The sequence below is a fragment of the Panthera leo genome, chromosome D3, assembly GCF_018350215.1.
Source record: "Panthera leo isolate Ple1 chromosome D3, P.leo_Ple1_pat1.1, whole genome shotgun sequence".
NCBI lineage: Eukaryota > Metazoa > Chordata > Mammalia > Carnivora > Felidae > Panthera > Panthera leo.
Window position 1 is genome coordinate 76,140,846 of NC_056690.1, and position 126,940 is coordinate 76,267,785.

Genomic DNA, 126,940 nt, shown 5'->3' on the forward strand with positions numbered 1-126,940 from the left:
AGTATGGAAAGAGCCCAAAATGTCCATCGACGGATGAATGGGTAAAGAAGATGTGGTATATATATATACAATAGAGTATTACTCAGCAATCAAAAAGAATGAAATCTTGCCATTTGCAATTATGTGGATGGAACTAGAGGGTATTATGCTAAGCGAAATTATTCAAAGAAAGACAAAGATCATATGACTTCACTCCTATGAGGACTTTAAGATACAAAACAGATGAACATAAGGGAAGGGAAGCAAAAATAATATAAAAACAGTAAGGGGGACATAACATAAGAAACTGTTAAATATAGAGAACAAACAGAGGGTTGCTGGAGGGGTTGTGGGAGGGAGATGGGCTAAATGGGTAAAGGGAATTAAGGAATATACTCCCGAAATCATTGTTGCACTATATGCCAACCAACTTGGATGTAAATTAAAAAAATAAATTTAAAAAAATGAGAAAAAAAAGAAAATGGGCAAAAGACATGAATAGACATTTCACTGAAGCATATGTCCAAATGGCAAATAAGTACACGAAAAGATGTTCTACATTAATATCCACTAAAGAAATACAAATTAAAACTACAATGAGACATTATTACATAAATATGGATAACACTTAAGCTGGTGAAGATGTAGAGAAACTAAATCACTCACACATTACTGGTGAGAAGATAAAATTATACAGTCACTCTGGAAAAAATTTTGTAGGTTCTTAAAAAGTGAAACATACAACTACCAGATAACCCACCAACTGCATAATTGGACATTTATCCCAGAACTGTGAAGACATATCTTTACACAAAAACCTGTACATGAAAGTTCATGGCAGTTTTATTCATGAAATAGCCAAAAACTGGAAACAATCTTCAACAGCTGCATAGTTAAATGAACTGTGATACAACCATGCCATGGAATAATATTCAACAATAAAAAGGAACAGATTATTGATATACAATCTACATATACCTTCAAGGAATTAAGCTGAGTGAAAAGCGATTCTCAAAAAGTTGTATACCATATGATTCTACTTACAAGACATTCTTAAGACGACAAAACTACAGAAATAAAGAATAAATTGGTGGTTTCCAAAGGTCAAGAAGAGTACCAGGACTTAAAAAAAAAATGGAGGTCAGCATAATGGCAGAATAGGACATCCCCAGCACTCATCGTCTCACAGAAACACTTACTTGGCAACCATCCATAGACAAAAAGGTACCTTTGTGAGAGCTTTGTAATCCAGATAGGAGGTTGACATCCAGTGGAGCACAAAACTGAGGAATGTCACTTTGAGAAGACAGGACTATTCACTGGTTGCAGACCAACCAACACCCAGCTGCAGACCTGGAAGCAGCCCTATTCTTCCATGGACTCAACTCCAACCCTTCTTGTGTGAGGTCCTGTCACCAGCTTTTCCATCCCACACCCCCAGTAATAGGTCCACCAACCACAGACCCAGATACAGACTCAGAAACATCCCCATGGCTCGCTTGCAGTGCTTCTAGGCTATGATTATGGAGGGAGTCCCATGCATCCATTCTTCTGTCAGGAGAAGGTCTTTACCTGCAAAAACCAGTCTGCAAAGATGGGAAGAGGTTACTCCTTCTTTAAATGCACAGACATCAACCTAAGGCTACAAGGATCATGAAGAATCAGGTAAACATGAAACCATCAAAAGAAACTAATAAACCAGTAACTGACCCTAAAGAAATAGAGGTCCATGAACTGCTTAACAAATCCAAAATAATAATCCTTAAAAAGCTCAGTGGGTTACAAGGAGATAGAGATAGACAACTAAACAAATCAGGAAAACAATATATGAACAAAATAAGAAATTGAAAAAAGAGACAGAAACCATAAAAAAGAACCAAACAGAAGTCCTGGAGCTGAAGTACACAGTGACTGAACTGAAAAATTCAACAGAGAACTTCAACAACAGATTCAACCAAGCAGAAGAAAGATTAGTGAACTCACAGACTGGTTATTTGAAATTATCTCATAAGAGGAACTGAAGAAGAAGAAGAAGAAGAAGAAGAAGAAGAAGAAGAAGAAGAAGAAGAAGGAGGAGGAGGAGGAGGAGGGGGAGGGGGAGGAGGAGGGGGAGGAGGGGAGGAGGAAAAGAAGAATGAAGAAGGCCTATGGTACTTATAGTAAACCACTGAATGAATATATGCATTATGGGATTCCCAAAAGAGATAGAGAAAGAGGCAGAACAATTATTTAAAGAAGTAATGACTAAAAACCTCCCAAATCTACAGAAGGAAAAGGACATCCAGATAAATAAAGCCCAAAAGTTCCCAAATAGGTTGAAGCCAAAGACAAAAACACTGTAAACTGTTAATCAACATACTGTAAACTGTCAAAAGTCAAAAAAAAAAAAAAGAAAGAAAGAAAATTTTGATAGCCACAAGAAAAAAGCAACTTGTCACATACAAGGGAAACTCTCCCCATCCCATAAGGCAGATTGTTCAGCAGAAACCTTGCAAACCAGGAGAGAATGGGATGATATATTCAAGGTACAGAAAGAAAAAAAAAACTGCCAACCAAGAATATTGTACCCAGGAAAACTGTCCTTTAAGAATGTAGGAGATAAAAACTAAGGGGGTTCATCTCCACTAGATGTGGCTTACAAGAAGCGCTAAAGAGAGTTCTTCAAGTTGAATAAAAATATGTTAAACAACAACATGAAAGCATATGAAAGTAAAAATTTCAATGCTAAAGGTAAATATAAATAGAAAAAGAGAATATTCCAATACTGTAATGGTGGCATGCAAATCATTTTTAATCCTAGTTACATGAATTAAAAGGTAGATATAGTAAGAATAATTACAACAAGAGAAATTTGTCAATTCAACACAATATAGAAAGAAGCAAAATCTAATAACAATGACATAAAGTGTGAATGTGTCAGAGGGTAAAGTGTAGGGTGTTTGTATGTGACTGAAGTTGTTACCAGCTTAAAACAGATTGCTTTAATATAAAATGGTAACCACCAAAAAAAATATTTCCATGTGCATATGGAACATTCTCTAGGATAGAGCACATGACAGATCACAAAATAAGTCTTAACAAACTTAAAAATATGGAAGAAATTTGAAGTATCTTTTCCAATCACAATGCACTGAAACCAGATGTCAACAATAGAAAGAAAATAGGAAAATTCACAAACACATGAAAATTAAACAACATACTCTAACTATTGGAGCTAGGTAGAAATAAAAAAGGAAATTGTAAAATATGTCAAGACAAATGAAACACAACATACCGAAACTTAGAAGATGCAGCAAAAGCAGTACTAAAAGGGAAGTTCATAGCAATAAACACCTATACTGAAAAAGAAGCAAGATTTCGAATAAAAAACCTACATTTACAACTCGAGGAACTAGAAAAAGAAGAACAAACTAAGCCCAAAATTAGCAGAAAGAAGGAAATAATAAATATTAGAGCAGAAATAAATGAAACAGAGAATAGAAAAATGTTTTTTTAATTGATGAAACTATGATTTGGCATTTTGAAAATAAAAACAAAATCAACAAAATCTTAGCTAGACTAAAAAAGAGAGAGAGAGAAGACTCAAAATCAGAAATGAAAGAGGAGACATTATAACTGATCCCACAGAAATAAAAAGTTCATAAGTGGCTATTATGAACAAGTATACACCAACAAACTGGACAATCTAGAGGAAATACAGAAATTCCTAGACATACAACCTACCAAAACTGAATCAAGAAAAAATAGAAAATCTGAACATACCAAAAACAAATGAAGAGATTAAAAAAAGCAATCAAAAACCTCCCAACAGAGAAAAGCCCAGGACTAGATGGTTTAATGGGTGAATTCTACCAAACATTTAAAGAATTTGGGGCCCCTGGGTGGCTCAGTTGGTTAAGTGTCTGACTTCGGCTCAGGTCATGATCTCATGGTTCACAAGTCTGAGCCCCGCATCGGGCTCTGTGCTGACAGCTCAGGGTCTGGAGCCTGTGTCTCCCTCTCTCTCTGACCCTCCCCCTGTTCATGCTCTGTCTCTCTCTGTCTCAAAAATAAATAAACGTTAAAAAAATGTTTAAAAAGAAAGAAAGAATTAATACCAATCCTTCTTAAAGTCTTCCAAAATTAGAAGAAACACTTCCAAATTCATTCTATGAGGAAAGCTTCAAACTGATACCACAGCCAGAAAAAGCACGAGAAAAGAAAACTATAGGCCAGTATTCCTGGTAAACATTGATGCAAAAATTCTCAACAAAATACAGGCAAACTGAATATAACAGCATATTAGAAGAATCACACACCATGACCAAGTAGAATTTATCCCTGGGATTCAAGGATGGTTCAACACATGCAAATCAATCAATGTAATACACCACACTAAAAAAATGAAGGCTAAAAACCACACAATCATTGCAATAGATGCAAAGAAAGTATTTGACAATATTTAATACCCTTTCACGATAAAAACTCTCCACAAATTAGGTATAGAAGAAGCTTACCTCAATACAATAAAATCCACTTATAAAAAGCTCATACTCAGCAATGAAAAGTTGAAAGCTTTCTCTCTGAGATCCAGAACAAGGCAAGGATGCCCACTCTCATTTCTCCTGTTCAACATATTACCAGACATCCTGCCAGAGCGATTAGGCAAGAAAAAGAAATAAAGCCATATAAATTAGAAAGAAAGAAGTAAAACTATCTCTGCTTGCAGATGATATGATTTTGTACATAGAAAACAAAAACTGTTAGAGTAAGCAAATTCAGTAAAGTAACAAAATACAAAATCAACATACAAAAATTAGTTATGTTTCTGTTCACTGACAACCTATCTAAAAAGGAAATTAAGAAAAAATTCCATTTGCAATAGCATCAAAAAAGTAAAATACTTAGGAATAAGCTTAACAGAAGAGTTGAAAGACTGTACAATGAAAATTATAAAACAATGACAGAAGAAATTTTAAAAGTCACAAATAAATAGAAGGACATTGTTCATGCAATGAAAGAACTGATATTTTTTAAACATCCATACTTACCAAAGTGATCTATAGATTCAACACAGTTCTCATCAAAATCCCAATGGCATTTTTTACTGAAATAGAAAACGGGCACCTGGGTGACTCAGTAGGTTAAGCATCCGACTTCAACTCAGGTCATGATCGCATGGTTCATGGGTTCAAGCCCCACATTGGGCTCTGTGCTGATAGCTCAGAGCCTGAAGCCTGCTTCGGATTTTGTGTCTCCCTCCCTCTCTCTCTGCCCCTCCTGCTTGCTCTCTCTCTCTCTCTCTCTCTCTCTCTCGTTCTCTCTCTCTCAAAAATAATAATAATGATAATAATAATCCTAAAATTCATTTAGAACCACAAAAGACCCTGAATGACCAAAGCAATTTTGAGCAAGAACAACAAAGCTGGCAGCGTTACACTCCCTGGTTTCAAAACATTATAAAGCTACATCTCTAGACGATCTTTCTCAACCAGTCTCACGACTGGACAAACCATTTTTATATATACAACTCTTAAATTTATAACTTTAGCCTCAATTTTTTTTTACCTGAACTCCTGATTCATCCAATTAACCTACCAAATATCTCCTCTTGAACACCTAATAGACATCTCTACTTACAATATTCGAACACATGATCTCCCCGCCTCAGCTTGTTCCTCTCCCTGTCTTTCCCTAGGAGCTTCTAAGAAAAAGAAAGAAAGCTTTCTTAGAACTCCCTAGTAAATGGCATGACAGTTTTAAATCATGGCTTCAAGTTCTTTGACACCTCATTGTCCCCATCTCTTTTAACCTGGATGAGCCTGTGCATAATTCTAGCCACAGAATACGGTGGAAGTGACACTATGTGAGTTCTGAGGCTCAGTCATAAAAGCTCATGCAGCTCCCTTCTGGTTCTGAAATGTTCACTCTCAGGAAGCTCCCCCTTTCAAAACGCACAGCCATTATACTGTAAAAAGCCCAAACCAATAAAATGTTTAAAAGATAACAAAATGGTAGTTGGTTTAGTCCACTATTTTAGGGCTGGTTTATAGTTAATAAAGAGCTGAGACTGATGGCAGGCTTATTCTTTCAATAACTCAGACCAAAACTTATGAAGTCACCCTTGACTCCTCTCTCTCACATTCCATATCCAGTCCCTCAACGAATCCTGTCAAGTCTCTTTTCAAAGTACGTCCAAAATAGGACCAATGTCCATCACCGCATCTACAAAATGGATCTCTTCTGGTCAAAGCTCTTGCTTGGAAACAACAGAAACTGACTCGGGCTAAATTTGCCGACAAATTTAGTGAAAGGAAATCAGATGGCTCACAGAATAGAACAAAGAGGATGCCAACTCTAGAAAACGGTCTGAAATCAGTGAAGTTTAAATATAAGGAATCATAGCCAAAGAACCAGCCTGATTGATAAGCTGCTACTGCCACACCAGCTTCACCTTCACTTATTCTAGGCTGTCCCCATTTTTTTTGCTCTTTGGTGTCTTCCCTCCAGAGAAGTGTATTTACTTGGCTGAGCTTAGTTGATTTTCCTGAGTCCCAACTGCCACAGGCTGACAAAAGGGAGAGTTGGCATGGTGGCTTTCATAGTAAGAAGTGGAGACCCATCTTCCATAAAAACTCATTTCACAATGCATTTTCCAAACACCGGAAGTGGCTACAAATTCTGAGCAGCCTAAGGGTTGGGTGAGGAGAAGATACATTTTGTATCACAAACAACAGATTCTCATTGTGTGTGGAAAAGTAAGTAGACTCTGATCGAAAGCCTTGCATTCAAGTCCTGCTCTAGCACTTATTAGACGTGTGACCCTAAGCAAGTCATTTAACTTCCCTGAGACTCCCATTTTTTCATCTTTAACATGAGTGCAACAATATCTGCCCTGCTTATCTAGCAGATTTGTTTTGAGGATCGAATGAGTGTGTGAGCATATTAAGGCTGCGATCTTGATCCCTTTCATCTTTGTAACAGTGTTGACTAGCGAGGGTTAGATGGGAGTAGGTGTTCCATTAATGTCTACAGAATGAGTAATAGTTATAGAAAAGATTTGTAAAATGAAAGCCATTAACTGATCCTACTATATCGTCCAGCTAGACCAGAAAAGTGTGATATTGTCACCCAGTGCCAGACTAAAGTAATATCAAATATGCTTTGGGAGGAGACCCCTGACATTGAAAATTTCTGCCACCAACCTCTTCATAAAATAAATATGGAAATGGCAGATCAACTTAATTGTTTCACTATATAGTATAAATTTGGCTCATAGAGCAAAATCCTCCTGTGACAAGTTTTAGAGATCAGATAATGGTTCTTGAGAATCATGCTCGCATGGGGAAGTAATATAGCTTAAGTAGATTTCTGGCCAATGGATTCAAGTTACCCTGAGGAAACAAGATCTAATTGTAGGATAGCTAATAATAACAATCCCTTACCCAAATTCTTTGGAGATAGATTTAGAATTGAAAATTTCTCAGATATTTGAAAGACGTTAGTGGCAAAAATCGTATATTACACAACCACTAGCAGGGTCTGAGTCAGTACCCTGTAATCAAACACAAAATATTTCTGCAGAGATATGAATGAATGCTCATTCTGAGTATAACAAACACTGAAACAATCTCATATCCATTTAGTTAAGGTGATTTCAACATAAGGGTCAAAGCACTTTTGGGGGGCGTTTGGGTGACCCAGTTGGTTAAACGACCGACTTCCGGCTTAGCTCATGATCTCACAGTTCGTGAATTCAAGCCCCACATCTGGCTCTCTGCTGCCAGCCCAGAGCCTGCTTCAGAACTTCTGTCTCTTTCTCTCTCTCTCTCTCTCTGTCCCTCCCTCCTCTCTCTCTTTCTCTCTCTCTCTCAAAAATAAATAAACATTTAAAAAAAAAACATTAAAAATAAGAATGTTAAAAAGACACTTTTGGTTTTCAAAGCTTTTCTTTGGATTTTAAAAATGCAGATAAGAAACAAAGTTGTATTTTTCATGAAAGGGTAAATGGACTTATAGTGCCTTACGATAGAAAATGCTCTACCATGTACAAGCTTGAATAGTAGTAACACTCTCTCTCTTTAAATCTATATAAAATCACTTTCAAAAAAAATTTTTAACATTCAACTCAGCAAATTCTTGAATTCAACCAGAGAGATCATCTATTTCAATCTGCCACCTAATTCAGCTGATGCTTACTAATAAGCATTCGAGCCAGACAGTCACTCAGCCTTTGCAAAATTCTCCTATGGGTGAAGAATTCACTCCTTCATGTGGCAACTTCCTGCATTCTTGGAAAACCGTAATTATTAGGATCAAAGTCAGATCTTCTGTCACGTTTACCCTTTAGTCCTAACACTGCCGTAGGGAGCAGGAAAAATTTCTCTACCCTGTCTGCCATGTGACAGCTAGGCAAATATTTGAAGTGGCAATCACATACCACATCATTTGCCTCTTCTCTAGGCTAAACATTTGCCCTAACTCTTCCACATAAAGTATAGTTTCCTCTTCCCTCACATCCTGAGAGCCCATACTAATCTCTAACTTATCAATGTGTAAAATAAAGCAAGGCAGCTAGAGCTAGATAAATCTCCAGCCCAGAATGCAGGGGACCTGTTATCTTCCTTGTAAGCTATATATCATGTTTTTAGTAACACATCCTACGATTTTGTGTGTGTGTGTGTGTGTGTGTGTGCGCACGCAGCATAATACTTTTGGATTGTTTTGCATTTATAGTAAATTAATCTCCCCATCTTTTCACACTGCACTGCTGTCACAATCCAAGAACCTCCCTTGATTTATATGTGTCAGTCTCAGTAAAGGGCTTTTGCACTGGTCTTTGTTAAATTACATCATGTTAGTTTTCATTCCAACATTTACATTTCACTTTGAATCTCGATTGCACCTTTCAGTATATTAGCTACGGCTGACAGCTTTGTGTCACCTACAAATTTGACACCTTCAGTAAAGACTTTAATAAAAATATTGAACAAGATAGGATCAAGAGCCCTGTGGCATGCCACTGGAGACTTCCCTCCTGGATGGCATCCTCAAGTGCTTAACATCTAAAACAGGCAATAAACTTCATACACAAATAATAATACCAAGGTTTACCTGACAGGTACGGAATGAGCAGTAAGAAAAACAAATGCTATACAGAGAAGAAAATAGCACATCTCAGAACCATCACACCAGGCTCTACATTTTAGTAATTAATTTCACAGGTTTCACTACCATAGGGCATTGAAAAAGATGTCTCTCATTCCTGAAATGTGTATATGTGCTAGGGTTGCAACATAAAATCCATTTCCTGCTAAGGATCTCGCCCAGAAAGTTTACAAACACAATATTAAAGGCTGAGCAGGATTTGAAATGTCATAGGGAAAGGGGTAATTAGCAGAGGAAAACAATCTTACCCCGTTATGGATCAATAAACTCCTATAGATATAACTCCTCATGCTGCCAACTTGGCTCCACCTACCCCACCCCAAACACCCACTACTGTCAGCAACCCGAAAATGCAAAAATCAATATTTTAAGTACATATGTTTTTAAATGACTGGTTTGCCAAGGGATTATTCATTTTTAAAATGGGTCATACAAGGGTGTCTGCCTGGCTCAGTCAGTGAGTCGACAGAGCATGACACTCTTGATCTCTGGGTTGTGAGATCAAGCCCCACATTGGGTGTAGAGGTTACTCTAAAAAACTTAAAATAAAATAAGATAGGTCATACACAGGGCTCATGTACAAAGCAACTGACCCTGGTTTAATATGGGTTCATTTGCTTGACACCCAGTTTTTTGTTTTTTTTTTCAGAATACCAAGAATACAAAATATCCAGGGTTGCCACTGTTTGCTTATATTGTGTAACAAACCTAATGTTAAACATGACCCTTGAAACTGTTCCCACATCTTTCCAGTCAGGACGCTTTGATGATATAGTAAATATCACCATGGTTCCACCTTGAAGAAATAGGGTTTAAACAAGGATTTTGCTCCATCAAGTAATTTTGTCCACGTAAAGCTTAAAATTCTCTTCAAAAGCAATACCTGTCAACAATCTGTAGTAAATATATATTTAATAAAACATATCTCTGAAGCAATTCTAGACTCCCCAATTACTTTAAATCATGACAGTTTCTGTTCTCTCACTTTGTCTTCTATTCCTTCTGCCTTTCTTGGTCTGAAAATTAGTTACGGATACGAAAAACCCAGAATGTAATCTGAAACCGAAAGCAACGAGCCCATTCACTGAACTAAATCACTTGTAATTAGAAATAAAAGAAAATTCATTTATGAAAATGAAAATCCTAAAAGCTTTTTGGAATATGAAGTTAATCATTACAAATGTATCCCATCAGAAATAGCTTTTTAAGGCGGTAAGCTCCATAACTAATTTTAGAATAGCTAAAGGAAAGCCCTCAGAAAATTAAGGCAATCACCATAAAGACCCCATTTTGATAAAAGGGGATCTATATTAAATCAGACTGGAAGCATGGAGAGGACCTCAGAGAGCATCTACAGAACGTAGACCACAATCACACAGGAGACAAGAATAGGACTGGGACCGAAATACAGGGCCCTTTCTCCAGTTCCAGAGCTTGTTTCTACCACACTCTTGACCTTGAGACTGAGGGTGATGGACCTGACACAGCACCTCCTACATCAGTAATTTCTGACTTGTGCCTCCTGACCAACATCCAACCATACCCAAAAGACAACAACAACAAAAAAAATAGGGGCACCTTGATGACTCAGTTGGTTGAGCAACCGACTCTTAATGTCAGCTTAGGTCATGAGCCCAGAGTCATAGGATCCAGCCCCTAGTCAAACCCCGTGTCAAGTTCCACACTGAGCGCAGAGACTGCTTAAGATTCTCACTCTCTCAAAGTTACTTTGGCTTCCATTCAAGATTCTCTCTCTCTTTCTGTCCCTCTGCCCCTCTCTCTCCCACTCAGCGCTATTAAAAAAAAAAAAAAAAAGAAGAAGAAAATTAGGAAAGTTAGCCCATTACTTTGAGATGGTATCTGAATAACTGTTTTTTCCCCTCTTTTATACAAAGAATATAAAAATTCATGCAAGTATAAAACATTTTAAAGTATATTTTAAATGTATTTTAAAGATTATATTATTTAATAGTAAGTATTATAAATATGAATATTTTAAAATATGAAATAAAATATTCCACTAAAATACAGGATTCATGAGGGTAGGGTCCATATCTAACTTGTTTATTGTTCTATCCCCAGTTACCTATACGGTAAAATATTTCTGGGTGCTTTTTGTTTGTTTTCTGGGGGTTTTTTACTGCCCTTGATCCAAATATCATTCTTATTTTAAAGTAACTCCCTACAGTATGCATTGTAAGTAGAATGCAATGACCCTCTTCTCACCTTCTCATAGTTAGGGAGACATCCAGCTGGTTCTTGTAGAGGCAACGTAAAAACACAGGGATAGCAGAGAAGTTACTCTTGGCTGCAGCAACAGAGACAGCAGCACCAGCAGAGGCTGTCTGTTGCACGGAGTGACCTTGACCCTGCTCTAGCTCCTATTCTCCCCTGGTCCTTACTTGTTTTCCAAGCTTGTACCTCTTGCATTTCTGTTGCTTCTGTGAGCTACCTGGTTTCTTCCATGAAAATTCTTTTCTAAATACTCAGCTGGTTTAAGGCAGCTTCTCTTGTTTACACCAACAGCTCTAACATGCACATAGTAGGCATTCAATAAATATTTTTTAAATGAACAAATCAATTAATAAATCAATTAACCATCATCATAATTTTCTGTATAACACTTAGAATTTTCAAGAACTCGCCTATATTCTGATTATTGCATCTGGTTGCTACCCCACTTATGCTCCAATATTTAAATTGCGATATTTAACAAAAGTAAATTCTTCTTGAAGCAAGAGTCAAGTACAAAAAAATTATTATTTTAACTAAACTAGGACTAGACGTCATTTACCAAAGTCGGCCATGATACCTCATGGTGTCGATTACCACTATGAGTAATGCCATTTAAGTAATAAGTAATTTGATGAAGTAAAAGTCTTTGAAAAGAGAATTTTAAAATAAGAGCTAGGGAGAAAAACTAAGTACGAGCACGAAAAAATAAAAACTGTGAAATAATTTTATTCAAAATAAGTTAGATTTGCAAACAGCATCAAAAAACAGGTGTAAAAAAAAGGCAACTGAAACTTCAGATATGAGCTGACATTCACGGGGCACACAGTGGGTGGAAAAGTTCAGGGACTTTGAAGGAGCGGTGCCTGCAAAGACAAAAACTAGGTCCCCTTATAACACAAAAAAAATCTTTGCTTTAATCAGATAAGGCTATTTAACCTTACTTGGTTTGTGAATTCTTTAAAATGTTTCCATTCACCCCTCCTCTACTCCCCTGAAAGCTGAAATCAACCATAACTCACTCCTTCCACACAAAACCCCCTGATTTAAAAGGGGAGGGGAAGGACTAATACTAAAAACTGAAAATTAAATATCCTAGTTTTGTAGCACATGTATGTAGAATACTAGTCAAAGGATTTTCAGAAATCTTTCAAGCCCAGAATCAACTAAATGGAAAATTCTGAGGACTTTTCACATTTAGACTCAGGAACCATGTTTGAAACATGTGTATCAAAACATGACGTTTCAGAATTGCCCTAAGAAATTCCACTCCCTTGTTACAGATTTACATTGATAAGGCAAAGAATTTAACACAGTGCGTTGTGTTTGGTTTATGTGGACACAAAGCCCGGAGACCAGGTTTCTCCAGTCTGATACCATTACAAAATCCATTAAACCATCTCAGTAAGCAAGAGAGGAAAGGCCATTTTGTGTTCAGTGACCTATACTCAGCCCCATGGATTTTGAAGCAGGCAATGTAGTTTTGACTCTATATCTGATCTCCAGGGAGCCTGAGCACAACTCCTTTCCGGATAAAGTCTGAAGAACACCTTTCGCCAAGAAAAGTAGGTAGTAAGCACTTAAAAGTAGTTTTAAGAAGAGACCAAGAGGAAAATGAAACATCGGGAATGAGGACTGTGAAACTCTCATTATTTCAGCTCCACGTGGCCTATGCATTTCCTGTATAATCTGTGATTCCTACAAAATGTGGTCATTTCAAACTGTGATGTAAAGACGACCCAAGAGGAGAACCCAAAATCTACACACCGAAAGACTACCCCCTGGCTTCCAGTGCTTTTCTGATATAGATTCGGGGGAGGGGGGGAGCTTTTCCTACACTACTTGGATGTATCAAGTCCCTCTACATTTTCGTGTCAATAGAACCATAATGGCTCCTTCAGCATGTACGGTCCACACAACCGCGTCCGCTCCTTGCTCTGAGAACGCACAGATATTCCTCCTCAGGACGACATTCCTGGCCCCGATCCTGAGCGAAGGAGAAGCAAGGCGCACGCACTGCCCTCGGGGCTCCTGGGTCCCGCCTCGAGGACACCCAGACTTGTTGCTCCGGCGGCGGGAACTCACCATTACGGACCGCGTGCGGCGCGCCCTGCCCACGAGGAGGACGGCCTGTGCTCGGAGCCGGCGTCCCGCGCCCGTCGTCCCGCGGCGGCCCTGCGAGCCGGTGCGCCTCGCGGGGCCGGGCCTGGAGCGGGCGGCGGTCCTACAAAACCCGCGCCCCGAGAGCGGGGACCGGAAGCGCCCGCGGTCCGCCCTTCCGCCTCCAGAACGCGGGCGCCAGGCCTGGGGCGCCTGCTGGGGGTGGCCCGGTTGACCCCGGGGGAGCATCTCGCCACCTCCCGCCCTGCGTCTTCGCCTCCCAAAGGTCTCCTCCCAAAGGGGCGAGCGCAGCCCCCACCCCGAGCCCGCGCCTCCCCCCTCCCCCCGCCGGGCCTAGCTCGAGGAGAGGAGCCCGAGTCCCGGTGGCCCGACCCTGCCGCGTGCGCGACCCGGGCCGGGGCCGGGGGGTCAGGCCAGGGCACCCGCTCGAGGGCCCCCGTGGGCCGGGCCCACTCCCCTCCCTTCTCCGCACCCCCGCGGCCTCCCCGCTCCCGCTGGCTCCAGGAATCAATAGTGACCGCTGATTTTTTACGACAATTGCAGCTGTCTAATTCATCAGCGAATAATTAAATCAGAAGCAGCCAGGCCTGCTTTGAGCAGAGCCGGGTTTGGCGTCGGGGACTAGGGGTCTCCCCTACCAGATCCCAACAAACTGGGGGCCCAGTCGGGAGCCGGGAGGGCAACCAGGGGACAGGCCTCGCCCCGTGCCGCGGCTGGGAGAGCGGCTCCGTGCGAGGAAGGAATATCCCAGCGTGGGGAGTAAGCGGGGGGTGGCCGGGGGACAAGCGGGGCGCTCCGCCGCGGAGCTCCGTTTGGGGGCTCATCCCAGAGCGTCCTGGCCCGCAGTGCCTCGCGTGGGGCTGCGCTTTCCACTCTCCTCACGCTGACTTTGCGAAGGGAGAGGAAATCACCCTCGGGAGGCGATTTGCCTTTGAGGAAGATGGAGAGGAGCAGAGAGAAGCGCCTAGAAACGGCATTGATTTAGACATCAATCCTGGCCGGCTCCCTCCGCCTCCCGAGCCGCGGGGCCGCGCAGCCCCCTCCCCGAGAAGTGGCTCGCCTCCGGCCGGAGGCCGCCGGGCTCCGCGGGGGCTGGCGAGGGCGGGCGGAGCCAGCACGAGGGCACGGCCAGCCTGGGGAGCCGCTCGCAGCCTCCCGCGCCGCCACCCCGCGCCCGCAGCCTCGACGCCCGCCTCGGCGCCGCCGGAGCGGCCGGCGCGAGCACCGCTTCGCCGCGGCCAACAGGTCTCCCGAGTCTCTCCCGAGTCAGGGGCGTCGCCGCATCTCTCTCGCAGCCGGGGCAGCCGGACGCCCTTGGAGCCCGAGCTCTCCAGAAGCGGCCAAACCACCTGTGCCTGGCCAGGCCCGGCCCCCGGCGCGGGTCCGAATGGCCCGCGGGGACCGTGTCCCGCTCCTCGAGCCCCCACGGCCCCCACAGTAACTAAACAGCCTCGTCTGAACCCTGTGGTCGGCCAGAGTTGCTTTTTCTTACACGTTTGGAAGCGAAACAATTCAAAATTCCTAAAAAGTAGCATCGAAGCGATTTTCCAAAATAAAACGCTCCTGAAATAATCTGACTGTGCTCTATTACTTCTGATCGTGTTACCTTGAAAGATCAGCTCAGACTCACTCGGTCATTTAATTACTTTCCGAGCTAATATGCACGGAAACTAAAAAATATATACCATGTGATTTCTTTTAAAAGAGATAGCCTGACTCGCATGAATATTTAAAACCCCTCGATTGGTTTTGTTAGTTTTCAAATAGATTATCTTTAGAGATCGGAAATAATATTTCTCAAGTTTAAAAGCTGGCTAACTCTTGATTTTTCAGTACTCTGTGCCCTTTTTCTGATTACATGGTAGCCGAGACAATTGAAATTACACAAAAATTTTTAAACTCTCCTATTTTCCTAGAGAGAGGAAGTGCTAGGTATTTGTATTAATGCCTAAACAATATTGAATCCTCAATCAAAAGTGGTTCTGTCCAGAGCAAATAAATGATCGTCTTAAGAAGGTAATAAATAAAAAGCGATGCCCGTGTTTAGTGTCTCAGGGCAACTTGAAAACAGCTCCACTTCCAGAGAGTTAAATTTGTCCTTTTTACCATCAACTGCAACTTTTGCCTTCCCTTTGAAAGGACAACAAAAAGATTTCACGCACAACTTGGCCTGAACAAAAGGACCTCACGCCAGTTTCTCTTTTGTGGGGTGACAACTGGAGGAGAGAAAAACTTTATTTTAAGCATACACGAATTGTACTGTTGGAAACCCACTGTTAAAAGAAAACGCGACTGCGGATTCACACAGCTCAAAACCGACGCTACAGGGCTTTGGGGGAGAGAAATCATAGGACAGGTATGGAAGGAAGGCCGGTGAGCATAAAACTCATCTTCGTTCTCAGGCTAACAAGTTGCTTTATACAAGCGCAACGTTCTTGTAGAGGAAGCTGTGTTCCTGTGAGAGCCGTGCTCCAGGCTCCTCGCTTCCCCAGTATTCCCCCAGAAAAAAAAAGAAGAAGAAGAAGCCTTCTGATCTCTGCAGTTTCCAATCCTCAAATTCCCCTTCACTTTTTGGAATTTCATTTTCCCCAACCGTTAATTTTTATCTCCCACCAGCTTCTGCACTGGGAGCAGCCGCGAAAACAGAACCGAAGGGTGGCCCCAGAGAAGGTTGTATGGTGGGCCCCGAGTTCGGGGGAAGAAAAATATCCTGGGCAATCCCAGCACTCAACTACGGCGACAGTCACCTTCTGTCCGTCTCAGAGGCCCAGGCTCTTACTTCCGCCCAAACTCCTCCCGCGAGGGGTCGGGAAACCGGGAGAGGGCAAGAAGGGAAGACGGAAATGTGTGTGTGCGTGTGTGTGTGTGTGTGTGTGTGTCCTTGAGAGCACAAAACTCCAACAATCTCCTATCTGTGGGAATGGAGGGGGAACGATCAAGGTCTGCAGACCTAGTCCCAGTCTTTCTTTAAAACTAGGCAGGTGGACGCTCTAGCAACTTAGACCTGCGGAGTTCGCGATTCTGGCTGTCGCTGCTCTTCCAGACCCGCACCCCGGGAGCAGGTGCTAACTTTCTTCCGGCTAGGGGGGTCTCCTCTTCCTTCCCCCCGCCCCCAAGCCCGCCCACTCCCCGCGCCCGACTACTGAGGCTGTGGTGGCTTTTGCCCCAGCCCAGCCACCGCGCTGGATTGGCCCCGCAGCCACGCTCCCCACCCTCGAATCCAGGCACTGCTCTGGGGGCCCCGAGAGAACGCTCCCCCAGCTGCCAGAACTCTTGTGGCTTCATTTTTCTTTTCCTAAGAGGCCAGCCGAGTGTGGGAAGAACACTAACACACTCCAAGTGCTCCTCCACCCCGGCGCAGTGTCGACCAAAAAGTTAAGGGCTGTCCCTGGCAGCTTACAAGTAAACTGGCTTTTCCATTTTTAACCAGATCGACGCAGGGGAGACGAGAGTTCAAGAAAAAAGACCCGTTTTGCCTCACCACCTAAAACACTAGGGGGGAAAAAACAAACAAACAAACACCTTTCCTAGATTTAACTGGAATCTGCAGAGTTTCAGAGAATTTCTGAGCTGAGAGGCAGAAGGGAGTTAGTGGTGCTGGGCTTCGGTTTTAGTTTTTTTCTCCCTGTGCTCAACCAGCCTGCGCTTTCGGGCAGAATAAAATTGAAGCTAATGGAGATATCAAACAGAGCCACAATTCCGAAGGCTCCTTTTTCCGCCACAAGCACCCACCGTCCATCTGCAAGTGTAATCACAGAGACTTGCGGTGTCTTCATCACTATAGGCTCCGGAAGAAAAGGGGGGGGGGGGCGGGGAGGAGAAATTTCTCCGTCGTTAAAAGGAACCCTCTATTATCACATTATTATTTGTGTATAGCAACATAAGAATTTCCCCCCTCCTCTTAAAATTCTCCCACAATATTGAGACAGCATTTGTTGTACGATTCATACAAACGCTTGAGGCCTTTCTGGAAAACCATTACCATTCAATGGCTAGAAAATTGCTCTCCTTCCTTTAAAAAAAAAAAAAAAAAAAGGCTCAGCAGCAGCTACCACGGACAACAAAAACTTTCTCCTGCATAATCCTCGCCCACGGAATGACAAAGAAATGATATTGACTTACCCCTGAACGGATGAAGTGTTTGATAAGGGGGGGACTTTTCTGAAGATTTCTTTTCGGGAGCTGCACAGACAGCTGCAATTCATGGGCGACACTGATTGCCAGAAACGCTATGGATTGGCATGGGGTCTGCAGCTCACAGATCCTGATCAATACCCCTACACTCACACGCCAGATGGTTTGGGGAAGGACAAAAATAAAATAGTCCAAATCAACCCACCATTATGTCTTTTTGTATTGCTCTGATAAACCTAGTTGCAGCACAAATGTGTTCTGCCCAACACAAAACCTTCCTCAGCATTTTGAACATTTGGGTAGAAATAAACAGCCCCCCCCTCTTCTTGGGATTTGGGCTGTGGTTACTGTTTTTAGTAAAAACAAAGCCGTTGGGCCCCTTATCCAGATTGGGTTTACTTGTAGTCTGTTTATTTTAATGTGGGTTTTTTTGGTGAATAATTTATAGGGTCTCTTTTAATTGAATGTTCACCTTTCTCTCCCTCTCAGAGCCTAAAAAAAAATTTTTTAATGTGAAAACACACATGAAAAGCTCTGACAGTAAAAATTTCCAGTCTATTCCCATAATTGTTAACTAAAGTTTTTTTCTTTTATAACGCACTAGCTTACATTTGTTGTCAAAGCTGCATTTTATTTACAGACTTCTTCTTACTCACTGAAGTGTCTGATTTTGAAGAAAATTGGACCTGCGGATGTGGTATGTTAAGAAACGGATATCCTAATCCTGATATAATGGCTGGTACAACCGTCCACGTTTTAATAGTCACGAACTAGCACTCCTGTTACCATATTTCTGCAGTCTATTTGTGAATCAAATGCTGAGGAGAGGAGGGAAAAGGAGCGTAACTTCAAATTAAAAAAAAATTCTGAGTTACACAACTTCTGAAGGTTAGAGTACGGGTGCTAAACAAGGGACAGTCAGAAAGCAACTCTTCCTTTTATTTGAGAAAGAAACATCAAAGATATTTTGAAACACACTTGAAAATCTTATTAAAACTGATATTCTTAAAATTATCTTCGGGTAGAAAATAAATTTTTTTCCTTTTTAGAAAGAATGGGAAAGGGCATGCAAGACTAATTTAGTAAAAATTAAGATGCTGACTAAACATGCACATTAATTTTCCTTTTAAATGGGTTTTAGGTTGAAATACAAAACCTCAAACCATCATTAAGAAAAACAACGTGAAAAATCTGCTTTAATCTAGCCCAATGAAATTATACACAAAGAAGCCAATACGATTTCATGATTTCCCTGAGATCGCCAATATTGATCGAGGGAAGGGGGAGGGATGGTGGGAGAGAGGGAGGAGGGAGAGAGGCAGGGAACAAGGCAGCGAGAATATGCAACTCACCTTTCAACTCTCCAGCACGTGACCCAGGCACACCAAAATGCAATTCCCAGGAGCAGATTTATCTTGGTAGCCTGGTAAATGAGTTTATCATTTTGAAAAATTATTTTAATGGAAATCTACATATTCAAGTTTCTGTATGGAGGCAGTGCCTACTCAGGGTCCCAGCTCGGGGTCATTGGCCACTCCTTGAGCTTGGAGCCGGGGCAGGGAAGGCTATGTTCAGCTTTGGGTCCCATCAGACAGACTCTTGCCCCAGCCTTGCTTCTCTCTTGCCCTATTTCAGTCTCTGAGCACTCCTAGACCAACAAGAGGTTGCACTCTTGGGAACTTTTGTTCAACTCGGTAAGTTTTCAAACATTAACTGTTGCAAATAATCCCAAATGTCCAGCTGCCATTTGGGGAGTGAAAAGAGAGACAGTAAGAGAAGGTTGAGGGGGAGAGGAAAGACAGAGAAACAAAAAAAAGCAGTTATTTTTACCTGTCTAAATTCGTGACATTCAAGATGTGAGCAGCTAGAAAAGTATGTCTAGCAAAGTAGAGGACCGTCCACTTTCTTACCCAGGCTTTGATATCACAGAGCAGAAGCTACTTGAAAGAATGATGGGCAAGGTATTGGACAGACCTCAATAAAGTTGATCTATGAATAACGTCACTGTACATTCATGTGACAGGATGGTGTGGGAGGGGGTGGATTTTTTTGTTTTTTTTTTTTTTTTGCTCTGTAGCTAGAAGGGAAAGGAGGGCAGCCGCAAAAGGTCACCAAGACTAAGAACTATTTTCCAAATGAATCAAACCTTTCTCTAGTACCAGGAAGACACATGCAGTATCTCAGGCTGTGTCCTTGTTTTCTTATCAAGTTTTCTCTAACAGCTGGAAGTGGTTGGAGGGGGCTGTCTTAAGGAGACCCCCTGCTCTTCTTTTGACAGCTGATCAAAAGAAAATAGGTCACGCTTCTCAAACTTATGTCCACCCTGTCCTTAATTACTGTCTCTTTAAACAAAGGCAACATCTGCGCAACCTCAGCTAGCTTGAATCTTCGGAGGCAAACAGAGCGCAACCTGCCTTAAAAGAATCTGTTACTTTTAAGGGTTTCAATGCTGGGTAGCTCCCTGTCTTCAGCCACCCCTCCACCCCCACCCAGGCCTCAGAAATCTCCACCTCCTTTCTCCGCAGCTCCACTTCCAGTCCCCGACCCAGGATTACCAAACAACGGAAATTCTGGATAGACGAAGGTGCACTTTTGAAAGCTGCGGCTTTCGAGCGTTTTAAAACTCGCCAGGATTCTTGTCTTTTCAGAAACAAGTTTTGGATACACAGATATCGGGCGAGAGTCCGTGTCATCTACCCACAGCCGTAACCTGAGGTGTTCCTTTCTAGGGATTCGAGAGAAACGTGTGTGTGTGTGTGTGTGTGTGTGTGTGTGTGTGTGTGTCCGCCCGCGCGCGCGCCCGCGCGTTAGGAAAAAAATCTGCGGGTGTCGTCCCGCAAGGTTTACGTACTCCCTGCTCCCAGGAGTTTGCTCACTATAGGCATCGGCAACAATCTTGCCACACCGCCCCCCCCCCCCCCACTTCTTTCCAAGTCGCTAATGGGGGGAGCATTTGGTCACCTTGAAACCTCAGCTCCTAGAGTTCTAGTTTTGTTTTGCAATCTAACAGGGCCCTTCTGAAGCCTCATAACTGGGAGATTTATGGGCTCGCCGGGTAATTAAATGATGTTATTGTGTTAACTTTGCTTGGATTACGGTGGCCCGCGCCGCCTGTGGGCTTGCGAAGCTGACCGCAGCTCCTAGGCGGCGAGGGCGCTGGGGTTCCTTTAGCCCAGCAGATTATGCACGCCCCGGTCTCGGGAATCTACCCAGCATTAGAATACTTAAGCGCCTGCATTTTGAAAGCCTAAACTACTGCCCCCCAGCTAGAGACGCTTGAGGAAGTGGCTTGCTGGGAGACTTGGGTTTGTTTTTAAGCCAGTACGTTCTGGCTTTCTAGCCTCCAGAAAAGCTTTGGGGTGAGGCAAGGAGAACTAAAGCAATGCCCTTTTCTCCAGATCGCAGCTGCTCAAGAGGGACACAGCGAAGCATCTTTAGCATAATTTCTCTCCCTCGCTCGCACTCTCGCCTCTCTCTCCCCACTACCCCCTCTTCCCCTCCCTCCCTCTCCTTGACGTTCGATTCTAGTGGCAAAGGAGGAAAAAAAGGCACAGAGCCGTCAGCCAAACCTGAAAAGCACAGCCCCGCCCCCTCCTCAGCCATTGGCAGCCGCAGTCGGGAGGCCCGCCCCCCAGGGCAGCCGCGTACTTGGAGTGGCTGTTCGCCGCGCCCATCGGGCGCGGCCCCGCCCCGGGTCCGAGAGGCTAGGTTGGCTGCCCCGGCGAGCGGCAGAGCCCTTCTGGACAGCTCCCGCTCACCCAAACAGAAGACGTCGGCGCCGGAGCGGGCTCGGACATGGCGAGGCAGCGCGCCGGCCCGAGCGGTGGGGCCCGGTGATCCCTCCCTCCCTCCCCGCCCCCTCCCCCTTCCCGCACGCACGCCCCGTCCGCCCCCACCCCGCCCCCACCCCGGGCGCGCCCGCCTGCCCGCCCGCAGCCCGGGGCGCACACCCGCACGCACGCTCCCCCTCCACACACTCACGCACTCCCGCGCCCTCCCTCCGCTCCCGCGACCGAGCTCCGCCACGCGCGCCTTGCCAGCCCGCCGGCCGCCCCCGCCGCCCCCGCCGCCCCCGGGCCCCGATGGACTGAATGAAGGCTGCCTACACCGCCTATCGATGCCTCACCAAAGACCTAGAAGGCTGCGCCATGAACCCGGAGCTGACAATGGAAAGTCTGGGCACTTTGCACGGGCCGGCCGGCGGCGGCAGCGGCGGGGGCGGTGGCGGGGGCGGCGGGGGCGGCGGCGGGGGCCCGAGCCATGAGCAGGAGCTGCTGGCCAGCCCCAGCCCCCACCACGCGGGCCGCGGCGCTGCTGGCTCGCTGCGGGGCCCGCCGCCGCCGCCAACGGCGCACCAGGAGCTGGGCACGGCGGCAGCGGCAGCGGCGGCGGCATCGCGCTCGGCCATGGTCACTAGCATGGCCTCGATCCTGGACGGCGGCGACTACCGGCCCGAGCTCTCCATCCCGCTCCATCACGCCATGAGCATGTCTTGCGACTCGTCCCCGCCCGGCATGGGCATGAGCAACACCTACACCACGCTGACGCCGCTCCAGCCGCTGCCGCCCATCTCCACCGTGTCGGACAAGTTCCACCACCCGCACCCGCACCACCACCCGCACCACCACCACCACCACCACCACCAGCGCCTGTCGGGCAACGTCAGCGGCAGCTTCACCCTCATGCGCGACGAGCGCGGGCTCCCGGCCATGAACAACCTCTACAGCCCCTACAAGGAGATGCCCGGCATGAGCCAGAGCCTGTCCCCGCTGGCCGCCACGCCGCTGGGCAACGGGCTGGGCGGCCTCCACAACGCGCAGCAGAGCCTGCCCAACTACGGGCCGCCGGGCCACGACAAAATGCTCAGCCCCAACTTCGACGCGCACCACACTGCCATGCTGACCCGCGGTGAGCAGCACCTGTCCCGCGGCCTGGGCACCCCGCCTGCGGCCATGATGTCGCACCTCAACGGCCTGCACCACCCCGGCCATGCTCAGTCCCACGGGCCGGTGCTGGCGCCCAGCCGCGAGCGGCCACCCTCGTCCTCGTCTGGCTCGCAGGTTGCCACATCGGGTCAGCTGGAGGAGATCAACACCAAAGAGGTGGCCCAGCGCATCACCGCCGAGCTGAAGCGCTACAGCATCCCACAAGCGATCTTCGCGCAGAGGGTGCTGTGCCGGTCTCAGGGGACTCTCTCCGACCTGCTCCGGAACCCAAAACCGTGGAGTAAACTCAAATCTGGCAGGGAGACCTTTCGCAGGATGTGGAAGTGGCTGCAGGAGCCCGAGTTCCAGCGTATGTCCGCCTTACGCCTGGCAGGTAAGCACAGAGGGTCTCCTGGAGCCAGGCTGCTGTGGAGAGGGCTCCGGGGTTCTTGTGGCCCCAAGTCAGCGCGCCTAGTCTCGGTTCTTTCCCCCTCTTCACTACGCACTTCCTATTTTCTCTCGAATTTCTTTCTTCTACTGTCATTTCCTCTTTCTCCTCCCTTCTTCCATTTCTGTTCTTTTTCTTGTGCATTTTCTTACTTCTCTCCCCCCCTCCTGTCTTCCAGCTTTCATTGACCGACCCCCCCCCCCCCACCACCACGTGTCATTCACCCTCCCCTGAATGTGCCAATTTTACCCTCCATTTCTGACCTTCTCTAGTTGTGGGACAAGGGACGGGGGGTATGCAGTGTTCACTAGGAGCCTTCTCTTTACAAGACTCACAGAGACTGAGGATTGGCCTTTTTCAAAGCCCTGTGCACTTGAACTCTTGAGACAATACATTTCAGTTTTCCAGGCTGCCTGGTCCACCTATTTGGAGGCAGTTGAGGGGTTTTGCTCTTCAGAATGGAAAAAAAGTCTGCGTTCTCCTCCTACCCGTCATAGCAGGAAAACTTCTTTAGTTATTAGCAGGAGTCACAATCTTGACCGCTGGGGAACGGGTGGCTAGGTTACAACAGCGCTTCCCAAGCGCAGCTCGGGCCTTGGGGTTGGCGTGGGGAGTTTGTGACCGAAGGAGCCGGCTTCGGCCAGTTCCCACGTCTCTGCCTACAGAAAGGGGAGGGTGGAAGGACGAAGGGTGGGACTAACACATTCGCCTCTACCAGGATTTGGGAGAAAAAACAAGAATGCAGAGCTCCCTGACGAACTCGCGGGCCAATCTTGCCCGGCTCCCAGCTTTTGCTGGGATTTGCCAAGGTTTGGCTTGGCTTGGAGAGAAGCTAGGCGCTCCTGAAGAGAGGTGCTGAAAAATTAAGATGCAGGTTAGTTAATGCATCTTGGCCACCGGCTACAGGCTCCGCCTTTGCATTAAGCGGACGCTGATTGTGCGCTGTAGCGCGGCTGCGGGGAGGGCTGGCGGCCCGCGGGAGGGGACGGGTCGACGCGCTGGTTACATTGTTCTGGTGCGGGCTTGGTTCTTTGTGCCTCCTCTAGCGGCCGAGCCGCGAGGTACAGCCCTCTATTGTTCTAGGAGCAAGGATACCTCCTGTGTAGGCGGCGGGAGCGAGAGAGAAGGACGCAGCAGTGGCTGCGACTGGCACAGAGTTGCGCGCTTTTGTGCGCACAGACCCAGCGCGGTGCGCGTGGCAGTTGCGCTGCCCCCCTCCCCCCAGGACCTAGCCGCCGTCCCAGAGAGGCAGAGGTTCACCGCGCCCCACTGGGGAGGACACAGGGTACCCTACTGCAAGTCCGGATGGGCAGTTTCTCTTGCACTGGGCCCATCTCTCCAGATCGGTGGGCTACCAAAGGGGACAAATCGTAGTGGCAGTGATTTACATGGGTGCGGGAGGTGGCTTGTGCGTTGCGTGCGGCCAGCACGGTTCGGAGCCAGCTACATACAACGCGCTTCCGGAGCCGCAAGCTCAGGCTTCCTCTCCCGCTCCCTGGGGCTTTCCCCGCACCACTGAGCCTGACTTATGGGGTGCACTCTACCGACGCCGGATGGGGCCGGGGCGTGTTCACCCAGGCTTGGGAGGGGGCGTTTCCACTCTGACCGCCTCCGCCTTTGCCGGCTGCTGGAGGATTCTGATCTTCAAGCAGTAATCGCCCCACAGTACTGATTTGAAAAGGTAAAAAAACAACAAGAAGAAGCAAACAAAAAAACTAGCTATCCCCCCAAAAGCTTCCCTAAATCGATGGACTCCTAATACTTTTGTGTGGGTTTACTGATCTTTCTCTTTTAGCTTACTCTTCATTCTCTCCTACAATTTTCTCCTATTTGCTCTTGGTTCCTGGGAAAGATTGAGCAATGAATAGAGAGCAGCGGTGAGAAATATACTGGAGGCTTACTGACACTTCTGAACAGTGTGGTGCCCCTTTGTCTTAGGCCCGAAAACACCCCCCTAGCCCCTCTCAGGTAATGTCTAGCATAGGCTGGCTTCCTGGGCACAGGCGACCAGAAGGAACGTGGCAGCTGGAGTGGAGGATACAGTTAAAGGCAGGATGACATCTATTCTATTCCAGACCATCTCAGAGCGCTGCCGCCCCCTCACGCCTGTCCAGCAAAGGACAGAGCTTTTAGAAAGAAGAAAGAGAAAGAAAGAAAGAAAGAAAGAAAGAAAGAAAGAAAGAAAGAAAGAAAGAAAGAAAAGAAAGAAAGAAAAAGGAAAGAAAAGGAGAAAGAAAGAAACCATGTGCCTTATGCCCATGTATGTCTGAAAGTGATGGGGCAAGTAATGCTTTATCTGTTAGCCCTCCTCAGCTTTTCCAGTGGCTCAAGCATTGCTGGGGTGAGAGAGAGTGTGGCGTGCCTGGGGGTCTCCAGTCCCACCACCTACCCTAGGAAAATCACGGTGCGGGCATACTCCTCGGAGGCTGGACTCCGGAAGCGTGGAGGCTTTCCTGAGAAGGAGCCCTGAAGCCACCTGCACAGGAGACTGAAAGCCTCCTTCGGCGAGTGGGAAATCCTGCTGAGGACCCCGCTTTGCTCAAGCATTCAAATGTGTGTCTGTTTTATTACCCCGAGTTGAAAAGGGACAAGAGCTTTAGCCTTTTTATCTGGCCATTTGATCAGCAACTACAAGTGTGTTGAGTGGTTATTATTACATAGGAGGCTTTTCAGTTTGGGGTCAGTAGATCAGTCTCTTCAGACACCGACGCAGAAGCTAGGACTGGTAAGTAGGTATTATGTGCTCAGGAGCGCTAGGGGACAGGAGCAAATGGAGAAGAAAAGCAGAGGCCTTCTCGCCAGGAATATCGATCGGAATCCCCGCAGGGATGCCGCTGAGGGCCCACACGGTTCAGCTCTGGGGTTAAACAAGCCCAGTGGCTCCACAGGGCTGCTGAGGCTCACTGCCAAGCCAGAGCCTGGGAGAGCTGGCTCCTGCCTCCCCACCCCCACCCCAGCTCACCAGAACTAGGCCCCATTTCTCTCCCATAATCTCCTTTTAGTTTCCCTTTCATTTTCTCATTTTTGACCCCTTTGGGTCTTGCCAGAGGCCCAAGCATACAGGGATTTGAGGGACCTCAAAATTAAGGTGTCTGATTCGGACCAGCTCCTGCAGAGCTCGCCTTTAGGTGAAGCAAACCCAGCACAACAGAAGCAGGTCCTCCCTCCACACGTACCTGCCTCCCACAGGTCTATCTCCTCCTTGCCAACTTACTTGGGTGTATCCACACCCGAGGGTGGCATTTCAAAGGTAAGGGAGAAGACATCAGGGAAACTCAAATTGCCCCAGCACTGCGTTTCAGAGAAACAGACTCCAAGTAAACGGTTTCGTTGGGAAAGGGTGGCCAAGGCAGCAAGTGGTTGTAATCGCACCCACTTGGGCCTCGTTGGCAGTGGTTCCAGAGGCAGGCTCCTGAAAGGCAGTTTGCGTTACCCCAGCAAGATGCAGCAAGGACAAAATCCCGCGGATTTGAACCCAAAGATTCCCTGGCTTTGAGCCCAAGAAGCCTCTGAACCAAACACAAACATGAAAAAGGAGGGACTGAAAAAACCCAGGCAAAAACTGGACGGGCGCCTCTCAGAGGAAAATCGAGGCTTTCCTGGCAGGCGAGTGGTCTCCTCCAACGCCCTGAAGACAGAGCAGAGCCTCTGAGCACTAAGGTTTGCACCTTGCAAGGCGGCCTGCTAGGAACCTGCCACAGTTCCCGGTGGCTGACAGACGTAAGGCCTTCTTCAGACAGCAACTCCCAGCGGCCACTGTAGAAGCAACTGTGTTCTAACGGCCGATGCCTTTCACCAACCTGCTATCGCATCGTCTGGGCCACCTGACGCCTGCAGCGGCAGAGCATGGCCGGGACAGTCCCCAGCGGCTTTTGCCAGGAGCACCACGGGCATGCGTGTCTCCTTTGGCGCGGGGAAGTCTTGGGCAATGCTGGCCGACCGGCATGTTCTAAGCGGAGAGGCGGGGACCTCATTTTAAGAGCCTCACACCCCAGTTCCCTCCGGCTAGTGCGACTCCCGGCCCAGGTCAGCCCATTTCTCCCCGCAGTTCGGATCCGAGCTCTAGAGACCGAGCGCAATCCCCGTCCGTCCATACGGAACACAAGATGTTTTCGCCTGCTGGCTCGTCGGATTAATAATTGAAAAGCAACTGTTCTTGTGTGGTCAAGTCCCGGGTGCCTGAAGAACACCTTTCTAACACGCGTTAGGGGGAGCGGGAGCGGGAGGAAAAGGCAGGACTCGAGGGAGGGTAGTGAAGCCGAGCGAGAGAAGTAGCCCAGGCCGCCAGGCGCCCTCGACGCGAGCGGCTGTGCATTTATTTTTATTCCAGGCTTTCCACCGTGTGGTTATGTCACTTTCTCAAACAAATGTGTATATGGAGGGAGATCGATGCTGATAATGTTTAGAAGATTAAAAGAGCATTAATGCTGGCAACAATAACGTAAACGTGTGGACCCAGATCTCATTGATCTGGAACCTGATCCGGCGCGTTTCCAGTAAGCCCGACGGCGCGCTCTTCCCAGCAGAGCGCTCGCCAGCGCCCCCGCTCCCCAGCGCCCCGTCTCCCCGGCGCTCCCGCCGCGCCGCTTTCCGGGCTCCCGGCGGACCCACGGGTCGGGCTGCGGCTTCTCCACCGCGCGGCCCCAGCTAGCCCTTTCCCAAGGCTTTCTCCAGTCGCAGAGCTGCTAGCCATCCCCGTGGTCCCCGCGCGCGCGCACACCGCGTTCTGAGCTCTCTACGGAGGGCTCTGTAGGTGGCTGAGTCCGCGAAGGAACTGCACCGGACGCGCCGCCGAAGCCCTCCCAGCTCTCTCGTTCTCGGGGGACCGTAGCGGCCCCCGGCGGATCAAACACTGTCCGGCGCAACTTCTTTCTTCCATCTAAACCCACCCAGGAAATTCGACCTCCCTCTCGATATGCGGAGACGATCAAGCCCAACTTGGAAACGTCTCTAAAGCTCCCTGTTAAATGCGCAGCTTCCCGATCCTCGGATCCCTTCGCACCCTTCCTTGTTTTCATTAGAAGGGAACATTCGCACTAAAGTGTTCTTACTCGCAGACGTTCTACACTGATGCATTAGTTGGGCATTCAAATGCGGCCCCGGTGACAAAGGCTTGGGCTTCATCCCTCAGAACGGTCTGCCTTGGGCTAATTAGGTCAACCGGGGAAGAACCTTAGCTCCTATACCGGCTGGGGCAGGAAGGTAAGAAAATCAGACTGGGGAGCCCTACCCCACCCCTTCCCACCAGCTGGAGAGAACTTGTGCTCTGAGACTCGGGTCAGAGGTTTTCCCTGAGGCACCTGCAGTGACTGAAAAAGAAAGAACTTTTGAGTTCTTCCTTCCTTCCCCCCTGGAAGATGTCCACGCTGTGCCACACTGCTCCCCTTGCCAAATGGTGGCTTATTCCAGAAGGAACACTAAGGTGAATTTTACTGAAATTCAGGGTGAAAGAGCTTGGATGGTAATGGAGGGGTGCAATAGGAATTAAATTGTTCCGGCTTTTTGAAATTCTCAATCCTCCAACCGGTGAAAGCTAAGTTTTTCTTTCAAGAGGAGGTCTCAATCTGGAAGGAAAGGAGTGTTTTCCTTCCTTTGCCAAGAATGAAATGGGGGAAAGGAAGAAGGAGAGAGAAGAAGAAAAATCTTTCATTGTTCTGCTTTGAGGGGTGCCAGAGGGTGAACTGGTATTTCTTTCTGTCATTCCCAGAGACGGGGTTCCCCTTCTCACCAGTGGACTTCCTTAAAGAAGGGAGCTTTGGTATAGCACCTTGATTCCTAGTCAGGATATATCTTACCAGCCCCCCGCCCCAAAAAACACATTAACGTGGGTCACACGGTCATATACAGAAAACAAGAATACCTGAGCGGCATCCTTCAGGTCGGGAAGACAACTGCCCCCCTCCCCAGAGGCCCCACGTGAAGAGCTCCTAGGTTCTGGGAGGGGTGAGCAGGCTTAGACTCTCCTCCATACCCATCTTAGAATCCCAAGAATAGGGCAGGGATTCTGGTGAATGGTGAGGGTAGGGCAGAGGGGAAACTGATTGCCTCAGATTTTGTCTCCAAGAGGAAAAATGCTTTACCTCCTTCTAGAGCCACATCTGCCCAGCGGTACCAGGGGTCTGAACCCTGGGGGAAGGAGAGCCTGTTTTGCTTTCATCTTCAATCTGAGACCTTATTGTCGGGTCACTTCTTGGTTTTCTGGCCTTTAGAATCTGTTTCTAAAGGAATATCAGAGGAAAGAGGTTGAAGGAAGAAAGTACTGGACCCCACCACACTACAGCTGGTGGCTGGTGGCTGGTGTTGGCAGAAACTGTCTTCAGGGAGAGTGGTAGCATGAAGGGGAATCCCTGGAGGAAGGAAAACCTCAAAGGAAAAGCAGAGAGATTTCATTTCTGGGTTCTTGCCAAAGGAAGGGAAATGAGAAGGGAATAAATAGAAATAATTGCCTGGATGAAGGACCCTGAGGAAAAGGGTGAGTATTGAGACACGCTGGGCCTTAAACTTTATCTGTGGACTCTCTGGATTGTCCTCGCCCCTGACCATCTCAGAGGTGCTCTGCCCCCCCCCCCCCCCCACCTGGGGAAAGTCATTTCCTCCAGGGGACACGTTTCTTGGTGGACAAAGAGAACATTATGAAGAAGCCTACTGGGGTCATTTATGCTATCAGGTGCAGAGCCTGCTCAAGATAGGCCAGAAGCCCATCAGCACCCCTCACCACCCACTCTGTTTCCCTACCCCACTGTCGTGCTTTTGGGAAAGGCTTTTTGTTTTCCAAGTCTCACTCAAGGCAACAACTGAAAAGTGTGCATAGGTTTCTGTATCAGCCCATCTGGTGCCAGACAAGGTGCAGGATGGGCAAGGCACAGAGGCAGGCTGTCGACATGCATATAGAGATCGTCTTACTTGGGAAGCAGGATTCCTAGAACTTGTGTGCATTCTTTATGAAAAACTGTCCCCACGCAAATTGCCCCGGAGGGAAGGGAGGCACTGCATTCCACCCTGATGCCTCTGTTGCCATTTGAAGATCCATTACTCTTCTGCAGAAAGCAGACTTTGTTTGGGTTGGAAGCACACCTCCAACGTAATTTAATCAGCATTGGACTTTGGCTCATGTAATCAAATATACATATACTTTCTCCTGCAGGAAGAAAAATAATTTCTCTGTAACTGGTATTGACTTGAAGTCATGTAATCTCTGGAAAGCATCACACTTTTAAAGGGAAAGGTAAAATTAAGGGGGAAAGAACCCACAGTTGTAGTGGTTTGCCTTGCCATTGCTAAGAGAGCCAGTTACCACCTAAGAAAGGGCTGCTCCAATTTTAGATATTTCATGCCAGCTGCCTCTGTGTAGTCAGCCTCCTACATTTATATATAGCAGGAACCAGGGTTGACTGGCTCACCAGATCCTGGGAATCTTTGGGCTGAGACATCCTTGGAGGACCCTATTCGATGTTCCACAGGCAGCAGCAGCAGCAGCAGCAGCAGCAGCAGCAGGATCTCAGTGGGCAGCCAGCCCCCTTCTTTAACTGCGATTGGTAGCTATTGCCAGCCCACTCCCTACTCCACCCACAGGGCCTTGAGCATGAAGCCCTACCCTAGAGCATCCTCCCGGAGCGATCCTGGACTCCCCACCCTCCGGGCGAGGCTCTGGGCTTTACCCAAGTTGAGTCTGTTAGGGAATCTGTTGTAAACACAGATCCATTGATTTGCATTTGTCAGAGAGTAAAGTTAAGCCAGTGAAAAGAGAAGCCCTTACCCTTTTATGCAGGGCCAGGGAAACCTTTCATATTGATCCTATTGATCCAACCTTTCCCTTTAAGGAAACCACATAGTTAAAGACCCTCGTTCAATAGATTTACCCTTCGCGCTTGTGATATTCCTTTAAGTGTTCTCATCTAGGATAGCTGGGCATTAAGCCCACACTCCAAACCAAACAAAAATGAAAAGGAGGGTAGGAGGGGAGGGGTCAGGAGGCAGAATTGTGGGAAGTGAAATTGAACCAAACTGAAATGTGTAATGACTCGGTTGGAGATGTTTTTCTCATTCTTCTAAGATGACATGCAGGGTTAAGAACAAAATAGATGCACTTAGCATCTCTCTCTCTCTCTCTCTTCCACAAAAGAAAATCTGTTTATATGCTAGAGTAGCAGTGTTTCAAGAACATCATTTTCTACTGTAAAATTATTTCAATCAAGCCACTAGCTGGGTTCATTCAAGCTCATACTTAAAAGCAGTTAATACTTCCATAAAAATTATTTTGCTTCATTTATAGCAAATCAGGAATACAATAGAACTGTCCCCAGAAATGCAATATTTTGGACTATGTATTTGAGCGTGGACACTGAAGTCACTTCAGAAGAAAGAGCGCTTGGAGTTTTGTGTTCTGATAGAAGTGGGTAGAAAACAGACTGATAATAAGGTAAAACTTTTTTTCTTTTTTCTTTTTTTTTCTTTTTCTTTCTTTCTTTCTTTCTTTCTTTCTTTCTTTCTTTCTTTTTTTTTTTTTTTTTACAGAGCAGTATAGATGGAATAGGAGTTGCTAACTATTGATCAGTATCCCTCATGTTTGCAGATATGAAAATGAAAGTCCCCTTTGTTTCCAGAACTGTTGGTACAATCCATTTCATTTCTTCCTTGACCCTTTTTTGTTCTGTAAATAATCCATGTCTGATTTTATTTTCAACATGGTACATGCATTATTCCTAATTGGCTAGCTTTTGGGTTGTGTTCAGACATTCATGTTTGTTTTCTGTGATTGAAAAATATTAATGATTCCTTAGGTGAGCTAATGTATTTATCTGCTGAGTGAGTTCAAAGGGCAGAGTTCAGCTATGGTTCAGGTTAATTGAACAGGAAGCAGTGAGCTCTCCGGGCTGTGTTGAGCAAGGGACCAGTCCCTTAAAATATCACACTCAGCAAACACACAATTTCACTGTCCTCATCGTGGAGTCTGATGTAAGAGGCTCAGATCAACTCGGATTGCCTGTTTAAAAACCCAAAGCAAAGCACAGCAACTGCAACAAGCCCTCAGAGTCCCCCTCGGGGAAGAAGAGTTTTCTCATTGGCTAATTGCTTTATTGGTAGCACTGACCTGCAGAGCAGCTGCAGGGGCCTGGATGAAGGCTTAGGCCTCATAATAATGTGCTCCATTAGAACAGGGCAAGGCATTTTTTGTTTACTCAATTGGAGCTCCCTGCAAAGTGCCATTAACCCCAGCCCAATCGTGTGTGTGCTGCAAAAGCCAAAGGTCACACCAGTCAGGCTGTAGGCAGAGCCTGCTCTGCCCTGGTGGGAGGGAGGGGGCATCCTGCTGGCATTGCCTTCCCCAAGCTTGGCCCAGCCCTATAGGCCCCTCCAGGGCTTTGACCACAGCAAGCAGTTGCACAATCTGTTTACATTTCCCAATTGCTGAATCATGTTATTGATGATTAAACAGTTCTGATCTAAGCACCATCAATCACACCAGAAAAAAAAAAAAAAAAAATCCTCCCACTGACCCTCTCTTTTCTATTTATGTTTTGTTCATTGTGCATTACAGTAAACAGAATTGTGCAAACAGTGCTTATTAGCAGGAATATAGTCTGGATAAGTGCTTGGATCAAGAGGAAGACAGACCTGCAAACATGGCTGGGGGTGGGGTGGAGGAGTTCTTAGCAGAAAGAAGGTTTGAGATGCAGCCCCAGCATAGTCAGGGCTTCTACAGAGAGCACCTTGAGCTAGAGTGCCACCTGCCGGGAGTCTTCTAACTGCAATAAGCCTTGCACCTCCCACAAGGCTCAAGCCCCTTCCTTTACTTTGTTCCTAGTATCTGTGTCCCCATTCCTCACCCTCCTGACCACTACCCACATTTCCCTAGGAATTTCTTGCAGGACTTTTTCCTTTTTCCCTGGTACTCTAGCCTCTGCCTCTCCTAATTCATTGGTTCTGCTGTGATGGGTAAGGTGATTTGCCCACTCGGCACACTGAAGTAATAGTCTCCTCTTTCTTGGGAGAGAAGGGGTGGAGAAAGCAAAAAATATCTGTGGGAGAGAAGAGGAATGGTTATTATGTATGTAGGAGAAATGCCTCAGTTGATGGTGCCAGTGAGAACTCTACCAACTGTAAGGTGCTCTGCAAAGGTAATATATTGTACAAAGGAGGGGAGTGGGAGAGAATTAGTACTGGCAGGGAGGACATCAGGAAAGAGATATGCCAAATCAGCGAGCCAGAGGTGGGCCTGTGAAATCCCCTGGGAAGAAAGAAAAGTGAACCAGCCGTTTTGCAATTGCAAAGAAGTGAGCCAGTGAGCTAGATTTGGAGCCAAACTGTGGAGCTGACCGTATCTCTGTGGGCAGCAGCTTTTTCCAGACTCGCCTCACATCGATCTCGGCCCAGAGCCCCTGGCTGCCTAGCGCCTGTGGGTGGGTTGCCGCCTCCGCGCCCGACGCGGGATTCAGCACCACGAACAGCGCCACGGAGCGCCCCAGAGACTGCCCGCCTGGGCTGCGGTCTGAGCGAGTTTCCATCTCAACCCAGAGAAGAAAAATGGGTTCCTCTACTCGGGTTAAATTCAGGCAGGACCCTGAACAGTAGCTACAGCTCTGTAGATCTCGGCGCCCCAGACAGAACAGGGCTTCAGATTTTCCTCTCGAGCCCCATGGCTTCCGTTCTCTGTGTGAGGTCACCGATAATAGAGCGAGAGGAAGCGATGCCAAGTCAGAGGACAAAAGATGCTAAACGACCCTTTCCTTCGGAAGAGGAAGAGCATTACCTCTGTTGGGAGGGCTGAGGGATTGAACTGTTTTTCCCCATGTTACTAGCTTGTGCAGACACTGATTACAGCTCTCAACAAGATATTTTAGATTTGGGTTTTCTTTCCAGGTTTACAGTCTAGTTGCCCCACACAGGTGTACACAAATGGATGCTTTTTCCCCCTACCTACATGCTGATTTTTGAAAACATGGTTTTCATTATATTGAACAATATTCTCACATTGTATCAGCACTAATGTTGCAGGGAGAGCCAACTGAGGGACATCACTACCTCCAATAAGTCTTGAAACTGGGTTCTATTTCTTGAGATCCATGTTTGATGGGCTCCCTTTAAGAACCTCTGCACCACTCTCTGGGCCAAGGGTTGAGTCACTTCCTCTAGGTCACACAGTGGAGACAGGTGGGCCTAGCCAGGGTGAGAGCTGACATTAGGCACAGACCCCTGACTCTGGCCATTTTTTAATCAGTTGCTCTGCTTTCTTTGTATTTTTATTCCAGAGAAAAGAGACAGATAGATGGGTCCTTATGGTCTATAATAGGGCACAACTCACCTCTCTTTGGATTTCTAGTAAAAATATGGCCCTTGACTTCTCAAAGCTAATTAAAATGAAACTTTTGCTTTATTTTAAGGAATTTTAGTTGAAGCCTAATTTATTGCTAAAGTGGTTTCAGGGAGGTCAAGCACAGGAACAGACAAGTGTATCCACTTTAAAAGAAAGTCAAGGATGTGATATATGAGACTGTCTTCCTTATGACAATTCATCTTCAAATTCCAAGTGGCTCTTGCATGAAAATACAGTCCAAAAAACAGAACAAATGTGGTAGAGCATTCACTGCCAGTATTAAAATAGAAAATAATTTTCTTTGTTCAAATTTTGCCGTCAGAATGAACAGGAACATGTTTAAATCATATCTAAGAACTGGTTTTAAATCTATTTGATAAACATTGATTAAAGCAGTTTCTTCAAGCCGCATGATCCTCGAATTTGCAGACATGCATTTCTTAGTAGTTGTTGGGTTACACCATCAAAACCTTTTCCAGTAAAACATGGATTTGACAGTAAGCAAAACCTTTTTTTTTCCGTCTATTTTATATGCATCACGGCATTTTATTAAAATAAGACAGTAAATTCTGTGAGGGCTTATGCCAAATGCATTTCTTTTACAGTGAACTCAGTAAGTGAACTTTTCCAAAGATGTTTCCACAAGACTACAATGTAAACAGGACCTCTCCTAGTCTCTTTTGATTCCAAATACTAAAAAATGGGTGGGGTAAAGAACTTTTTTGCTTTTCTGAAACAATGTAACAGATTCCCAAATCTATGATATTTTTCTTGGATTTAGTGGTCTCCTAATGTATACCAGAGTCCACTTCGGTTCATGGTCAAGGCACAAGAGTGGATTCTTCGTTCATCTCAATGTGTAATCTCTCTTCATTTCTCTTTCATTCTTCTGCAAAGGAAGAGACAGTTTTCCCGAGGCCAATTCCTCAACCTGATTCTGGGCCCTTGTCCCTCCTGTCCTCTCAGGATCCAAGACTCACCTGTGTTTATACCCTCTTCCTCTCCATTACCATCTTCCCATCAGCATATTTGTGCTCCTATTCCTCTTTTTAGAAAACGCACCCCCCCCTTCCAACACACACACACACACACACACACACACACACACACACCTGTCCTAGCTTCTCTTCCCTCTCTTCACTCCTGGAGTTGCATGAACTCTGTGTCTGTTTCTCACCTCCTCCTCCCAGCCCAGCTTTGTGCAGGCTGGTTCTAGCCACTCCTGTTTACTAAACCAGCTCTTAAGCAGTGTCACTGTTGAGGTTCTTGTAGCCAAACCCAATGGGCGCCTCTCAGTTCTTATTTTAACTGGGCCTCTCCTCAGCATTTGGCACACTGCTGACCACCCACATCTTGAAACCCTTTCTTCTCTTGACTTCTGAAATAATACTGTATACTCTCTCATTTTGCTTATTAGCATTCTGGCCACTCCTTGCGGTCTCCTTTCTGGGCTCTCCTTGATTTGTCCATCTAGCTCAGAATCCTGGCCTAGGCTATTTTTACCCTCAACATACTCACTCTGGAAGATCTCACCCATCCAGTTACCATCTCTTTATGCTGAAGACTTCTTGGTGTCTCTCCAACCCTATGTGTCTCTTAGCTCCAGGTCCTTATTTCCTTCTGCATCTGAATATCTTTGCCTGAACATCCTCAAATGTAGTTTACCTCTTCTTTTATCCCCTTTCAGTAATATTACTTTGTACACAGAATCTCATGCCAGAAACTGGGAAATCAACTCAGACTCTTTCCTTTTCCTCTTTCCCCTTGAGTCGACCATACTAGCCCCGTGGATTTTACTTCCTAAATATCTATCTGTCTCTCTCCATTACCTGTGCTGCTGCCCTAATTGGAGCCATCCCAACTTCAGCAGCCTCCTGACTGGTCTCCCTATCTCCAGTCCTGACTTCTCCCATCCATTTTCCAACTTAAGCCAGAGTGGTTTTTCTGGAACCCAAATATGACCACATGACACCATTATTTAAAATTCTTTGTTAGCTCCCTGTGACCATCGGATGAAGGTCCAGACCCTGAGCAAGATGTACCGGCGCCTATGTGGACTGACCCCTCCTCACATATAGTCTCATCTCACATCGTCTCCATTTCACTCTGCTCTGGCCATACTGTACTATTGCCAGCAACTCAAACACATCAGGCCATTCCTTTGGCAAAAAACACTTCTTTTCTTACTCAACTAACTTGAACTTAATTTCAGATCTTGGTTTAGATGTCCTTGCCTCTAGGAAGTCTTCTCTAGTCTCCTCAATTGGGATGCCCTTGGACAACCCCTCCCATTGCACATAGAACATAAACAGGTATCACCTGATGTGTGTCTTCCCGCCAAAGATTGTAAGTTCCAGTAGAGCGAAGGTTGGATATATTATGTAATAGACAGCCAATAAGTATCTGTGAATAAACTAATAAATACCTTTCTTTTATATGACACTGTTTCTTCTCACTTACTCACCCAAGTTAGTGGATGGCATTTTGAAACAGAATCATCATGGGAGCGCCTGGGTGGCTCAGTTGGTTAGGTGTCTGACTTCGGCTCAGGTCATGATCTCGTGGTCTGTAAGTTTGAGCCCTGCGTCCTGCTCTGTGCTGACAGCTCAGAGCCTGGAGCCTGCTTCAGATTCCGTGTCTCCCTTTCTCTCTGCCCCTCCCCCACTTGTGCACGTACACGCGTGCTCTCTCTCTCGCTCTCTCTCTCGCTCTCTCTCAAAAATAAATAAACATTAAAAAAGAAAAAAAAGAATCATCCGTGTTGGTGCATCATTTTGGAGCAGTATTTCATATTTCACAGTATCAAGTTCTCATCATTGTCATTTTTCTCCTAAGCTAAAATAGTACAGGTATATGTGAGTTGTAACAGGAATCTTGAAGTGGGGTTGAGTCTTATCCAAAGCTTCAGATTATTACCAATGAGGTGAGGAATGTAAAATGACAGTCACCAGACAACTAGAATAGGGACCTGTTTAACCAGTTGACTCTGGTACTCCAAGGTAACCTGCTTCAGTCAGGTCATTTTTCTTGCTATTCTGCTCATATGTTGTCCTCTTTGCCATGACTATGTCTTTGCGCACTCTTTTCCCCACTACTTGGAATGCTTTATTTTATGTCTCTTTCGGTCCCTTCCCGGCCACTTCTGATCTTCCTTCTCTAGAAGTTCCCAGCCTACTCCAGTCTCTTCGTTTCTCTTTCTTTTCTAAATTCTGGCTGCAATCATCCATTCCAAACTGCATAGCAGCTTCTTAGCTATGGTCTTACCCCACTTTCTAGACCTCTTCTAGGTCTCCCTCCAACTCTGGAGAGGAGATATTACATCCGGTGTCTCCCACAGCTACTGGTCCACAGCTGACCCCATAGTAGGCATTTTTTTCCCAAGTGAATCATTTGATGGAATCCTGCCTATCTTTATGGAATCCCCTAATTTCGGTCACTCTTGCAGGGAATAGGTTGTGTAGATTGACTTATATTTGGCATTCTTTTCTAGCCTCTACTCTTCAAAAATGAATATTCTCTTCTATAAATGTTTTGATTGTTGACAGAAATTCTTGCTTACATAACCAAAAATAGATTCCTATGTCAACCCAAAATGAGAGATAAGCTAAATACGGAGGAAACAGTGCTCATGATGGGTCAGTTAATACCAAAGGTTGTTCTACTTCCAGACAAAGCCAAACATTTTAGAACATTTACATCTGCAAACACATCAGCAAATCACAGGGACTGGTTTCCTCTATTCAGTCATTTTATTTGCCAGTAAACTAAACTTGAGTTTAAATGGCCATTATCTGATATACTGCAAATTCTTAGATTATTGATTTAAATTTACCTATAAAGAAAAAAGCCAGAGGTCAACATTTTTGTATTCATAAGTTTATCCTTTTCCTTTCTCATTTCCTTATCCTTTGGCAAATGTGTACATAAGCAAAATTACCTGAGATCTTTGCAACTTAGTTGTTCAGAAATTTCCAGATGTACCAGTTCTGCCTACACAGTACTGAACTAAGTAGTTAAGAAGGGGGACAAAAATAACTTTCTTAATCTTTCATTTTACTGGATTTTTAGGATTTAAGTGAGCAAATCCTCATTTACCTTTACAATATCCATATAGGATTGAGTGAAAAGAAATTTTGTTGTCATCTCAAGTTTAGTGGGAAATTGAAAGTAAGATAATTTGCTATATATCTTATGTGGAACTTATTTATTGCCTTGAGATGTTTTATCTTTTTTACAGCTATGTTTTGACATTCATATTACATGAATAAAACACTAAGAAGACCAAACATGTATAAACAGAATTTAGTGTTAAAATTAAAACATTCCAGACTTTTTTTTTTCCTGATGAGTTTAATTGAATGCATTGCTGTGCTGCATGATAATTAGGGATCCTCAGTAAGCAGTTGACTTAAGTGACTGTCATTCATGTGCCTTGCATAGCCCAACCAAGTTTCTGTTGACACAGAGGCAGAGATAGACAGGTTGGGCAGAGCAAGAGGAAGCTCTGGGGCCTGTCTGAAGACCTCCCAGTAGGGGCCAACCTCTTCTCTGGCTGGAGCACTATGACCTGGCACCAAAGACCACACATTGTCCTTTATTTCTTCTGCCTGGTGCTTCAGCCTCCTCCCCTGCCATCCTCCCAAAGGAATCCGGTTGACCCAGAGGAATCAGAACTGCTGAGCTCACCCCTCCCTGACCTGTTTTCCATCAAGAGCTTTGGACTCAGGCTTCCATTGGCAGATTCTGGAAATTCCATTAAAAAGGGCCGAGTGGGGAGTAGGTAGGTGATTGGATTGGAGGGGAAAGGAATGAAAATCAACAGGATAAATAGGTGGGCTTTTCTGCTATAACTCATACCAACTGAGGAGCTCAAGTGTTCTGCCTCCTTAGAGCTCTGAAATTCCCTAGGATAGGCAAATCCCTATCTCAGGTTGGGGAAGAGCCTCAAGCTAAGAAGAGTGGGAGTCTATGGCAGGTCCTGAGAACAGTGTCTGTACTACCCAGATCCTTCTCTCCTGAGCTATCGGGAAGGGGTTGGAGGCACCAAAACTTCTTTTTTCACCACACCTTCACCCAGCTGATCTTACAGAGGTAGGAGCAAGTTAGTACAGTGGGGAATGAATGGTCTTTGCTTTGGAGTCAGACAGGCTTGAGTCTTGATTCTAACTCTGCCTTTTACTAGCTCTAACCTAACTGCTCTGAATCTCAGAGCAGGTATCTATCTTGGAGAGCAGATGTTAGTATCAGAGAGGATCTGTATAAAGTAGCTGTCAAGTAATAGGCTGATGGACTGTCTACAGGACTTCCCCATAGAATCACTTACTTGGAGTGGTGACCTGAGGGACAAGATGACTTTGGATGTTGGAGAGGGGTTGCAAAAGGATTTTATTGAAATTCTATTATATGCTATGTATCAGTTACCTACTGCCGTAACAATGCCAAGTAACAAACCATCTCCCAAACTCATGGCATTCAACAATAAACATTTTTTTATTCTCATAAATTTGTGGGATTCAGTTGATCTAGGCTGGTCCCTGCTAGGCTTGCTCATGCATCTGTGGCTCAGCTGGCTTGATCATGTGTCTTTGGGTGACTCTGCTCCACACGTCCCATCCTTTTCTGGGACCACTGTAGTGGCCTGAGCATGTCCTTTGCATAACAATGGCAAAGGGGAAAGCCCAAGCAATAACATACTCTGCAACATACCATTGGGGAAAGCGAGTCACATGGCTGAGCCCAGAGACAGAGTAGAAGGGTGAATTGGAACTTTTTCTTTTTTCTTTTCTTTTTGCAATCTATGTAATGCCATATATTTTAGCTCCCTTTTAATTTTGCAAGAAGCCATCCATTTCTATGGTAGGGATAGGACAGGATAAGCAATTTGGCAACAAATAGAAAATAAATGTGGAAGTATCTCAATATACTTTGTTATTTTATACTTTATACCAGTAATAAATGTATGGCCAACTTGATGGGAGCCATATTTCTTTGTACTATGTCTATCAGTGGGCATGCCTGACCTGTTCTTCTAGATCATAGCAGGCAGGCCTCCTGAGCTTTGCTCTCCTTCATCTTCCCTTTAGTGCTAGTACAGGGCTTAACATGTAGTTGGCACTCAATAAATACAGAATGCCAGATGATCCCCAGGGTGACATAGCTCTAGTGTCCTATTAGGAGATCCCCTCTGGCTGACCACACATAGCTCTCCCTGTATTTATAAAAAGGCTTTATTTTCAGTGGTTCTATTTTTTCCCACCAAAATAATCACCAAATATCTGATGGCTGCAGAAGTTAAACCTTTCGATCCAGATCTCAGTTATTCTACGCCCACAAAATCCAAACAATGTGAACACTTTGCTTAGAGTTTGCTAATGAAGACAGAAGCAATTTGGAGATGCTATCAAAAAGATCAAAAGATTTACTCTCATGTGACTCTGACAATGTTTAAAGTTTGTTTCTGTTTATTTGTTTTTAACCTTAGGTTCTACATCTGGGGCATTATTTTTTAAATCATAAGCAGCGTTAAAAATACCTGACGGTTTTGTTCTGATTCTTAATGTGGGTGTTAAGAGATGCTTTCCATTAGTGAGTCTGCCCCAGATAATGTGTTTATTTGCATCTTCCTTTTCTCTGCCTGTCCCCTAATGGTCTGGTACACAGAAGGCTACTTGAGCTGATTTATATGGATCTCAGTTGCTCTCATTTGTGCATACTTAATTCAGAGAGGTGATCCCATTGATTTCTGAGTCCCACTATTCAAAACATTGTACTTACATAGATATCTCAGCTGCTCTAACTACATTGTCTGAAAAGGAAAACATTTTAAACCTTTGGAAGCAATTTTGACGGACATTTCATTGTGTTCTATATTACTTACCTAATTAAATTTCCTTCACATCAAGGTCTGTTTAAAATTAAATTGAGAAATATTTTTGAGTTCCATTGGGCAGATAACTTTGTTTGGCTGGATTCGTTCTGCGTATATATGAAATGGCATCCTATGAATCAATACCCAGTGCTTAGACTTCCCATAGATGTGAAGAAATGACACCCTTACTAGGCAAATGTAGTCTCCTGTTATTATAACAAGCTGTCCCTGGTTACTGAACTTGTTTACCCTGTAATTCCAAAAAGTCCTCACAGTTTTGTGCCTGTGGTTTGGGCAGGCTGATTTATTCAGATGCTAAGCATTGCGAACAAAATTTGTCACTTATTTCATGGATTAGCTGGAGTCCTGGGACTCTTACCTATAAGCTCACAGCCCAGCCCGAGGCAGCTAGCTTCCTCGGGGGGCACGCAATCTTATTTGCCTAGCTAAGAGTTTAGAATCCCAGACTGGGTTTGAAAGCAAAAAGGGTGAGTTGTCTGAGGGTTAATTCCCAGTGGAAGAGGTGTGATAATGTTTTGTATCTTTGGAAGCAAGAAATAGGAGAAAGGCTTTATCTCTCACTCCACCCACTCTGCTACTGAAGACAAGAAAAACAGACCCTCCTCACCTTTTATCCTAGCCCTCTTTGAGACAGCCATTCCATTAAATTCTGTGGCAAAGGACCCTGTGGTAATAAAGCTGTAATTGAAGAGCTGGCGCTCCGTAGGCACTGCTTTAATATTTTTAAAAATAGTCCCAAAGAACTGCTTTTTGTTGCACTGTAAATTGGCCTTTCAGCATTTCAGAATTCATTAGAATCTTCAAGGTCTTCAAGGTTTATCCTTATCTGGTCTTAGTCCATTCAGGCTGCTATAACAAAGTACTGGCAACTAGGTAGTTTATAAACAACAGAAACTTATTGCTCAGAGTTCCCGGGGCGGGAAATTTGAGATCAGGGCACCAGCATGGTTGGCTGAGGACCCCCTCCTGGGTTGTGGACATTCCCATTGCGTCCTCACATGGAGGAAGGGACTAGGGCTCTCCCTGGGGCCTCTTCCATAAAAGCACTAACCCCATTGGTGAGGGCTCCGTTTTCAAAGACTCCACCTACTAATACCATCACCTTTGAGGGTAAGGATTTCAAACATATGAATTTTGGGGTCACACATAATCGGCCCAGAGCAAACTCTGTGCCTCAGATTATAGGTACATCATTAAGTTACCGTAGGCCTTAAATGAGCCCATGCATATAGATGCTTAGAACAATAGGTACCTCATGAATGCTTGCTAATTTAGCTGCTATCATTGTTATTCCTGTTGACTCAGACTACCTTTTGCAAGTTCTCTGTATATCAGCAGGAGATTTGGCCCAAGGGGCCAACTCTCCCACAATCTTTATACATTAAGAGTATTGCTCGGTGTTGTCATCGAGAGCATGAGCTCTGGGGCTAGACAGATCTAATTTGTGTCCCAGCTACACCACCTACTAGTTAGCTATAGGACTTCAGGCGAGTGATCGACTTCAGAGAGACTCCGTCACTTTCTCTGTAGAATGGGGGTAAGGTTGCTGTCTGACATCACCTAGTTGGCGTGCAGACTAAATGAGGTACCACCACAGATGCTTAATGCTGCACCTAGCGCACTTAACTCTTATCTCCTCGGTACCGCAGATGACACCCCGTTTCACATGGACACATCTGTCCTTCAGCATAATGTATGCATCATTCTCACTGGTGGAATTTGTGATGACAGAGATTGCCAGACACCACATTGGTCTCAGGATGCAGTCCTTTCAAACGGGTCAGACGTGCCCCAGGGTTATTTACTCCTACCCTGCCCCACGCCACCGTGTCCTTTTAAGACTCAACAGTTATGGACATTCTGCTAAGCTCATGCTTAGAACATGGGAGTCTAATTTGCACGTAAGTAGGTCCTGACTGAACCCTCTCTGACTTCTATCGGGATAAAGTCTGTTTTGGTGTGGTACGTGTTGAGCACAAAGTCCAGATTTGCTAGAATTTTACATGTAAAAACTGCAGCTCAGCCAGCGAGGCTCAGCTTGTCTTTGTCCTCATCGTGATCACAGGTTTGGGGGTCATATCAGAAAGTTATTTTCTCAGACATCCTGGTGGTAAAAGGCTGAGAGTGCCGAGAATGGTTTCCCTGTTAGCATCTTTTCTGGTTTCGGTATGTCTGGATCCTGCCTCTTTACCATGTTCCTCAAATCTACTCTTTGTGCATTACCATGGGTGCTCCTGTAACTCCCTGTATGACTTTTGTTGTGGTTCACACCATCATCTTTACTCCCAAAGCCGGGAGCCTTAACAAGAAAAAAAAAAAAAAAAAAAAGAAAGAAAGGGAAAGAAAACCCATAGACACCTTGCTGTTGCTTTTTCTGAAGTAGCAACTTTTTTTGCTAATAAAAGATTTTGAAGCCATGGGCCTCTGAATTCTCAACACACGAGTCTATTTAAACAGTCTCCAGAATCCTTTCCTGACCCCAAATTACTCCCACACATTAATTGTCCTAGTGGTTTCATGGCCACATTATTTCATATTCATTAGTGTTTTCATGAAAAATTATAACGCTAATTACAGCAGCTTCCAGTTAATTCACTTGGTGATTCATTTTCTCTCCCTCTTGGTGTTCTGCGTGTGGTCATCTTGGAGAAAGCATCCAAGGGGTAATTGCAGCTGTATTCCCTGAGTGATCGCCTAATGCCATTAGTTCTGATCCACAGGCGCATCTTGGGCAGCTCTGATGGGGTCTAGTTACAGCTGCACCCTGGGCCTGCCCTTCGATGCAGGGAGGGAGGGAAGGCTGCAGGGAGGACAGGTCTTCTGAAGGGGAGGGACGGGTTTAAGGAGGATGAAGTGGGAGCACAGCTTCCTGGTGGGAGTGAGCGTCACCGGAACCTCTTCTGGAACCGGGGGCAAGGACAGGATAGCGCCAAGAGAAATCGGCCTTGAGAAGGCATGTTTGGAAGAGAATAAGGCAAGCAAATTCTCTTCAGTTCTTGCAGATGTGTGGACAGGCCCCAGCTACACTCTGGAAGCCTGCTTCCCGCTCAGAGTTCTGATGCCAGTTCTCCTCATTAAAAGTTTATTTGACCTCACCGCCATTAGGATGGCAGCTAGCAAAAACACCCAGAAAAGAACAAGTGTTAGATGCGGAGAGATTGGAAACCTTGTGCGCTGTTGATAGCACTGTAAAATGATGCCGCCTCTATGAAAAGAATGTGGCAGTTCCTCAAAAAATTAAAAATTAAATCACCGTATGATCCAGCAATACCACTTCTGGGAACGTAACCCAAAGAATGGAAAGCAGGGGTCCGGAGAAGTTTGTACACCCGTGTTCATGACAGCATCATCCATAATAGTCCAAAGGTGGACACAACCAAATGTCCATCGATGGATGAATAGATGAACAAGATGTAGTATGTACATAAAATGGGATATTACTCGGCCTTTAAGAGGAGGGAAGTTCTGACATATGCTACAACATGGATGAACCTTGAGGACATTATACTAAGCGAAATAAGCCAGTCACAAAAAGACAGATACCGTGTGATCTCACTTATGTGAGGTGTCTAGAGTAGTCAAATTCATAAAACAGTAGGAGAAACGGTGGTTGCCAGGGACCAGGAGAGGAGCAACGAGAACTTGTTGTTTTAATGATACAGAGTTTTCTGTCTTACAAGATGAAAACGTTTTGGCAATTGGTGGGACAATAATGTGAATACATTGGACACTGCAGAACTGCACACTTAAAAATGGTTAAGATGGCAAATTTGATGTTATGTGTATTTCAGCACAGTTTTTTAAATGTTTATTTATTTCTGAGAGAGAGAGAGAGAGCACGCAGGGGAGGGGCAGAGAGAGAGGGAGACACAGAATCCAAAGCAGGCCCCAGGCTCTGAGCTGTCAGCACAGAGCCCAATGGCGGGCTTGAACCCATGAGCTGAGAGATCATGACCTGAGCCAAAGCTGGACGCTCAACCAACTGAGCCACCCAGGCGCCCCAACAATAATTTTTTTAAAAGATTATTTGTCATTTATATTGTCATGCTTGCTTACTATTAAAAATGAGAAAATAGAGGGGCGCCTGGGTGGCTCAGTCGGTTAAGCGGCTGACTTCGGCTCAGGTCATGATCTCACGGTTCGTGAGTTCGAGCCCTGCGTCGGGCTCTGTGCTGACAGCTCAGAGCCTGGAGCCTGTTTCAGATTCTGTGTCTCCCTCTCTCTCTCTGCTCCTCCCCTGTTCATGCTCTGTCTCTCTCTGTCTCAAAAAAATAAATAAACGTTAAAAAAAAATTTTTTTTAAATAAAAAAAAAATGAGAAAATAGAAAAAACAGAAGAGCAAAAATGTTCTGCCACTCAAAGACAACCATATTAATACTTCGCTTTTATTAAATTTATTTTCTAATTATTTAGGTAATGCATTGAAACATTCTTCTTGTGCAGGGAGCCTGGGGGCTCAGTCGGTTAAGCATCTGACTCTTGGTTTCCACTCAGGTGATGATCTCACAGTTTGTGAGGTGGAACCTGCGTCAGGCTCTACACTGACAGCATGAAGCGTTCCTGTGATTCTCTCTCCCTCTGTGTCCCTCCCATGCTCATGCTTTCTCTCTCTCTCAAAACAAATAAATAAATGTTAAAAACAAATAAAAATAAAAGATTCTCCTTATAAAGACTCACAACCTTAATGATCAGGAGGAAGTCTCCTTTGCTCACCTCCTGTAATCCCAGTCTCTTTATCACTTGCCAGTAGCGACGTTCTTACGGCTTCGATGATGTCTGCCAACCCAAGTGCTTCCGATGCATTCATTTACCTATACATGTACTCACAGAAACGTTTATCTCAGAGGCCTGCACATTGTCCTGCCTTAACGCGAGTCCCGTAGCACAGCACGCATCGTTCTGAAGCTCGTTGCTTCCATTCAGTGGCTAAGTCCATCCAGTTTGTCTGTATAACTGAGATTCACCCAACCCAGACCTGCTGCAATGTATCCCATGGCATGGCTGTTTTCATTTTGTTAGCCATTCCCGTACAGATGGACCGTTGGACTGTTCATCCTGTTTTGTTCTTTGCCGTATTTGCTCGGCGATGTTGAGCGAACAGCCTTGTACGCGCCTCCCTGGGTATGTGAGCGAGTACTCCCTGGGGAAGACACTGAGAAGTTGGTTGCTGGGTTGTGGAGAAGCACATGTTTGAATTTTTATAGATACCAAACTCAGCAATGTGGGGAAGCACCTGTTTCCCCCACACTTGCCAATCGTTAATATAGTATTCGTCGCCTTTTTTATTTTTTTGCATAGTTGATGGGGAAAAAATGGCATTTTGCGGTTGTCTTAATTTACATTTTCTTGATTTCTGGTGAGCTTGAATATATCCATAGACCTACTGGTTGTATGTATTTCCTTTTCTGAGAATGTTCTGTTCATGTCCTTTGCCTTTTTTTTCTGATTTTTCTTTTCTTTTTCTTTTTTTGTACTTCTTTGATTCCGGATGATGGTAATTCTTTGTTTTATATACTGCAAACATTTTTTTCCCGTGCTTTTTTTGGAAACTTAATGAGGTTTCTTTTAACTTTCATGCAAATTAGTCTTTTTGTGTTTTTATTTTATGTGTTGCTTCTTGGATAACTTTTAAACATTCGCCTGTTTATTCTTTGAAGACTTTATGTTTTCTACAACACTTTTAGGTTTACAACATAGTGAGAAGGAAGCTACAGGGATTTCCCGTATACCTCTTGCCCCACACATGCATCGCTTTCCCCCTTATCAACACCACTCACAAGAACGATACATTTTTGTTTATTGACATATCAGAATCACTCAAGTTCATAGTTTACCTTAGTGTTCACTGTTGGTGTTGTACATTCTGTGGGTTTGGACAAATGTATGACATGTATCCATTATTCTCATACAGAGTATTTTCACTGCCCTAAAAATCCTCTCTGCTCTGCCTCTTTATCTCTTCCCCTTTCTACCTCCAGGCAATCAGTGATCTTTGTATTGTGTCCACAGTCTTGCCTTTTCCAGAATGTCATATAGTTGGAGTTATGCAATATCTACTCTTTTCAGATTGACTTCTTTCACTTAGTAATACGCATTTAAGGTTCCTCCGTGTCTTTTCACGGCTTGCTAGCCCATTTCTTTTTAGTGCTGAATAATAAATATCCCATTGTCTGAATCTACCACAGCTTATTTATCCATTCACCTGCTGAAGGACATCTTGGTTGCTTGAGTTTTGAAAGTTAGGAATTAAACTGCCCTGAACATCTATGTGCAAGTGTTTGTGTGGACATAGTTGTCATTTCCTTTGGGTAAATACCAAGGAGTGCAATTTCTGGATCAGATGTTAAGAGTATGTTTAGTTTCGTGAGAAACTGCCAAATTGTCTTCCAAAGGAACGACAACTTTGCATTCCTGCTATAGCAACGTATGAGAGCCACTGTTGCCCCACATCCTCGCCGGCATGTGAAGTCAGTGTTCTGGACTGACATTAGAATTTCGGTCTTTCTGGGGCGCCTGGGTGGCGCAGTCGGTTAAGCGTCCGACTTCAGCCAGGTCACGATCTCGCGGTCTGTGAGTTCGAGCCCCGCGTCAGGCTCTGGGCTGATGGCTCGGAGCCTGGAGCCTGTTTCCGATTCTGTGTCTCCCTCTCTCTCTGCCCCTCCCCCGTTCATGCTCTGTCTCTCTCTGTCCCAAAAATAAATAAAAAAAAAAACGTTGAAAGAAAAAAAAGAAAAAAAAAAAAGAATTTTGGTCTTTCTAATGGGTCTGTAATGGTATCAGATTATTGTTTTAATTTGCACATTTCCCTGCTGACATATGGGGCATTTTTGCATATACTTGTTTGCCATTTGCCATCTGTGTATCTTCTTTGGTGAGGTATCTGTTAACGTCATTGGCCCAGTTTTTAATTGAGATGTTTGTTTTCTTATTGTTGAGGGTTCCCCCCCCCCTTATTGTTGAGTTTTAAGAGTTTTTTGTATACTTTCGATAATAATTCTTTATGACACGTGTCTTTTGCAATCATTTTCTCTGAATTTGTGGCTTGTCTTCTAGTTCTCTTGATATTATCTTTTGCAGAGCAGGAATTTTTTTAAAAATTGTTTTTAACGTTTATTTATTTTTGCAAGACAGAGACAGAGTGCAGGTAGGGAGGGGCAGAGAGAGAGGGAGACATAGAATCCAAAGCAGGCTCCAGGCTCCAAGCTGTCAGCACAGAGCCCAACGTGGGGCTCGAGCCCATGAACCGTGAGATCATGACCTGAGCTGAAGTCAGATGCTTAACTGACTGCGCCACCCCGGCACCCTGAGCAGGAATTTTTAATTTTCATGAAGTCCAGCTTACCAACTGTTTCTTTCATGGATTGTGTCTTTGGTGTTGTCTCCAAAAAGGCATCACCACACCCAAGATTGTCCAGGTTTTCTCCTTTGTTATCTTTTAGTTTTATAGCTTTGCTTTTTATATCTAGATCTCTGATCCATTTTGCAGAGGCCAGATTCATTTTTTTTTTTTTTTTTTTTGCGTGTGGATGTCCAGATGTTCCAACCTATTTGTTGAACAGACTATCTTAGCTCCATTGTATCACCTGACTATATTTATGGGGGTCATTTGTGGGCTCTCTATTCTGTTCCACTGATCTATTTGTCATTCTTTCACTGGCTGGGCTACTGTCGCTTTATAGTAAGTCTTGAGTGTCAGTTCTCCAACTTTGTTCTCCTTCATAATGGTCTTGGTATTCTGCCTCCCCATATAAACTTTAGAATCAGTTTGTTTATATCCATAAAATAAGTTGCTGGGATATAGCAACTGGATCTATGTATCAAGCTGGGAAGAATTGACATCTTGACAGTATTGAGTCCTCCTATCCATGAACATGGAATATCTGTCCATTTATTCAGTTCTTTGGGTTTGTTCATCAGAGTTTGTGCTTTTTCTCATGGATCTTATATGTGTGTGTGTGTGTGTGTATACACACACATATATATAATTTTTTAAATTTATACCTAAGTATTTCATTTTTTTGGATGCTAATGTAAATGGTATTATGTTCTTAATTTCAAATTCCACTTATTCATTGTTGGTATATGGGAAGGCAGTTAACTTTTGCATATTAATCTGCATCCTGCAACCTTATTCTAATTGCTTATTAGTTCTAGGAGTTTTTGTTTTGGGGGCTTGTTTTTCAGTTTCAGTTCTTTGGGATTTTCTACATAGATGAACATGTTATCTGTAAACAAAGTTTTATGTCTTCCTTAATCTGTATACCTTTTACTTCCTTTTCTTGCCTTATTGCATTAGCAAGGACTTCCAGTACAATGTTGAAAGGGAGTGGTGAGGGGCCTCTGGGTGGCTCAGTCAGTTAAGCATCCAACTTTGGTTCAGGTGATGATCTCACAGTTCATGAGTTTGAGCCCCACATTGGGCTCTCTGCTGTCAGTGTGGAGCCCACTTCGATCCTCTATCCCCACCCCTGCCCCCACCCCTCTCTCAAAAATGGATAAACATGAAAAGAGAGAGAGGGGGGTGGGTGAGAGGAACCACTTGTCCTGTTTCTTGCCTTGTACCTGATCTTAGTGGGAAAGCTTCAAGTTTCCTACCATTGAGTGTGTTGTTAGCTTTAATCTATTCTTTCATTTGTCAAGGATTTCTTTTTATAAGTGATGTGGGTTGGGATTTATTTTTTTTCCTCAAATGGATAACTACTTAATCCAACACTAGTTGCTGAACAATTCATCCCTTTCTTAGGATTTGAAATACAGTATTTTATCATGTATTAAACTCACTTATATACTTGGGTCTGTTTCTGAACTGCATTCTGTTCTATTGATCTATTAATTCCCATGTCAACATCACACTATTTAAATTATTTAATGTCTTGAGGTCTGGTGAAGCATGTTTTACCTCTTCATCTTTTGGTTGTGAATTTTCTTAGCCTTTCTCGCACTTTTATTCTTCCATAGAAATTATGGAGTCAGCTTGAATTTATATATCATTTTGACCTTTTTGATTTTATAGGGCATAGAGTTCACTTAGCCAGATTTTTGTTTATATTTTCATTAAGAAAAGTTTTAGCTTTGGTCTGCCTATTTTTTTGCTAACGGTTGTTATTCCTAAGTACTTGTGTCATTGTGAATTTTTTTTCTGTTGCATTTTCTAATCGGGCCTTTCTGGTGTAAAGAAAAGCTATAGCTTTTAAAAATGTTTTATTATAGGGGCGCCTGGGTGGCTCAGTCATTTAAGTATCCAACTCTTTGATTTCAGTTCAGGATATGGTCTTGTGGTTCATGGGATCGAGCCCCATGTCAGGCTCTATGCTGACAACGTGGAGCCTGCTTGGGATTCTCTCTCTCCGTCTCTGTCCCTGCCCCTCCCTCACAAACTCTCTCTCTTAAAATAAATAAACATTTTTAAAAATGAAAATGAAAATAAAATAAAATGTATTATTATAAAATAAAACATATACACAGGGAGTGCATGAAAAATAAATAGGTTGCTTAATGAATTATTGTAAAGCAAATTGAATACTGCCAGCTCTCCAGAAGTCCTCCATATTCCCTTTCCTTGTCAAAAACCTATCCCTCAATCGTAGAATTTAAGCAGTAACCTGCCTTTTGTGGTAATTGTCTCTTGGCTTTGTTGTATAGTTCTTAACACTCATGTATGTATCCCTAACTAGTTTTGCCAGGTTTTTAAATTTCATTATCAATAAACTCACTCAGTATGTGTATCTTTATGCCTGGCTTCTTTCATTCAACATTCTTTTCACTTGGTTACATGTAGCAGGAGGAGGAGGAGTTCTTTCTTTTTCATAACTGTATAGTATTCCATTAAATTAATATGCCATAATTTATCTATTCTCCTGTTGGTGGGCACTTGGACCGTTTCTACTTTTAGAACAAACAGCTGCATTGAACTTTTCCAGTCATGTATCCTAATGTACATGGCATATATTTCTGTAGGGTTTTCTTCATTTGGGTTCTCCCAAAAGCAGACTCCGAAACAAGGATTCTAGTACAGGTCATTTATTTGAATGAGGATCCCAAAAAGCACTGGTAGAGGAGTGGAGAAGTAAGACCAAGAAGGGAAGAAACACAGCAAGTGCTGTTGTATCAAGGACGTTCCCACAGCAGGCAACCGGGGCTCAATCCTACTGAGTAATTCTCTGTGTGTCCATAGAAAACACGCCTCAGAATCCTTCCACCTGGAAAACAAGGGTGTTGGGGTATTGATCTGGCAGATCTCATCATTTGCTGATTGGGAGAAGCTTGGGGAAGGGGGACATCAATTCCCCAGCCTTTCTGGCATGACCTGTGTAGGGACATAGCAGCGTCTGGCAACCAGAGAAAGCCATCTGACAAAGCGATAAAGTTGCTGGCGGCTGGGGATTGGGCATGCACGACAATGGTGACAGCCAACGGGGTGTACTAGCACATGAGAGCGTCTGCAACAAGGCAGTCTGTCTAGGAGCAGAATTTCTGGGTCATAGGGCATGCACGTGGTCAGCTTTATCAGATACTGCCAAATAGTTTCCCCAACGATCGTACCAATTGACACTCCCCCAACAGCATAGGAGAGTTCTCCTATCCCTGCCAGCACTTGGTATGGAGAGACTTTGACAATTAAGCCATTTTGGTGAGTGTGTAACATTGTTTTTAATTTGTAATTTCTAGATTGCTAATAATTGTGTCTTTCTAAATATTGTTTACATTTATTTTTGAGAAAGAGAGAGAGAGAGAGAGAGAGACTGCACGCACTCACAAGTGAGAGGGGGAGGGGCAAAGAGAGAGAATCCCAAGCAGGCTCCATGCTGTCAGCACAGAACCCGATACGGGGCTCAAACCCATGAACCATGAGATCATGACCTGAGCTGAAATCAAGAGTCAGACGCTTAACCAACCGAGCCACCTAGGCACCCCTAATGGTGCCTTTTTATATAATTACTGGAAATTTGGATTTCTTCTTCTGTGAGTGCCTGTTCAAGTCTTTGCCTGTTTTTGTATTGGGATGTCTGACTTTTTCTTACGGATTTCTAAGAGATTTTATGTATTCTGGATTCACACCCTTTGTCTATCATATATGTTGCAAATATCCATGGCTCTTTTACTCTCCCTTTCTCCCTTTTTTCCTTTTACCCTCTTATTTGTGTCTTCTGATATACAGAAATCCTTAATTTCAATATGCTTCTATTTGTAAATCTTTTTTCTTTGAGTCTTAAATCTTGCACGTGATTGTAAAGATACAACCCTATACTACTTTTATAAACTTTACTGGTTTGCCGTTAACATGAAGGTCTATGTCGACCATGCAGAACTTATTTTGTGTGTACAACAGGAAGGTAGAGGTTAAGAATTAAGCCCTGCCCCAATGCCTATCCAGTTACCCCAGCTCCATTATTAGAAAGAACACACTGTCTTCATGTTCTCCAGTGCCACTGTCATTAAATGACACTTGTCATTAAATCAAGTGTCATTAGATCTTGTTACTAAATCAAATGTCCATGTGTGTGTGGATCTGTTTGGGGGCTTTCTGTTCTGTTCCACTCATCTAGTTCTATACCCTTATCCCAGTACTACACCATGGTAGTCGTACTAAAGGTCTTGATGGCCGATGCAGCGAGTCTTCCTCTTTCTTTTTATGAAGAATAGCTTGACTATTCTTTGATTTTTTTGCATTCTCATAAAGGTTTTAGAACCAGCTTGTCAAATCCCCCCAAAATTGGAAAGGCAAGAAAGAAGAAAAGGAGGGATGGAGAGAAATCTGCTGGGATTTTCATTAGAGATTTGATTGGGTCTATACGTCAACATGGAGAGAATTGAACTCTTATCATACTGAATCTTCCAATCCCTTTATTTAGATATTCTTTAATTTCTCTAACAAAGTGTATAGTTTTCTGTCAAAATATTGCATACCTATTTTTAAATTTATTTCTACATGCTTGATGTTTTGATCCTATTATATAAGTGGTGTCCTTTTCCTTTTCTGTTTGTTGTGTGATACCGGATTTTTGTCTACTGATAATTCTCATATTAATTCTAATAGTTTTATCTGTTTATTATCTTGGATTTTCTATGTGTACACAATCAATATTGATTTTTACATGTTCATCTTGTACCTGAGCACCTTCCTGAATTTTCTTATTGGTTCTAGTAATTTGAGTATTGAGGTTTTTGGGTTTTCTAGGTTAAAAAAATCATATTAACTCATAATTATGAGTGTTCTGTTTCTGCCTGGAGAAGCAGTACAGGGTAGCTGTTGGGTACAAGGAGTTTGGAAGCAGACCACCTGAGTTTGCATCCCAGTCCCATTAACTCACTAGGTAACCTTAAGTAATTTGCTCACTCCTCTGTGACTCAGTATCATTATCATTAATCATCAACTCTTGGGTTGATTGTAAAAATCAAGTGAGTTAATACCTAGCAAATAATGTCTATCAAATAATGAGTACTCAGATTATGTAGACTTGTCATTTTACCAGTTTCATTGCTTTCTAAATTTTCACTTATTTGTTTTTTTCTTATTTTTATTGCATTGACAACTTTGCCAACATAATATTGAAGAGTAGTGGTGCCTTCATGCCTCTCCTGAAACCGAACACTTTGGAATATTTCCTTCTTTTTCTTGTTGTTGTAGGCATAATTGTTTTCTTTTTCATCTGTTTCACATACATGAAATCATCTTTACTTGGATTTACGAATCTGATGTTTCACTCTGGAAGAGGGAGATACTTTCCCAGAGGATTTTTTTTTCCCAACCGTATACTTCACATAATGATGTGAAACATTAGTAATGGAATTATTTGTTTTTAAACATCACTGAGATCCTGTTGCAAAAGGATCTACCTTTTAAAACTTAAAAACTGTCCTACCTTCTTACAGAGTCACTGCCGTAGCCTTTCCAAAGAGGTGATGTTTGTTAATATACCGTCCTTTGGATACTCCTTTGGATGTTCGGGATGGGTTCGGGGTATTCACAGCCACATGGGGCTGTTGACCAGTTCTTTTCTAGGACAATATAACATTCTTGACCTTATGTGTTGGGTTATTTTTCTTTTCATAAAGAGTCTATAGATAACGCTTTTCTGAGTCGTCATGTAGCCAAGAACGCCTCCCTGTAGGAAAGACCCCCTGAACTGCAGAAATTCTAGCATTACAGCCGTTGTGCCCATTTTGCCCTTTATTTCCTCCAATGCTGTGTATTTCTCTCCTGCAAGTTTCTATCTCCTCTCGTCTTACTGTTTTTTATTACACACTATTACTTAGGGAGTTCTGTTTTCTTAATCATTTTCCATTCCTGTTTCATAGAAGCCATCTCCTTGGGCATTGTCTTGAGAGATACCACCTGATTCTCTAAAATATTCTTGAAGTTTCTGTAAGATGTTTTCAGAAGAATTTCCTCTGATTCATTCTCAGATGAGAAAACCCCGATCAGGCCTGATGCGGTCGACAAAAAAGGTGTGTGTTTTCCTTACCACTCATTTCTGGGTGTCGGTGCATTCACCCTCTCGGCCCTGCTCTGAGTTGCCAATCGATGCATCTAACCCAGCTCCTACTATCGAACCAGCTTTCTTTTAGTTTGGCCCTGCTGGACCGGCAGAGACTCGTGGCCCACACGCACCCCCGGGGCTGCATGCGGACAAGCTGGTCAAAGAGGGTAGACGCATCAGTCCCCACACACTGCGCACCGAAGCCTCCCCTTGCCCCGCGTTCACCTAGAGCACTTTTTGGAAACTGAGCCTTCCACGCTGTGGTCTACCACTGCTGGTGTTCCTCTTCCACCCCCCCAGCCCTCAATTTTTTTTTTCCTCGCTATTTTCTGAGAGCTGCAGTTCTGCATTAGTAAGTAGGTAGGTGTGGCAAGCACACTGACCGTCTCAACAGAGACCTACCAAGACAAGGGACGGTTGCTTACAGCCATCTTGCCGTCCTCTTGCTGAGCAGCTGGAGGACTCAGGTGCTATTTTTTCAATTCGGATACTATTTTTCAACCTAGTTCCATTGGCCTTGTGTTTGAGGGGCAAGTGCCTCAGAAATTGCCCTCACACAGGTTGACCGAAGTCCTAGCTTTCAGTTTGGTTGAGTTTTATCTTCTAGGTTTTTGAGATGATTTTAAGTGGGAAGTTAGGAAAGGCTACACTGCCTCTCTTCACCATTTTAAGCCAGACATTTGCATCCAGAATTAAATACTTGTTTTAGCAATTCACGACTTCCTGGATAGCTTGCAGGACAAGCAGCTATGCCACAGAATGAAAGATCTTTCTTTGGGCGCCTGGGTGGCTCAGTCGTTAGGCATCTGACTTCGGCTCAGGTCACGGTCTCATGGTTCGTGAGTTCAAGCCTCACTTTGGGTGAGCTCGCGCCCTGCTTCGCGTGAGCTCGAGCCCCGCTTTGGGTGAGCCCTGCTTCTCTCTCTCTCCCTCCCTCTCCCTCTCTCTGCCCCTCGCTCACTTATGCCCTGTCTCAAAAAAAAAAAAAAAAAAGTCTTTGCCAGACTTCAGTATAGGCAGAATTAAGAACCAGAAATTGTCATTTCAAAGGCTGAATGCCACCCAAAAGACTTATTCTAATAGGAAGATAGGAAGTAAAAGCCCCCTGGACTAGGAGTGAGGGCATCTGGGTTCTCAGGGCTCTGTAACAGACTAGCTGTGATCAGTCGTGGGCTACTCGTGGCACCTCTAAACGCCTCAGACTCCTATACCCAAAATGAAGGACTGGAGCAAATGGTCTCTAATGTCCTGCCATTCTGAGACTCGGGGATTTTACCAGCTGTCCTGGAACATCTGCTGTTTAGCAACCTGTCCCTCCTGCGGTCAGAGCTTCTGCTGAAAGGGAAGCAGAGACTGAAGGCACATCCGCACTGGGTGTGCAAAGCTCCAGCCATGGGCAGAACCTGCTGGGGGTTGTGGGGGGGGGGGGGGCAGCAGGAGGCGTGCTGGACAGCATGTGGTGCTGAGGTCTGTGCCCTCTTTTGGAAGATTCACCCTCTGGGGCCACCTGGGCCTTTTTCTGGCTCTGCCTCTACTTAGAGTTGTCAGGCATCCAAGGGTCTTCATTTCCCAAGTCCCCTTCAGTGACTTTGTATTGGCGGTAAAAATAAAGACGGGAAATAAAATTTGTTTTCTGCAGAGAATGTCTGTGAGGCACGGGAACCGAGAATAGTGGCTGGCTGGCTGCCTTTTATTTGACAGTAAATGGACATCCGGGAGTTGCTGTAAGGTTTCTCAGGACCAGCCTGCTTGGAATCCCCTCCCCACCCCCAACACTCCAGCAAAGGCAGGGGCAGGACACAGGAGGAGCAGAGATTTATCAGCCATCAGACGGGAAGAGGGTACTGCAGGGTTACCTGGATGGCCCAGAGTTTGCCCCACGTCGGAAGGGAAGGCTGAGGTGTGGCTCAGGCGCTCAAGGGAGACCCCAAGCCTCCTGGGGCTGCTGGCACCTCTGCACTTTGGACATGACCCCCTTCCAGCATCTCCAGAATGAGGGGTATATGCGTGTGCATGGCCCGTGCTTTCTCGATCCTCTCCCTCCTCTCTCTCTCTCTCTCTCTCCCTCTCCCCTTTCCCTCCTGCTTCCCCAGCCCCCAGCTCACTTTTGCTCTAATAAGCCAGGCAGCAGCTCTGTCACTGTGTAAGCTCTTCACCCCGGAGTGCCTGGCTGTCCGGGATGACTTGGCAAATGGTTTAGAGGTCTCTCTCGCCAGGGCTTTGCACTCACAGAAGGGAATGAAGGAAGGATGAAACCCAACAACCAAGATTGCCTCCAAGTCTATCTATGCGGTGCGCCCTCCCTGTCTCTGCTCTTGGCCTCTCCCATGGATGTGGGTCTGGATGTCACTGGCCCCACTGCCAGAGTGCATTGGCCTCTGTTCCGTGAGGGAAGCCAGCTCCCAACCTGGAGACAAAGCCATTAAGTGTCCCGTCTTATTCAGGCCAGAGACATTTGCAGAAACCAGAGTGAAGTGAGGGTTTGGCTCTCAGGGGCCAAGTTCACTGCACTGGCTCCCTAGTAATCTGGCCTTTGATAAGAAGGTCAGGAATCAGAGAGAAGCAGGGAAAACTGCCAAGCGTTTAAGTGCAAACTATTTATACCTTCCAAATTTTATTTATTTTTATTTTTTAATGTTTATTTTTGAGAGACAGAGAGACAGAGAGAGAGAGAGAGCAAGTGGGGGAGGGGCAGAGAGAGAGGGAGACACAGAATCCGAAGCAGGCTCCGGGCTCTAAGCTGTCAGCACAAAGCCTGACGTGGGGCTCGAATCCACAGACTGCGAGATCATGACCTGAGCCAAAGTCGGATGCTTAACCGAGCCACCCAGGTGCCCCTACAGCTTCCAAATCTCAGACAGCACAAGGCAATTCAATAATGATTTGAAAAGATCGAGTCCCTTGCAGCACCTCCCCCTTCATCAAACCCTCCCACATCCCAGGTGGGTGATCAGTGCCCGTCAGGCCTGGCCCTCAGGGCTTAGAGCTGGAGCCCTACGTCTTGTGTCAGACCCCCCAGCACCATGTTCCTGTAGCAGTGTGCCAGCACATAATTCCTGTGCTGCCCGAGGAGCCTGCACTGGCTAAGACTTATCAGCATTGATGGCTTCCTAGCATTAAATATGTACCATCAGAGTATGCAACTCCTCTATTCTTGCTTCCCTATTTGAATGCAGGGGATCTTGTTATTGTTTTAAAAGCTCGTGAATATGCAGCTTCGTTCCTGAGGAAGGGCAGCCTCCCAGGACACCATCCCCTCTTCCATGGGCTTGCTTTTGTGTCACCCACCAGAGGGCCGCCTCTTCAGAGCAGGAAACAGAGGGACTTTATTTCGCTTCTCCTTATTTCAACACCCCACAGGTTTCTCTGACTGACCTACCTATTTCACTTAACATAGTAGTACTCTCTAGCAACATCTAGGTCTTGGCAAATGACAAGTTTTCATTCTTTTTTAGGACTAATATTTCATCGTATATATGTGTATGCACACACGCACGTATCTTCTTTATCCATTCATCAGCCAGTGGACAGTTGGGCTCTTTCCATAATTTGGCCATTGTACATAATTCTGCTATAAACATCAGGGGGCATTTATCCCTTTGAATTGGTATTTTTGTGGTCTTTGGGCAAATACCTCCCAGTGTAGGGTAGTTCTGTTTTTAACTTTTTGAAGAACCTACTGTTCTCCAGAGTGGCTGTACCAGTTTGCACTCCCACAAACAGTGCCAAGAGGGTTCCCCTTTCTCCATATCCTCGCCAACCTTGTTGTTTCTTGTGTTGTTGATTTCAGCCATTCTGCCAGATGTGAGGTGGTCTCTCATCGCAGTTGGCACGAGATTTGCATTTCCCTGACGATCAGTGATGTTGAGCATCTTTTTGTGTGTCTGATTTTACTTGTATGTGGAATTTAAGAAATAAAACAAATGAGCAAAGGGACAAGGCGGGGGGTGGGGGTGGGGGTGGGGTGGGGCGGGCAAACCAAGAAACAGACTCTTAACTAGAGAACTGATGGTCACCAGAGGGCAGGTGGGAGGGAGATGAGTTAAATAAGTGATGGGGATCAAGGAGTGCACTTATGATGAGCACAGGTGCAGTATGGAAGTGGTGAATCACTATATTGTACCCCTGAAACTAATATTACACGGTACGTTAACTAGAATTCAAATAAAACTTTAAAAACAACCCTCGGTTTCTCAGAACTAGGTTGGAGCTATAAATACGAACTTTTGTAATTGGTTTTTCCCACACAACCCAGTTGATCTTGCCGGCACAGTGCTCTAGCCCTGGTGTGTGTGCCCTCCGTGCGGGAGAGGGGCCACACTCCCACTTTGCACGAGCCCTTGGAAGAGGGCAGCTTCGGGCTCTCCGACTGAAAGATGCAGCACTTCTGCTCAGCATATTTTCCAAACCGGTATACTTGGAGGTGAAGTGACCGCTGACAAATGCACACACCCACCCCCCCATGACTTCCTCCCCACCCCCACCCCACCCTGTGCCTTGGCAAGATCACACTGAACTATTGAGGGAAAGTATTTACTGAATGCAAGGAGAACATGGCGCTTCTGCATTATTTATTAGGGGCTAACAATACCCATCATATGTAGAATGTATTTGGACATAAATTAGTGATGTTAGGAAGCACCAGTGGTCCCAAACCTATTAGGATCTCTGACACATATATGAAAACACATCACAGTCTTACCTTTTCTACAAGGCTGGGAATTGGCTGTGAGACAACCTCACAGTGAAAACAAATCTCTTTAACCTTTTATTTGCCATTAGCCCCCTGAGCAGTTCATCTACCATTGAGTAAATCTTGGAAAACCATCTCAAATTATGAATTCCTAACCTTACCTTCTAACATACCTTTTCCCTTCTTTCTCTATGAAAGTAGAAAGAATATTTACATTTGTTAAGCACCTACTATGTGCCAAGTGTCACAGCTAGCACCTTGGTGTCTGGAGAGATGGGCATTGGGATCCCCATTTTATAGATTAGGTTACTGAGACTCAAGGTCATGCAGCTGATAACCAGGTCTGTTTCAAGCTGACTCTTCTTCTTATCCTACAGTTGACTTTCCCTGGGCAGGAAGGCAAAGGTTTTTCTTGGCTTCTATATCTGTCACCACAGTAATGCTGTGTAGCACAGAACCACGAAACCAGTGGCATAAAGCCATAAACATTTATTTTTGCTCAGGAGTCTGTGGGTCCACTGAGCAATTCTGCTGCTCCAAGCCATGCTTGGGTGGTCTCAGCTGGGCTCACTCATGCACCTGCCGTCAGCTGCTGGGGCCACCAGGGTCGGTTGACCCAGGCTTGCCTGGGCCGTCACATGACAGCCAGGCAGAGTTCCAAGAACGTGAACAAAGCACATGGCTTCTTGAGGCCTGGGCTCAGGACTGCCACCTTCGTTTGGCTGAAGCAAATCATCCGGCCAGCCCAGATTCCCAGGAAAGGCAGGGAAACACGCTACAGAGTCACGTTGCAGTGGGTATAGATATTGGGAAGGGAAGAATTGGGGCCAACTTTGCAATTAGTCTGCCTCAGTTCCCACTGTGGGGCTGCTCTGCCCCCTCGGGGGCACCTGCTTCCCGTAAGCCTCCACTCCCCCCTCAAAGCCTGCTCTAGGAGCCTCTCCTCGTTCACACTAAGGGGCAGGACGACAGTGCTGTGGAGAATTTAAAATGACTCCCTTCCCAAGAGGAAGGAGGGCAGTCAGTCTGGCAGGGGTTAAGTCTTCAACTCATCTGATTAAGCTAAAGCAGGCGCCCTGGCATCGGCCAGCATGCAGAGGGGATTCTGGGGGAGTGGGGACAGAACTTCCAGAGCTCTTGGAAACCACATAGCTAGATCCTTCTCCACCTATGCCTCAGATTGTTGCTTCTTGCAGATTCCCCTTCGGAATCTGCTCCCCCTTGCCCAGCCCCAAGCATCGCGTTTTGCTGGTGGAGCCAGCATGCCCCTCCTCTCCAGGAACTCAGCAGTTCACCTTCCCACCGGCCTCTGCAAGGACCTCTCTGGCCCACGTGCTTGTGGTTTCCAGCAAGGTTGGAAGGACAAATCCATTTCCGCAGGGCTCCAGGGCCAGCCGGGCCCACATAGGAAGTGATGGTCGATGGTGGGCAGGTGCTCAGTGGACGGAGGCGGGGAAAGTAAGTGCTGGAGCAGAGGTGGCAGGCACAGCTGGGTTCCAGGAGGACAGGGACGGGCCAGGCCAGGAAGCTCATGAGGAAGAAACGACACTTTCAGAGGAAACTGGAGAGGCAGGAGTTTAAAAATCCTTATCTCTGAAAGAGCAGAGATAAGAGGAAGAAGCCAGGCACAACCTGGAGACCAAATCAGGCCACACTTGCCCTGCTAACTCACACTCAATGCCTTCCAGCAGCAGATAACTCATGAGCGCCCCCTGGGACCCTCGCGAAGTGGTCCCAGAGGCCAAACTCTGAAGCTTCTAGTCTGGGAGGGAAGAGAAGCTCCTGATTCCACTTTTCACTAGGTATGTGGTGTCAATAGCCCCCAAAGAGGCACCTGCCCAATTTGGGACTTTCCAGGCAGAACGGATTGTGTGTATTAACACAATTGTGTATATTAAGCTTGCAAAAGTTCCGTAATTCTTCTGACCACCAGAGGGGAGATGGACAGATGAGGTCACTGAGAAAGACCGCATTTGCCTTTGGTTTGGGAAAATAAGTGGCGGAGGGAGAGGCCCGTGAAGGTTAATCCACAGCAAAGGGGGGAAGGCCCTAGGCAGCCACGTCCGGTCCAGTGAGCACCAGGAAAGGGAGGCACAGGGAGGCCCGGGGACCACACAGCCAGGGGATGGCAGGGCTGGGCTTTGTACTTAGGTCAGCACGAACTGCCAAGCCCTCATCCGTCTCTGTCTCCTCCCCCTGTCGGCTGCTCAAGAAAAATAAAACTGTGTCTCAAGTCTTGGGAGTGTCACTCATTTCCGTGAGACATTTTCCTTTCCTGTCCATTGAGGCTGGTATACAGGAGCCCAAAGAACCTCCCGGCACAAATTCTGTAGCAAACTGTCAGGCTGAATTCCGCAAAGAAGAGTGTTCCGGCCCAACAGAAGGGGTTGCTTAATAGGGGCCTGAATTCACAGGCCAACCCCCCCCTCCCCCCACCCAGGGTGAGAACTTTCAGCTCCAGAGCAGGGGTGGCCGAAGAGTCTGATCCGGAATTGGGTTCCTCTTCCTTCACAGCTTCCCCGGGGACCAGGCGGGCTGGGAAGGGGTCTCTGGGCCCACGTCGTAGCTCCAGTGCTTAGTTATGTCACCCTGAGCAAGTCCCCGAACCTTCACCAACTGTTAGATGAGAAGCCGCACCCCCACCCCACGTTCCTCTCAAAGACGTTGTGGAAAGGAAGTTCTGATGGGGGTTCAGCTTTTAGCTCCAGCTCCCCACGTGGACGTCGACAGCCCCGGGCCAGACAAGAGCCCTCACGTTCCGCAGCTCAGTGATGAAGCGCCACCTGTGGCGGAAGATGGGCAGGTGCCATGAACAGCTGCCACCACGGCACCTGTGGGACCCGGTGTCACGATGGAGTGTGGTTCCAGGACGACTGTGGCCTGTGTCTGCCTCACAGAACCGAGTTCCTCCCCCGCCCCCCGACTCTCCACACGTAAGCGCACACGCGCACACACACGCAGCTGAGGTCACTCACCTGGGACACCGGGCCCTGCCACGAAAGAATGAAAGGGAAAACGAGCAGGCGGCAAGTGTCAGGCAGCCCTGGGCCTGCCCCTACTTTGCTTCTCCCCAACACTCGGTCTTCCCTCCCCACAGAGGCCCTGGCTTCCCACAACCCTTTATCTCTCAGCGTGCAGATACCAAGAGACCTTTGTCACAGGAAGGAAAATCAGTGGTGGGTGCAAACCAACTTTTCTGTCGGGAGAAACTGCGTGGTCACTGACCTTTGTGGCACCAGGGCCCCTCCTCCACCAGGAGGAAAAGGAAAGCACAGATGATTCAGGGCTGTTCTTGGCCTCTTTAATCTTTCTTTAAATGTATTTTGAGAGAGAGAGAGCGGGCATGCGCACGCGCGCGAGAAAGCAAGCACGTGGGGGAGGAGCCGAGAGAAGGAGAAAGAATCCCAAGCAGGCCCCGTGCTGTCAGCACAGAGCCCAGCACAGGGCTCAAACCCACCAACCATGAGATCATGACCTGAACCCAAATCAAGAGTCACAACACTTGACCAACTGAGCCACCCAGGTGCCCCTTGGCTTCCTTAATCTTCTCTAATCCCTGGTATTGACCCTCACCTTGTCTCACCTCCCTCTGAACACCCTCCTGATGTGAATCACCTCTGGCTTTGTCACCTTGCTGCGTGCCCTGACCACACACGATGGTGCCCGTGTGACCAACCCCTGGCATGCCCTCCACCCCCGCCTCTGCTTTTCTCCTAGAGGAGGGAGAAGCACCAGACCCAAGTGGTCGGCAGGAGCCTGGGCTAACCTCAGACCTTCCAGAAATATGAGACTCAACCCGCCCTCACCGCTGATGAACACCTGCTGTTGGGTTTCTGACACATTCCTGGGTCATAGGGACCTACGTGGCTTGTTCCTAGCTGTTTAGAAATGGGTATTTGACCACAGTGTAATATGTTCACACCAAAGCCATTCACACTCGACTTGTGCCTGTGGGGATAGCTGGCTTCGCACCTCATACCAGCTTCCAGGCATCATTTGGGCTTAGATTTTCAAAACAGGTGTTCTCCCTCTTGTTTTTAGTTCCCTTCAGCTGCAGATCAACTGCTTTTTGTAAGAATCGTGGGGTGAGTGCTGTTAGTGGTGTTTTTGTTATTTCCGTAACTGTCGGGGGTGGAAAGCAAACCTACCTCTTGGAACCGTGAAGAGGTAAAAAACTTACGGCACCAAAACAGAAGTGTGGGGTGCCAGCTGCCAGGTGTAAAGACTCTGAGCTGGTTATGTGTCTACTGCCTCGGTATTTGGGGCTCTTGGACTTGCCGTACCTTTGCAGACTGCAGGCTGCATCTTTGCATTGGTTGGTGTGAACCCGGTGGATTTAGAAAGCCGCTGGAAAGGGACACACAGGATCTGTCCATCTGTTCTTTCTCTACGTTTGCTGAACGGTTGTGCCTTGAACATCTTTCTCTTAAAGTGGGGGCGGGGGGTGCACACACGCACGTGTGCATCTAACAGAATATAATCGTTCAGGCCAACGTGGACCTGCACCAACGGTCTAAACACCCTATTAAAAGTACAAATAAAATGGGGCGCCTGGGTGGCTCAGTCGGTTAAGCATCCGACTTCAGCTCAGGTCATGATCTCGCGGTCCGTGAGTTCGAACCCCACGTCGGGCTCTGGGCTGATGGCTCAGAGCCTGGAGCCTGCTTCCGACTCTGTGTCTCCCTCTCTCTCTGCCCCTCCCCTGTTCATGCTCTCTCTCTGTCTCAAAAATAAACGTTAAAAAAAAAATTTTTTTTTAAGTACAAATAAAGCATTATCCGAAGAATAATCAATATCGGCAGGAAAATTGAGGGATGTACGGTTAATCCAAAGGAGCATGGATCGGCAAAGGACCTCGGCCAGTGTTTGTAAAGGGTATTTGCCCAGGTTTTGTTATCAGGAGATTACCATGCAGCACCGTTTACTCAGCATCCTCCAGATGAAGGCTGGGCGCCAGGGGTCCCAGGAGGCGGGGCCAGGGACAACAGTCTGGGATCTGAAGTGACAGTGTTGTCAAGCATGCTGGCTCCCCGTGTCACGGAGGGGTCCAAGGAGGTTTATAAAAGCACAGATTCCAGTACCCTGCCCCACACAGTGAAAATCAGAATCTCTGGGGGTGGGGCCCCAGAGACTGCCCTGCAAACAGATCCCCCTCTTATGGGCCAGTGTCACGGATGCTGTTTCGGTAGAGGAGAGAGACAGAGAGCCGGAAGACAGGATTCTTACCCTGGGTTTGGAGCAGACTTGGAATGGTACCTACCCCAAGCCTATCGCTCAACCCCTCTAGGCCTCAATTTATTTCATTTTAAAATGAAAATAGAGGCGCCTGGGTGGCTCAGTCGGTTAAGCGTCTGACTTCGGCTCAGGTCATGATCTCGTGGTCCGTGAGTTCGAGCCCCGCGTCGGGCTCTGTGCTGACAGCTCAGAGCCTGGAGCCTGTTTCAGATTCTGTGTCTCCCTCTCTCTCTGACCCTCCCCTGTTCATGCTGTCTCAAAAAATAAATAAATGTTAAAAAAAATTAAAATGAAAATAATTCTGCCAGTTTACTTGCCTCAGGATTCCTGGGCGGGGGGGGGGGGGGGGGGGGGGTGGTGGGAAGGGAGCCCTTGTACATGCTCTCCTGGGCCTCTGCAGAGGTCAGCGTCGCTATATCCACTGGATGAGGAATGTGGGCTCTGATAGGTGAAGCAGTCTTCTGAGGTCCCAAGTCCCTGTAGGTGAAGAAGCCCGGCTTTGAATCCAGGTATGTCTGGTTCCAGACCTTTCCTTCCCATCAAGGTGCTCCTCTAGATTTCAGAGATCAGGCGTATGCTTAGCAGTCGGCTGAGGCATGTGAACCAGCAGCATTTGCCTGGGAGCTCATTAAAAATGCAGGTTCTCAGGCCCCACCCCAGGCTGACTGCACCAGAATGTGCATTTTAGCAAGCTCTCCAGTGATTCCTGGGCACCTTAAGGTTGAGAAGCACTGTTGAGGAAGACTTGAGATTGGACAAGAGAGAGTAAGTCTGAAGATCACGGTATGGTAAACAAAAATGCTCACAGGGATGAGCAAGGAGGCCGCCTTTACTGGGAGGCTCCCGTGAGGAGTGAACAGGCGTAGACCATTTTAGCCTTTCTGTCTGAGCTTCTGTTGCCAGGGAAGTACGCCTTATCTAAGAAAGTCTGGGCCTCCAGGAGAATGGGTTTTAAGATGGACACAAATTGTTTTTATAGGTGTGTGTATATTTAATTTTCAAAGATAACAGGATTACTTATATTTTAAAAAAGAAAGACGAAAAAATCAGGAAGAAAGCGTTTAGCGAAATGTCATCACTTTTCATGCATTTCAGAAGTGACTCCTTTATAGCAGATAGTACCCACCAGGGAGGATGGTCAGTTGCGGGGCGGGGGGGGGGGGGGGGGGGGGCGCGGGGAGGGTGTGCTCAGGGTCCTGAAGATCTTCTCTATGCATGCTGGTCCTCAGGCTAAATCCTAAGACCCATCAGTTTGAAGGAGGGTCCCCTGATACTCACACTGTAGCGGCTCCCCAGCACAAGATGCTCCCTGCAGAAGGCAATGCCCTGACCCAGGGCTCAGCAGCGAAACTGGCAAACCTGGGCTTTGAGGAATGTGGGAAAACCTCCATGCAGCCTCCCAAGCTGCTAGCTTTGGGGGAGTGTCAGTCCAGTACTCAGAAATTCTCAACCTGGGCCAGATCTCACGTTTCAATTCCTGATTTGTATTCACTGTGTTGTTTAACCCTTACAAGTCACTTTTCTGAGGCCAAGTCCGTCTGTGAAATGCACAAATCCCCCGGAAGTGTCTGGGCACCATGTGTCATTGGCGTGCCAACCGTTCATTTATACCCGTGGCTCCAAAAGGAGCCAGTCGGGAAGATTACGCAGACTTGCTCCCTGCCTTCTAGGAAGTTGTATGGGGTAAGGCAGACAGGGTGACCTACGTTAATGTCCCCCTAAGTCTGGGCTGCTTCTGACACCCTCAGCCCTGGTCCTTTTGCACTTGCTTCACTTCAAACTACCCAAAGTGGAGTCGGCCAAACCAACTGTTCTTGTTTCAGTCTTTCCCTCCTTGTTGTGTTGTTGTTTTGTGTTTCCTTAGTTTTTCAAAAGCCTGCAGGAATGGGGATGGTACTCCCATTCTGTTACTTCTAATCTCGTTAACAATTTTTTGAATCACGTGAGTAGAAGCTTTGAGGTTGAGAAATTACGCACTTTCAAGTTTTGATTCCAGAAAGTCATTTCAGCTCAGCTGTAAACACGTCTAGAAGCTGAATCTGAAAGAGGAACTGCCCGCCCAGGCTTCCCCTGGGGAGCTGGAGGCATCGCCCGCTTCACGGTGCCTGATTTCCAGAGATCAGGAAGTTTAAGGGTGTGCCGGGAGGCAGGGGGTAAAAAAGAAAGCAAGTGCAGTTGGTTTAAAACCACACAGTGCAGAACAGTCCTGGCGTTCTCGCGTTCCTCCCTTCCGCCACTAACTGGTGCCTTCCATCACCGGGAGATGAACCGGGAAGGCTGGTTATTGACAGCTGGGCAATTTGTACAATAAAGTTTAACGGCTTACATCCCCTCGTACGACTCTGTCAATGTTTCCAACGGATCACCTTCTCAGGTGCTGGTTCTCACGCTCGTACTGACTCGCTCCTTCTTCTCTTTCCCTTCAAGCGTGCAAACGCAAAGAGCAAGAACCAAACAAAGACAGGAACAATTCCCAGAAGAAATCGCGCCTGGTGTTCACCGACCTCCAACGCCGAACACTCTTCGCCATCTTCAAGGAGAACAAACGCCCGTCCAAAGAGATGCAGATCACCATTTCCCAGCAGCTGGGCCTGGAGCTGACGACCGTCAGTAACTTCTTCATGAACGCCCGGCGCCGCAGCCTGGAGAAGTGGCAGGATGATCTGAGCACAGGGGCCTCCTCGTCCACCTCCAGCACTTGTACCAAAGCGTGATGGAAGGACTCTCGGGCGGGCACAGGTCGCCTCCGGATGGGGACAACCGACACCAAAAGAGAACGCAAAGGAAAAAGACACCGGATTCTTAGCTGGGGCCCTTCACTGGTGATTTGAAAGCACAATTCTCTCGAAAAGAAACTATTCTAGCTGTAATCATAGGCCAGGTGTTCTTTTTTTGTTTTCTTTTGTAATGGCGATGGAGTCCAAGTGCAAGCTGAAGATTCATCTCTTTGAACCGGACATTGTCCTCCGAGCATGCTAAGCGTCCCAGAAACCCAAACGGGGCCTTCCTGGAGCGAGTTAGTTTCAGTGTGGTGTCAGCCAAGCTCAGGATCACTTCCAGTGCCGACGGTCTCGCTTTGGGGCCCGTTTCGGTCAGGGCTCGCCTGTGTCACAGTGGGAATTTGGCCTGCGGAAGGATTCTGAGATTGGGCTCCCAAGACGCTACTGTGAGAGATTCTTCTGGCAACAAGAATGACCTCATTTGCTTTCTGAGTGCTTGGCCTCATCATACCACAGTACACCAAAGTTCACAGCCATAACGTAGAAAAAAAAAAAGGCAAAAAAAACCCCAAAACATCAGAATGATAATTACTGAGCACAACTTTTAAATATGGAAATTAAAAACAAAAAACCCAAGGACCTGTTTTTCCAACTCAGGCATCGTTCCATTGAATGGTTTAGAGCTTTAAGTTGATCCAGTTTACAATTTTCTTTTCCTTACCTCCTGGAAATCTCACGTGGTCTTGGATCCATCAAAAAAAAAAAAAAAAATCAGTTCTCTCGAGCTCAACGTATCAAGCACAACGTAGATAAACAGAGAAGTAAGGAAGGTTCTGGATTCACCACATCTGGATTTTCAAGACGCTGATTGTGAAGTCATGAGGGAACCGTTGGGAATATGGCTTCAAGCACATTTTGCAGTTTGCTACAAATTCTGTTTGTACATAATGCAGACACGCACACTCAGGAGGCCAATTTAACTGTTACGGTACATGGAGCAAATGCAGCATTTTAAAAGATCTAGATTTTTTTAGATCATTAATGTTCCTTCTCAGTTATCAGTCACCTGGTTCCTCCTATTGTGCATTGTAACCGCCACGTAATTCATTCTCACTCTTTCAGACTTCAGTTATTTCCACATCCATCCCATTGGTAGGGACGTTTTTCAGTGTTTTCTAGCAAGAAAAAAAAAAAAAAAGTAATTCAAACCACCGTACGGGTTACTCATGAGGGTCATCTAGTCCCAAATCTCTTCCATTGTCGAATCATCCTCGCGAAACAGCTGAGTAAATCTGGAGAAAACACAGCACACCAAAGAAGCAGAATACTGCAAACCAAAGACATTTATTACTTGCCATTTTCTAGCCTAAAAATACTGTGATTACTTTTAGAAATCAGAAAACCTCTGCGACTCCGAATGGCATTCAGCTCTTGCATCTGGCTCACCATCGGGCTGAGCGAAGCGGCTAGCCAAGCCACCCAGGGAGCGGCTTTGCCGCGCCAGCTCTGGTTCCCGGCTGTCACCTTCCCACAGCGAGGGGAAGAGCGCCCACAGAACTCTGGGAGATTGCGAAGGTCACGATGTGCATACTTACCAGTGAATGGCCCCAGGGGGGCACCATGGGGGTGTTCAAAGCAAGCCAAACGCTGCAATGATTCTTTACAGACACTTGAGACTGACTTTTTTTATGAATTACTTAATCGAAACCAAAGAAACTTTTTCTGCACCTACTTCTGCAACAAACAAGACTGTTCCATTAAAATGAATAAATAAATAAATACGTAAATCAATGAAAATCACCACCACCAAGAAGGAAGCACGCCAGAAAAAAAACAAAAACAAAAACAAAAAAAAGCGCGAGACACACTGTGTTTAAACAGACCTCTTGGGACATTTTTTGGAAGCAGATTGTAAAGAAAGGGTTGAGACAAGAACAGATCTAAGGAAAAGCCTCAGCGGCTGCTGCTTCATTTGACAACTCACGCGGTAATCTTAAAGTTGAAGATTGTCTTTAATTTGTGCCTATGCAGTTTTTCAAAAGAACACGGAACAGAGCAACAGAAACCTCAACAGCTACAATACCAAAGATGAGGATTTCTCACATCTTTTGTTTCAATTCATTATCTCCTCTTGTCTGGCTAAAATACTAATCGCGTCATTGATCTGTGTAAAGGTAATCAATTTTGTTTCTGAGCGACAAAAGGAAAGGGTCATTGATTTGATTTGATTGTTTCCCTTTAATTTTGTTTTATGGCTTTTCTACCCCAACATGGAATCTCTCAAAAGCTTCCATGGACTCCAAGTTTAAGATGTTGGGATACCGAACTATTCTCTCTACTCCTCAGAGTATGGGGAATAATGTCACTTGAATGTTCTTTGCTTATCCCTTAGACTTGGTTCCTTCTATGTTCAGAGTCTCAGCATCAGGGGAGGGAAGGGGAGTGAGGGTCAGGGTTAGGGGTCTTGGTGACACATCCTCTCCTGAACCACAGAACCAAAGAGTTTATAGAGGAATCGACAGCCTCATGTTCATGTGATTGCTACATCATAATGGCTTCATTTGGGGGTGGGGGGAAACATGTAAAAATAATTGCCAGTTTCTACTTTTCTATTAGCTTTTTAAAAATCAGCTGTAAAGTTGCATTTCTAAAGAAAGATATATATATATAATATATGAATACATATATAGATTCAACTTGACATTTGGTGATAACCCAAAATTATTGCCGTCCAAATCCATGTCTTGTTTTGGTCAAGTGCTTCATTTATTAAGCATTCGGTTCAGAATTTTGCTCATCTCTCATGCCATCCCAGAGTCCATCTTCCACTGTGGGTGATTTGGAGTATTCAGATTTCTGTGGAAATTCCCAGGAAAGGTTGAAAGTCAAATTCAAGCATTTCAACATTTAACCTGTTGACAAATGGATTCATGGTGCAAATGAGTTTTACTTGTATTTGGGGTCCTCTCTATTCTACGCCTCAACCGCAATCAAGGTGGCGAGTGAGGTCTGTCCATGAGACCCGGTGCACAAGTGGGGCAGGGCCAGTGGGGCGCTCGTCTTCTATAACTGCTGGGAAGGCTCAGTGGGCCATTCCCACTGGCTATGGAGATGAGGCCAGCCCAGAAATCTGTTCTCCAGGAGCTACTCTGTCCCGTCAGGGTGTTCCAGATCCCCTCAGTGAGCAGATTCACCAAAGGGAATTCTCACAGGGGAGGTCCAACTCCTGTTGCAATGAGTTGATCAGTTTCCTCAGGGTGGTAATTACCAATTTGTATTGACAAGCCTGTGTGCAACCACAGCGGGCGCTGGAGTGAGGCAGTGGTGCTGACTGGGGGCTTGTCTTGATCCCGGAGAGAAAATGCAAAGCAGGGTGCAGGGAGAATCCCAGAGTCCTGCCCCTGGGAGCCCCACCGTCCATTGTGCCACCTCCTTGCTCCCGCCATGTGAGTCTCCCTTCGCAGGGGCAGCCGCCACGGAGCCGTGAAGGAACGCGGCCCTCCAAGGCTTTTGTACTTCATCCTACCTCGGATGTTCCGGGACTTGCCCCCGTATCCTTTTGTCTCTTGCTCATACCCCATTTCCCTTTTGTCAAATGACCTAGGAAAGAGTGTATTTCAGCAGGGGAATGCTCCGTATGGGTTGAGAAAAATGAATTTCAACTTGGCTATTTCTAAATGAAATCCTTGTGACTTGCGGCCAACGTTCTGGAGACTGGATTGGGGACCAAGCCTGCTCGGTTTGGTTAGTGATCCTTCGGCAGGCTAACCTCACTGTTTGGGTTCTGGCATCCTCTGAAGAGGTCAAGACCAAAAGAGGCTGCCTCTGTGGCCTGAGATTTCCATACTGGTAAAATCTGGTGTAGCCACATACACCCCCTCAGTGTTCCTGGTGACCTGAGGAAGATGTCATCATGTAAAAAAGGCAAGAACTTCCCTCCAAGGACTTTTGTTAAGTGTCCCCTACTGGATAATGTCATACCGGAGAGAAGCGCTTGCCTTTAGAAACGAGTTACATACATATATAAATACATGAGCGTATTCATATATTTATGTATCAAAATTTTAAGCCCTACAGAATTTCAACTTGTAAAAATTCTGAAAGAAAAAAAAAACAACCCTGCTAATTGAAAGGTAATGGAATTTGACTAAGTGGGTTTCCTCAAGCATTTTAAAATTTACTTTAAGTTAATGATCTCAGAGAACATAACCATTTGGGCTTGGACTTATACTTTAGCGTCTGTTTCTTCAAGCCAAGAAAAATTCCAAGCATGCCTCAGCCATTAGCAACAAAGGGGACAGTATGAAGGGACAGTTCTGAACCAAAATTCACATTCTTGAGGCAACAGAAACCTAAAGGCTATTGAGTGGAAAACTACTTTTCTTTATTCCTGTAGGGAAATTGGCTCACTCTTTTGTTTTTAACGTGATTTTGGTACTGGGGATATAAGTCTTTCATTTCAGGGAATTGTTTAACAGAGCCAGCTCATTTCTTTCTTAAAGGAAAACAGCAACAACAATAAAAGCTCAACCCTGATATTTAAAGACTTTTCCAAAATGTAAAATGGTAGGTTGTACCCCTTGAAGGTAGAGGAGAGAAAAAGAAATGAAGGACCCAGCATGACTCTGTCTCTGGATACATCAGAGCATCACCTCTGCGTTTTTTTCCCACAGGCTCTTGGCAATTGTGGGCTTAGGGAATTTAAGCAATTTTTCATTCTAGCTGAAAGGAAATCAAAACTAGGGAGGTAAACCTGACACACACACACACACACACACACACATATTCATATTCATTTTTGTAATTCCAACAGTGTATTTCAAAGCCAAATATAATCAATCACTTAATCTTACCTATGCCAGGCACCCACCTTTTAATGCCAATCCATTAAAGCTGAACAAATGTTTTAAAAAATCACTACCACCCGGTACAGGCGGGGACACTTTCCCACTGTTGAAAATGCTGGCAGAATTACTGAAGTGTCTGATTACCATTACCAAAGTGTCATAAGAATATACCTTGGTGGTGAACTCTGATTTTCAGGAGGTTGTACAGTAGGAATTTTTAAAAATATAAAAAGAACAGCCCGAGTCCCAATATTGTTGAAGAATAATGGACTATATTAAAAAGCAGAGAAAAAGAGATGATCATGTGGTTAAGGTTGACCCGAAGGCCCCAACATGAATACTGTGAAAATAACAGTCATGATTCTTAACAGATCAGAGATGGTTTTTTGTTGTTGTTGCTGCTGATGCTGTGTGATTCAGACCTGTTAGCCTAACCGGGGGGAGTGAGTACGCAATGATAGATGGAGGTGGTGTGCCTAGAACTTTCTAATATTCACGTGCAAGACTGGTAGCTTAATAATTTTGTACACTTAGCTAAGACCAAGTCACCTGTAAAACAATAGGAGATTCTAGCTTTCAAGTAAGGCCACAAAATACTTCCTAAAGGAAGAAGTCCCATAAATTAATGACATTGGCTTTAAATAAGGACATCCCAAAGCTTATTTTCCGTCCATGATTTATTTCCTTCCAGGGGGGGGGGGGGGCAGGGAGGGGGGGTTGTTTTAGAAAGCCTCAGAATGTGTTATAAAATACAAAAATAATTATTAAAATAATATAAGGCCTTACATATGGGTAGACACAAAGCCTGTGGCCGATGGGCTATCGCATGAGACACAAATTGAGGCCCACGGGCTATCGCATGAATCCCACCAGGACCAGAAAGGCTCATTGTTCTCAGATACCAAAATGACTCTGACAGTCTGAGGCAAGTTAAAGCTACAACCCCAGCATTCCTTATAGGGTTTTGAGTTTGGTTGACTGGAATTAACCAGCTAAGACCTTTGTAGTAGAGAAAATGTGTATAGGAAAAAAACATATTGCTACAGGGGTGTTCATTCCATGGAAGCCTTCCATTTCACAGACACTTCACAGAACATAAACCTCGGTAGATCAGTTTGCCTAAAGCTTATACAGTCCGTCAGCGTGGATGTATATGGATTTAGGGATGTCTCTCGACATCCCTGTGTATCCCCGTAGCAGCACATAGTACCTGTGGGTGTCCAGACTGTGCAGACATGTGTGTACAGACATCTCCATACATAGCTACTGTCATCTGTTACAATAAATGAATTTAAGAGATCATTTAACATCTACGTGAGCCTTCTACGATGTACCTTGCTTTATTTATTATAACGTTGAAAAAAACTGAAGTGCAGGAAAGAAAAGTATCCCAGCATCCTCGTGGTGTACACTCGGAATTGCTTTCATTTGGGCACATCCAAGATAAACTCAACTTTCAAGAAACCTTGGATATTGTTTACTCATCTGAGGAAGAATGACACATATGCTTGATGACTTCGGTTGAATAGCTTTATTCTGGATCTCTCATAACTACGGCTAAATCCAAAGACCTGGAAAAAGACAAGAAAGAAAAAAAAACAAAAAAAAATAACAAAACGAAAGAAAAAAAATAGCAAAACAAAGTGCAAACTAATAGGAGAAAAATGAGCTCTGGTTTCCAGGGTTGAGACAATGTGCTGTGGTGTTGTGGGGGCTGCACCAGCTACAGGGGGAAAGCGGGGATTTTTCCTTTGTGCTTGTCACATCTCAGTGGTCTTTATGAACATGAGAAAGCTTGAGAGGTTATGATTTCCTGCTTTATTTTCATTTAGACTTTCGAAAGAGGCTGTACATTTTGTCCATCAAGAGAATGAAGACAGTTAAAAGAAACTTTTTTCTCCCCCTTGTCTCTTTGGGTTATGACCCAACAAGCTATGTACCATTCATGTAACTAATTTATTTAAATTAGTTTCTAGCACACAAAAGTGTAGGATTTGGGTAATTATTTAATCGTCTTACTTTGATTTTACTCCTTGTACTTATTTATCAAACTATAGACCAATGGTGCATCAGAGATGCAAGCTTTCATTTAGAATTCTCTTGAAAGGTAGTTTGCTTTATAAAGCAGTGAAATTCTGTTACAGACAGGGAAGAAATACAGGTTACCAAAAAAAAAAAAAAAAAAAGGAAAGAAAGAAAAAAAATCAAGGTATTTTTCCTTCTTGAATTAACTCTGGAAATAGTTTAAATAGTGATTATTAAATTATTTAATTTAAGTTTGCAGCCCCACCTGGTAGCAGGCAAACTTCACCTTTTAATTATTGGGGCCCTCAGAGCCTTCCTATCGTAACTTATTTATTTAACTTATTCAGCATCTACAAAAGGTGCACCGTATAGTTTATATTTTTTATTTAAAACAATAGAGAGCACTGCAGCTTGTTTGCTGTCAGAACAACAGAGCAAAGTGTGTGGACGAGCAGATGACTATTCAACCCGAACCTGTACATTCAGACCCTGCTTCACCAGCCTGGATTTCAGGGCGGCTTCACAGAAACTGGAAAAAATAAATTGAAAAGATCGTAACATCAAAAAGAGAGAAAACCCTTACACTAGCTGCTTCCAAGAATGAACTCTGTGTGTGTGTGTGTGTGTGTGTAAAACAACAAAACAAAAAAGGGAAAAAAAAAAAAGCAGAAAAAAAAGGAAAAAAAAAAAGGAAAAACTTTCTATTTCTAGTGAGAACCAAAGAAGGCTACCTCACTGACTTTTTCCATTTGTAATTTTAATCGTGTTGAAGACACCAAAGATACCAAAGATTTCTTTCTCTGTGCGGTCTGCATTTTGCTTGTGCTCTTTTATAATTTTAACTATTCTCTCTGACATATGGTATTTACAGCGGCTCAGATACCCCAAAGAAATAATTATCTATGTGACGGTGGCTGCTAATTTGGAAAGGGATATTTTCTGTGTTTCTCTCATTTGTTCGCTGTCCCCTGCACATGTTCAGATGCTGCTGTAATTGGATTCCTTAAATCCCAGTTTCAAATTGGTGAAGAAGGCTGGATGGAAGTGGCCTTCAGTGCTAGCCACGACCTCTGTCCCCGCTTTGGAGCTGTCACAGTAAAGATTTCTAATTCCTGAACCATAGAAATTCTAATCATTGAGGGGAAGAGCTGGAAGGGACCTTAGAAATCACGTGGTCCAACCCCCAGGGGCCTGGAGGAGTGAAATATTTACCCAAGTCCAACAGCTGTCTGGAGGCAAAGCCCAGACGGGCCTCCTGCCCTCCTGTTCCAGAGCTGCACCCCCGGCTCAGTGCCACCTCTGCATGAGACGGGCCACATGGTAGCAGAGAGGAAGGTGGCAATCCCGTAGCCACGAGCGGAGCCTGGGGCTTGTCACTTAATGTTTTCACGCCGTGGAAGAAGCCACAGGTATTACAGCGTTTGTCCAGTTAAAATCTCAACGTGACGTCACCTATGATCAGTCGCTTGTAAAGGTGGTCGGTCTTGCAATATTAAAGCTCACAGAGGGGTTTTCACCCTGGCAGTGTGCATTGATCCGGGTGACCACTGTTGAACCTCTGCGTTACAAAATGTTGTATATAAGCATTGAATTCAGCGAGAAGAGAAAGTTCATTCTTGGTCTGCTGAGTTTGATTATTATGGATATTTTTAGGTCATATTTATCAGGAAAGGGAATTTGAGCAGTACACGTGTGACACGGAAGGGGTTCGGCTTTTGGCCTCTTCCTCTTGATTTGTAGGTGTGTATACTTTGTTTCTAGGCCAGCTCTGTATTTCTGAGAAGTTTAAGCCTCACATCCTTGGATCCTTAAGGATTATTCATTGTAAATGAAAGGTGACCCTAAAAGTTCACAGGAATAGACAGGCCACTTTAAGAAACAACTGACTTGAAGTTGCTTCTCTCTTCCCTTCTTACTCATAAAATGAATTGGTCTTTTAAAATTTTCTTTTGGGTCCATTCAATGATTAAATCACCATTAAGATCCATTCATCAGAGTGATTTGTATGTTAGCCAATGAACCATTCGCAGCTTTTGACCAAATGGGTTTTAGACATATGCAAAGATCCCCCTCTAGTCTTTATGGCTCTTTATCGAGTACTAGTATTTCCCACTTCACATAATAGAGTTATCTTTGAGCTTTTAAAAAGACCGCTAGGCAAAGAAGCTAAGAAGGGAAAAGACCAATCGGCTCATGTGTCCCATGCATCAAAAGACTGTAGCTAGTGGAAGGCAGACTGGCAGGCTAGGAGCCGCTTGCCCCTTTCTGCAGTTTCCAGTACAGATCTATTCGAAAGTCCTCTCCCGTCCAGACAAGCTCCAAGCTCCATCTTCCCCCATACAAGGCAAACTCGTAAGGCCTTCCTTCCATTTGGTTTTCTTCCCCAATTCCTATTAAAAATAGAATCCTCAGAATACCGGGGAGACTGAAGAAAGAAGATCCGACGGTTGAGCAAGGGTGCTCCCCTAGAAGCAAACACCTTCCTCCCCAGCCTTCCTACCACCAAACCCCCACAAGAGGGAACCTAGAGAGAGCGACTGCAGCCTGAACACAGAAAACATCCCTCGATTGGCAGACCCCTCCTCAGCAACACCCCCGCCCCCCACCCCCCAACCCCAGCCTCATGCTTCACTTGCAAAGTGTGACATAACCACGGGACGAGTGCCTTGCTTGAACCAAAGCAACGATTTAGCCAGTCTGGACCTCTCTGTGCTTTTTTTAATCCTTCCTGTGAATACCTCAGCTTCAACTGGGCCTCCATATGGTAAATTGGTGGGCTTATTGTACTGTGGTGCTTTGCAACGCAACCCTGCAAAGAACACGGTTTGTACTAATACCAAAGGTTCTTTCTCTCTGTCTCCTCCTTCTGCCTCCCCCGTTCTTGTCCCTTTTCTAGTCCTTCATGGTTCCAAAGCTTTACTATGAACCTGGGCATGTTGGCAATGCAGACCGCGCAATTCCTTACCGAATTTTCTCAGATATACCTCATAGATAATAGTGTTTAGAGTAATGTTATTATAGCGTATGTAATAAATTATTCACTGTTTCTTTTGGTAACTGTGATTTAAAAAAAGAAAAAAAGAAAAAAAAGCTTTATACGTTTTAGGTTGTGCTTTTGTAATAGACAAAAAGGTGCGCTTAAAAAAAAAAATGTATGTTCTTTTTTTGTTCCCCCTTTGGATTTTATTTATTCTGGATTGGGGAAAGTTGCAGAATGAGCCCAAAGTTTACAGTTTCATATTTTGCTGAAGAAACAATCTGTGTTCATTTGCTCTGTTGAAAAAAAAAATTATTTTCTACATTTGTGCTACTTGGTCTGAACAATTAATTGTTCTGTGTTAACAGTGTAGTATTATAATTAGCAACTGCCAATCAGTGCTATAATTTTATGCATGAGGCTAAAACTTTAGCAGTGTGATGCATTGTGGTCTTAATAGCAACATTTTTCATTTTGAACTAGATCTTCCCCTTTGGTTCAATGGACTTTTTTTATGCATGGGCGCCCATCGTTTGTTAGCAATTGTGGAACAGTTGTGTATACATTAAACTGTGAAAATGTACACAGTTCAGCCTCAGACATTGGTAATATTGCTTTTATTGGGAGATGTCTCACCTCAAAAATACGCTTACATCTGTTGGGATTTCAAAATGAGTCAGATGGAATCAAGTTCAAATTTTGCGAGAAAGGTCATTCCAAGTTTGAGTTACCAACTTGCATTCCACAAATTGGGATCCTCATGACCCAGCAGTATCACTGTATTTGAGAGGGGTCTGGAAACAAGCGCTGAAAAACAACTCTGCATTTTTAATGTCCTCGGAAAGGAGTCACTTTGGCTTTATGTTCATGACCTCGGACCTAACTGGCCTGTGTATTTGGAGATGTGAATTCATCCAGCCCTCGCCTCTCCTAGATCTCTGCCCGGGAATGGCCACTTTCTGCTTGGTTTCTTCTGGTATTTTGTGGTCAGGTCAGTTCTCAGTAGCAACTCAAATGGAGTCAATATCGGCAATTACTCTCTGGCTTTGTTGTCCGTTCTCCCGGACAACCCCACCAACTGTTCCAGTGATTTAGGCCAAAATGGCCATTTCTCAAAACACCACCTGTGCAGCCAAATCATGCTTCTTGCTCCCAAGAGTCAGAGGTGACTCTGTGTCCTGCCCAACAATTTTATGTTTGTCCTAAAGGGAGTATAAGAAGTTCTGAAACACAGTTTTGGGAAACCATCTTGGTTTCACTCCCCAATTATCTGAGGCCGCTGTATCTCAAAAAGTATTTTACAGTTGCAGTGGGTCGGGCAGACTTGTTCTTCCTTACATTTGGGGTCTGAAACTCATTCTCAAGTTTCATACCTATTTCCCAAATCAGTATGCTTGACATAAAGCCAAACCAACTGCCAAGCACGCTTTATTCTGCGTAGGAGAGTGCAGTTAGGGAAACAGTGGTGGGAAAACAGCCATCTGCTATGCAAAATATCGGAAATCACCAACAGTGGAACATTCCTATTATTGGTCAACGAGAATTTGGGGGAACGCGCTTTCATCACCAATAGAAACAAGCATATTTTTTATTTGGCCTTATAAAGTAGCTTGTGATAATAAAAGCTTTGTAATATATAGTCTTTTTAATTTTTTCCCCTTATTAATTTGCCAAAGATGGGAATGGATAGAAGAATTTTCAGTTGGCTTTTGTAAGACAGTTAATGATTGTAATAGTGTTCAACCTTCCAGAAAGCTTTATATGTTCTTCTGCAATAAACCGAATCAATTGTTTGTTCCAGTGAAGTTCTCCTCACATGCGCAAACCCACAGATATCTTGGTGCAGATTTTATAACATCTACAAAGTTCAAATGCATTTTCGATCCAAAGTAAACAGAGGAGTGTCTGAGACATGAACGTGCCCAGCCCTTTTTATTACAAGCAACGCATGGGTCTTGCTCACCAGGATTTGCCAAGAAGACTTGTCTTACGAAACTCGAGGTGTATTTTGTTATGCCATTTTATGTCCTTTTTTTTTAAAAAAAAAAAAAAAAAAAAACAACTTTGTGGAAAGTGATATGTTGAATCAAGTGTAAGCTGAGTTTTCCAGACAACTGAAGTAGCTACATCGTGAATGTTATTTTGTTATTAAAAGGTTTTTACTCAATGCTTTGTGCCCGTGGACGTCCTTTCCTTGGAGACACAGAACTATGGAATTTCCTCAGCTTGGCCTGGATTCTGCTCCTGCTCTCATGGGGGAACGTGGCCATGGCCTGGAAAATTAAGGTCCTGGGCAAGAAGGTAGATTTGGGCTCTAGGAAGAGATCTCCTTGAGTGTCACTTTAAAGAGAGCTGGGCCAAGCTTGCTAACTTTATACTCTCTCTCTCTCTCTCTCTCTCTTTCTCTCTCTCTCTCTCTCAATGCCAGCACTTCTCTGAGATCCCTTGTCCTTGAGCACATGCCAGCATGAAAGCAGACCCCAATTCTTATAGGAAAGGCAAGGAAGAAAGAATAGCAATCCCCAATCTTCAGTGGCCCACCAAGCACCCATCTTTCCCCAGGTGGGGCTCTGCCAGCCAAGGATGTGGGTGGCCCATCTGGTTGGCTTCCCCACCTTAACTACCGCAAAGCATACAGGTCCCACAGTCCAGTCGGGCTCTTTCCAACCAGAATCCCCCTTACCACTCTTCTTCCGCATCCTGGTTTAGTTATTCCATCCACTTTTGTCCACTTTTGCCGACAGTTATGTGGAAAACAAAGAAAGGTATGAATGGGTTTTTCTGTCATTTTGTTTCTAATTTGTACTTCAGCTAGTCCCAGTTCTTTGATCTGGAAAAATACCAGAGAGAAAAGAACCTCTCACTGCCTCTTTGTGCCTTGCTGCTCTCTGAAGGGGCCATGCACATGCCCTGTGCTATTGGTCTTTCGTAAGGGACCGGCGGAACCACAGCAGTCAAACCAACCAGGACACGGCCCGCCAACGCGTACTTTATCTCTGCTTGAAAGTCCTATTTAAGAAGCTGTACAGCTTGGAGTTTCCTCCATCTTCCTCGCTTTGAGTCAGTTTGGCATTTAGTTTCAGAGTCAGTTTGCTCTGTAGGAAAGTTTTTTTCAGATTATGACAGGGAGCCTGCTACCTAGGAAGAGAGGTGAAGTATTCAAAGGCTAGCTATTGGGTAGGGAGTCATACCCGGAACAGATACTTCCTTGAAGACAGAATATTATTTCCTTTCTTTACTATGTCACTTTGTGTCTAAATGGTGCCGGCAAACTTTTCACCACACAAGGTTGTAAGACGTCTGCCAAATTGGAATTCCTGAAAAAAGAAGACAACTTTCACATTAACGAAATGGTAAAGAACATCTAAGTTTGGCAGGCAAGGACTGAGATAATGCAGGCATATTCTTGGTGCTGGGTTTTCTTCTAATCTAGATCGCCAACATCCAGATCTTATTCTCCCCCCTTCATCCTGGAGCAGTTCAGGCTTTTCTCTCCCAGTCTAGGATGCCAAATAATTTTATGGGCAACAATAATAGGGACTGACCAACGTTTCAATTAGTTCTCTTGAGACTTCATCCTTTGCTTTTCTCCAAGAAAGTGTTTTCCTGGACTGCCGAGAAAGAGCCTGGCCAATTTTTTTCATCTTTCCTATTCGCATATTTCTACCCAAATTAACATTTTATTAGTACAGGTACCATAGATTCTTTCTTGGTCAATGAATTCTTACTAGAGAAGCTATCCTTCCCCCAAAGTGAGCGAGAACAAGTTCTAATGTCTTTTCTTTCATGGGCTTTTGTTCTCAGGATTGAGTGAGTCCTGGCTGTTTTCTCACTTTAGGCCCTGATCTCAAATGTGTTTATTTTGGGTACTAAAAACACGTTTTAGTATCACATGCTGGCCTGTGGAGCTTGAATCCTTTCTTGCAATCTGTTGGTTGCTTTGTGGTTTTAAAGGTGACTAAGATGAGGGAAGGGAGGAAGAGGAAAAGAGAGAAGAATTTGCCCCAGCTCTATTTAAAGTTTTAAAATGTAAAGAGACTTGTTAAGCCATGGGAAAATGGCTGCAGAGGGTTAACACTCCCCTCCCTCATTCGGAGCCGTGTTCTGCCACACGACTCACAGGTCAGCTCTTCTAGAAATCCAGCCTTGTTGTAGAAACCCAGCTACCTTTCATAGACCTCTATCCAGATCCAAGATGACAAGAAATCAAAGAGTCACGTGCACACCTCTTGTTCTCTTTTCCTGATTTTTCGCATATTATCTCCAAGAAAATCACAGAGGAAAGCTTTACACTTTATTGGTCAATCCTTTTGACATCGCTTCTCAGATTTAAAATCGGTAAAACATACCCCTAAAACTTGCACTCCTTTTTATTTTGAAAAAGAAAACCCACACACTAGTTAATCCACATTCTTATTTTCTTTACACCCTGAGCTATATTTCCAAAGCATATTCTATCCCCGATTTTGCCCCATCTCAGACATGTTAAGTCGGACTGTATTGAAAGATTTTCCAGGGATGGTCAACAGGGTATATGTTCAGTGGCTGCCCTGAAATCCTGGTGGGGGTGAGGATCACACACCATTATCGAGGGGCTGCTCACCCCTTGATAAGCTCCCAATCCTTTGAAAGATTTCTTTGAATGTTAACTGCATTTTCAATTTTGCTCATTTCCCACTCTGATGTTTTGTCCACAACATTGCTTACACTGGATTCTTTCTATTTTTATTCCTATCATTAAATGGTAGTGCTGTAAATTCTGCAATTAATGTCAAATAAACTGCTTTCATTCATTGACCATGGCTCAGTTGGCTTCTTTCTCTTTCCATGGAAAGGATTAAGTATCCTTCCCCTATCGCATCCCATCATGGTTTCATCAAGAACAGTAAAGTTGCTCTGCTTTAAAGGTTGCAACTTCTTTACCTCTGACAGGACGCAAGACACATTTCATAATTAACAAATCTGTCAACCGTGTTATCAACCATAAAGGTTTGGGGATGCCCTGTAAAGACTGTCTTATTCTTAACCCATTAAAACATTAGAGATGACCTATCCTAACCTTGTCCTTATACAGATTCCATTTGAGGTTGCATGTGGTGAATTGAAAAGGGGATCACTTTATTGTCACCATATGGAAGAATGAAAACAAATTTGGAGCCACAGACCTCATATGGAATTTAGGCTCTGACATAAATTATATAGTTTTCAGGAAGTCACTTACACTCTCTGGGCTTCAATTTCTCCAACAAGGTTAAGGTTAGGATAGGTTATATCTGAAGCCCTTTACATCTCTGTCAAGAGCTTTTGAAGATATTTATATTTTTGGCATAAGTCATATCCTGGCATATTATTTTTTAAATTTAATGAGTTACAGAGTTCTTTAATCCATTTTAAACTTAAATATCCCCAAGCAGCAAAGGAGTTCCACTGGACCTTTGGTCTAAATGAAAAACCCACTTATAACCCAGCCCATGAAGAAGTTAGTGCCTTTATCTAGGCTAGTGGTTTTCAATTCTGGATACATTAGAATGACCTAGAGAACTTTTAAAATATACTGATACTGAGGTTCATCCCAGACCAATCAGATTTGACGGGGTGGACCCCAAATACTTATGTATCAGTTAGCTTTTGTCATATAACAAACCGCTCTGAAACACAATGACTTAAAAAAAAAAAAAAAACAACCACACTCATGGGACGCCTGGGTAGCTCAGCTGGTTAAGCATCTGACTTTGGCTCAGGTCATGATCTGGCCGTTTGTGGGTCTGAGACCTGCATCGGGTTCTGTGCTGACAGCTTGGAGCCTGAAGCCTGCTTCAGATTCTGTCTCTCTCTCTCTCTCTCTCTCTCTCTCTCTCTCTCTCTGCCCCTCCCCCACTCATGCTCTGTTTCTCTTTCTCTCTCAAGAATAAACATTTAAAAAAATTTAAAAAAATAAAAAACTATGTTCAAACACACATACACACTCAAAGAAACCACCATGTTGGTTGCCAATTTGGATTGGTCTCAACTGGGTGTCTCTTCTCGTCTTGGCTGGCTCATGTATCTGCCTGTCAGCTCCCCAGGGGGACTGCCTGGTCTCGGTCCCGCCCAGATTCACAGGGAGAAGAGTGAAAAGAGACTCTAGGTCTTGATGGGAAGAGGTGCACAATCACATTGCCAAAGGAGGAGTGAAAAACATGCACTTTTTTTTTTTTTTTGCAATCTTCTATAATCTATACGTTTTAAAGTTCTCCTAGAGATTCTAAACGAAGGTCCAGCCAAATTTGTAAAACATTACTGTAAAGCCTACTGGTTCTCCTTTTTTTAATTTTTTCACAATTCCAACCCTAATCTGTGCCCACTCTTTCAAATACCTTTACTGTATAGCTTGGACTCATTTTATAAGAAAACTATTTACAACTTCCAAACTTGTAGTGCAGGTTATCACCTGTAGGCTGACTTTACAGGATTGAAAAAATCTGCCCAAACACAATGATTTAGACGCTTGTTTTGTTGGTAAATGAACTACCAGCCTCAGCTACTGGTATCTGCCCACTATTCCATGTGCAGGGCTGGTGGGAAGCCCTGGGAAGGCAGGAGCTGTGCACGGAGCTCTTCCTGCTAGAATACTCTGGAGGAATTCTGGGCTACCTCAGGCACATGCAGGGAAGAGCACTGGGCCAAGCACGACCTTGGGGCCAATCATGGAGATCTTGAAATAGCATGGCCTTTGGTTCTAAGATGGAATCCTTCTTATCTGCTATCGGCATCTTTCTTCCCCAAATGGCATGCCCTTATTTATTCAGGCTTCTGGACAAAGAAGACCATCTTAGAGAACAATAAACATGCTAGGCCAGGTCTAAACTAGATGATCACCAAAACCTCTTCTACCTCTGCTATCTTCTGCCTTGAATAATCCATCACTGTTACTCAGAAAGTTAAACAGTGGCTAAAGCTGGAAAGTTTCAAATCTCAGAGACGTCTGGTCTCACTTTAGCCTCATCAGGACAGCAGAAACAAAAGAAATTTGTAATGTCGGTGGACCCTTTGATTGACCCTTTGGATTGGACTCATTGGAGGTAAATACTTTCTCTTTTGGGAAGCTTGTTGACACGAGGCCATCTGTCGAGACTTTGGTTGGAGTCATTTGATGGGAAAGGGTATCCTTAAGTCAAAATACCCAAAATTATTTTTTTAAGTTTATTTATTTTTGAAAGAGACAGACACAGTGCAAGCAAGGGAGGGGCAGAGAAAGAGGGAGAGAGAGAGAATCCCAAGCAAGCTCCACACTGTCAGTGCCGAGCCCAATGTGGGGCTTGAACCCACGAAACTGTGACATCATGACCTGAGCCAAAACCCCGAATGAACCACCCAGGGGCCGCCAAAATACCCCAAAGTATTAGCCACAGTCCTTACAAGTCCCTTCTCTTACTTTTATCTGTTCCCTGGACTTTTTAATGGGGCGATTTTTAAGAAGGGAAAGTACTTGTGAAAGGAAAAGAAAAAGCAGGAACAAATTCCTGTAGACCTATCAAGCAGGAGGAAACACTGGTCAGTCCACAACTGTTCATGGAGAATAATTATTTCTGGAAGTAAAAGTAATGGTGGCAGCCAGCCCTGGAAGCACTCACTATGCTGTCACCTCCATAACCCTCCTTCCTTGCAGTACATGGCAACCTTGTGCAGTAGGCTGGGGCAGGGACCGTCATGCTACATGAGGCTACCTGGGTAGAACCAGAGTAAGTGGTAGCACCAGCATTCGGACCCAGACATCAGAACTGACCCCCTTGGACCTAGTCATTCAGTGTTGTATGTACCACAGGGACCGGAGGTTCGTGTGGCACGCTTTCTCTGGTTGCAGCGATAAAACATATACCATGAAATCACTGTGTCTACGGAGTCATCTCTGCTAGATGCCTAATAAATGGCACAAACAATCAAAAACTGCCCAGAATTCAGAAGAAATGGGGATCACCCCAAACTGGGCTGCTCAAAAAAAGGCCTCTCTCGCCTCATGTAGGTTTCTAAGTACTACATTTTCTTAACACACTCAGCTGAGCACCACTCAAGCGTGGCCAAGTAATCTGGATTTGGAGGAAGAGAGGACATCCCTCTCCCCACATAACCAACCTCAAATGCACAGTATGCTCTTCACATGGTTAATATTTAGATGTCTGCATCATGTTTCCATTTTTACTTTAGCTCTCGCATGGGAGGGGAACCAGGGTTTTGAGTCAGAAAATCTGAACTTAGGTGCCAGGTCCACCTCTTGCTAACATAGGCAAGTCACTTAAATTCTCTCATCTTCCATTTTCCTATCTACTGGGCATAAGAATATGACAATGTGCTACTGTCCTGCCTAGTTGGCAAAGTTATTGCGAACATCAGGCAGCGCGCGGTAGGTATGGATGTGAGCTATTGAAGATAGCTATCATTTCATAAAAATAGAAGTCTGAGGCTCAGAGAGGTTAGGTAACTTGCCCTGGACAACACTAGTGGAGCTAGGATATTTGAGCCCAGGACTATCAGTTTCAAAGCCCACCTGAAGATGCCTATTTAAACGTGGATTCCCCAAGGAAAGGAGAGCCATGTTGTGGCATCTGTGCAAGTGCATACCTGTAAATACCATGTCATAAGACGTTACTTAACAATTAGCCCCGACAACAGAAGTGTAACTAGAAGAATACATTTGCTTGTTTTTTTTTTTAATTGTTTTTTTTTTTTTTTTGAGAAAGACAGAGATGATGCAAGTGGGGGAGGGCAGAGAGAGAGGGAGACAGAGAATCCCAAGCAAGCTCCACCCTGCTGGCTCAGAGCCCAACATGGGGCTTGAACTCACAAAATCCTGACCTGAGCCGAAACCACGAGTTGGACACTTGACTGAGCCCCTAAACTCACTTGTTCTGCCCTGCAAGAACTATTCATAAAAATTGTCATGAATTGACTAAGCCAATTTGGTCCTATACAAAATTTGGGTTCTTTGTGGTTGCTAATCATAGCCACCCAAAGCCTCTGAGATGGGCAAAAGTTATCTACATCCCCAAAACTCCCTGTCAGATTTCAAAGAAAGTGAGTCTAAGACCAAATACTGCCACATATGAGAATTTAACCAATTCTATGAGCAAATTAGTCACTACGCTACGTATTATTACCTGCTGTATAACCTCAACGAAGTCTGAGTTCTCTGTCCTACAGGGACCTCTATCCATATTCTAGACCCAGCAACATTCCAGAGACGGGCTTTCGTTAGCCCTTGGGCAGCATCAGACAAAAAGCAACTTCCTCAACCAAGGATGGAACACAGGTCTTCTAGGGATCAGGCCTCCTGCATATCCCCCAACGGTGCACGCTGAAGGTGCCACTGGACTCTTACACCCTATGCTCGCAAAGGAGGGTGGGAGGGGCTCTCCAACCCAATTACCTTAAATACCTTTAATCTCTCACACCAGGGTCCGTTTGTCACACTTCTCATGATAATCAATGGTCTACTATTTTCACCATTAAAACGCCACTTCTGCATTCATTATGCTAATGAGCAGAGCGGGTGCTGACTGAGATGGTGGCTGAAGAGTACTGGTGTGAGTGGTGGCTGCCCTGCCCTTCAGAAACGCTGGTCACTCACCATCCAAGGCTGCGCACCCTTGATGAGGACGATTTACTGCCCCCAGACTGAAGCGTGAACAAGCTGACACACATTACTGAACTATCCGTGCTAATGTCTCTTAAAATGAGTCACAGTCATTACAACCAAAGTCATGTTTTTTTTTAATTTTTAATGTTTTTATTTATTTTTGAGACAGAGAGAGACAGAGCGTGAGTGGGGGAGGGGCAGAGAGAGAGGGAGACACAGAATCTGAAGCAGGCTCCAGGCTCCGAGCTGTCAGCACAGAGCCTGACGCGGGGCTCAAACCCATGAACCGTGAGATCATGACCTGAGCTGAAGTTGGACGCTTAACCAACTGAGCCACCCAGGCGTCCCCCAAAGTCCATGTTTTATCCACATCCTACGTTAGAAAAGATTGGAGAGCATACGTTAATTTCAATATAAGTTATAATCCTTTATATCGCATTTATTCATCTCATTTTCCCCTACAACCTGGAACACGTGTATTATTATCCCCATCGAATAATTAGGTGCCAAGAGTTTAAATCACCTTCTTCACACTCATCTAATCACAGTTAAGGTGGACGAATATTTGCTATGTGCTGGACATTGTGCTGAACACTTTACATGGTTTGTCTTTTGTTCTCCCAACTACTTATGAGGCAAGTACTGTAATTATCTCCTACATCACAGATGAAGGAACTGGTGCATAGAGAGAAGTAACTTGTCACAGGTCACCGCGAAGCAGCCTGACTCCAGGGCTAAGCTCTTATCCCTGTAGTTTCCTTCAGTTTCGATTAGTACTCACAGCTGGGGACTCCTACTCCTGCGTTCTTTCCACAGGAAATCCTGATTGCTAAGAAGCAGACGTCTGTAGAAGTGAAGGTAGTTCAAACACCCTTCCAACATCTCTACAAAATGTGTTCGCAGCTTGATGTTATAGTTGATGGCCATTCAGAAGCTGTTCCCATTTCTGCTCCCATTTCTGTGTCTTCACTTCACCCTTGGGGAACTCCATCCAGGACACGTGTCTAGAACTCCGGGGAGCTGACGCCGATGATGTGGGACTTCCCAACCACCGACAAGCAGACAGAGCGGGAATAAGAATTCACTCTCGGCTGTGGGTACACGGAGAGCCCACGAGAGTGAATTTTTAAAGGATGCTAATAGAGCTGCAAAACTGAAACCACAAAGAAAGCAGCTGGTGTTGGGATGAAGCAGTGGCTACAAATACATCTCCTACCAGAACTATTTTGGAATCACCTCGTCTGAGCTTTCAATGATCCTCACCGTTACCATCATTGATATTGTCATCACTACCTTCACCTGTACCACTCTGGCTCGATTTTCAGGCCAGTAAAAAATCCTCCTGTCTTCTCCTGAATTCGGAACGAATTGAGAAAGAGACATAGAAGTTAAAGTCTTTTTTAAAAACCCATTTCATTGGTAGAGCTGGATTGGAGAACATGCATTGGATTTGTGACCAAAGGGGTTTCCTAATGTAATCCTCCTGAACTGAACTTACCCCCGAAAACTGCCGGCCAACTTTTCCCTCTTTTCAGTCCTGCTTTCCTCACTCCTCATGGGGGTTGCTCCCCAAAGCACCTCCCGGTAAACCTGCATGTGGATCTTGGGTCTCTGGGTCTACCTCCCAGAGAACCTAATCGAACACACCTGCTTATATGCCTTCCTTCACTCCACTCTCCCCTCCCCTCCCCTCCCCTCCCCTCCCCTAAATAAAACACACAAACTTGGCGAGGAGGAAGGAAAGGGGAGGAAATCTAGGAGACTCAACTATTTCCTGAAGCAGACTGTTTAAACAAGAAACTGAGATATTATGAAATGGTAAAACTAAGTTCCTAACACGTTCCCCAAAACAACTGGATAGGGCTCCTGAAGATTAGAAATAGAAAATTAAGAGGCTCTATCCTTTTTAAATATGTAAGATGTAAGCTGAACTAAAACTGAAGGGGGATCCAAATTGGACAAAGGCTGAAGGTTCTGGGTGCTTGAGGCCACCTAGCAGCGTGGGAGGCATTGCTGTGGCCCAGGACATCCCCCAAGAGAAGGACACAGCTGTCCTCAGCCTGTGTGCGGATGTTGGGGATGGAAACAGCGTATGAACTGCTGACGGTGGAGAGAAAGTTGGGAGATCGTTGCTGTTCTTGAGCATATCTTACAAAACGAGTATCTTTCCAATAATTTTCTAAGGCAATACGTTAACATGATGGTTATGACCGCAATGAACAGGTGTTAAAAGTAGCGTGAAAGCAAATCATGAAACAAGAGACAACATCAGCAAAGGAAGTAGCCCCCTTTTCACATGCTCACGCTCCCAATGATAATGGCTCAGGCCACCCCATCCTGCTTAGCCTTGCTCCCTCCTTACCCGGCTGTTGGAATATGACTGGTCCCCTGGGAGTGGAGATTTGGGGTGTGAATTAGTATTCTATTGCTGCATAACTAATTAAGGCAAACTTAGCAGCTTAAGACAACACTTACTATCTTCCGGAGGCCAGCAGTCCAAAGGTATAGGCAGGGCCATGTTCCCTTGGATGGTGCTAGGAAAGGACCTGTTCCAGGCTGCTCTCTTAGCTTCTGGTAGTTTGGGGCAATCTTTTCATTTCTTGGTTTGTAGACACACATGGATGTAATATCTACTTTCACATGTTCCCAGGATGTTATCTCTGTGTGTATGGGTCCAAAACCCCCTTTTCTTATAAGCACACCAGTCATATTGCATTAGGGGCCTGCCTACCTTATTCCTGTATGAACTGATCTTAACTAATTGCATCTGCAATGACTCTTTTTAAGGTCACATGTGGGGTACCAGTATTTAGGGCTTCAACATATGACTTTTTGGAGGATACAATTCAACCCCTAACACTCAGTATGAGTCATTTGACAGCTGAACTTCGATCAAGACCTCTTGGTTCTATGGTTAATTAATTAGTCATTTATACTTTTTTCTGCTTCGGTTTAGATATTGTAATTTGCTCTTAACATTTTGCAGAAAGAGGAGAAAGGAGAAAGATAAGAGGAGAAACAGGAAGCGAGGAAGGAGAAGGAGGAAGGGAAAAAGAGAAGCGAGTGAGGAGAGGGATAGGGTGTCACTTGCTGTAATACTGTAGGGCCTGGATCCCATATGGATTAAATTGTATGACATTATATGTTTGTCAAGAGCTAAATTTCACAAGATCTAAAATACTCTGCCTGTGGGTTTTATGGCAAAGGAAGGCTGAACAGGAGCGTGACAGGCCTCTTTTCCCCCCAACCTGCCCCATCTACAATTAGAGACATTCCTTTCCTTGAAAAATTGCCCAAGGTAAAATATCGGTGTTCTCTACGATCCGCTGTGAGGTCAAATCCAGAGCCATGGGCAGCTTCCAAAACCATTTTCTGCCCACACTTACTCATGGCTGGCCACCACCCCTCAGCTGCCTCTCTCCTAGCCGGACCTCGGCCTGCTCAGCATCCTACAGCGAAAGGAAGGTCAAGAGTGTAGGTCTTGGGGCGCCTGGGTGGCGCAGTCGGTTAAGCGTCCGACTTCAGCCAGGTCACGATCTCGCGGTCCGTGAGTTCGAGCCCCGCGTCAGGCTCTGGGCTGATGGCTCGGAGCCTGGAGCCTGTTTCCGATTCTGTGTCTCCCTCTCTCTCTGCCCCTCCCCCGTTCATGCTCTGTCTCTCTCTGTCCCAAAAATAAATAAAAAATGTTGAAAAAAAAATTAAAAAAAAAAAAAAAAAGAGTGTAGGTCTTGTGGCACTTCTGCTCCACGGGGTGAGAGTGGCCCGCGTCCACCGACAGGGCAGAGCAGAGCAGAAGACAAGAGGCCCCGGATCCTTGTCCTCCATGACCCACTGTACCAGAGGCACCGCCGCTCTCCCCTCAGAGAAGTAGGTGTATCTTCCAGAACAAATCTAGTCACGTAGAACTCAGGATTAAGTCAGGCTGAGGGTCTACGAAGCAAAGAACACGTCTGTCCCTCCTGCATGCACAGTGGAGTGGACAGATGCCTCTGTGGTGCGTGACGGGGAAGTGCGAACCACTCTGATGCCAATGCCTGAAACCCCACCGTGCCCAAGGTCCTCTTTTGCGTCAACTATTGCCCTCTCTGCATCTTCAATTTGAGTTTATTCATTTTTCCCACAAAGCCCATGTCCTGCATATATTCTTTCATTCATTTATCTTTGCTCGCTGTGCCAGTGGTTCTCAGCCTGGGTGGTTTTCCCCACCAGGAGGCATTTGGCAACGTCCAGGAACGCTGTCGGGTCTCGCTACTGGCATCCAGCGGGGAGGCCAGGGATGCGGCGAAACATCCTACGAGTTACCAGGCAGCCCTGCACAGCAAAAAATCCTCCAGTCTCAAATGTCAGCAGTGTCAAGAGGGACACACTCCATCCAGTCTGTTCCCATAGCAACACTATGTGGGTTTTTTGTTTTTTGATTTTTTTGTTGTTGTTGTTGGTAGTTGTTCATATAAAATGTGTACTGTTGGGCGCCTGGGTGGCTCAGTCGTTAAGCATCTGACTTCGGCTCAGGTCATGATCTCATAGTTCATGAGTTCGAGTCCCACACTGGGTGAGCCTGAGTGCCACTTCTGGTAGGCACAAGGCCCACTTGTGCTGGGTGAGCCCTGGGTGAGCCCCACTTCTCTCCCTCTCCCACTCGCTCCTTGTGGGATTCTCTCCCTTTCTCTCTCTCTCTGTCTCTAAAAAATGTGTATTTTGGGGGCATGCATTTTCAATTTATGTAAATGATATTGCATTAGAGCTCTTGTTCTGTTTCTTATAGTTTTCATTCATCACCCAATTTTTAAGGTCATTTATGTTGCTGTGTATACTCTGATCCACTGGCTTTAAGTGTTACATGGTAACCTGCGGAGGGCATCACCACATTTTACCCATCCACCGCCCCCCCCCGCCCAAGATTGATTCCCACTCCCAGCCACCATAAACACTACTTCAGGGAGTATCCTTGGGAATGGCCGCATACTGCCCATGTGAGAATGTCTGTGGTTTCAATACCAGGAGTGGAATTGCCGGGCATAAGGTAGGTGTATACAGTTCATCAGACCGAGTATGACAGACTACTCTCCAGAAGGGCTACCCCCATCTACACTCACATCAGCAGCATGTGGGTCTTCTCAGAGCCCTTCATTTGAAAGGTATTCTCTTTGAAAACACACCCATGTTAAGATCAGCATATTAAATCACCATCACATTCAGGATGAACTCATTTCAGCAGGCCATCTTCCTTACAGGAGGTAACTTCACTGGCCTGAGTGCCATGAATGAAATGGCTCAAAGCAAAAAGAGGAGATGGTGGGGGGGAACCCAAAGATAGACTTCTACCCAGGAGAATTTCCTTCACTTATAATGGGCTACCATCCATTTGGCTGGGCCATTGGGTGTCACTTTCTATTAAATTTGTTTTCTTAACTTCTAAGATAATTTTAACTTGAAGGATGTTTCCTTTTTCCAAAAACAGCTTCAAGCATAAATCAAGAGGAACAACCTAGAGAAACAGAAGTGTATTGGAGACCAGACTCTTCTGAGAGGTGCTTGTGCTCCTTTGTGATATTACTCATGCTTAAGTCATTCGGTTTGCTCATGGGACATGGAGATCAATAAAGCAATATAACCACAAATAACAGATGCCTATCAGTGGTATAAGAGGAAACTTTTAAAGAAGATTCAGGGGCACCTGGGTAGTTCAGTCAGTTAAGCGTCCCACTTCGGCTCGGGTCATGATCCCACAGTTCGTGGGCTCAAGCCCCACATCAGGCTCTGTGCTGACAGCTCAGAGCCTGGAGCCTGCTTCGGATTCTGTGTGTGTCTCTCTCTGTCCTCCCCCGCTCATGCTCTCTCTCTCTCTCTCTCGAAAATCAATATTAAACAATTTTAAATAAAGAAGATTCAGTAACATTCTACACTGAAGATGGCCATCTCCAATGTCCTAAAGCTAAAGTCCATTCCTGCAGAGTTCATGAGTAGTGGACAATGGGCCCTGACCGCCAAGCAGACAGGACTAAGCAGCCCAGAAGGACATCTAGTGGTGTCAGAGGGGCTGGCCAGACAGCAGAGAGCCCCCAAGAGGGGATTACGCCCCCAACAGCAGTGCTCTTGAGTGCCAAATGTTCTCAAAAGTGGGTAGGGACAAAATCTTCTTTAGAATAATAGCCCCTTCAGGTAAGAGAAAGGATTTTGCGAAAACTTCAAGTTACTTCCTAGTGAGTTTTCCCCTCAAAATAAGGGATAACCACTAGACTATCCCTTTTTATCCGCTCCCACGTGTCTTTAGACAACTGAACTGAGCCCTGGAGATCCTGATGGGCAGCCCATAGGAGTCCAGGTCAGAGGCAGGTACTGTGCTCCATGTTTAATAAGCAAAAACTCACACACATAAACCACTACGATGGGCCTACAAAGTTTCAATCTTAGCAGTTTGGCACAACATCCCCTAAATATGCTTTAGTTCTCAACGCAGAAAAAAACAAACAAGCAAACAGAAAACATTCATTGGATCAATAACACACACACACACACACACACACACACACACACATTGTGTATGCACAGCAAGCCTTCAGCAAAATTCTTTTTTTTTTTTTTTTTTTAAGTTATTTAGAGAGAGAGAGACAGAGAGGGGGAGGAGGGGCAGAAAGAGAGGGAGAGAATCACAAGCAGGCTCCACACGTTCAGTGCTAAACCCAATGCAGGGCTCGAACTCACGAACCGTGAGCTCATGACCTGAGCCAAAATCAAGAGTTGATGCTTAACCGACTGAGCCACCCAACCGTCCCAGGCCTCCAGCAAAATTCTAAAGCAGATGCAGTTTTCTCCGCTTTTTCAGTCTCTTCCAGGAGGTTGCCAGGGTCCTCACACTGAGAGCTCCCTCCAGACCTGCTCCCCACTGGCCCTAGATCTCTGGCGACCCCCTCTCTCCTAAGCCAGGACTCCATCACAAACCAATAGTTGGGCTTGCAAAACTGGAGCCCGGACAGGAAGGATAGATAGAGATACCAAACCTTCTCCAGGAGAGGAAAGAGGCCAGGAGAGAATGATTTGGCAGAAGCAATGATTTTTAAGCCAATTACCTGTCACTTCCTGAGAACTTTTGAAAGTTACCTATCTCTGTGCTCTCAACCTACAGAAAGCGCAGGCATCATTTAAGGGTGAGAAATTGATTCTGCCTCCAGGTGTTTCTGTGTCACAGGGGATCCGGGAGCAGCATCAGATTTGCATTTCTATCACTCCCTCCCCAAGCCTGATTCAGGTACCAACGCTTCCCGATTGCTCCCCTACTGCTGGAAACCACCTTTGGCTTTGTTATGTTCCTAACCAAACCCCCACTTTGAATATACTAGTCATTTCTCAGAAACTTGGGAAACTTTCTGCTTTCTCCCTGTGTGAAGTTTCAGGAAAAGGTTTATTTCCCCCTCTAGGCTTATTTTTACTTAGCTGAAGTCATTGGAGACCGCATAGACATTTTGATCAGACATCTTTCAATTGCATTTTGATCAGACATCTTTCAAATGTGCCGGCACTATAGCTGAATTTCAATGATCATGTTCAGGGATTTACAAGAGAGGATATCAAAAATGCCTATTCCCGGAGATCTCCTGCTTGTAAAAGTCCAGACAACACAGCATTTACTGTCTATTTACTCTCACAAGTACACTGTCTCCTTATTCCTTTTACGAGTAAGTAGGAACACTCTTTATTTGGGCCCAGCACTTGTGTTAGTAACCACAGCATACACAAAGTGTAAAATGGTCCACTTCCTTCCAGAAGTTCATAATCCAATTGAAAGTCAAGGTATGTACATAACATGGTTAAATAACATTATAAAGTAAGGTGAATGTGTTTTAAACAAATGCTCTAAGATGTACTCATGGGCTTCTATGCCCAAATTCCAATGCGGTGGTGGGGGGTCCCCACACATCCAAAAGCAAGCAAATCTTGCATACCAGCTGGGCATCCTACAATTAAACTAATTTCTGACACTGTCGTCCCAAAGGCAGCATCAGACCCCCCAGATGAAGGGCTCAGTCCTATATGACTGCCCTCCCTTCAGACGTGTTTCCACCTGTGCTTCTGACCAACTAGCCATCGACGGGACGTTCCCCCAACTCCCTCCTCAGGTTTGATTAATTTGTTAGAGCGGCTCACAGAACTCAGAGAAACTTTTTACTTACTAGAACTTCTGCAGAAGAGGTACACAGGGCAAGGTATGGGGAAAGGGCGTGGAGCATCAATGCCCTCTCCAAGCAAGCCACTCTCCCTGAACCTCCTGTGTTCAGCAACATGGAACCTCTCTGAACTCTCTCCTTGTGGGTTTTTATGGAGGCTTCATTACACAGCCACGATTGACTAAATCACCATCTGCTGGTGACTGAAGTTACTCTCCAGCTCCTCTTACCTCCCAGGAGGTCTGGGGGTGGAAATCAAAGTTCAACCCTCTATTCATGATTGCTTCTTCTGGCAATTAGCCCCTATCCTTACGTGCTTGGCAGTAAGGCTGACTCTTACCAGTATCTTATCCTTTACATGGTGGGACATGAGATCTAGAGGCCGGTAGGTAATGGTAAGAATGGGAAGGGTCAGGCCACGTGGGGAGAGGAGCCAAGAGCCAACCAAAAAAGCAAGAGAAGTGAGGTCAAGAACCAGCTGAGTGTTAGCAGCACACTGATTGGTAGAGGACTGATGGAAGCAGAGAGCAGGCACGAGCAGTGCTCTGTTGAGACGTAGGGCCCTGTGCCTCAGATTGGAGCCACTGAAGAGCCAGCTGCTAGGGGAGCACACGATTCCATGGCTCAGGCGAGTACCAGAATAGCCTGGAAGCCCAGGGGCTCCACTCTCCGTGGGAAGTGCCCAGATACGATGGCCTCTGATGACCACACTACCAGAACATTCAGGGCCTACAAGCCAGATGGAAGAGATAGACTAAGGCACATTTCCTTGGGGCCAGGAGAATGAGCCTTGGGCAGCCCAAAGAGCCCTTGGTTCTTCTGCCAGTCCCGAGGAAATGTATAAGGACCCTGTAAGTTTCTCCGTCAGGTTTTCCAGAGTCTCGGGGAAAATCTGTTTCCTCTCTGTGCCAAATACACACACAATGGTCATGACAAGAGCCCCTCTCTCATGAACTCCCCCATCTTTCCATACCATCCCCTGTGAATGCTAATAAAATATTTATTAAGGCTTAAAGAGCACTGTTAAGTGCATGAGTTGATTTAGAATGATGGAGAGTGTCCACGCAAAGAACAGGAACTCAGCCAGAGTAGGGACCCCCCCAAAGGACAAGTAGATACATCATTAGCTAAAGACTCAAGCTAGCAAATGTCACCAGCAGGGAAAAGCAATTCTTTAATTAGGGCTTTCTTCACACCTATTGTTAACACCAATGTTTTATAAATATAGATAGATAGATAGATAGAAAGTATTATAAAATAATACAAGCATAAAGTTTGAAAATTTCAACAGCACAGGCTGGCATTAAATGAAAAGTACAGGGACGCCTGGGTGGCTCAGTTGGTTAAGTGTCCAACTTCGGCTCAAGATCTCACAGTTTATGAGTTCAAGCCTCACATTGGGCTCTCTGCTGTCAGCACAAAGCCTGCTCCAGATCCTCTGTCCTCTTCTCTCTCTGCCCCGCCATCCTCCCTCTCTCTCCCTCTCTCTCTCTCTCTCTCTTTCTCTCTCTCTCTCTCTCATTCTCAAAAATAAATAAACATTTAAAAAATTAAGAAAAAAAAAAAAAGAAAAGTACATCTCTCCATCTCTCTCCCCCATCCCCAACCCAAGTCCCACACTCTGGAGGCAACCCCTGTCAATCTTTTGTTTTTCATTCTTCTACGTTACTGCCATAATTCTAAACAATATGCACAGATCTCAATTTCTTGATTTAGCGGTGGTAAACAACAAGTTATCTCCTTTCTCTTTGAGAGAGGAAAAATTTAGCTTACGTTTCCACTCGATTCTCCCTTTCCTGAGTTTGGTCAGTCACGCTGGCGTATTAAAGTGCTTTTACACTTTTAACTGATCCTCTCTGTTTGCTCCACCTTCCCTACACAATATCTCTCGCCTCATCCCCAAATATAATGAGGAAGGCTCCACCCCTGCACTCACCTTCCCTCCCCCTTTGACAAGTTGACCTCTGTCAGCTGGAGCATTACCTTTACCGGGTCAATGATGGCACATACGTGCTTTTCTATAATTGTAATTGAGACTTCTGTTTTGATTATAAAAATTGAAATTGGTAACCATTTAACTACAATTATATGAATGTGATTATATGACTATTAGTCACTGCAGAAGTTGTGGGATTAGATCCACTGAAAAAGAAATATGATTGTCACTGATTCTCCTCAAAGGAGAATGGTCCAAGGGTTAAGGTCAAATGGATTCTCTTGTATTCCATCAAGTGCTCAATCAAGATCAGGCCACATTTTTGCTGATTTGTATTTGAACTAAAAGTTTCTTCTCTAGTTTCCCAGTTGTTTTCTTGGCATTTCTAACCGTGCTTTCTTCTTGCTGAGAGAGGAAACAAACAAACAAAAAACAAAAAAACAAAACAAACCATCTAACTCTTCCTCATGAGGTCAAGAGCTCCCAGCTTCTTAATCGTGCTGCCTATTAAATGATCCCCATTCTATTCTTGGAGCAGTTTTTTTAGGGTTCTCTTACTTTATGTTTTAATTTGAGCTGGGCTTTTAGGTCTGCTGCAGAGGTATCACCCTGGAATGGCTTCCATTTCAAATCTAGAATTTTATCACTGTTTCCTGGGCCCTTAGCTGCTTATCTCTCTCCTGTACTCATGGTAGAGGACATCCTCAAATAAATGTATTAAAGAAAGTTTTCTTGGTAGATAAAAGATTCTGATTCATTCTGAACCCAGACGGCTGGAAAAGTGTTTATTTTACCTTCATACATATGTAATTTAAAATTTTTCTAGGAGCCACATTAAAAAAGTTAAAGTTATTAATTCGATATTTCACATTACTTTTTTCATACTAAGTCTTTGAAATCTAGCGTATATTTTATAACTATGGCACATCTCAACCTAGATTAGCTACATTTCAAGTGCTCAACAGCCACATATGGCATCTGGCTACTCTATTGGACAGTGCAGGTCTAGAACCTTCTCTTTATCTTTGTGCTTTATTGCTTCACCTAAAGATATGAGTGGGGTGCCTGGGTGGCTCAGTCGGTTAAGGGTCGGACTTCAGCTCAGGTCACTATCTCACGGGTTGAGTTTGGGCTCCACATCGGGCTATGTGATGACAGCTTAGAGCCTGGAGCCTGCTTCAGATTCTGTCTCTCTCTCTCTCTCTCTCTCTCTCTGCTCCTTCCCTGCTCACAATCAATCTCTCTCTCTCTCCCCCCGCCCAAAATAAATAAACATTAAAAAAAAAGATATGAGTATTTTTTCACTTTCCTGCTCAGAAATCAGTATGACTTTTAAATTTTAAAACTCGTGTTTTTCTTTAATTGTTAGAATGCTCAGGCTATAATTTATGTCATAATTTCCTCTCTCCTGTTCTTTCTTCCCAGACCTCTCATTACTTGAATGCTAGTGCTCTTAGACTGATATTTTATCTCTTCATTTTCCTCTATTATTTTTCATCTTTTCACCATATTACTCAGGGCTCTGAGAGAGTTCATGAAACTCATCTGCAGCCATTTTATTTGATTTTTCTGTTGGCAGTCATATTTTTCATTTCTACGAATTCTTTTTGTTTTCTGTAGGCTTTTTTCGTAGCAGCCTGTTCTTTACAGGTACGAGATCTTGTATCTCTCTAAGGACTCTCATGAGAGTCTTAAAATTTCTCTCATCAATTATACTTCAATTAAAAAATTGTTTTCATTCCAAAGGTATTTTTTTCCTTTTTCTTCATGTCTGTCTTCTCTTGTGTAGTGCTTGTTTCTTTCCTTCACAGTCTTGGATTGCCCACTCATATTTATGCACAAAATGCTCAGTTGACTGATACAGGAGGGTGATGGGTTTCCTCTAAGAAGGCATGCATTTCCACACATGACCTGGCCTCTCACCTGAATCAGGGCAATGGTGGCAGCTGATGCTGAGCTCAGTTCTTGAGAGCTGGCACCTCCCTATACCCCTTCCCCACTCGCCACCAATGTTTTTAAAGGGTCTTATTATAAAGCACCAGCATACACATGAGGAGCCCTAGCCTTCTCCAGACAGCTCAGATCATTTCTGCATATATCTCTGTTTTGGTGTATTAATTGAATCTCTGACAGAAATTAGAATCTTGGGGCTGCTGGTACCTTCCCCACTTCCATTCTCAGTGCCGTTATGGGATTTATTCATTTTTGGACATCTTCACTGTCATTATGCTGGGATGTTGTGTTCAGCTGCCATCTTGAATAAAAAGACCAATTATCTTTAAGGGAAATATCCCTCCTCTTCCAAAGCCACTGTTGCCCAACAGATAATGAGCAAAGGTTTGACTTTTGAATTTGATTTTCATGGTGGAACTTCTGTTAGCCAAAGCATAGGTTTTTACACTGACAAATGATGATCTGACCCAATGGAAGTCTAAACTGAGCCCAGGCAGGGACGCCTGGGTGGCTCAGTCAGTTAAGTGTCTGACTTTGGCTCAGGTCATGATCTCACAGTTCATGGGTTCGAGCCCTGCGTCGGGCTCTGTGCTGACAGCTAGCTCAGAGCCTGAAGCCTGCTTCACATTCTACGTCCCCCTCTCTCTCTGTCTCTCCCCTGCTTGTGCTCTCTCGCTCAAAAATAAATAAAAAATTTTAAGCTGAGCCCAGGCACATGCCTTCCAATCTTCTCTCCAAAGTTCTTAATTTGAAACATTTTTATGGAATGTGTAGAGACACTACCGACCCTTCCCCCTCTCCTTCTCTAACAATGGGTGCTTGGGGGAACTGAGGATCAAGGGTTTGTCTGTGTTTTGTCATCTACAATATAGGGTGAGGACACTGGCCTAATGGTGAAGAGACATGGATTCTAGTCTCTGTGCAGACCCTCTCTGTTCTGCGGTGGTTCCCTAACACTTGTGAGCCTTGGCTGCCTCGTCTGTACACAGCACATAAACACCATTCCTGCATGTCTGATGGGGCCGGTATAAGGAGGAAAACAGCTAATGTACCGACACATATTCTGTCCTCAAAAGATTCTGCTGAGTGATTAAATGAAAGGCTCAAGGCAGGTGTCTTATTTTAAGGGCCTGACTGCTAAAAGCCAAAAAGAGCAATCAACGTCCCTGCCAGCATCCAGGCTAGCATGCAGAGCGGACCGGGCTCTATCATCTCTCCCAGTGGGCTTTCCAGAATGACTTTGGTGATCACCACAAAAGCAAAGGAGGCACAGATAGCTCTGGTCACAGCCTTCACAAGCCAACAGCTTCCCACGTATAAGACACTCATTCACCGCCAGAAAGGCTGGCAAGATGACAGGGGGTCTCAAGGAAAGGGCTGGAAATTACGAAGGGACCCTGCGTCATTAAGTCTCACACTCTCCTTTTAGAGATGAGGGACCAAGTGGCTCTGAGTGGAAAAGGGACTTGCCCAGTTAGTGACAGAGCCAAGACCAGAGTTTCTCGGACGATTGTCACATACCATCTACATCACCTGGAACCATGTCCTAACGCATGAAAGTCTCATTTTGAAATACTTCTTGGAGGCAAGTGTCTCTCTTCAACAATGCCAAGCTGGGCTTTGGGAGACTGACCTAAACCTCAAGCCCAAGAAGGCTTTGGACCCCCAAACTGGTGCAAGCACCTGCTGGGACTCAGAGCTTGTAAGACATTTCTTTGGGGGGCTAGTTCCACTTGCCCAGTGCCCAGGCCACTCTCCTTCCGGGTGACCTCCAGCGTCCGTGTGGCTGAGTCCCCACCTGGCAGGAACGCGCATGCCCACACTTTAGGCCAAAGCCCCAAAGTGCCCGGCACATTCCAGGCTTGCACCATCTCCAAAGGGCCCGAGGGCCTTGCCAGAGAAGGGTAATGGCAGGAAGCCACAATATATTAAAACAGTAGATTAAAACAAACAAGAGCATTTTGGATCGTATTACACATCACTTTCCTCACGTCTGACAACAGAAAAAAATCAAAGGCGGTAAAAGACCATCGTAGACCATAATGGTCTAATAACTTGGTGATAAAAGCGCTTGTGGGAGCAGCGTGGGAGTAGTCTGCTCCTGGTGCAGGAATCAAAGCTCTCCTCCAAATCCACAGTGGTGTGCTCAGAGGCATTACTGCTTAAGTGCTCGTTTAAGACTTCCTCCAAAATGCAGCACACTCACTGGAGAATCATAATTAGGCCTCAATTGTGGGCCATATTCACACGTTGTGCATCATCCTTAAAGATGACAGAAGAAAAAATTACCCAGGGCCACGTGGAGTGGATATTAGCTCTTTCACCATTGTCCTCCATGGAAAAAAAAAAAAAATTAACAATTCCCTGTCTAGACTCACAGCCTTCCGAATACTGAGCACTCAGGACTTTGTTTTGCACTGAAAAATGGAAGAAGAGAAGTTGGGGGAGCAGGAGGGCCGGGGGGCCTGAAATTTGCACCGTGGGGATGGACGTGATCAAATCCATAAGAAAGTAAGAGTGTCGGCTGTTCTCCATTCCTGGAGCAGGGTCAAACCCAAAGTCACAGAGATCAAGTTCATCAGGAGTACAGCAGCCCAGAGCTGATTGTTACGTAGGAGCACATCACCTTTTGAAGACCACTTTCTACTAAGGGTTTGCATGATGAACTAAAATGCCATGAAAATGTCCAGCCATTTGTCCATTACTCCTTCTTCTCTTCCCAAACCTGCTCCTGTCCCTAAGTTTCTGCTCCTGGGGAACAGCTTTTATTTTTTAAGAAACTGACAAACAAAACTGCCCATTGCTCAGAGTGTCCACGGAAGCTTCGGTCCCTGGTGTGTGGCTCCCTTGTCCCCGTGGGTCCGTTCTCGTTCAGCAGAAGTCCACTCGGTCTGCTATCCAGGGGAACGGACCTAAACCTGATCTCGGGTCATTTCTGTTTATATTCTGAACCTGCCTACTGCTGCCATTTCTGCATGCTCTTCTTTAAACTGATCCCACACAAAAAAGCATATGTTTATTGGCTGTTCTTTTTTTCTATTTCCCAGGAGCACTTAACAATTCCCACTGGCTCTTCTGTGCCCCCATTTGGCCCTCGGTCATGTATTACCTGAGTTTCCTTGGCTTTTTCATGGACTAGTCTGCCTTGGAACACATGACAGTCTGTTCCATTCCATGTGTCTCTCGCCAAGCCCATGTGCCGTGCTCATGGCAGAACTTCCATCCCCCCCTTGTTCAGTTAACTGAATTGCTGACTCCAGTCAGCTCTTGTCTGGAGACCTGGGGCATAAGGACAAGAAATCTCTAGATTTCTCTGCTGTTCATTTTTTTTTCAACTGTAAACCCCCATCCTTTTCCTCCCCAAACCATTCTCTCCCCACTTTTATAAGACTTGAGTAAAAAAAAAACAGCCCACCTTTTCTCCTCCTGGCTTTGGCAGCATGGGAATACCAGCAAAGAGACACGTGATTATGAAACAGGAAAACATAAAAGGCCTTACTATACTCACAGTGGTTCAAGCCCTACGTAACATTACTTGTCTATAATTATCATACGCTTTCTGTAAGAACATGGTGAGCACGTTGGCATCTATTTTTTCTTTCTCTTTCTTAACTTTCGTTAGCCACCAAAGCATCTGTAGAAAGCTTCAGAATTTGCAACTTCCCCTTCACATAGATTTCCCTCATTTGATTTTCATGGCAACTCTAGGTACTCGGCGACCGATTATTATTTCCACCTTATGGCTTCTAAAATCTGCACTTTAATAAGAGCGTCATAGCTAATAAAGGAGGCATCACAAGTCAGTGACAAAGGAATAAGTTGTTCACATGTGATTTTAGAAAAATCGGCTCTCTGGTGGCAGAAAACCTCTAAGTCCTCATTTCACATGGCAAAATAAAATAAATTCCAAAATTTAAATTCCAAAATTGGGTATCAAAATTATGATACCCAAAAATTTTTTTTAAAACTATAAGAAAATGTAGGTAAGTATTTATTTATCTGCTCTCTGCATTGAAAGAATTTTCCAAGCATAAAACAATGCAGGAGGTCACAAAGGAAAAGACTAATAGATTATATCACACAAAGATTTTAAACCTCTAGATATAAAAAATAAAAGCAAAGCAAACAATGAACTGAAAAAATATGAGCCACACACATGACAGGCAAAAGGTTAATACTCTTAATATATAAGGCATCCATACAAATCAATAAGAAAAAGAAGTTTTCAAGTGGGGAAGGTCATGAATAGACAATTTATAAGACAGAAAATACAAATGTCTGCCTAATCCACATAAGAAAAGCTATTCAGCCATAAAAAAGTAATCAAAGAAACTAAAAAACAGAGTCACCAGGTAGAGCTTCTTGCTTTTTAAATTAGCAAAAAACTAAAATAAAATAGAAAGATTGATCGTGCCAGATGCTGCAGAGGTGAAGTGAGAGAGGAATAGAAACTATATGATCTTTCTGGAAGGTGGTTTGGCATTAGGTATCAAGAATCTTGAAAATCATTATACTCTCTAACCTGGTGACTCCTCTTTAAGGACTCAGTCTTAAAAAGTAATCAGAAGGGTGGGCTGAAATGTATGTAAAAGACATTCTTTAGAGAGATTTATAACAATAAAATATGGAAACAATGTCCCCTAATAGGAGAGTGGTTTAAATTATGGCATATCTTCATATGTTTTCACTCATATGTGGAACTTGAGAAACTTAACAGAAGACCATGGGGGGAAAGGTAGGGGAAAAAATAGCTACAAACAGAGAGGGAGAGAGGCAAACCATAAGAGACTCTTAAATACAGAGAACAAACTGAGGGCTGATGGCGGGGGGCAGAGGGGGGACTGGTGAGGAAGAGGGGAAAATGAGTAATGGGCATTGAGGAGGGCACTTGTTGGGATGAGCACTGGGTGTTGTATGTAAGCGATGAACCATGGGAATCTACCCCCAAAACCAAGAACACGCTGTACACACTGTAAGTTAGCCAATTTGACAATAAATTATATTAAAAATTAAAAAAATAATATTTTACACAACTAAAAAAAATAAATTAAATAAATTATGGCATATCTACAGAACGGAATATTGTAAAGACATGAATATTTGGAATAACTTTAGTGACAGGGAAAATATTTACCTTATAGCAAGAAAAAAAATTACTGAGATAAGCCTCAGTATTTTTCACGAAAAAGTCTCAAAAAGGTAAACAGCATGATGGAATGCAACCTTGGCTTCCTGTCCCTAGGGGACAGGGTGTCCCTGTCGCACCCACTGTCCCTCCGCTTATCACGCTTTGTCATTTCACAGGAGGAAAACAAGACCCTACACAACTACGAAGCCCGTTATACTCTAAAATCACTTCCAAGTTGGTGAATATACATAGTTGCAATTACGTAGTTCTTAGCAATTAGTCCTAATTAGTGCTTCTGTGTTCTGCCTTTTCTGTTTATTATTATTTAATATTTGAGTTCCCATGGATCAGCAGAGTCAACAAGCGTATCATTTTGATGATGCCACATTGCTATGTGTCCACCAAACCCTATCACCCTCACACTCTGGGCATGTAGTGAGACTACATTTCCCAGCCTCCCTTGCAGTTAAGTGTGGCTAGATGGCAGCATTCTGGCCACTAAAGTGTAGTCTTAATGTTGCCCCCCTCCCCACCTCCAGATCTGGTTCATGAAATCTCCCTTGCTGTCCTCTGTTATCCCTTCATTCCCTCATGCATTTATCAGATACAGAGAGGAAATGATGGAGCCAATAAATGGCAGCAGCCCAGGTCCCTGAGTGACTTTGTAGAGTAGACTCAACTGACCCACACTGGACTGTGATGTGGGCAAGAAGTCAACATTTACTGTGATAAGCTTTGATGTCGTTTGTTAAAGCAGTTATCCTACCCTGACCCCAGACTCGGCTACTATCCTTAGCTACTTGGCTATTATCTTAACCGATCACAGTCTGCTTAACCTCTGTCCTGTCTCGGATGTTTTCATTGTTGCTAAATACTGCCACAATTATCTTTGAACAAATTTTGCTTTTTCATTTGCTCCTTCCGGCTTATACTCATTGAGTGTATTCCCCCGAGGGGGTTACCAGGGCAATACCAGCGCATTACCAGGATTAACTATCTCATGGCTCTTGTTATGCCGGACTGCTCTCTAGAAATCCTGGAGCAAATGAGTGCTGCATCGACTAATGCATTGTTTCCCCACATCCCCAGTAGCACTGGGTTTTATTATTTTTCGTTGTGTTTGTTAATTCCTTAACAACAATTAGGAAGTGCTTTTCAAGAGGTCTCACTGAGGTCATTTACACTTGCAATACTTCGTGGGATTTCCTCTCTCCAGAGTGTGAGGAGATCGTATTTGGCCCCAACGACCCCACCCTATCCTCTACCCTCTGGCCTGCTCTCTGATGCAGGCAGCCACAGGGACCTTCACGGGCCCTGCATCAGGAAAGCGATGACATTGCAAAATGCAGTAAAAGGAATCCAGCTTTCGCTTCTTCGTTACAAAACAGGCTTTTGGAAACTCACAGTAGAGACTATAGTTTTAAGGGGGGAAGAAAGCGTTATGTGTTTCAAAGCACGGCTTTTGAGTGTAAGAAGCCTCAGGCCTGAAGGACTCTGGGCATACGGTGGAGGCATAAATAATAGATTTGGAAGAATACGTGATCAGTCAGAGCCAGACAGCTCTGCCCCAGGCTAGATAAAGTTTCTCTGGGCTGAGGGAGTGGAGAAGTAGAGAGAAGAGAGGGCTTAAATGGCCGGTCCCAAAGGCAGAGGTGTGTGACAGAAGCCCTGAGGGGCGGATTGAAGCCAAGTCCCCTGTGCTCCACACGTGCCCGAGTGGATTCACACGTTCATTCAGGAAGTATTCATGCACAGGCACTGAGCACTGTGGGCACTAAATACCAGGTCCTTGCTCTCATGGAGCTGACATCCTATTGAGGATGTCAGTACACAATACACAAATTACACACACACACACACGACATATACACACATCTACATACACATATACATAATGTCAGTGGTGATCAGTGCTCTAAAGACAAAACAGGACACAGAGTGATGGAGGATGGTGTTATTTTAAATGAAATGTCAGAGAAGGCCTCTCTGAAATGTGACATTTAAACAGTGGAATGGGAGGGGAACCATGAGAGTATGTGGGCATAGAACACTCTAGAAAGTGAGAACAGCAAATGCAAAGGCACTGAGACAGGAGTGTGTCCTGGCATAGACAGATCTGCAAGGAGACCAGTGTGGACAGCGAGCGAGAGAGAGAGGGGGGGTGGGGGGGAGAGAGGGAGGGAGAGAGAAGTCAGAGAGCTGGCAGGCAAGCAGGGTGCTATTAGGCTTTCTGGGTAGAAAGGACAGAGATAGGCTTACTTAATACAGGGCCTGTCTCCTCCTTTCCTAGAGTAGTGTCTAGGTTTCTGGCTATGAAGGGCCAAGGCAATGAAGGTGGGTGTCACAATAGGGAATGTCTGGGCGGCAGTCACATCAGATGTGACCGATGGCCCCCAAGGTCTTCACGGTATCCTTCTGTCTCCTCACCGCCAGGCCACTGCCCAGTGTCCTCTCCCCACTGCTAGGCATCTCGCGAGCACGTGGGGGACAGCTGGCCTGCCCAGTGCCCTCTCCCCACTGCCAGGCCTCTCGCAAGCACGTGGGGGACAGCCGGCCTCCCTTATACCCTGTGGATGGGTGTTTGCCAGGGACTAAGGCAAAAATGCAGGAGAAACAGGCCTTTGGACCCTGGTGCCCCCTGCTCTCCTGCTCTGCACCCTCATTAGCTGCTTATGACCACACTGCCACAGGCCTGGCCTGCCAGCTGTATGCGCTGGGTTTCTAAATCCCCACCACCTCTATGAATTCCTCAGGTGTTCAGACTAAGCAATCTAAATATGTGAAGAAACACCACGCGCATCAAAATGGAATAACCCTCCATGGAAATTAGTTGCTAACTAACATAAATTAAGTTTCTAATTAAGTAAACATTGAAGAAGAGGGGTTTTGTTTTTGTTTTTAGCAGTTTCTCACCTATTTTTCCACTAGGGCAGGTGAGCACGTACTCGCGCGCGTGCGCACACACACACACGCGCGCACACACACACACACACACACACACACACACACACACACACACACCTGCATCCTCTAGAAAAACAGGGATCAGGAATCTGGCACCCGCTATCGACAGATTGCCACTCCTGCTCTAAATGAACTGCCGGCCTGGGCCTCCTTTTCATCTCAAAGGCCATTTGGCATAACCCCATTCATCTGCACAGACTGTCAAATTCTCTCTCCCGGACTTCTCCTGTGACCTTCATTTTATTCTCTGCTCGTGCCTGAGTGTGGCGGCTGAACTGGATTGATTAAAGTTTTAGCCCTGTCTTATTTTAATTCAAGAGCTAAGTGGAGCATTTAAATGAACTCGTAGAAGGACCCACTGTCAGGATTCTGAAATCCGGTTAATATTTCTCCCTTGGCTGCCGCACCCCCACCCCCCCCATCATCACTGCTCTGTCTCCAGGTTGGCTTCTGGGTGATGTTCACGGTTGGTTAAAAATGACATCATCGGAGTGACCGAGAGTAGATTAATGTTCATTTCCATCTATCCATCCATCACTGGAGTTCCTGGGTTCATTAAGTGTGCTCCAGTCATGAGTTCCCTCCATTTCCCATAATTCACCGCAGGGTCTCATGAACTAGAATGGAGTTTGTCAGTTTCCCCCAGTTCTGAATAGAAGAGACAAGGGTTCTTTAGCGCCAAGCATCTTTTATCCTGGAGAGAGAACGTGAGGGGAAGGAGGGGAGAAGGCCGGGCGTGGTGACATATATGCACAGCATGCTCATTCATCACTGCCATTTACAAACGCCGTGATGGGCTCCGCATGGTCAGGGATGCTGGACTCGCACCTTCTTCTTCCGCCCTGGCTCTTCAGTCTGATTGCTCCTTTTCAGAGAGTCTCCTGGTCCCTCCATACTATTATTGGGCTGTAATTGCCTAAGGTTCTTCTTAGGACAGAGGAAAGAGCATGAAAGAAGTAAGCCAGGCATCCATCCCCCAGGGCTGGACCAGCCATGTCATGTCATGCCCAGGCCCCCTCTAAATTCTCAAGGCTCTGCTCAGCCACCCACCCATTTATTCAATTCTGCAAATACTTATCATTTGCCTTCTACATGAAAGGCCCTATGCCAGGTGCTCAGGTATTCTAAAATGTACCAGGGATCATGGTTTTATTCAGGTTTGGTGAGACCAACAGACCAGACGACGGCTGCCACCGAAAAGGAGAGCTCACTACGTCCCAGCCGCAAGCCCTGTAGGTCCCAGCCCGATGCAGGAGAACCCTACCCAGCAACGAAAAAGAACGAGCTACAAACACGTGCAGAAGCAGGGATGAATCTCAGAGACACAATGATGAGTGTTAAGAGGCCAGATACAAAAGGGTTTCATTTATACCAAGTTCAAGAACGCCTAAAACTTAACAGAAGCCAGAATAGTGGCTACCTCTGGGTGGGTGGGTATTGACTCAGAAGGGGTACAAGGTGGAGTGCGTCTGGGTGGCTCCATCAGCTAAGCGTCTGACTCTTGATTTCAGCTCAGGTCACGACCTCACGGTCTGTGAATTAGAGCCCCGCGTTGGGCTCTGTGCTGACAGTGTGGAGCCTGCTTCAGATTCTCTCTCTCCCTCTCTTTCCCCCTCCCTTGCTCTCTGTCTCCCAAAATAAATAAATTAATTTTTAAAAAGAAGTGGTACAAGGGAACCCTCTGGCATGCTCATATGTTCTATAAGGTGCACTGCATGGTTGTTATAAGGATGAATACAAATGTAAAAAAAAAAAACCTTACAGTTTTAGGAACTTTAGGAACTTACAGTTCCTAAGAGGAGGGGGCACACCATGCCATGCCATGCGGGGTCACACGAAGAAGCACCAGGGTCAGCCAGGAGGCCGAAGGAACAAATGGAAAGTTATGGGCAAAAGCCTTTATTGTGGTTTTTGTGGGAAAGAATGGGTGAGGAAGGGTAAGCAGATGAGCAAGCTTGAGGTTGGATAGTTTCAAGAATTTCAGCAGGCTCTCAGCTCTAGGGATGCTTCCTGGTGCCTGGCCCTGGAGTGGGTGATTTAGGGCAGGAGGATAATGTCCTAAGGACAAGAGGTGGTTGGAGCCCATGATTTGAGATTGGTTGGTGTGCACAGCAAAGGCATGCTTGCAGATAAGTTGTCTGCTATCTCTAGGAATTAGACAACCCTAGAAGGGGTAGTCCCGCCCTAGGGGCTGCAAGGCTCCAAGAAGTCAAGGCAGCATCAAATACAGGAAATTAAAAATGTGATGAATACATGGTGTCTCCAAAAATGACAATCTCTGCCCTTGAAGAGTTCACACACCGCAAAACAAACACTTGTTTTGTTAGTAAAGTTTGACACCATAATGGCACAAGGAGGTACACCAGTCACCTCTGGGGTATCTGCACAACCTCCCACTCTTAGGAAATAGACCCCACATCTAAAGTCACCTTTGCGGATATCTGTGCAACCTCCCACTCTCAGGAGATAGACCCCAAATCTAAAGGAGTAGCAATTTCCAGGCTTGTAATTCATGACCTCACTCTCCCCCTGCGCAACTTGGCCACAGCTAATTGGACCAAACAAGACAGAGGTCCCAAATTCAGCCAATCAAATGTCTCTCCCCACGAATGTGGAATCGACATGCAGAGACTGCAGACCTTGTGCGGGTGGAAATTGTAACCAATGAACCAGGAACCAGGAGATAGTCTTACTTCACCATGTAGACCAGTGATGCCGAGCCCTGGAGGCACGTTAGAGCCATCTGGGGAGCCTGTAGGAAATATTTACACCAGGGTCCCGACTCAAACCACTTACACCCTCTGAGGGTGTGTCCAAGTGTCAGCGCCCCTGTTCCCAGCCTGACTCACTGCACACACCCATCAAAAAGGAACTCCCTTGCACCCTAGGCCCCCCGAGAGCACCACTGTGTGGGAAGTGACCCAGGACTGTGCTATCATTTGTGTGGGTGTCCCATGCGTCCAAGGACTCACGGAACACTGAGTAGGGAAGCCAGGAGAATTTTGCATCACCGTTTTCCCACGAAAGCTTCTAATAAAATGGACGTCCATCAAAGAGAGATGTGTGGTGCACCCAAGAAGTCAATATGTCAATGAACCAGGAAATATTTTTAGAGAGGGGGATGGATGGGAGGAAAGACAAAGCTCCTGCTCTGGAGGAGTCTCGATCTGAGCTGCAAAAGAGGTTTCGATGCGGAGTAGATACATACCCAGGGAAATGCACAGGCGCGCGGGCAGTCCGTGTAGTGGAGAGTAGGAAACCCAAGCATAATACGCGCCGAACAAACGGCACGCCGCACAATCAGAAAAGAAAGATCGCTCTGACCTGGCTGGTCCAGGAAGACTTCCTGAAGGTGGGGGAATTTACCCTGGTCTTTTGAGGAAACGTGGGCTTCAAACAGGTGGAAAAGGCAGGCCGCCCCCAGGCCAGGGTAGCCAGCTGTGTGGTGCTTGAAGGAGCGTCTTCCCCACCGCACTGTGAAAAGCCAGCCCTGCCAGAAGGTGTTCTTTGGCCTCTCCCCAGATCTTCAGTCAAACTAAATTGTCCTCTGCCCATTACTCTCCTACGGCGTCAGGATTTGCCCCTCTTTCCCATCAAGCAAACCAGGAAAACTCAGGGGTTTACTTTTTTTAAGTTTATTATTTTGAGAGAGAAAGAGAAAGAGCACAAGTGGGGGAGCAGCAGAGACAGAGGAGAGGGGACAGAGGATCTGAAGCAGGCTCCACGCAGGGAGCAGAGGCCTGAGGCAGGGTTTGAACTCACCAACCCTGAGATCAGGACCTGAGAGGAAGTCGGATACTTAACCGGCAGAGCCACCCAGGCGCCCCGGAAAACTCAGGGGTTTAAACTGCCACTAGTCCAAATCCAAGAAAGCACAAGGATCCAAGTGGGGCCCTCTGACCTCTGGGAGAGCAGGTGTCAGGAGACAAGGCAGGTGATCCCAGACGACAGGAAACCGGGGTGTCACCCCTGGTGAGACGGGGGCATCACACACTTGAAACTCAGGGTCCCCACCTTCAAAAGAACAACTCTGACAAGCGGAAACAGACAAGAGTTTTGTTCTAGCTGCTCAGCTCTTCCCAGAAACGAATCCCTAAGTGCCAGGGGCCTGGAGTAGGTCTGAGACCCAGTCATCCCAGAGAAAACAACTTTACTCCATTCCTCATCCACATCTGCAAATCCCTCCCCAGCTTGAGAACCAGTCATCCTAGCGAGAGCCATCTTCTCGCCACGGCTCTTCTCGTTCCTTCCCACTGCCCCTGTGTCCTGTCCTCCCTCCCCATCCCTACCTGGACCCCTCACTCCTTAGCAGCAGTCAACTCTCAAGGAATTAGCCCCAAACTCTCAAATATCTGCTTGGATTTTTTTTTTTTAAATTTACCTCTGAGAGAGAGACAGAGAGTTGGGGAGGGCTGGGGATGGAGGGACAGAGGAGCTGAAGTGGACTCTGCACTGACAGCAGAGAGCCTGATTCGGGGCTCGAACCCATGAGCCGTGAGATCATGACCTGAACTGAAGGCAGACGCTTAACCAACTGAGCCACCCAGACGCCCCTATCTGTCTGGATTCTTAAGGCCTTCAAACCCACAGCCTCTGTCCGAGTTTCAGGTCAGGGGTATCCTCTTTCCTTGCTTGCCCTGGTGGGGGGAAGACTCAGATTTGTATACATTCTTTAAAAAAAAAAACAAAACAAAACCCTTCCCTCCCCTTTGGGCATGAGAATAACATCTGGGGATAGATGTCTCTGGGTCACCTTTGTCGTGGGGCTCGGTTTCCCCCTCCGTGCAATCCAGAGTAGACCCTGACCTCTCCCCAAGGACGACCCCTCCCCCTACTCTTGTTCCCGTTTATGGGCTTTTTTCCACCACGGCAGCTTATTTGCAGCTGTAGGCTTTCAGCCGCGCTCCGCTCTGCTCCTTTCTGCTGCTGTGGAACATTTTCCATGCCACTGGGGAACGTAATTGCTCCTCACATGCATTTTTGAAAGACCTCGGAAACCTCTGCATAAATCAGTAGAAGTTCATTTATGGTTTTAGAATATTCTGGATAATTTATTTGGTGTCAAGGAGCCTGAGCCTGAGCCTTCACCGTTCAACCTGGGCCCTGCAGGGCTCCACTGCATTTCCCTTGCATGTTTGTTTTGGTTTGCCCTGAAATGCTAGCCAGCCACAAGGAGACCTTTATCATTATTCCAGATAGATTTTTCCCCTTTCTAATGACATACTCTTTGGAGGTTTGACACTGAGCTAGAGCTTCTTCCCCTTTTAAAAAACCAACAGCTAATCCAGAGCTCTCTTCCTTCCAAGCCGTGCGGGCTGCGGCTCTCAGATTTCAGCCTGTCCTTCCTGAGAGTTTGAACAGCAGGGCCAGCATGCAGACCTCCTTCCAATGACTTCCTGCCGTCTTCACGCTGGCCAGGGCGGGCAGCATCCAGAAAAGCGACCCAGATTATGGCGACACAGTTGGAAAATAGCATCTGGTCCCCACAGTCTGCAGATCTGGCATGCTTGACATTCTCGGTCCTGTCCTACCAGAAATGCCTGGAGAAAGATGGCGCTGACATTTTTAGCAATTTGCACAATGTCTATCCCCCTAGGCTTTTTTTTTTTTTTTTTTTACATCCTTCCTGGCTATGGACTGAGGTTCAGATGTTCAGTGTTCCCTGCTTTTTGCTCTCTCAGTATTCCCACTCCCCCAAATCATGTGTTCAAGCCCTAAACTCCTGTCCTCAGAGGACAATCAGACTGACACCTTTAGTGTTTGTGCTTGATTTTATGGCCTCGTGATCTTGTGCCCTTTGGGGTTCAAAGGTCACATCAGGCAGCAGGCAGGGAGGTTTTTGATGTAACCTCTGAACCCCAGAAAACAAAAGGACAGGGGCCCACAGAGACAATCCATCTAAAAATGGTCGTATAAAGAATGCAACTCAATCAGCCCAGAGCATGCAAATTACCCAACATTTTTATGGAGCACCCGGCTAAATTCAAACTTCGAGTCAGAAGAAGGGACACAAACCCCATGATCCCAATACATAAATCAAAGCTTGAGAAAAGCAAAGAAATGAGTTTACAACCAATTCAGAACGGAAGGATTTGCAAGATGTGATTTATAAATTGTTTTCCTCCCCCACCCCCACCTCGGTCCACACAGAAGCGCGCGCGCGCGCACACACACACACACACACACACACACACACACACACACTCTGGTCATTATAATGCAACTATCTGAAAATCAAGCATTTTCTTTTCTGAAGGTTTGCCCAGTGCTAAGCTGGACAAATGAGAGACCCGTCAAAGGCCAAGTGTTCTCTCCTCGGCCACTGGAACCATCCTCAGAAACAGGCTGAAAGTCAGTAGAGCAGGCAACTGATAAGATGAGGCCTTGTCACATTCTGTAGAACAGATGTCACCTCCTGTACTATACAGATTGTCCTTCAACAGCCCTTAATACCTGCACACATGCCCCCAGGCAAAGGTCAGACTCATTTTTGAATTGCTGAAATATCCTCTTCACCTGGTGAGGTGGTTAAGCAGGGAATACTCCTGGTTTCACGACTATTAAAGTTTTATTTCTCTAAAAAATAAATACCTAAGTGTGTGTATCTAGCTTGGCAGGTAAGATGCTGATCCTGGGAAAGAGATCTTTAGAACTCTGCCAAATAAGTCTGTATGAGCAAAAGTTGTGTTCAGATACCAGGCCTTGGGGAGAAAAGAAATAGATATGCCTTACCCTTTTACTTCTTTTTTTTTAAGTGTATTTATTTATTTTGAGAGAGATGGAGACAGCGTAAGTAGGGGAGGGGCAGAGAGAGAGGTGAAAGAGAATCCCAAACACTCTGCACTGCCAGCATGGAACCCGATGTGGGGCTTGAACTCACGAAATCGTGAGATCATGACCTGAGCCGAAACCAAGAGCCGGTCGCTTAAGTAGCTGAGCCACCCAGGCGCCCCTTTTTCAATTAATTTTTATTTATTTTTGAGAGAAGAGAGCATGAGTGGGGGGAGGGCAGAGAGGGAGAGAGAGAATCCCAACCAGGCTCTGTGCCGTCTTCAAGGAGTCCAACTCGGGGCTCGATCCTATGAACCTTAAGATCATGACCTTGAGCCAGAGTCAAGAGTTGGACGCTTAACTGACTGAGCCACCCAGGTCCTCCTGTGCCCTACCCTTATATTTTTATTATTTTTTAATAATAATTTATTGTCAAGTTGGCTAACATACAATATGTATACTGTGCTCTTGGTTTTGGGGTAGATTCCCATGATTCATCGCTTACATGCAACACCCATTGCTCATCCCAACAAGTGCCCTATGTGCCTTACCCTTTTAAATGAAGGCTTGTTTGCAAATAAAATACGTGTCCCCTTCTACAGCAAATGTGAGAAAGTTGCAGGAGCCTCCAGATTCCTGTTCCAGATCTTCCATTTGGAAGAATTTCTCTCTGCTCTGTCTCATCCAGGCTCCTCTTTTTCTTTTAACTTTGCATTAGACTGTAATTTCCCTGGGAGGAATGAATATATTTTTAACTATAACTGAACAGTAGCACAACAGTGTTCGATGAAAATGTGTCCTAGGGGCACCTGGGTGGCTCAGTCGGTTAAGCGTCCGGCTCTTCATCTCGGCTCACATCGTGATCTCGTGGTTCATGGGATTGAGTGTCGAGTCAGGCTCTGCATTGGCAGCACAGAGCCTGCTTGGGGTTCTGTTTCTCCCTCTCTCTCTGCCCTTCCCCCATTTGTGCACACACACTCTCTCTCTTAAAATAAATAAACTTAAAAAAAAAAGTGTCCTACACAGTGGAACCCCAAAGCAATGTCAGATGAAATAAGAATCCCAGAAAGAACTCTAGAAAGGAAGAGGCCTGGTCCCCCAGTTGGATGACCTCACACAGGCCACCTCCCCTCTCTGAGCTTCAATTTCTCCACCTGTAAATTCAAAGCATGCTTCTGATTTTCCACGGCATGCCCTGCACAGGCCCTGCGAAGGAGCCTGGACAGCACGATGTCTCTGGTTCTGGACAGTCTCCTCTGGACACAGGAGAACGGACTAAACCGCTGTTTCTCTAACCCTATTCTCCAACTCAGGGCTTCCACAAATTGTTTCCTTTCCAGGAGAAGTGAAATACAGCCCACCGAAACCATGTTCCCAGTGATAACTGAGCAGCAAATATTATTTTTAAATGTGCTGCAAAATTCTCCTGTGCTATTTTGGAAACCCAGCCCCAGGAGTATACATGAGCTACACTGAAGCTCAGAGTTCTCCTGGACAGCTTCTGCCAGACCAAGGGCTCGAGGCTGCTGTGGCTGAAAAAGCCAGGAGTCACTGTTAGATCGCACAGACACTCGGACACTTTATACATTCCTTAGGGGCCCACCAGAGGTCACAGGGCTAGTCAGGAACAGTCAGACTTGAAGCCTGGGTTCCTCCATTCCCAGCCCATAATAATGCTATGATAGCGAAGGATTCCTCCCACCCGGAGCGTTTACTTCTTACATATCACGTTGGCTCTCTCCACAGAAATGTTACTCTCCTGGTCTTAGAGATGAGAAACCAGAGTCCTGAGAGGTTTGATTCCTTGCTCAGGTCTCATCCGGGGAACCAGGGTTGGGTTCCAGGTTCTACTGGATTCCAGGCCTGTGCTTGGAACACCCACCTCAGCCCTGAGACCCCATTTCCATGCTCTGACCATACGGTGCTGCCTCATAAGTGGGAGACGTGAAGCTAGCAGGTCCTAAGGAGTGTGGAGGAGTGCTTTCTGGGAAAGGCAAGAAGAGGGTGTGTGGGGGGCTTAATGGTGTCCCCCAGAAAGACATCAACGTGTCTTTCCGGCACCTGTGATATGAGCTATTTTGGGAAAAGAGTCTTTGCAGATACAATCAAGGATCTCAAGGTGATCCGGGTGGGCCCTAAATCCAATGACAAGTGTTCTTACAAGTGACAGAAGAGAAGACACAGGAGAAGTCTGCGTGAGGCCAAGGCAGAGATTGAAGTGACACAGAGATAAGCCAAGGAACACCTGGTGCCACTGGAAGCTGGAAAAGGCAAGGAACGTTCTCCCCAGAGCCGGTGGAAGGAGCCTGGCCTTCCCGACACCTTGATTTTGGATTTCCAGCCTTCAGAACTGTGAGAGAATAAATTTCTGGGTTTTTTTTGTTTTTGTTTTTTTTTAAGCCACCCTGTTGGTGGTACTTTGTCACAGCGGCCCCAGGAAATGAAGGGTGGAGTAAGCATTTCCTTTGGGGAGAGCTGCAGGTGTCCTCAGGAAGTGTGGACCCAGAGGGAGCCGCCCCCCACCCACCTGCCTACCGCACCAAAGTTCTTCCCATGAAGGCAGAGTCATTACTTAGGCTTCTGAGGCCCCAGCATTGGCTGCTGTCCACGTGACATCTCCTTCCAGGAAGCAGAAGAGCTAGAAGCGTCTAGTAGGTGAGCGCCAACCCCAGCCCAGGTGTCCTCAGGCTCTTTACCACTGTAAAGCTGCTAATAATGGGGTTTTGGACTATCTCTCCATGTGCCTTTTGCTTAACGGAACCCAGCTTCTTTCTCTTAGCAAGACGTCGCAACTGAACCCAGCCACCTTCCAGCCTGAGTCAAAAATCTTAGGTTTCCAAATTAGCCCAGGAGGGCGTGTGTTAGAGAAAGGGTCTGTGCTTCATTGAAGGTTTCCTTTAGACTCCCATCCCTCCCAAATATATGTGAAATGTACTAGATTTACAACACTTCCGCTGCCGGGCAAAATTTTAGGGACACGCCTATACGCAAAACATGGTCCGCGATGCGGATTGCCTGTTTGTTCCTGACCAACGTGCGCAGGGCAGACGGCTGCACTTCCTGTGACACAGCCCTGTGACAGAACGCACCACAGGCAGGGCGACACACGCTCCTGATTGCCACTGCTGGACTGAGTCATCCTTCCCTGTGCCCGTAAACCGGAAGGACCCTCCACCCCAAAGGAGGGCCGGTGAGAACAGACAGCACCGTTTAGCCCTTGCGCTGTGCACTGTGGACCCAGAGGCTCATTTGATTGTCACCCCTCAGACCTTATTCCAGTGATTTCCCAACCTTTTTCAGGTGCAACACAGGCCAGACCCTGCTCGGCTGGTACTGTTCTGGGCGGCCAGACGTGACGAGCCTGGGAGGTCAGGCCACCTCAGGCCACACCTGACCACCCCAAGGGCTGATAGACCACTAAGCAGCCAGAACACCAAGAAACCTGCCTGAGCCCAAGAGTCACAAGGCTCTGCCTCACAAAGCTTATTTTTGTATGTATTTAATATTTAATAAACCTAATTTTTTTTTAAATGAGAGAGTTCCAAATCCTTAGAAGCAAATCTAAAGAATTTTGGAAATATTTGAAGATGCCTCCTAAGCAGGTAAAACAAGAGTAGAGGTTTTTAAAAAATAGAAGCTTACACCAAGAGTTTTGATAAAATGAGATCACCGTAATAAAAAATTCTCTGGGATTCTGCTCCCACCTGTGAATCATACCGAGAATGAACCACCTCGCAGTGGACACCATAGTTTGGGGGGTATATAAAAGCCCCATTTTCCTCCCCTCTCACAACCTTCAGGTGCACACACAGGCACACACACAATGAACCAAGAAAGGAAGGAAAAGAGATCAGTAATGAGAGAGCCCACTAATGGATTGGCTTAAGTATAAAACAACATCCCATCACTGTTCTAGAAAATAATCAATCAAGCACTTAATTTTAAACATAAAAGTAAGCTGCCAGGAGACTGTTAATAGATAACCAAATAAATTAACAGTTGTAGGTGGGATTTGAAACCAGGTCAGATTTCCCTCTCCCCCAAGCTCCGAGCCCATGCATATAAAGGGTTTCCCCAGCTTGGCAGCTGATCTCACACTGTTTCAAAGAGAAATCTCCTTTTAGCCAATATCCCCTCTCAGCGGGCTGGTCACTTCAGGGAATTGTCCTTTGTGCGTCTTCCATAAATTTTATAACACCGCTACTTTAAAATATTGATGGGCAACTTGGCCTTGGCCCAGGCCCACAGTGGGTTAGTGTGGACATGAAAACCTTCAGGAGCACAGAAGCAGGAAGGAACACATCCCCCGCTGACCTTTCTTAAAGGGACAATTGTGTAAGTGCGGTGGTTACCTGAGCTGGAGGCCTGCCCGGCTTTGATGGATGGTTCTGCCCTCTGGGAGCCATCTCAGAGGCACACGGGGACAGGAGGGTGTGTGGGACACACACAGGCGATGCTCAGGTACCTGCAGACCCATAAAGGGTAAGTGAAATCCTCACGTAAGCCCCCAAGTTGTTTTAACCTGAGACTCAAGTTTCTCTCAACATTCAAACTCTTTGCAAAGTTATTGATGAATAAGGATTGGCAGCTTTATAGTCTGTCTCTTCTCCTTATACCCGTGACCTTCTCAGGGCAAGTGACCAAAAGTAAATGCAACAAGGAACATCAAAGGCAGGACTAGAGAATTGATCCCTGATTCCTGGAGGCTCTGTGATTGCTCTGAATTTCTAGGATGATATCCATTCTGCCATCACACTCTCTTCAAAATATCCCCCCGAAAAACAACACAGTAAAAGTCCACCTCCTAGAATAAAGTTACCACTGAGAGCAATAAAGCAATAGTCTGCTAATCAAATGAATAACACAATGATAGCTGTCATTTATTGGGCCTTACACACACACACACACACACACACACACACACACACACACACCCCAAGCACTGCACTGTATCAAATATGTTGTGCATGTGATCTCATTGAATCCTTTTTTTTTTTTTAATCTGCAAAAATATCCTTTGATTCAGAAAATATACTGCTAGGAATTTTTTTCATGGAAGTAATGGAGGCTATGTCCAAAGACTTTGTCTACAAAGATGTTAATCATATTTAAGTAAGAAATTAAAATAGGGGCACCTGGGTGGCTCAGTTGGGTAATCGTCTGACTTCAGCTCAGGTCTTGATCTCATGGTTTGTGGGTTTGAGCCCCGCATCAGGCTCTGTTCTGACAGCTCGGAGCCTGGAGCCTGCTTCAGATTCTATGTCTCCCTCTCTCTCTGCCCGTACCCCACTCATGCTCTGCCTTTCTCTCTCTCTCTCTCAAAATAAATAAACATTGAAAATAATTTTTAAAAAAGAAATTAAAATAAAAAGTTCTGGGGCATCTGGGTTGCTCAGTTGGTTGAACACCTGATTCTGACTCTTGATTTCAGCTCAGGTCAATGATATCACAGTTCATGAGATCGAGCCCCATGTCAGGCTCTGCACTGACAGTGTGGGGCCCGCTTGAGATTCTCTCTCTGCCTCTTTCTCTCTCTGCCCCTCTCCCCCCTTCTCTAAAATTAAAAAAAAAATTAATAAGAAAAAGTTCCAATAATGGAGAGGTGGTAAAAAAAATTACATTATATCCATACAATATAATATTGTGTGGCCATTTAAAACTATGTTGTAGGGATGCCTGGGTGGCTCAGTCAGTTTTAAGCCTCTGACTTTTGGTTTCGGCTCAGGTCATGATCTCACTGTTGGGGAGTTCAAGCCCCAAGATGAGCTCCATGCTGACAGCATGGAACCTGCTTGGGATTCTCCCTCTCCCTATCTCTCTGCCCCTCTCCTGCTCACTCTCTCTCTCTCTCTCTCAAAAAAAAAAAAAAAAAAAAAAAAAGAATTTAAAACTATGTTGTAAAAGATGTATTTACAAAGAAAATATGTCTAAGAGATAGTATTTGGTAAGCAATAGAAGAATAGGAACACTATGAATATTTTTACAAATTTATGGTAGGTAATACATATATATGCACAAAGTATGTGATGAAATTCATCAAAGTATGATTATCGGTGACTTTTTTTCTTCATTTTATTTCTCTTTCTGATTTTTTATAATTTCTTAAAAAGAATTTTTTTTAATATGTATTGTTGAGAGAGAGACAAAGAGTGCGAGTGGGGGAGAGGCAGAGAGAGGGAGACACAGAATCCAAAGCAGGCTCCAGGCTCTGAGCTGGAGCCCCAGGTGGGGCTGGAATTCACAAACTGTGAGATCATGACCTGAGCTGAAGTTGGATGCTTAACGGTCTGAGCACCCACCAGGTGCCGCCCCCCCCCCTAATTTTTTAAAATTTCTAGTAAGAAAAATATTTTTTAGAGAAAGAGACAACAAGCAGGGAAGAGGGGCAGACAGGGAGTGGGGGGGAGGGGGAGACAGAGAGAATGAATGAATGAATGAATGAATGAATGAATGGGAATCTTGGGCAGGGCTTAAGCAGGACTCCATCCCAGGAGCCTGGAATCAAGGAACCTGAGCCGAAATCAAGAGTTAGAACCTCAACCGACTGAGCCAACCAGGCACCCCAAGAAAATTATTTTTTTTAATTATGGCCCGGTACTATGCCCAAATATTCATAGATGTTAATAAGCTTAATAATAGCCCATTACACATACAAAGCCCTCTCTAGTCTATGTAGATTTGCCACATCGTCTCAGCTGACCCTCAGGGCAACATTCTCGGGTAGTCAGAGAAGATGTTTTGGAATTCCGGAGATTTTGAAACACATACACAAAAATGAAAGAGAAAGGTACCAAGAAGCCAGGGCCCATCCTCAGCTCTCGGGCAGGCAGCACCCAGGCCTGTGTGGAGCCTGTGCTGGCTGCCCCTGGCCACGGCCCACAGGCCCTTCCCTCCAAGCCCTCCGCGACCACTGAGGGGAGCCCTGTGCCATCGGCTGCATCTGGGGCTCTCAAAGCCGTCCGCCGCCTACCTCCTTGGATCCCCCCCAACCACCACCCGCTGCCCCCCAGGACTCAGGTTCTCCAGGATCCCGCTCTGCTCAGGCCAGGAAGGGAGGGGGCGGGGCAACATTCCAGAACACCCGCGAAGCAAAATCTCTGACCCGGATGAGAGCAGTGCCACAGAGCTGGCTCCTACCCGCTTAGGAAAGCCAGTCGTTGGCGTCTCTTCCCGTGCCTGCCATCAGTGACATCACACCGGTAGCCCGGAATCTGCGGTGGTGGGAGTATTTACACGACCGGAAGCGGCAAACAGTGTAAATCAGGGCTTTTTTTTTTTTGTCCTCGCAGAAAGCCAGGAGTTGCACCGTCACCAGCCCAGCACTGCAGGCTCTCAGAAGTAGAAATGCACGCACTGCAGTCAAGTCCAGCATCCCAGACCCCTGCTTTAAACAGGATCACACCTGCTTCCACCAAAGCAGGACGTGAACGCTCTTTTGAAATGGTGACGCATTATTCAGAGAACCGGTTCCATATTCCCAACGCCTTGCCCATCTGCCTCCTCTCCACTCACCTTGCGGCCACTTAAGTTTGCTGTGGCTCCTTCAAAGTCCAAGCAAGGCCATCTAGCGCACTTTTATTTCTAAACTTCACGGTTGAAACCAGCAGAGTGGCCAGCTCCCCGAGAGGGCGCCGGGTCTGGGTCAGACGGCTCCTGGGTCCTGGTCTCTGAGACTTCCCTCGGGGCGGCCCTCTGAGGGACCCGGCGGCTTGTCGGCCACGGCTCTGTCTCCAGGTCCCCGGGCCCCCTCCGCTGCGTGAATAATGTCTGCTCTTTCTGCGCTTGTGGACAACCCGGCTGGAAGTGAGGCCTGGGCAGGAGACCCCTCGGTCCAGATGGTGCTAAGGCGGACAGAAGTAACAGGCAGGGACATCCCCTGGCGCAGGTCGTTAGTCTGGGCGGGGAGGGGGGGGGGATCCATTTAAATCTCTTTGAGAAGTGGCCGCAACCGAGCCGCCCCAGGCCCTCGGAACGCTACGTCACGTTGCGCAGCCGCAGTCAGGCGTGTGCGCGTGTTCTCGAGGAGTCCGGAAGGGAAGGCGTTCCTTACTGCGGTCTAGCGCCACCACGGCCCATCCGCGTACTTGGCCTTGAGGGGGATACGGGAGGGATCAGGAGGAAAACCTTGAAGCTCTCCCTAGCTCCAGAGGATCAAGGGGATTGCGGCAAAGGTTCACACGGGGCCGAGAACAAAAGAAAGCATCTCAGAAGCACAGAAGGGTGAAGTGGCTGCAGGTTGTCTCTATTCCGGTCAAGTTCTGAGGCACAGGAAGAGGTTAGAATTCACCGCTTGCCGCAGTTTTCTCTCTTCTGCCCCAGACTTGACATAAGAAAGAAACGAAAGAAAATGCTTGTCTGCAGAGCCCAGCCCTAAGACCACTTTCCTTCGGGAAAAAGCGGACCCATGAGGATCTGATGGTCATCCTGGGGCGAGGCCACCGGGCGGCTGTCGGGGGGGGCCAGCTCTGCACAGAGGTGCGCCACCTCGTTGTATGTGGCCGTCACGGACATCATGAGGCTCGGCCTCCCCGAGGAATGGACGTGAAGCAACGAGCAAGCACCGTCACTAAACAGGAGCAGGCGCTCAGGGAGCCGCTGCCGGTCTTAAGGAAGATCCTGTTCCCCGAACGAGTGCCAGCTGCGGCGTGGGGTCCTCACTCGAGACCATTCTCTGGGGCCCAGTGAGGCGAGAGGCAGAACGAAGGCCTCCTCGTTAGGCCCCATCCCGGCCTCTGGCCGGAACTGATCGGGAGAGTCACACGTGCACGGTTCAGGGGTTTTGTGAGCACGACAGGCTCATGGGGGTTTTGCCGGAGAGGATTGGAATCTTACTAAAAAGATTGAAATACCTACTCACCTCGGGGTGGCCTCCACTCTGAATAGACGGTGATCGAGAGACTTGCCTCCATATGTAGCAAATCTGAAGAACAACCCCAGTATGCAGTCCACATGTAGCATTTCCAGGATTCCAGAAAATTCCCCCTTAGGCACCAGTGTGGTAAACAGTCCCCAACCAAATCTCGGAAAAAAACAACCGATGCAGGAGTGTGTGTTTATTGTACATTTTACCAGTACAAAAGAAGACACACTTTATACAAATAATAATCAAATACACAATACTCTTTAAACTCCATATAGCCAATTGATCCTCAAAGAAATCCTTTGTTGATTTTTACCAAGCTCTTGCATCTGTAGCCAGTCTATGGTTGCAGTGGGTCAACAAGTATAGTTCTGACATGAATGTTGATTTTTTTTTAATGAGTAATACAAATGTCAAACAACTCCTCTGGGTGTCGAAACTTCACTTGGATACATTGGATAATAGTTTTCAAATAATGGAAGACTATTTCAGGTCTTTGTGCTATTTGCAATGTAAAGGCTATAGATGACAACTTATATCGGCATTATTAATATTTTTTCCATCACTTTCTTAAGTCTAGATAATCAACAAAACAATGAGTCAAGTCCCAACGTACAGTATTTGCTGATTTCTACAGTGTAAATAGCCCTATCACAGCCAAGGGCAAGCTGCCATGATGTCACCGAACCGACTTGGAAAGAGAGGCACAGTAACACATCATTCTGTGGTATTTCCAACCTACAGGCACGATAAACGTAAGTCACTGCTACAACAAACATAAGAAAATGTAGTAAAATAATTGAGAAGTGATGAATTTTGAGTATTTGTTACTTTGCTTTTTGACAGAATTTATTCTCAGCGTAAAATCTATTATTCCTTAAAATGTCAAGAAAGTAAAGCTTTGACCAGAAGGAAGAAAGTGGGCCTGTGTGCTCCCATCTCAGGAACAGGAGGCCGAGTGTATGCTGGGAACGTCAGAGTGACAGCTATCAAGAGACCAGAAACAGGACCCGATTCCTGTCCCAGGGCTTATAACAAAGGCTCCAACCAGGCTTTTTTCCAAAAATGTTTTTAATTCCGACATCCATCTTAATGGCTTACGGTAGCCTAATTTAGCCAGTAGTTTGTTATACTAAAAATGGAAGCTAATGATTTCAGCTAAAAACAACTAAGTCAGTGCCATCAAAGTATATTGTAAGAAACTGATTATCACAGGCTGCATTTGTTGTCCCTTCCTTCTCCCCACAGAAAGGCTTAATAAGATTCCCACAGCAAGAGCAAAAGGCTTACTTCCTCCCCTGGGACCCACGGTTATGAATGTGTTCTCTAGAGGGCATCTACCCCCCCACCCCACCCCCCGGCCACCCCGCCAAGAGCTCTTCAAAGACTCATCTCATGCAGGGAGCAGTGGTCCCACTAAAGAGTATCACCTGCTACTACAGGTCATATTAGTGTCGTCCGGCAAATATTGATGACATCACCCTATTTCTCTTCAGTACCCACCAGTACTCAGCTCGGGGCGATATAGCTCAGCACACTTTATCCTTTCCAAAATACTAGATTTTGAAAAGAGGCACAACTTTTAAGAAAGAGCAGATAATAGTCATACCACTTAACTGTCCATCTGGAAGAAATCCAGCCCAAAAAAGAAGGGGGGCACGCCTGGGTGCTTCACTTGATTAAGCGTCTGACTCTTGATTTCGGCTCAGGTCATGATCTCACAGTCATGAAATCAAGCCCCGAGTTGGGCTCTGCCCTGGATCTGGAGCCTTCTTAAAATTCTCTCTCTCCTTCTCCCTCTGCCCCTCTCCCCCACTCACTCACACACATGCTCGCTCCCTCTCTCTCTCTCTCTCTCTCAAAAAAAAAATGTTTTCAGGTGCCACTGTTGGAATTAACCAGGAATTCTGATTAGGTAAGCACATTCAACACAATTATGACATGATTACCTATTTTAACTGGCAACAATTCAAACATAATGCAGATTTCTTGATTCAGATTCAATCCATTTGCTGTATATACTCTGAAACCTCATGATGCTAGTTTCCATAAAATGAAATGTGTCACAAAAAGCCACCTGGACTGGGAAATTACTGAAGGGACTTGTTACAAAGGGATCTCAGTTATTAGGCAATTAGGACAAAACTCCTGAGAATATTTACAAAGCCCTCCTGGGGCATGACCTTGATGAAATGTCTTTAATTTTATAATTTTTGGAAATGATGAAAGGAACGGTTAGCTTTTGTCTTCCTCTGAGGATTCTCCATTTTGCTATTGAGACTGCTAAACTGAATGATTTTAGTTCAGGGCACTAGTATTAGCAGCTTAGAATTTTCTTTTCCAGCTTGTGACATCTCAACAAATTTCCTAGTTCCATCTAGTGTTGGGAGGCATGTTCCTGTGCCATCTTCAGGATTCTGACGGAAGGGGTTTCTCAGGCTAGGTTAAGAGCTTAGAGACAAGGTACTAAAACAGATGCGTTCCGTGGCCCCTGGCTTATGCACCTGCACCGGCACATGCGCACACTTCCGTTGAGATCTGTCTATGGCCGCCATCTTTAATTGACGCCCTCCGGCTGTAGCTATACAAGCTGGCCCCTTCTCCCAGGCCCACGCACCCCCAGAATGGAGGCCTGAACACAGCAGAGTTCTAGGACTGAGACCCATGTTCCTATATTTTGGGACCAGTGCAAGTCTTACCGCTGCCCCTACTCACTGGTGTGGGCTCACCTCATGGCTTAATAACATTTTATTATTTTATTTATTTATTTTGAGAGAGCCAGAGATGGCGTGAGCGGGGGTGCAGAGAGAAAGGGAGAGAGAGAATCCCAAGCAGGCTCTGCACTGTCAGCGCAGAGACCAACAGCGGTGGGGGGTGGGGGTGGGGGTGGGGGTGGGGAATGGGTAATTCAAACCCACAAACTGTGAAATCATAACCTGAGCTGAAACCAAGAGTTGGAGGCTTAACTGACTGAGCCACCCAGGTGCCCCATTTAATAACGTATTTTAGATAAACACACTGGCATCTGACTGAGCAAACAACCTCTCTTACATACCTTAGAGTCTCTTGGATTAAATACCCAATTTATGAGAACAGATAGCCGAGGGGGGAAAAAATGCAACATTTTATTCCAGGGAACTCATCCCACCAAATTAGTGTATCAAAAAGAAATCAAGAGAAAAAAAAAACTATTTTTTTTTTTTTTTGAAAACACCTATTTTCAAGATCAGCTGAACATGTAAATGACCTAATATGACTTTAGGATTGTGGATACAATGTATCTTCTGAGAGGCTTAATTTGGGCAACTTGGAGCAGAAAACCCACTTTCTCTTCATATCTAGATAGCCATCATTGTCTACATAATCCCAGTCACAAAGAAAAATTTAATGGAATCCTAGAGAAATGTTACATTCTGTTCATGGATTTACTGAGCAAGGATGTGTACTCTGAGGTACTATCAGGAAGTCGTGAGTAGTTACTATTTAGTCAGCACCAAAAAGTCACCGGTACACATTTTTTTAAGTGGGCTCCACTTCCCATGTGGGGCTTGAACTCATGACCCTGAGAACAAGCGCTGAATTCTCTACCAACTGAGTCACCCAGGTGCCCCCCCCCCCCCCCCCCCCCGCATCACTGATACACATTTAAAGGGCTTTTAACGTTGAGTTTCATTTCTCCAGATATGAAGTAAATATTCTTTGAATGCAAACATTTCTTTTAATTTAAAAAAGGCAAGTAGTTTCAGAATGCATATCCTTTAGAAGAGTTCCTTCCTTCTGTGCTATCCATACAGGGAGCTGGGCCTTACAAGGACCCGGGCCAAGCTGAACCGGCTCAGCGTCACAGCCCCTGCAAGTTTCCTGTACAGGCTGATTCATCAGTTAAAGCCAGGTCTGCCTGGCTGCCAGCAGCTCACTGCTAATTACCAGGGCAAACGTGTATATTTCAAAGTTGGCAAATAGGATAACCCTTCTCAAAGGCTATTAGCTCTGCCACGAGCAATCGTTGATTTTGTCCTACTAAATGCTCCCCTTGAGTATGATCCTCGCCCATCTTTGGTTAAGAACAGTCAAAGGTAACACTCCTCAGGACAACAAATGCCCTGGGCAGTGATCCCAATAACTCGCCCTTTGTCTGTCACTACAAAAGCCGGGCTGGTCTCCCTCAGAATCAAGGATATTATTCCAGACAGCCCAGTCACTGTTGATTCAGAAGCTTCCTTAGCAAAGGAGGGGTTTCAGATACCCCAGCAAGAGCTCCAGAGCTGCAGTTTCCTGTAACATCTCCATAATAATATGTATTTGGCTGAAGCAGGCCCTCCGCATGACTGAAGCATGGGGAATGGCTGCAAGCCTAACCCGCCTTCACTAACCCAGAGAAT

At 45.4% G+C, this 126,940-nt stretch overlaps 1 protein-coding gene and 1 long non-coding RNA gene across 2 annotated transcripts; one reads left to right on the forward strand and one right to left on the reverse strand.

The window, feature by feature from the left end:
• The first annotated feature begins 21,704 nt into the window (after positions 1 to 21,704).
• On the forward strand, positions 21,705 to 67,313 carry ONECUT2 (one cut homeobox 2). Its single transcript, XM_042910532.1, has 2 exons — positions 21,705 to 22,932; positions 67,027 to 67,313. Exons 1-2 carry the CDS (start codon positions 21,705 to 21,707, stop codon positions 67,311 to 67,313), a joined length of 1,515 nt encoding a protein of 504 aa, XP_042766466.1.
• Positions 64,956 to 121,583, reverse strand: LOC122203579. Its single transcript, XR_006195253.1, has 4 exons — positions 121,211 to 121,583; positions 118,051 to 118,163; positions 65,878 to 68,494; positions 64,956 to 65,076 (listed from the first exon to the last, which is right to left on the reverse strand). It is a non-coding gene; the product is annotated as an uncharacterized LOC122203579 (long non-coding RNA).
• Positions 121,584 to 126,940: the final 5,357 nt, after the last annotated feature.

Coding starts and splice junctions, on each gene's coding strand:
- ONECUT2 (XM_042910532.1), top strand. CDS start 21,705: ATGAAGGCTGCCTACACCGCCTATCGATGCCTCACCAAAGACCTAGAA. Junction 22,933..67,026: donor GTCCGCCTTACGCCTGGCAG/GTAAGCACAGAG, acceptor TTTCCCTTCAAG/CGTGCAAACGCAAAGAGCAA.